Consider the following 144,179-nt stretch of genomic DNA (forward strand, 5'->3'; position numbering starts at 1 on the left):
ATTTTCCTATGATCTTAGACCTTAGACCATGTAATCTAATAATTCCCAAGTATTTAATGAAAATACTTAAAACATACGATCATATTCATATGATATAGTGATTATATGTCATATGGGACAATGTTATATTCATATATAATTTTTTTTTGATAAGTTTATATTCATATATAATTATACAGTCATATTATGTTATATGAATAATATGATTAAATATCTAAATTGTCACTTTTACTATTCAATATACATATAAACAATTAATTATTGCTACTTAATATATATTTATATATATATATATACAAGTCGAGCCATAATAATCAAGTCAATCTTTATACGAGCGAGTTCGTGAACATTAATCAAGTCGAGCCGAATTTATACGAGTTTGTATCGTTTAATAATCGAGCCTAGTTTCGTGTTCACGAACGGCTCATTTAATAATCGATTCAAGCACGAGTCGAGTTTAGTCGAATTGATTCGAGTAAGCTCACAAGTAACTCAGATCATTTACACCCATAAACTCTATCAATAATTATCACAAGATAAATTATTAAAAAATAAAGCACATAAACACCTCAACCACAAAATCAATCACACATCAACACAAGGATTTTGTTGAAGTGAAAACCCTTTGAATACATTAAAGATAAAATCACTCCGGGCCTCCGAGGTAATCAAACTCAGGAAATCATTATAATGTAGAAGACCAAACTACAAGCAAAATAAACTTCCAAGCCATTTAAAATACTCTCATTAATTTGCAGGACCAAAAAAAAGGAAGAAAGATAGAAAAGCACAAAAATTAACTCTGAAAGACTCGAAATGCTTATTTTCCTCTTTTTTTTCTCATTTCATCTTCTCAACAAACAAACTGATTAAAGATTATCAAAAATATTGATTCCATAATTTTGACAAGTTTTAATTTCGACCCTGCGTAGTAAAAAAGAAAAGTATTCTAAGCCACACAATCCTTTCTAATGCCTTCCATCCCTGGCTTTGGTATCAGAAAGAAGAGCCCTGACACAGAGGCGTGGCTTGGTATTAACAAGATTTTGCGGAAGAACCGAGACAGAAACCACTAACGATCCATTGGGTACTCCAGAAAGTGGTAACAGCTCAACAAGAACAGAAAACTGTACATTTGGTGATAAAGATGGAATAAGCCTAAATATCTGAGGATAAAGAAAAATGTTTCTGAACAAGTGAGAGATGATAATAACTGATAACTGTTTACCTCGGGAGATTTGAGGTCTACAACTGAATCTGATGCAGCATTTTTTACTGCAGCAGCCACAATGGCAAAGCATTTGTTGCGGTCCAACAAGGCAAATGCATTAGAGCCATTTGGTGTATCTTTCAAAATCTTCTTTTGCGTCTCCTCAATTCCTCTTCTGTTATACCCAACTGCAAACTACGAGGTTCAAATTTAAATTCATGGGAAGAAAGTATTGGCTGCTCATACTTCTTACTTTTATAAAAATCAAGGCGTGAAATAATAAACAAATTCCAGGTGCTGATTTCTGGCATTGTGTATCTCAGCATTCCCAAACATCTAGCAAAATGGCATCAGCCAGGAGTAGGAAAAAGTGAGGGAAGCCACAAGGTAAATATAACATTTTGTGATCACTGAATATCCTGGCAAAAGTGAATAAACCCAAGAAAACATGAATGAATCTAAGAGGTAAAACTCACTACAAACTGCAACTAGCTTTCTCGATACAGCTTATCCTATGTATACTCAAAAACTCTTTTTCCTTTCTTCCTTCCCCAGTACAACGTCTAGAAAAGATGGACATAATCTGAATGATGATAAAAAAAAAATAAAAAAAAAAATAAAAAAATAAAAAAAAAGAAAAAAAAAAAAAGAGAGAATCCAAACCTTAGAATAAGCTAGTACAAAGAAGGATGGCTACTGCCTACTAGTTTCTTTGAATAATCTTAAGCTGAAAAATAGCCACGTTTCACATTGACTTCTTACAGTTCATAGTCATACAGTCATACAGTCATACTCATAAATCATTAGAAATGAAAACCTCTATTAGAAGGAGCCAGTTTATGCTGGAGCATGATTGAATTTGTTTCTAGAGCCAGTTATTAGTTTTAGGTGTTTTTTATCATGGCGGGCACCAGAAGTTGGGCGGTGGAATCCAAGTTTTTTGAATTGGTGGTAGTAGGAGGTGAGACAGGGGCCAGATTACGCGAGAATTGCAGAGGAAAGTTAAGGTCTATTCTGCTGGATAGAGACGAGATTGCGTGGTTGGTTCGCATCTTTGAGGAACTGGTGGAGGTGGAAGACTCTCAGGTCTTCTGGGATCAAGGTCGCCCTGGTTTTCCACGGGTCATTGCTCAACGATGCTTCAATCAACACGGAAGTTTCCTGTTGGTTGAGGAATACGATGGTCGAAGGAAAAGCGGGGTGGTTCTAGTTCCAAAAGGAAGACGAGGTGAAGGATGGGATCTTTTTGACGCGGCCCTTCGTTGGGTGAACGAGTTTTTCAGAAAAGGAGCTACTATGGGGAAGGCACGGCCTGTGGTTCAGGCAGTGAGGGGAAGGAGGACCTTTGCCGAGGTCTTGAAGAGGAACTCAGTATTGGTTCATACGCTAGCTCCAGCTCCAGTTCCGGCGGTCAGTTCCGGCGGTCAGAAGGGAGAAGATGATGAAGAATTCCTACCCTACGGTGAAGAGTTCTACAGCCAGGCATGGACCAACATTCTTTGCGCAGGAAGGGTGTCCAATGGTAGGAAGGGTGTCCAACGGCAAAGATGCACACTGGCACAAGCAAACTATCAAGGGTAAGGTGGATACTGACACTCTCCCACATTTCGGTGAAAGTATCGTGATTTCAAACCTGAAAGAGACGTTGTTGAAGCTCAAAGAGGATGTGGACCAGTGCTTGAAGAGGCTGGGCTCAGCTGAAATTGGGCTTATGGGATGGGATCAGGCTAAGCCTCACCAGCCCATTACTGGAGGAAAATTACAAGCCGGTCAAGACGTCTCCAAGCCCAAGCCCAAGCCCAAGTGGATGAAGAAGGCCGATACCAAAGGGAAGGCCATTGTTACGGAGAACCCAGTCGGCGGTGGGTCGGCCCTTTGGTTGGATGGTTCGGATACAGGCAAGACGGATGACCTAGGAGCTTCGACGTCATCCGGGCCGTTAGTGAGCTCTTTCTCGGCGAGCGGGCCTGAGGGTAACCGCTCTACAGCTTTTCTCCTTTCCGGTGGTCAGAAGCAAACGACACCAGTTTGTGCTAAGCGGTTCCAAACGATGGTCGAGGCGGAGGACGTCGCAGCTCAGACAGACTTCGGGGTTGAGAGGAGTCAGAGGGCGACGGGGATGCATTTTCCGGTGGCCACTTTGACCGATTTTGGGGCTGAGAGGATTCAGAGGGCGCCGGTGATTGTTTTCCGGCGATAGGAGTGAAAATTTCGGGGCCATGGTCGTTGGGCTTGGACGTTGCGGCTGCTGGAGTTGGTTCTTCAGTGTCTTGGCAGCACGGGTTGAAGAGGCCGCTGATTTCTCCTCAGGTGAACCGGCCAAGGCAGCATGCAGTCTCTAGTACCGGATGCTCTGAATTGGCTGAGGTTCAAGAGGATACTCGAGGTCTTGAAGGAGCTAGAAGTAGGAAGGAATTGAGTATTGCTGAAGAGGGGGCAGGAGCGTTGACTGTAGCGGAGGAGGTGGGAGGAGCTGCTGATTTGGGTACACTGCCTCCCCTTTATTCATATTCTCCAACATCAGGGGGTTTTTCGGGGTATTCTGACTGGGTCATTCAGTGTGCAAATGAAATTTATCCCATTGTGGGAATTTCATTTGAAAGTCATAAGCTACAACTGTTGGCACTCTTAACATTTCTTGAGGGGGAACAACGTTCAGAAGCGATGGGTAACCGTTCTAGTATTGCGGAGAAAGGCAAGAGGGAGGTCAAGAATCTGAAGAGTGCAGTCAATTACGATGCTAGAGGCGCTTCTTCCAGCCGCAGGAATAGGAAGGCAAGGAGGGACCCAGTTGTGTTATGAAGCCAAGAATCCTTTCTTGGAATGTGAGGGGGCTGAACAAGAGGAGAAAACGACTTAGGATTAGTAACTTGCTCAGAGATTGGAAGGCGGATGTTATTTGTTTTCAAGAAACTAAGCTTAAAAGTCTCTCTCGTAGTGTTTTGCGCAGCTTATGGAGATGCAACCATTTTGACTGGTGTTCTTTAGACTCCAGTGGGGCCTCTGGGGGCATTCTCATTACGTGGGACACAAGGGTGGTGGAGATGGTCGAGAAGTGTGTGGGGGAATTCACTCTCGCAGTCTCCTTCAAGAACGTTGCGGATAATTTTGTCTGGGCCTTTGCAGGGGTTTATGGCCCGAATTCTGGGTTCGATCGAAGACATCTTTGGGATGAGTTGGCTGGTTTGTGTAGTTGGTGGAGTCTGTCGTGGTGTATAGGGGGAGACTTCAATGTTACACGCTTTCCGAGTGAAAGATCTGGTGACGTTCGTCTTTGCTCGACTATGATTGAGTTTTCGGATTTTATTGCAGACCAAAGCCTCGTAGATCTCCCCCTAGCTGGAGGCTCCTCTACTTGGTCGATTGCTCAAGATCCTCCTATGTGGTCAAGGATTGACCGCTTTCTAGTGTCACATGATTGGGAAGCCCAGTTTCCTTTGGTTTCGCAAAAGAGGCTTTCTCGCCTTATTTCGGACCATTTTCCGATACTCCTGGATTGCGGCGATGTTTCTAGAGGGAGAAGGCCTTTTAAGTTTGAAAACATGTGGCTCAAGGAAGAAGGGTTCGTGGGTTTGGTAAAACAGTGGTGGGATTCTTACTCGTTCCAAGGTTCGTCTAGCTTTGTTCTAGCGTGTAAGCTGAAGGCTTTGAAGCAGGATTTGAAGAAATGGAACGATGAGGTGTTTGGCAACATAGAGCAAAACAAGAGGAAGCTAACCGAAGGTATTCAGGCTTTCAATGTTATTGAAGAAAGAAGGGCAATAGGGGAAGAGGAGATCTTGAGAAAGGCTGAGACTGTCAAAGAGTTAGAGAAGTGTTCTCTTTTGGAGGAGGTGAGTTGGAGGCAGAAATCTAGGATGCTGTGGTTAAAGGAAGGGGAAAAGTGCACTAAATTCATCCATTCTATAGCCAATTCCAGTAGAAGGTACAATTCTTTGAACTCCTTAGTGATAGGGGACTCTCTATCCTCTGATCAGTCAAAAATCGGTGTGCACATCGTCAAGTTCTACAAGAAACTGTTTACGAAGCAGTGCAGGTGGAGGCCTTCGGTTGAGGGTATCTCCTTTGATTCTATTCTAGAGTCTTAGGCCAGTTGGATGGAGAGAGCTTTTGAGGAGGAGGTCAGGAATGTAGTTTCAGCAATGGATGGAGATAAGGCGCCAGTTCCTGATGGCTTTTCTATGGCCTTCTTCAAAGGGATGTTTTGAGGGGGGACATTATGGAGGTGTTTCGGGAGTTTTTTATCGGGGGTTCTTTCGAAAAGAGTCTCAATGCTTCGTTCATTTCTCTTATCCCGAAGATTCCAGGTGCTAAAGATTTAAAAGACTTTCGGCCTATTAGTCTTGTGGGTGGAGTTTACAAAATCATTGCCAAAGTTCTAGCAAATAGACTTAAGACGGTTTTGGAAAAGGTTATTTCTAAATCTCAAAGCGCCTTCGTCAAGGGGAGACAAATTTTGGACCCAATACTTATTGCTAATGAATGTCTGGATAGTAGATTAAGATCTGGGGAGCCTGGAGTCATGTGCAAAATGGATCTGGAAAAAGCTTATGATCATATTAATTGGGATTTTCTCTTGTTTGTATTGAGGAGATGTGGATTTGGGGAAAAATGGTGCTCTTGGATAAAACATTGTATATCCTCTGTGAGATTCTCAGTGATGGTTAATGGCTCTCCTAATGGATTCTTCAGCAATTCTCGTGGGTTGAGACAAAGGGATCCTCTCTCACCCTTATTGTTTGTTTTTGTGATGGAGGCATTGAGCCGAATGATTTCAGCTGCGGTAGGAGGGGGCTTACTCGAAGGATTTAGTGTTGGTAATGTTTCCTTCTCACACTTGTTATTTGCAGATGATACTTTGATTTTCTGCAATGCTTGCCATGCTCAGTTGCGTTATCTTAGAAGCCTCTTTCTTCTGTTTGAAGCTGCTTCGGGCTTGAAGGTTAATTTGGCCAAGTCAGCTTTAATTCTTGTGGGAGACGTAGTTCAAGCGGAAGGTCTTGCCGATATTTTAGGGTGTGGGGTTGCCAATCTACCAGTGAAGTATCTAGGCCTTCCGTTGGGGGCTTCCTACAAATCTATTCATATCTGGGATGGTGTTATTGAGAAGGTTGAACGTCGGTTGGCCAGCTGGAAAAGGTTATACCTTTCCAAGGGAGGTAGAGTTACCCTCATCAAGAGTACTCTTGCCAACTTGCCCATGTATTTTTTGTCTCTTTTTCCTATCCCGGCAAGTGTAGGTACTCGTATTGAGAAGCTACAACGAGATTTCCTTTGGGGAGGAATTGGTGATGAGTTCAAGTATCATTTGGTGAAATGGTCTAAAGTGTGCACTCCAGTTTCAGAAGGCGGGTTGGGTATTAGAAATCTGGTGGTGTTTAACAAGGCTTTTTTAGGCAAATGGCTGTGGCGTTATGGGATTGAAGCTTGGTGGAGAATAGCGGTGGATTCCAAGTTTGGAAGTTTATGGGGAGGTTGGTGCTCCCTAGAGCCTACAAGTACTTTTGGGGTGGGGTTGTGGAAGAACATCAGGAAAGGGTGGAAGAAATTTGTAAGATTCTCTAGATTTGAGGTGGGAGGTGGGGCTAGAACAAAATTTTGGCATGATTTGTAGTGTGGGAACTCAACTCTTAAGGAAGCTTTTCCTGTTTTATTTGGAATTGCTCGTGCGAAGGATGCTTCAGTTGCGGATAATGTGGAGCTTGTGGGTGGCTTCAATCAGTGGAGCGTGTGCTTTTTTAGAGAAGCGTATGATTGGGAAGTGGATACCTTTGCTGCTTTTTTCCAGGTATTGCACTCGGTCAGTTTTAATAGAGGTAGTGAAGACAAATTGTGGTGGATCCCCTCCAAAAAATGTTTGTTCAAGGTTGGGTCTTTCTTTAGCTCTCTGGCTTGCGATGTGAGAAGTCACTTTCCTTGGATATGGCAGACTCAGGCTCCTCCGCGAGCGGCTTTTTTCGCGTGGTCTGTGGCTCTAGGCAAGATCCTAACGGTGGATAACCTCAGGAAAAGGCATGTCATTGTGGTGGATAGATATTGCATGTGCAAGAGAAGCGGGGAATCAGTGGATCATCTTCTCCTTCACTGCAATGTTACATACGCTATGTGGAGTGCTATTTTTTCTCGTTTTGGTCTGTCTTGGGTTGTGCCTCTGAGAGTCATTGATTTGTTTGCGTGTTGGTGGGCGGCAATTAGGCCGAGGAGTGCTGTTATTTGGAAGATGGTGCCGACATGCATTCTCTGGTGTGTTTGGAAGGAAAGAAATTATAGGTGTTTTGAGGATTTGGAGAAATCCTCTGAGGATATTTTAGCTTCTTTTTTTCATACGTTGTATCTTTAGACGGTGGCTTTTGTGTCACCGTTGTCGTTTACCTTTGATGAATTTCTTGTTCGTTTTTCACTTTCTAGCTAGGTGCGTTCTCATACTGCCGGTGTATTTAGGGGCGCCTTACGCTTTTAATAAGACCAACTTATTACTTATCAAAAAAAAAAAAAATTGCTGTATAAATGAATATAGTAGCTGTGCACTGATAATAGGTTAAACTTTACCTTAACAGGACGCACGGTTTCGTGCTGTTTACCATTCATGAATTGAAGAACAAGCTTTGACACAACTGATTGCAGTTCCTTCTCATTCAAACTACAGGTTGCTTGTATAGGAAAAATGCGATGACACCAACTGCACCTAAGAAATACATTTTTACCATTATCAAAGGCAGCTAATAAGATCACAACCAACACAAAAATGAAAACCCAGAAAATAAGAATCTAATCGTATACTAGTTGATCGCTCTTGCAAAAATCTAATCTGGGCCATCAATATATGAGTACCTAAAAGTACAGAAAAATTAAACCTTTGGAATATAAAGCAACATTCCCCGTCCTTCTATCTATAGAACAAGATTTTTCAGGCACGTCTTTGAGGTGAGGTGCTCCAAAAATGCATCAATGCATTTTTTTTAAATTAGATTATGAACAGTCGAGTTACGGGCGCAACTAGTACAAAAAAGAACCATGTTTGGCATGCCTATTGCATTTTGGTACTTCCCTGAGCTGGGGCATACACTTGGATGGAAACTACTTGCAATAATAATAATAAAACCGTATGAGGTTGGCGCGAGTGGTAAGTCACTTGGACCTGGTGCCTCATGAAGTATCAGATCTAAGGTTCGACCCCTCTTGGCATGCCTTTTGCCAAGTCGAGTTACGGGCGCAACTAGTACGAAAAAGAACCATGTTTGGCATGCCTTTTGCATTTTGGTACTTCCCTGAGCTGGGGCATACACTTGGATGGAAACTACTTGCAATAATAATAATAAAACCCCATGTAAGTCACTTGGCCCTGGTGCCTCATGAAGTATCAGGTGTAAGGTTCGACCCCTCTTGAGTGCAAATAATTCCTTCGAGCCACGCCTGTGGGTGAAAGCCCAAACTTTACCCGACTTGTGTGGAGGGAGCGCTTTGCACGGTGTCCCGAGGATCTAGTCAGGGCGAAGCCCCGGATACCCCGATTATAAAAAATAATAATAATAACTAAAGCAAAAAAAATAGTTCTAAGTTCATTAAAATAAAACCAATTGCAGTCAACACGGGTGAGATAATGCTTAATAAATGAAAATGCCAAGGTGACCAGCAGTTGAGTGAGTAACCACTAGTGACAAATTTTGAATTGCAAATCAAATCTAACTCAATAAGATGGATATATTTCTTTCTTTCTCAGCATGTTTAGGGCTAGCATCGATCTATGTCCCAAAATTGTCAATTGTCAATTTTAATGTCAGAAGGCAACTCAGACATGGTCTAAATATGACAATCGGTTATTCCCATTTTACACCACTTGTAAGAGCACATATATAGAACCCCCCATTTCAAAAAACCTCTATGAATAAAAATTGTCAATATGATGATAACTTTCCTCTTGTATCTAAAGCATGAATGTTCACCATGAGTGACCTAAAAACAGTAGTATCAAATATTCTGAATTAAACTACGAGGATGTTCCACCCTTGTATTTCTCATAAGATGCCTTGTGAGGATGAGACAACAAGGTATCTACAGAAAACATATCATATTGTTCATCTACGAAGGGCAACAGTCTTATCATGGGTTGCTTAAATCCGTGTTGCCTTAGAAAATTGCTTAATGCTCTTTTTTTTCCTTGAGCAAATTGCTTAATGCCTCTAACTTTGCATGTGCATCTCCCATTTTGGGCCTTTGTCAGCCCCTTTACTTGGGTTACCTCTTCGCAAACTCCACAATTGTTACAAGTAATCATATGTCTCCCTCCCTCAAAACTTGGGTCTCAAGTCAAAAAACTATTTTGTTCCACTAATTAAACGAATTAGGAATTTAAGGGCTATGTTTGCTAAGTGTTTTGAAAAGTATTTTTGTATTTTGATTTGAGAAGAGTTTTTGATGTGATCGAAGTTGAGAACTGTTTTCTTTGGGGTTCACAAATTGTAAGGGCTATTAAATACAAATAACGGAAGAGTTTAAACATCAAGAAAAGTGAATTGGGCTGATTAAAGTTACCTGGCCCTGATTAGGATAAATCGAACCCAAACTGCGAAATTTAAACGCATAGAGATCAGAAACAACCTTGGGCCTTAGTTTTTAAAGGTATTGGACCTCAAATATCTACGAAAAAACCTTCTGTATTTTTTAGAAAAAAATTTCCACCCAGAAAGAGGAAAACCCAAAATTAGGCTGAAAACAGGCCTGAAAGTTGGGCTATAAATGGAGAAATTTTGGAAAAATCAATTTTGGCACAATAAAATCAGATTGCTCTTCATGTCATATTCAATGAAACCTCTTTCCCTTTTTCAAAAACTTCTCCCCCCTCACATTCCACTAAACCTCTTACTGCCCCTCTCTGTCCCGAACCCCCTCTCCTCTCAACTCCATCTCCATCTACTCCGTCCCTGCCAGTATTGGCTCCTCTAGGTCCTCCTCTCAACCCCACTCCCATTGCATCTGTCTCTAACTCAGATTCTACAGCAAGTGTGTCGTCTTTGCAGAACTCTTCCATTGTTGAATCTGATTTCACTGCACCGGTTGCACACACTCGCACACAGGATGACCACTCGATCTCAGAACAATACTTTCCAGCCACGACAGGTTACAAATGGGTTGGTCAGGTATCCACCACAGGCTCTCTTTGCTTCTATATAAACTGAGGCACTCGAACCTACATGCTACACCACAGCTGCTAAGGATCCCAAATGGCAAACAGCTATGAACATGGAGTTTGATGCTCTTCTTAAAAATGGAACGTGGTCCCTCGTCAACCCCACTCCTTCCATGAATGTTGCAAGTGGGTCTATCGAATTAAGAGGCAAGCTGATGGGAGTATAGACTGATACAAAGCCCGACTAGTGGCAAACAACTTTCACCAACAACCTGACATTGATTTTGCTGAGACCTACAGCCCTGTAGTGAATCCTATCACCATCCGCACCGTGCTCACCATTGCAGACATTGAAAAGTGGGCAGTCCATCAAATTGATGTCAGCAGCGCCTTCCTACATGGATACCTTACCGAAAATGTCTACATGGAACAACCTCCGGGGTTCATTCATCCTTCTCCTCATGCAAATTGCAAGCTCCACAAGGCTCTATACGGACTCAAACAATCATCAAGGGCTTGGTTCTCTTGTCTCAGCAATCGGTTATTGGAACTCAATTTTATTTCATCTAAGTCTGACACTTTATTGTTTCTATACAGCAAACAAAGTGTGACCGTGTTTGTCCTCATCTATGTGGATGACATCATCATCACAAGCTCTCACAAGAATGCTATTTCTCAGCTCATTGCTGACCTCCAGAAATCGTTTGCAATCAAAGATCTTGGCCCCCTGCTCTTCTTCTTAGGCATTGAAGCACACTGGACTGAAGATGGCCTCCATCTTTCACAACAGTGGTACATTCATGACCTCCTGATCAAAACCAACATGATGTTGGCCAAGCCAATCTCTTCTCCTATGTCTGCCTCATCTCCCTTAAGCAAGTTTGAAGGCTCAACCATCACTGATCCAACCACCTATCAAAGTACAGTAGGCTCTCTTCAATACTTGTCCATCACAAGACCGAACCTCTCCTTTGCTGTCAACAAAGTGTCCCAGTTTATGCAAGAACCGCATGAGTCACATTGGGCTGCTGTCAAACGCATCTTGTGTTATCTGAAAGACCCAAGTGATCACACCTTCTTCATCTCTAAAACTTCTTCAAGACAGCTGGTTGCTTTCTCCGATTCGAACTAGGCTGGATGTCCGGATGATTGTCGCTCCTCCTCTGGCTACTGCACCTTTCTTGGAAGAAATCTACTGTCATGGGGTTCGAAAAAGCAACCCACAGTGGCACGATCCAGTACTGAATCAGAATACAAAGCCTTAGCAAATGCATCTGCGCAACTCACTTGGATCCAAGCTCTTCTAAGTGAACTTGGGGTTACCTTGCCATGTATTCCTACACTATATTGTGATAATATTGGGGCCATGTACCTCACATTGAATCCTCTTTATCATGCTTGACCAAAGCATATCGAGATCGACTATCACTTTGATCTTGACAAAGTAGCCTTCATCTACTTGACGTTCGCTTCATTTCGAGCAAGGTTCAAATCGCCGACATCCTCACCAAACCTCCGACATCCTCACCAACCTCTAGTTGCACAAAAGTTTTCAACTCTCAAGTCCAACCTCAACGTCAATTCACCACCGTTGAGTTTGAAGGGGCGTATTAGATCAAATAATGTTGAACACAATCAAACCAAAATAGAAGACCACTTATGATACAACTCTATCTCCTCTACGCATCAACCGAAGAAGATAGAACTCTAACTCTATCTTGTATCAATCATGATACAACTCTACTTCTCATTCATCTTATATTAGACTATTGTATAGTGATAGGTGACTAGATGATCTAGTAAACACAAACTCTTGTTAACACAGACTCTTTATCATTATAAATACATACACTGCACTACAGTTGAAGTAGGAAGAATTACATGGAAAACATTCTATCTTATAGTCTCGTCCCATTTGCATTCCAAGTTCGTTCGGATGGCGGTCACGGTGGTCTCATTCCATTCTCGTTCATAACTGGTTCAAATGAGTGGTTATGTTATCGCGTTCGAACGAGCTCATTTATTTGTTCGAACGGGGCATGTTCTATAGGAATTTTAGGATTTCACATGAGGGGCATTCGAACGGGCCATTTATCCGTCTGAACAGTGTAGTTAGAAACTAACTATAAATAGCTAAAATACGAATTTTAGCTCATTTTCTCCCTTTTTCTTCTTCTACACACCCGAAGCTCTCTCCTCTCTCCTAGGGTTTGGAAGAAACCCAAGTCATTGAAATCTTCCTCTTTCTCTCTCCTCTCTCCTCTCAACTCTCATCCTCTTTCTCTCATTGCCCTATCGGTGGCGAGTGAAAGCGTGTTAAGCTAGAGGTCCGCTACATTTCGTCATCCAAGAGCTCAACTGTTGTGCAGGGTCAGAGTTTGAGCAACAGACGTGTGCTTTCAAGTCGCTCTGGTTAGATCGTGAATCGGCTTTGGTTGGTAGGTTTTATGTCTGGGTGGATTTCTTCTCCGACGATGGTATGAGTTTCTTCTGGGTTGGCCATCTGAGTTTGGATATGGAGAATCGATTCTTCATAGAGGCGAAATCTTTCGCCATCTCGGTGGATACAGGTACAACGGAGCTCTGGATACAAGAAAGGAGGAAAAGCTATGTTGGGGTTGTCTCTTTGGGCCGAGGTGTGTGACTTGGCTGATAGAGACGATGGAAGAGGTGTTGAGGCATACTGAAGTCGAGGAATTCGCGAGATCTACGCAAGAGGCTTCAAATGTCGTCACCATCAAGAGAGGAGGTAATAGGGCCAACCGTTTTTTGAAGGTGGCGGTTCAAGGTGAGGGGGGCCGGAGAGGGTTTATCATGCTGCCAAAAGGTCGTGAAGGGTGAGGATGGGGTAGATTCTCCGTGAAGCTAAGCAAGGTTTTGGATTTTTTGGAAGTCATGAAAGGTCCCCCCTTTTCCAACCCTGGTCCTAGGGTGGAGCTGTCTTCTGAACCTCCAGCCAAGAAGACTCCCTCACATAATCCGTTTCAACAGTTGGGTGTAGACGACGGAGAGGAAGACGATCATGCGGAAGCCATTCCTTCGACTGTTGAGAAAGGGGGTAGGGTGGTTCAAAGCAAGAAGAAGGCATTGCTCTCTCCCCTATGAGCATGGAAGGGAAAATTCAAAGTTTTAGAGAAATGGATCGGACCATGGCTTCATTTTTGGGCTGGCCTAGAAAGGTTTGGGTTGCACTTCGGGTTGCGTCGCGCGCACAAGCCCATTACCATCCTCAAGCCTTGCCGAACTATTTCCAAACAGACTTGTAAGCCCAATTCCAACTTCACGAATGGGTCTGAGCCGAACGAGTTGTCGGAGGAGTCACCAGAGCTTTCAGATCAGGTTTTGAGAACACCGGAGACATCGACGAAGGATTTGTCGAAGGTGTCTATGATGGTATGTGTTGCTTTGGTAAATCTGGAGGGGACTTCGAATGGGTCTACTCCGTTGAGGTCTGATGGTGTTGTTGGAGCCACCTCGTCGACGGTTTTCATCAAGACAACGCCGGAATCTCAGGACTCGGTCTTTCCTCCCACAGTGATGGCGAGACTCAGTGACAAGGGAATACATAAACCGGTTGTAAGTACTTTTCGACAAGGCTTACTTAATTCTCAACAGCCGGTAGTTATGGGTAAAGCTCCAAGTACGGCTTCTTCCCCCTCTGTCCACTCGAATGGTTCTGGGTTGGTTCCGGAAGGTACAAACCTAGGCAAGACTGTAGATATGACTTCCTCCCATCCGTAGCTAGGACTTCTAAGACAGTACAAGCAAAGGCTATGTGTACCCCTCAGAAGGTAAGGGGTTAACGGGAGATTCAAAACTTGGAGTGCTCCATCAACTATGATACAAAGGGTGCATCCAATAGGCAAGGAAAAGGCAAATTTCAATTTGTTTAGCGTTGAAGCCTTTGGTGTTTTTTATGGAGCTTTGTTGTTTCGTGGGGTTTGGTTTGAGAGTTTGTGGGTCTGGGTTGGAGGGTTTGAGTTTTCAGCTCGTTTTGGAGCTTCTTGTGTATACTGCTTGTATATTCAATGGCACCTTTCGCTTTTAATAAATTATTATTCATTAAAAAAAACTTAGTTATTGATCAAATTGAAGCCTCCAAAGCTAATTCTAACACCGGAATCACAACCCTATGTTAGAACTCCGTTTTGACCAATCAATTTGAGGTAAATTCATAAACCTCAGTTTTCTCTAAATTGAGCTACATTTGTGAATGTAGTGCATAATGTTCAAAATTTCTATAGGGATTTTACTTTCTTTCTTTTTTATAAGCAATAAATTTTAGAAAAAAGCGTAAAGCACCCCTATGTACACAGGAAGTATACACATAACAAACAAAACAAAAAAAGAAACCCAAAACCCTTAATCCTAAGACCCTCAAACTCGAATAAAACACATGAACAAACAAAAAAAAACCCACAATAAACTGCCCACAAGAAGAAGCCCAAATAAACCCTCAACCCTATGACCCTCAAACCCAAAAATCACATAGAGCATACACACTAACGTGAGCCTTGCCTTTTCTTTGCCGAGAAGACACGCTTGCATTGCCGAAGTTAATAGAGCTGTTTAGATTCCACAACTCCCTCAGCTTTGTTCTTTGGACACCCAAGCTTCACAATCTAAAGAAGGTCCTCTTCAATGGCATCCGGAAACTCCAAGGAAGGATCCTCCTCACCATGCGACACCCCACTATTGTCATCAGCAGGAATGTCTAAGGAGCTACAACCCAAAAAGGAGGGAGAAGCAACCTTCACTGTACTGCAGACAAGTGAGGATTATCCACAAAACCCTTATGATCACTGACTTGATCCAAAGAAACCTCTGACAGCTGCCGGGGATAAGGGACTATTGGAGAAGAACATCCTCGAGACCTAGAGGGTCTCAGCTTCAAAAAAAAACCCCGTTGGAGAAAACCCACATCAACACTTGCCGGAGAAGGCCTCTCCGACTTGGCTGAATCTTGAACAGCAAGGCAACCATTCTCGGCAAGGACTATAGAGTTAAAGCTATTCAACTTCTCAACTAGTGTAGCAATTTCAGTCAATTCTACCTGTTGGAGGGTTCTAAGCTATGGGTAGAAGTTTCGTGAGCCGAAACTTTGGTTAAATAAGGTAAGAACTAAACTCTAATTTTTCTAAATTATGCAAAGTTGGGTTTTTGGGTGTTAACCTTAAAAGTCTTGCTATAGGTTAGAGTTTGTTAGCAATGTGTCAAATGGGACCCTAGATTTCTATGAGTTGCCATGGGGGGGATTGACACTTGAGATAATTATGCATCTATAGGTTGTTTAGAGTTAAAAAGTGTATTGGGTTAGGTCTTAATGCGTGATTGCAATGTGAAATGCAGTAGGACATTGCAAGGCTTGCGTAGAGGATCCTTCACAAGCTTGTTGAGCGGACTATTGTAAGTATATTACTTACTGAGCACAAGAACAGAATTTCAAATGGTTTTTAAACATGATATTGATGTTTTAATTTGGGCCGAAGCTATGTTGTGACAACATGTGTTCTCCGCCACTTCCAATGTTTTCTATGAGTTTATGATTTGTTTGCAAATAGTTTGAAAAGAATATGTTGTTGAATGATGTATGAACACGAAAGTATGTACACAAATTTTACGGCACGAAGCATGATGCATAAACATGAAATGAAACAAAATATGAGCACTTCATGGCAAGGTTGACGATTCCTCAGTTGTGATGGAGGTTACTCTCACGATTGGACGAGCAAGTCCCTCATGAGTATGTTACAAATGAAACAAAAACCAATTGGGCAAAGGTTCACAAATATGTTACGCTTGACATTATCTCCGGTGTTGTACAAAGAACAAGCAACGGTGTACCTACCTACGCATTCCTCCACTTTTTCCACCACCCTTCTATCCCACATTAACAAAATCCCACCCGACGCTTCATTGGCTCCCAAATAGCACCAATCAACATGATAGCAACCCCATAAACTTCGCACCACCTCCCTAGAGATAATTGTCATCTTTGTCTCCACCAAGCATACAATATCCGCCTTCCACTCCTTTAGAAGCCCTCTAATCTCCAATATTTTCTCAATCGCATTAAGCCCTCTAACGGTCCACGTAAGTATTTTAGGCTTCATAAAGACGAGATGAAGCCCTACCTTTATGTCGGCCTTTATCAGAATGAGCCCCTTTCTTCTCATAGTTAATAGACCAAGCCAGCCTATTTAATTCCCTCTGCCCTTTCGCCCCTTGTGGAGACAAGTAATTAGTCTTAGGTGCTGCCAATGCGCGGTCTCTGGCAGCTTCAATCTCTTCAAGCACAGCCAATAATTTGTCCTCCAAATCACCACAAGATAGCCCTATAATTGGATAAAATCTCTTGATTCTTTCCACCACCCATCTAGGTGACACCCTCTGCCCCTCTCCATCTTCCACAGCCAATGGTGTGATTACCATCAGCTCACATCTCTCTAACTCCCCCTGACCATCCCTGTCTTTATCTTGTAGCAAGAGGCCTTCAGAAAAATGATCTTGCAAATTCAAAGAAGAACAAATTCGACATCTAAGATGTATCTTCTTATACTTTGAGGCAGCTTCTGGCTTGAGAATTAACTTAGGAAAATCAGAAATTGTTCCTATTGGTGAAGTAGAGGATGTCGAAGGGTTGGCTAATCTTCTTGGATGTCGGGTTGCGTCTTTGCCTATGACTTACTTGGGTTTGCCTTTGGGTGCCTCTTACAAGTCCACTTCTATTTGGAATGGTGTTATTGAAAAAATGGAAAGGAGGTTGGCGAGATGGAAACGAATGTATTTGTCGAAGGGTGCCCGATTGACCCTTATTAATAGTACGCTCTCCAATATTCCTACATATTACTTATCTTTGTTTCCTATTCCAGTGAGGATGGCTAATCGTCTAGATAAAATTCAAAAGGATTTTCTTTGGGTGGCATTGGTGACAAGGCCAAATTCCATCTAGTGAATTGGAACAAGATTTGTACTCCTTTGCATGCAGGTGGGTTGGGAGTTCACAATTTCATCCAGTTCAATCGAGCACTCCTAGGAAAGTGGTTGTGGAGATATGGTAGGGAGAGAGAGGCTTTATGGCGATTGGTGATTGATGCCAAATTTGAGAGTCTAAAGAGTGAGTAGTGCTCGAAAGAGGTGTCGGGTTCTTTTGGAGTGGGTGTATGGAAACATATTAGGAGGGGGTGGGAGAAGTTTCGCAATTTTGTTTGTTTTGAAGTGGGGAATGGATCACATATTAGTTTTTGGCATGATTGGTGGTGTGGGGATAGACCCTTGAAGAAATGTTTTCCAGCTCTTTTTAGTATAGTGAGGAACAAAGATGCGATGGTGCTGGATAATTTGGTTGTTCATAATGGTGTAATTCAGTGGGATGTTCTCTTTACGCGTCAAATTCAAGATTGGGAGATGGATATGGTCCTTTCTTTCTTCGATCGACTATATTCCGTTTCGGCTCGACATGGAGAGGGCGACAGGTTAGTGTGGAATCCCTCCAAAAAAAGGTTTATTTGAGGTGAGATCCTTCTACGAAGAGCTTATTATGAAAGATAGCCCATCTTTTCCTTCTTTTCCCTGGAAGAATATATGGCGTGTTAATGCTCCAACAAGGGTGGCTTTCTTCGTTTGGTCAGCTGTTTTGGGCAAAATATTGACGCATGATAACTTGCGTAAGAGAAATGTTATAGTGATTGAGTGATGTTGTTTGTGTAAGAAGAGTAGGGAGTCTATTGATCATTTGTTGCTTCACTGCGAAATCACCTGGGATCTTTGGAGCTACATTCTTATTTTATTTGGGGTATAGTGGGTTATGCCACGATCGGTGTTGGAGTTGTTGAATAGTTGGGGGCCGGCAATAGGGTGTGGTCGTGCTAAAGAAGCTTGGCGATTAGCTCCTCTGTGCTTATTGTGGTGTATTTGGAGGGAGCGGAATGTGTGGCTTTTTGAAGATGTAGAGACATCTATGGTGGAGCTACGGAAGCGGGTGCTCAATATGTTATATATTTGGATAGCATCCCATCATAATTTGAATGTTTTTACTTATATAGACTTTTTAAATTATTCTCTGTTCGTCCCTTTTAAGGGTTCTCTTGTATACTTCCCGTGCATAAGGGTTGTGCCCCTCTGCGCTTTTTTTATAAATTGCAATATTACTTATCAAAAAAAAAAATATGTATGTGTTCTCTGAAGGTTGTAGAACACATGTATATGCGTGTAGCTGAGTCATGATGTTTGATGATATTTCTTGTCTAGATACACTTATATGTATGTGTTCTCCGAAGGTTGCACAATGCATGTATATAAGTGTAGTTGGGATTATATAAGCCATTTATCAGTCGAAAACTTCTGAGGGAGCGGGTATGACGGCCGCCTATGGGAGATTTCTTTGGCCAAAACGTCGGTAGCGTCAGACTCCGGGGTGACTCTGGGCATGTCTCCCCTCTTGCTGGTTCTAGATGTGATGCCTCCGACAATTCTACATGGTACTCCGGCTCCAGTAAGGTCCTCGGCAAGTTCTGGTTTTCTCGATTCTACTGCCCCTACACCAAGTAGCTCTGCTGGTGTTGGTGCTGAGTTGGCAAAACCTATCCTCCGTTGTTCGTGCCTCTCAGAGGCGGTTGAATTGAGTGAGAAGTTCATAGTGAGGATGGGGTGGGTGATGGATGGGGGTCACCGCAAGAAGCTCTTGGCTATCCTAGACGGGATAATAGCTCGCCAAAAGAGCCTTTGTGGGTCTTGAGGTGTCTTGATTTCGGGTTTTGGGTTTTTTCCTTGTGGGTTTAGTTGGGTTGTTTTGTGGGCTGCTTCTTGGGTGTTCCTTTTGGGTTTGGGGTTAAGCTCTTTTTGGGCTTGTTGGTTTCCTTTGTGGGTTGGCTATGGGTGTTCTTTCGTATACTCCCTGTGTACTTAGGGGCGCCTTATGCTTTTTTAATAAAATTTCTCTTATAAAAAAAAAAATATATATATATATATATATAATGTACACAGAGAGATGTATTAGATGGGTTTGTATGTGTATGTTTCCAAGTGAGAGATTGGGTCATATATATACATTCACAACTGAGTAATATATTTTAAAATGTTTTCATTGCTACAATGTTTACTCTATCAACTACGGTGTTTTTAAAAGGAAATGAAAAATTAAGGTAGCTGTTAATTATAAGCTCATGTAGAAAGTGAAATGTCGGCTCATTGCAAAAGTTAGTAATTTCTATACTTATTGAGGCCGTGGACTCATAAACCCGCTTATGCGAACGTGGTTAACTCTACGATCGTATGGATCATGTTATTAATGTAGGTGTTAAAGATGTAGACAAGGATCATGTAACCTTGTACTTGGGCTACTATGACTGAGCATGTGGGATGCTGGATATTAGTGTCAGGCTATGAGCTAGTCCACTTTTGTATTGTGCATCTTTTATTACATACCAACACCACTTTTGTATATGGCCTATGTCGTATGTGACACTTTTTATATAGTCATTCTTTTAAATGTAAAAGATACAATGTACAAGCTTTGATCATATAGATGTTTAATGTCAATCTAATGTGTTACGTAGATATTCTCTCTCATGTTATTGTGCTTCTGCTGCAGTGTTATGGAACTCTGGTATTGAGTTCATGCTCATGCTATATTGTGTGGCCTTAATGTTTTTTTTTTTTGGATAAGTAAGAGAAATATCATTAAAAAGCGCAATGCGCGATCAAGTACACAGGAAGTATACAAGAAAGGCATCTAAGTGGAAGTAGAAAACAATACAAGGAAATCATTAAAGCTAAACGATAAGGGTGCGAGGAACGCAGCCGACCAAGAGTACAAAGAATGAAAGAAAAAGGAAATGAGATCCTCAGTAGTTCTTTCTTTGTCCTCAAACTGCCTATCATTGCGTTCCCTCCATAAGCACCACATAAGGCAACAAGGGACCATCTTCCACACGACTGCACTCCGAGAGCGGCCACCCGTCCACCAACAAGCGAATAAATCTACCACCCGAAGAGGCATAACCCAAGACAAACTGAAGCGACTAAAGATGGCGTTCCACAAAGCGCGAGCAACCTCACAATGGAGAAGAAGATGATCCACTGACTCCCCATTCATTTTGCACATGCAACATCTATCAATCACTATGACCCGCTTCTTCCTGAGATTGTCCAAAGTAAGGATCTTCCCATGCGCTGCCGTCCAAGCAAAGAAAGCCACTTTCAAAGGAGCCTTGGTCCGCCAGATACTTTTCCAAGGAAAATGAATAGCCTCTTTGCAAGCAAGAGTCTTATAGAAAGATCTAACATCAAATTTCCCTTTGTGAGAAGGAGACCACCAAAGCTTATCCTCCCCCTCGTAGTTCACTCTGGAAGAGTACAACAAAGAGAAAAAAAGAGGCCAAAACATCCACCTCCCAGTCATGGGCCGCTCGGAAAAAGCTAACATCCCACTGATAAGACCCACTCACCACAACCAAATGGTCTGCTACAAGAGCATCCTTGTCACGTGCAATATCATACAAAACTGGAAAAGCTTCCTTAAGAGGCACCTCACCACACCACACATCATCCCAAAAACGGATCCTGGATCCATTTCCCAACATGAGTCTGATATGGTTGCGAAACGAACTTCATCCCTTCCTTATATTCTTCCAAAGCCCCACTCCGTGAGACCCAAGGGGGTCTAAAGAACACCAACCATCCCGAGTAGGTCCAAACTTTGCATCCACAACTGATTTCCACCAAGCCTCTCTCTCATGGACATAGCGCCACAGCCACTTCCCTAAAAGAGCCTTATTGAAGAGCCTCAAATTCCTGATGCCCAAGCCACCACTTGAAATAGGGGAACAAACCTTGGGCCAATTAACCAGATGAAATTTGAATTCTTCACCTATGCCACCCCACAAGAAATCTTGATACAACTTCTCTATACGACTAGCTACACTGGAAGGAATAGGGAAAAGAGATAGAAAGTATGTCGGAAGATTAGAGAGAGTGCTTTTAATCAGGGTTACTCTGCCACCCTTCGACAAATACAACCGCTTCCAGCTAGCCAGACGTCTCTCGATCTTCCCAACTACCTCATCCCAGCTAGACTTAGCCTTATAAGGAGCCCCCAATGGAAGACCAAGATACTTTAAAGGAAGAGATGAGACTCCACAACCCAAAATGCCAGCAAGATCATCCATATTATCCACAATACCCACAGCTACCAAAACTGACTTATCCAAATTAATCTTCAAACCTGAAACAGCTTCAAAGGACAGTAATAACATTCGAAGATAGAGGAGATGATCAGGACTAGCCTCGCAGAAAACTAAAGTATCGTCTGCGAATAAAAGATGAGAAACATTAATCACTCCAGTGCTTCTAGAGCCCACAGAGAAGCCAGAGAGAAAACCCCTTTGAACAGAAATAGAGAACAGCTTACTAAAAGCCTCCATCACAATGACAAACAAAAGAGGCGACAGAGGATCACCTTGTCTAATACCACGAGAGCTGCTAAAAAAACCAGAAGGGGTGCCGTTCACCAAAACCGAGAAACGCACCGATGAAATACAATGCGCTATCCATGAACATCATCTCTCCCCAAAGCCACATCTTCTCAACATATACAATAAGAAGTCCCAATTAACATGATCATAAGCCTTCTCAATATCCAATTTACATAGTAACCCAGGCTCACCTGATTTGATGCGGCTATCCAAACACTCATTCGCTATAAGAACAGAATCAAGAATTTGCCTCCCTTTCACAAAAGCATTTTGGGGATTCGAAATAATCTTCGCCACCACCTTTTTGAGTCTATTAGCAAGAACTTTAGCAATGATCTTATAGACACCACTTACAAGACTAATAGGCCGAAAATCTTTAAGATCCATAGCCCCAATCTTCTTCGGAATTAAGGCTAAAAAAGTGGCATTAATGCTTTTGACAAACTTACTTTGAGTGTGGAAGTCCTGGAATACCCCCATGAGATCGGTCTTGATCACCTCCCAACAATCTTGGTAGAAAGCAAGAGTAAACCCATCAGGACCTGGAGCCTTATCACGATTCAAACCTTTTACCACCTCTAAGACCTCCCTCTCCTCAAAAGGAAGTTCTAAAGAAGAAGCTTCACCCACATCCAAGCTGTCAAAAACAAGGTTATCCAACCTAGGCCTCCAACAGAGAGGTTCTGCAAAAAGAGATTTATAAAATTGAGCAACATGATCCCTGATAACCTGCTGATCAGAAGAGATAGAACCATTGACAGAGAGAGACTCAATGGAATTGGATCTCCTATTCGAATTGGCTATCCGATGAAAGAATTTGGTGCATTTGTCACCCTCTTTAAGCCAAAGAGCCCTAGACTTCTGTCTCCAGCTAATCTCCTCCTGCAAAATAGAATTCTCCAAATCTCTGACGACCCCAAATTTCCTCGCCTTTTCTTCAGGAGTTAAACCCCGTTGTTCCTCCAAACAATCAAGAGCACACAATTCTTCCATATGCATTTTCTTACGGAAATCCACATTACCAAACTCCTGATCGTTCCATCTTTTGAGATCAATCTTCAATGCCTTAAGCTTTTGAGAAAAGATGAAGCTGGGCGAACCTTGAAAACGATAGGACTCCCACCACATACGCACCCTATCCACAAACCCTTCAGCCTTTATCCACATATTCTCAAACTTGAACGGTCTGGGACCCCAATGAACACCACCACAATCAAGAAGAATAGGAAAATGATCAGAACACAGTCTTGGAAGCCTTTTCTGAAGAGAACCTGGAAACTTGACTTCCCAATCTGGAGAAACAAGAAATCTATCAAGGCGAGACCAAGAGGGGATCTCCTGATTATTAGACCACGTAAAAGGCCCTCCTACAAGAGGAAAATCAATAAGATCCTGCTCAAAGATAAAGTCCGAAAACTCCATCATAGCCGCATTAAGACGAACGTCTCTAGATCTTTCAGCAGGAAAGCGAGTGACATTGAAATCACCCCCGATGCACCAAGGTAACTCCCACCAAGAAGAAAGGCCAGCCAACTCGTCCCAGAGGGAACTTCTAAGAGAGTCAAAGTTAGGACCGTAGACACCAGCAAAAGCCCAAGAGAAATTATCAGCAACGCTTCTGAAAGAGCAAGCAACAACAAACTCACCCACATACACTTCAATCTTCTCTACAATCCTTCTATCCCACATAATCAATATACCACCAGAGGCCCCGCGAGAAGCTAAATAGCACCAATCAACAAAGTGACAACTCCACAGACTTCGCACTAAATTTTAGACACAAAATCCAGTTTAGTTTCTTGCAAGCATATAATGTCAGCCTTCCATTGCCTTAACAAATTTCTGACTTTCAACCGCTTGGCACCCTCGTTTAACCCTCTAACATTCCAAGAGAGGATTTTAGGCTTCATAGAAAACCACCATAAGCCCTTCCTTTGCACCTACCACGTGAGGTGCTGCCACTATGGACATCATAATTAACAGAACAAACTAATCTGTTTAATTCCCTTTTACCTTTGATGCTCAAGCTAGAGCTAGGATCCGCTTCCTTCTTATCATTACTGACGATGATAGCCTCGAACACAGCTGAAAGCTGATCTTCAAAGCCGTCGCAAGTAATCCCCACCCATTGGCAATATGCTAGAACTGCTCTCAAAAAGCCCTCTGGATTCTTCTTACCAGAAACTCCCCTGACCTTATCAATAAAAGACAGAGGTACAGGCTCTTCCTCTGGAAGTAAAGCAAGTTCTGTCCCCTTCCTAACTCCTGGACCTGAACTATGAGTCAAAACAAGTGGAGAGAGACCCACAGAGACCAGAGAGTCCGGAGAACCCGAACCAGCCCACCCAGTCAGCATATCAAGAGAATCCTTAATGGGTTTGGCAGAACCATCCGGGTCTTTGGGAGTTTCCAAAACCGGAGTGGACAAGACAGTCCCCAAGCTCAGTACCGAGGGTCTAACTGGAACAGGGACAACAGGGACGAAAATAGGATCTCCGGCAACCTCTGGTAACTTTGGAGCCAGACCCGACTTCTCAGTCATACCCCTTTCTCCCTCCGACATTTCTCCGTCAAATTCTGGCCGAGAATCCCGCTCAGGACAAGAACACCCGGCACACTGAATCCCCGGAGCATGGGTATCAGAAGAAAGAAAACCCAGCCCACCGGAGTTCTTAGGAGTTGCCGGAGAATTACCTGAGCCCACTAATCCTTTCGCCGGCGACATACCCTCCTCGGGAGACAGAGCCCGATCTTTCAGGTCTAAGGCAATGGGCTTCGGACCCTTCTGAATCCAGCGAAGCCTCCTCTTCTTCTTGGGCTTATTCTTCCTCTTCCGCCCATTAATCTTGGGCTTTAGGCCAGGCCCAAGCTCAAGAAGCCCATCACACACCCTGCTGTAAGCTTGGTCCACATCAGCTTTCAACTTCTCCAGCTGGCTTTTCCAGGTCAAGAGAGAGGAAAACCAGTTCAACTCTCCTATCAGCTGATTTCCTGTGGAAGTCTCGCCATGGACGCAACCGGTCTTGTCACGAGCAGTAGAGACCTTCTTGGCCTTCGCAAAATCAGAACCACAACGGTAACAGTGGTCTTTACCCACCGGGTTCGTTTGAAAAATCATATTATCAGAACCACTCGAAATCACTACCGGCAGCTTCTTCTTCCCCGGGCGATCACCCTTGTCCTCAGCCAGAGGAATCGCTGGTTGAGACAGCGACCTCTCCTCCTCCAAACGGCCGGGTCTTGAACGCAGAACTGCTGCAAAGGAAGGCGCACCATCTTTGCTGAGAGTTCTAGAAGGATCACCTTGATCATACCCTCCAATGGCGTCTTCACCATTCCTCCTCGACTTCTCTATAACTGTAGCATGACGGCCCATTCCGAACCTATGCGGAACTTTTAGGAATGCACTGATTTTATCCAATTCAAGGACAAAACTCCTCCAGCCCCTCCCATCGCGACCTTCTGGAATGAAAATTATACCTCTCCGACCACCCATCCCATACACTGCCACTTCAAGAAACCTTCCAGCTGCATTGCCACCTCGTCTGACTATGAGTACCTTAGACCCCTCTCTGAGAGACCTGATAAAGTCCTTCTCCTCCAGGCACCACTGCAAGTTCTCCATTGTCAACACCAACCACTCTAAGCTTTGAGCACTAAGAAGAACCAGCCCGGAGAATGACTTCCTCCTTTCTTCCAATCTCACCACCGAAGCACCTTCTACCACTGTGAAAACGAAAGTCTTGGCCTCCACACAACACCATCGCTCCATAGCACACCTCTCACTCCTGAACGTGACAAAATTCTGATTCTTTTTTTTGGAAGAACTAGTGATTTAACAATGGCCTTAATGTTGTCAATCAAGGTGATGTACGTACAGTCTCCCAACCTCTTGTCGACTTGATTCAAAAACAGAAAAATATGCCATGTTATTGAATCGGGTTGCCACATTTACACAACTCTAGTGCACAACTCTCCTAGCCCCTCCTTTCTCGTCCTTTTAGAATAATAATAAAAGCTATTCTAAAACCACTTCTGTATTCAACAAGGGCCAGATAACGTCCATGGTTGTTGGCACAACTTTGTGCAATATAAGCTTTGCTCCTAACTCTAGATGTCTTCATGAAAACCTTCAACCCATCCCCTTGTAAGAGAAATTCCAGTACCCACCAACCACGCCACGCTAACCTTGCCCACTGCTCAAGATACGCCTCTACACTTCTCAACGATTCGTAAGACTTATGACCCCTACGCTACTAAAAAATTGAAGACCTTTGATTTGACGCAAAAAATACTTGAATACCCCATTGCAGAAAACCAGGCACCAAAAACGAGAACCTAGTTGATGTCGTTGCCGGAAACAACCAACTAGCAAAAAAATAATGTCGGGACACGCCTATACGCGCCAATGTGTGTGTGTGTGAGAGAGAGAGAGAGAGAGAGAGCAACATCAATATCCACATAGTGTAAGCTAACAAATTTTTTTTAAAAAAAAAAAAAAAAAAAAAAAAAAAAAAAAAAAGAAAAAGAAAAAGAAAAACATACAAACAAACAAACAGAACTAACAACTAGTTATACTATTCACCATTGGCCCCTAATATAGTTTCTGCAATATATGTAACATTTCCTACCAAGATAGATGCCATTGTTATCCAATAGGAATAAAGTGACTATTTGTTTTTTTCCCAAAGGTTTGATCATTAATTGAAAACTTTGAATAACAATCTCTGGCATCCACGCATGCAGAAACTACAATTTTTATCCAGTTAGCTGTTATTCTCTTTCTAATTAAGGGAGGAAGAAAGGAGTACAATTGAACCTCTTCTCCCAGATTGATTGACTATAAATTTAATTTTCAGCAACAAGGGAAGCCATAAGTACGGTGTTTTATGAGAGCTATTCTTATATAATGGGTCATGGATTAAGCTGTCCACAAACTTTGCTTAAATTCTAATTTGAATCACATGTTTCTATAGTCTTCAATTCTTTTTTTATTATTATTCTAACTTGCATAACATCCCATCAGCTTTCTATCATCCGTTTTTCATAATTCAACCATTTAAAAAAATATAGGAAAAAGAAAGTAACTCGTGATGTAGATGTGTACAAGTCTCTTTTTTTGTAAACAAAGAATAATAAGAAAATTCAAAAAAAAAAAAAAAAGTATTTTCCAGCATCTTTTAGCAGTTTCTCTGACAGATATCCATTTATGGGAAAGCTTTTTATGTTGTACTACTAAACAGGAAAAGACAGTTAATATCTAACAAATACTAATAGCAAAAATTAAATGTTTCCAACCAGAACACACATGAGAATGTGGCAAATGAGCAACTTACAGTGGTGATCTTGAAATCCCCGATTCCAGAGACTCCATGATATTCGATACAATACCAACAGTGTCAGCTGGAGTGTCTCTGGGGAAGGTAAGTAGAAGCAAACCACTCCTTGTCAGCTTAACCAGTGAAAGAACAGGATCTCTGTTAAGATTTGTATCCACTCCTGCAGGAGACAAACAAATAACTTTGGAATGTTTACCTGCCATCATAAAGCACAAGACACCTGTACCTTGATACATATAGATCCCAACACCTTACCAAGGAACTAATTGAAACCACTTACTACTAGTTTTCCCAAGGTTATTGAAAGCATTCTCGTTTTGACCGCAGTTGATACTTTCCCTATCTAGGTCCTCCGTGCATATTTTCCTTCTCTTAGTAATGGCATTATCATCCAAGTTCTCCACACATTCAGAGCTGCCACTATTAAAGGACCGTACATACTGCCAAAAAATTCAGAATAACCTAAAAGTCAGCATCAACATGAAAGAAAATGGACCAAATTGTGGCTAAATTCCAAAACTCAAAAATTTAACTCATATGCAACTTCAAACCTACATGCAGGCATGCGCGCACACGCGGACACACACACTAGTAAAATTCAAAAGGAAAAGATAAGAACACAGCTGCAATAGTAGGTTTTTTTTTTTTTTTTTACTGAAAGGGGGAGGGATCGATGAAGGCAAGAATTGACTATAGAGTGGGTGGCAGCCCTCCCCAAACTCAAAAACTTCTCTCAATTCAATAAACAAAAAAGAACCTCCCTTGTGACAAAGAGATGAAATATCACTATGCCACAAGCAATTGTGGTAATGAAATTCGTTAAACCTGGCTCTATTAAGAAGAAACATAACTTTCAGGTAACAAATTTTTTTTTTTTTTTTTTTTTTGATAAGTAAGAGAAATATCATTAAAAAGCGCAAAGCGCAATCAAGTACACAGAAAGTATACAAGAAAGGCATCTAGGAAGAAAAAGAAAACAATACAAGAAAATCATTAAAACTAAACGATAAAGGTGCGAGGAACGCCGCCGCCCAAGAGTACAAAGAATGAATGTTTCAGGTAACAAATGTAAATACTTGATCACAACAAAGGCAGCTTTTCTCATGGCAGACATTTTTTAAGAAATTTTTCTATCCAAACAAGATAGTTAGCTATAAAAATGGTTGATTTGCAAGTTTATTATGGAAAATGGAAGCTTTGTCTGCAATATATAGTTGAATGCACTTCATGCACACACCGGGAGAGAGAGAGAGAGAGAGAGAGAGATCACATGATAAAAAGTAAAACAGGTAAGTGTCAAAAGGAAACCTTTCCAAGGATAGACATTGCTTCTTTGGTGGCACTTTTCTCCCTCTCTGACAACAAAAGAAAAAAAAAAAAATTTGACCTCCATTTTTCCAACTCAGAAACACATGTATACACTTCTGAAGAGATTAAGAGAGAGCTTTTCATATTTTATAAAGATCTCTTTCAATGAGATCCACGTGCTTAAATATTAAGAGCAGAACTAGTTGCAATCTCAATTTCAAATTATTCTTCAAAGTTTGCATACCCAGATCAGTACCCATACAAGAAAAAAATACAAATAATTTTATGCTTCTGTTAGTATCTGAAAAAAGCATAGCACACATTCACATGCCTCATCAGCTATGCCATCCAAAGCAGGCAGCTATATGAAGCATACATCAAGTCGTGATGAGTTGATATATGAAAACAACAACACAAGAAAAGAAACTTCTTTTGCATTACTTGTAGTTCTACACTCTAAAGCCTCTAGGCTTTAAGGCTTTTTTAATACCATTGAAAGTTGAAACCTTCGACCCATTATAAATAAATAGGATTTATAACTTTTCCACTCCATATACCTTTCACCATAAGTATCTATTTCATGAAATTACACTAAATGCTAAAACAATGAAAGCTGGGATATAATTGAAAAATCTAAGAATTTAAAGGCCGTGGACTTATTTGGGAGCTCTGGATTGAGAATCGTAAATTCCAAGAGCCATACCATAAAGAGAGAGAGAGAGAGAGAGAGAGAGAGTAAAAGATGCAAAGAAAGTAACTGATGGTGCAGGTAATGAGGAAGCCGGAATGGGAGTGGCGGAGAAGCGAAGAGGGAGCGTTGTAGTCGAAGCGGGGGATGCTGATCACGCCCGCGTGCTGCTCCCACGGAGTCATGCTCTTCTTCTCCTTCTCCTCACCATCATCGAAGTCGGTCTCTGCATCTTTCACTGCCCGCTCTTCTTCTCCTAATTCCTTTGCTGCTTCTTGCTCCGCCATTGGAGGCACTCACTGGACCTGGATCCTAAACTCCTACCAAGCAAGCCTCCTCCTCCTATTCTTTTCTTTAGGAAGTACACATATCCCTTATATTTCAGAGAAATGATTCGTGTACCTTTCCCACAACTTTTCACCAACTCTGCTGACGTAGTAGGTATTTTTTAAAAAAAATAATAATAATAGTAATAATAATTAAAAAAATGTTAAACGAGATACCTACGGGAGGAAAAATTGGTCATTTCCCCCCGATTTTCCCTCTTTTCACGGTTCTCTCTCTCTGGATCAAACGGCAGGCCAAACCCGCTCTCTCTTTTCGGCATCTTACGGTGATGCAAACAATTAATACAAAACATAGAAAATGATAAATTGGCTCGTTTGGAAAAACCGTAACCTCCAATAGTTAATTCAAGAAAGCATGATCTCCTAAAAAAACACAATAAACTGCATTTCACATAACAATAATCAACATAATATTATTCCATAGTTTGTTTCTTTAAATATACAATTAGGCTAGCAAACTCACATAAGAGTGTAACTCTATTCTAGATAGAGTTTCACTATTTCTACCACATTCCTTTAGCTAAATGGGAAATTATCAAAACACTCACAATGAACAACAATAACACAACACCAAGGCACATTGGAGTGGGGCCCACACATTGGGTCTCCCAATGTGCCTTGGTGTTGTACCATTGTTGTACACAAAGAGTGTAAGGATCACTCCCCTAGCTAGATAATCTCACTGCTATTCAAAGAGAACTTTAAATAAAAACTACTACTACTCGTCTTCTCTCACTAAAAGAGATAAGACTCTTATTCACCTACTACTTCTATTAGATATATATGCAGCTTAGATGTATCTCTTACTTAGATATAGATGTAATCCTTACAGATTATGATCACATCATTCCCCCCTACTAACCTTTTTCTTGTCCTCAAGAAAAAATTATGAAAACTACAGTACTGAAAATAAAAACTAATTAACACTTCCAAAAATATAACTTAATAACAAATATTAAAAACAGTGCACACATCTGCTACACCTTTGAGCCACAAAAGAAAGTTGACCCATTGACTAACTAGGCCCTTCATAAAAGCCGAACTCGTTTTGTTTGTACCCTTTTTTTTTCTTCGTTTGAGCCAAACAAAAACACCCCTGCTTGTTTCTTTCGTAACTCTGTAACAAAAGAGGTATCCGGCGCGGCAAGGCTGATGGCGGCACTTGGTGCGGTGGGTTCTGGATCGGCGATTGCAATGGCCGATGCGAGGTGATGGCTGTCGGACGGAACTGCGACGGCAACTAGGAGCGATTTGGCGATGCGGTTTGATAACGGCGGAAGAACAGTGGTGGAGATTCCGATCTAGCATTGCTAGCATCGTTGAGGAGAGATGACGTTGCTGGCTCCGATGATGTTTGGATCTGCGGCTGATCGACAGTGGTTTGGTGCGATGCCGACATTGATGAATTCTTGTTGCTTCAACAACTCTTTTCTTCCTCTCGACAGTGGTTGTAACGCCCCGCTTTTACAAAAAACATAAGTGAAAAATTTTCGATTTCCACGTGACATTACTAACTCATCAGAGTTATAAATTAGCAGCGGAATATAATTTTTCTTTAACGATGACACATCAGAGCTGACTAATTAACCTCATTATATAAAATAATAACCTTTTGTTTTGACATAATAATTACGTCCAAAATAATAACATATGTGCCACATGCGTCACTTAATAAATTCATGACTACTGTTTTCTCCAAATAATGATTATATGCTAAAAGCTTCCTCCTTAACCTGCTTCCTTTATACCTGCAAAACTCGCATGTGATTGTGGTTAACACCACAATCTCATGCTGCGGTCGAGTGAGTCAACGGTCCTCAACCACAGTGATACAATGATTTATTTAACCATATGCAATGCAATCAAATGATGACAGTTATATTCACATACATTTAATCACATTCATTTATCTGCTTTAACTCTTTATTTACTTAAGTCATATACTTGCTTATTGGTTCTTAGGGCCTTGTGCCCCGACTGTGAGCCTCATGCCCGTCAGTCTACTACGGAGCCTTGTGCCTGCCAGCTTATCATCTTTATGGAGCCTTGTGCTCCTTCTGTGGGCCTTGTGCCCGCCAGCTTATTATCTTCATTCCTTCAACCTTTGGTTTATCCGTCAGTCTTATCAGTGAATTGATGCCTTGGTACCTAAACTTTGGTTTACCCGCTGGTCTTGTCAATTGCTTGACGCCTTGGTTTGTAAACCTCAATTCATCCGTTGGTCTCCTCAATCACTGACGCCTTGGTACCTAAACCTCCAGTCTTTTTATTAACCTATTCATAACTCATAACTTTACCACAATATAATCATGTAAACCACATCAAATGCATAATTCCAACCAAAACATGATAAACATATCAATTGTCAGACCATATGCATACAATTAAATAAAAATAGCAATCACTAGTCATTAAAGACTAAAACCACACGTATCATCCTCAGTGAATAAGAAATACTCACAGTAATTCTTCTGGCTTCAGGAAAAGCGTTTACAAATAAATATTCTCTACAATATAATTTAATACAAACAATAATAGATTAATATAATTCACTAAAAATACCTTTAACACTATTCTCATTTATAACCTTTAAACCTTAACATAATTTCCTATTTTCGCTTGAGCATAACCTCGACATATAAAATTGGTCCAATTACATTTTATTACTAATATTTTATGCGGGATTTATTATGGCTTTTATTAAGATCCTTAAGCATAATATCCTCCCTCTATTTTTGGTCTTTAATAAATATAATGTTATTTGGACATTATAACGGCATATAAAATTGATTAATTATAATGTCACATATTTCATGCGGGCATTATAATAGCATTTATAAATAATAACCAAAATACTCATTTTAGTTAAAATAGCATTATAAAAGCTTTAACATTAAAAATCATATATATTTATTTTTATATCAAATAAACATAACAACTTACTAAATATAAATAATGAGCTTTATGTTTCAGAATAATAACCTTATTTTATTCCTTTAAAATCTGGGCAGCATAACGGCATTAGTGTTAATACCGCTTAAAATACTTTAAAATAATAAAAGCTATAAAATCACCAAAATATTAAAATAACACTTTATTTAAAGCTAAATATAATTTTCCTTCTTTTATTCTTTTTCTCTTTTTTTTTTTTCTTTTCTTTCTTTTTCTTTCTTAAAATATCAATTTTTCAATTTTTCTTTTTTTTCTTTTTTTTCTTTTATTTAATGCCTAATCAATTGAGAAAAACTTTCAATTTTTCTCATATGCTCCTCCATCTTTTTGTTGGCTTTTTCCTTCCAATCGAGAAATTATGATCGCATCTTTTCTATCTTTGCTCGATCCTCTTCATTCCAGAAAAATTGGAAAGACATGGTGATGGTGTGGATCAGAGAACTCTTGTTCTTTGATTTTCTTATGTTGTCTAATATATGGTTTCTTTTGAGGGAAACCAATCCTCTTGGGTAAACACTTATTGCTATTCAAGAGGAAAACGCTTGACTCTGATACCAATTGATGCGAACCAATTAATACAAAGCATAGGAAATGATAGATTGGCTCATTCGAGGGAATTGTAACCTCCAATGGCTAATTCGAGAAAGCCTGATCTCTCAAAAAACACAGTAAACTGTATTTCACATAACAATAATCAACATAATATTATTCCATAATTTGTTTCTTTAAATATACAATTAAGCTAGCAAACTCACGTAGGAGTGTAACTCTATTCTAGATAGAGTTTTACTACTTCTATCATATTCATTTAGCTTGATAATCCTACTACTATTCAAAGAAAACTTTAAATGAAAACAATTACTACTACTCGTCTTCTCTCACTAGAAAAGATAAGACTCTTATTCAACCACTATTCCTATTAGATATATCTACAACTTAGATATATCTCTTACTTAAATATAGATGTAATCCTTACAGATTAGGATCACATCACACAGTGCTCTCTCTCTTTCTCTTGTCAGCGTGTTCGTTCTCAGGCGGCTTTGGCGGCCATCTCTGTCTTCGGCAACATCTGACTTTTCGATGACTTGGTAAGCTGAAATAGAGAAAGATGACAAATTTATCCAGAGGCTTGTCATGGCTCGGTTAGAAGAAAATTAAGGTTAGGAACTGAGAAGCTATTTTATATCTCTGTTTCTAGTCCTCTGGCGCTCCCCAAGACAAAGCTCTTAGAAGTGAATGCACCGGTTTCTTCTACCTCCAACCCTGTACATTCTACCAAGTTTTATGTATACATTGTTTTCTAGTACTTTTTTCCCTAATTAAAAAATGGGGGTAATATATATATATATATTAAATATCAAAGAACTTTCTTTTTTTTTTTTGGAAAAAAAAACTAGAAAAAAGGGGTTTTCTTTTGCCAATAACTTTTCAATGAGAAGAACAAGAACTGGGTTTATCGGGACTATCTGTCGATGTTGGGTTAGGGATTGAGTTTGGGGAATTAAATGTGCAGGTGAAACTTCGTAACTGTAAATAAAGTGTTGAAGATGTATTCATCCAAAAAACATAAATGTTGAAGCTGCTCTTGACGGAACAAAGGCTAGTTAATTTTGCAAAACGTAAGTCTAACGTGCATTAAGTTTGCAAAAGAAAAAGTTAACGACTTTTAAATGAGATGACAGTTTGTAAACCATAAATTTTTTTAAGGGAATCCTAGCCGTGAATGAAATGGAGAGGATCTGTTTCCCCACAATAAGCTCTAAAAACAAAAGACTGAATTTACAATTTTTGGACTAGTCAATGGAAGATAATCCTCTTCCTCACTTCCACGTATTCACAAACATACATGTTTCCTGATGCTTCCAATTCTATTCGAGGACAGATCTTGAAAGTTTTGCCTTCTTTCGACATGTTCTTGACATTATCTATATTATGGTATCAATGGAAGTTGATAGGAGAGCCAAACTCAACAATATTTCTCAAACTTTAAGGTCATTTACCAAGGATTCAATGCAGCCACAAATAATTATCAAGTAGAAAAAATTGATAATAGAATAATTAAACCCAAAATCTGTTGCAACAAATGTTGTAAGGTCTAAGTAATGATGCTCAAACATGTATAGACATCATTCAATTAGTGTCACCAATCAAGTATCAGTAAAAGAAATTTAACTTTCTTTTTATGAAGAATTTACCTTTTTATGTAATCATTACCCCCTTTTACTTTGTACAATATAATGATGCTCATACTTTGATGCATAAGGGACTAATAAGATTTCTCTAAAGAAATAAATAGTACTAGTAGCTTAGGAAAAAAGAATAAAAAAAATCGGTTATAGTAAGTAGATCAGAAATGTGGTAATGGTCTAAAAGATTATAAGCATTTGTTTCTGTCACATAAATCTTTTCTATGTTATTTTTCTGAATCTGATTTTGTTGCCTATGAAATTTAGTATCCTAACAACTCTTTTTATACCCATCTCTTTTATGTAGCTCCTCTAAAATCTCCAAAGTGGTATAAATGGATTCTTCAAGTTCACGCTTGGATAAAGAGGGCAAAGTTGAATCTTTGTATACACATATTCCAAATAATGATGCTTTAACCCACCAAGATGATCCTCAAAATGGTTAGGCTTTTCACTTTTGTTTGTGTTATAATTTCGCTTTGACCCACCAAGATGGCTTTTTGTTTTGTTTTGTTTTTGGTGTTTTTCTTTTTCTTTCTTGTTTTTAAACTTTGTATCCTTTTTTGGATAGATGTGGGTGAAACAATTGAAGAATCGATTTTAGTTCGGACGAAGAGTTGAATGATAATGAAGACAATGTTATATTATTGGAGATGATCGACAGGAATAAAAAAGTTGAAGAACTTAAGACGTCAATGATACTTACTTGCTAAGCAATCTGGTTTTAGTGTGTTGGCAAGAACCACAAAAAAAAAATTGGTCAACCATGATATAAAGTCCTTACATGTAGTCGTGAAGGCCAAGACCGAACTACCACAAGTAATGTTGCGAAGCCAACTCCAACAACCATTAGAACATGGTGTCATGCTAGGATTTGTGCATTGGCATGTGTGGATGGAACACGGTTTTTGAGTAAAGTTGTGCTTGAGCATAATTATCAACTAAGCCTACGCAAAGCAAGATTTTTTAGAAGCAATAAGATTATAAATGATGTTGTCAAAAGAAGGCTTAAGCTAATGATAGAGTAGAAATACGTACTAATAAGAATTTTAATTCATTGGTTGTTGAAATGAGGGGGTTTGAGAGTGTTTCATTTGAAGAGAGAGATTGCCAAAATTATATCAACAAGGCAAGAAAGCTTCAACTTAGTAAAGGAGGTGCTCAGGCACTTTGTGAGTTTTTCAGTAGAATGCAAAACTAAAATAGTGGGTTCTATTATGTGATGGACATGGATGATGATTGTAGGTTGCGAAATGGTTTTTTGGACAGATGGAAGAAGTAGGGCAGCATATGAATTCTTCAATGATGTTATTATGTTTGACACGACGTACTTGACCAATAGATATGACATGCCCTTTGCTTCTTTTGCAAGAGTGAATCATCATGGCCAGTCTATAATTTTAGGGGGTAGGACTAATATCAAACGAGGATACAGACACATTTGTTTGGTTGTTTAATTCTTAGTTGAGGTGCATGAAGGGCTGAGCCCCAAGAGCAATTATGACAGATCAGGATAAGGCTATGAAAAATGTAATCGCAAGAGTTTTTCCTAAAACTCGACATAGATATTGTCTATGGCACAGTATAAGCAAACTCCCTAAGAAGTTTGGAGCACATGCTAATTTTGATGGCATTAGGAGAGCCCTAAATACTTGTATATATGATTGTCAAACATGTGAAGAATTTGAGAAAAATTGAAAAATTCTACTTGAGAGTTATCATCTTGAGGATAATGCATGGCTGCATGGATTATTTAGTGAGAGGACTTTTTGGGTGCCGGCATACTTGAAAGATATATTTTAGGCGAGAATGAATACCACACAACAAAGTGAAAGTATGTGAAAAATTGAAATGACTTCTAAAAGTAAAGTGTGTGCATAAGTGTCAACAAAAATTAAAGCACAGCGGAAAGTAAATGACACAGATATTTTTGTTGACGAAGTGGAAACTCAGTTAAGAGAAAAACCACTCTAGGGCAGCCAAACCCAGGAATTCCACTATTCAGAAGACAAAGCTAGATACAAGACAGTAACACTCACATGTACCGATGCAGTGGTCGTACCTTGATCTCTGATGTGTAACCCAACACGAACGCTTCCCAACCAGGTTCACCTACCTGAAGGGGTCTTCAATGGAACTCCTTACCTTAGAGCCGACCTCTAAGATAGACTTCGGTTTGCAGCACAGCACACTTGAAAAACAGCTTCAGAGGAGATATCACATCTCTAAGCTCTAATGGAATTCACACCGAATTCTTGCAGCTCTAAGTACCCAAGGACCCCTATTTATAGGCTGGGGGTTAGAATGGGCGTCAGGCAAAATTTACCTGGGAGCCGTCCGGACGGTGAACCATGGCCGTCCGGACGGACAACTGTACGACAGGATTTTCCAAAATTTTCGCGAAGAAATCTTTCCTGTATAAGAACATCGTCAGGACGGGATGGCTCGATCGTTCGGACGGACGCATGTCCGCTGCAAGTAATTTCCATAATAGGCTTTGCGCGTCCGGACTATGGGGCAGGAGAGTCCGGACGGCTAAACTTCAATACGCAATTTTCATATCTGATGCGCGTGAGTCCAGACCATGAGGGGGAGACGTCCGGACGGTTGAAGTCGAATCGGTAGTTACCATATACGATGCACCAGCGTCCGGACGGTTCATTTTGAACTGCGATTCTTGCCTTACGGAGATACGCGTCCGGACGGGATACCACATCGTCTGGACGGTTGATTGATCTTCCCTTTCTTGAACTTGGAAAGAATCAGTGAACCGTTCGAGAATTGATAGGCATCTGGACGTGCTGCTGAAACGTCCGGACATAGCAAGTTTGCACAAAAACTTCTTGATACGATGTAGGTGTCCGGACGGAAGAAACACGTCGTCCGGACAGATGATGCTTGTCTGTCTGATGTCCGGACGGCATGACACGTCGTCCGGACTGATGGAACAGTAGACAGATGGGCGTCTGGACAGCTGACAGGAAACTTGAAATTCTTCTGACATCACTCTGAAAGTGGAATCCCTGTTTATCGCATCATTACACATAAGTGATTTTGTCCAAACATAAAATAAGGCCAAAATACTAACAAACTCCCCCTTTAGCCATTCTGGGACAAAATTACTCGACCGGTTTGGAAATACATTCCCGGTCCAAAATAAAAATTACTCCCCATTTTTGTCACAATGGGACAAAGGGTAAACAGAGTAATAAAACAACCAACTAAAATAAAAATTACTCCCCCTAACGGTCTCAGAAGGACCCGGGGAACAGAGTAATATAAATCCAAGAGTTATAATGAACAATAAATTGTCTCAAAATAACAAAAAACAATTAAAAAAAGTCAACAACGAAACACAAGGGAATCAAACATCCTCTGCCAGAGGTGTAGCTCTGGGAGTCCGACGTGCAGCCTTTGGTGCAACAGCCTCATCATCACTGCTCTCTGGATGATGAACTTGGAGACACTCTTGAAGGTCCAAGTGGGTCTGCTCCACCTCTTGCTGATGGACCGCATTTCCAGCTGCATGGAGGACATGGACTGTTGCATGGAGGACATCGACACCTGCATATTGCTCATCCCCCCCTGAAGAGCAGCAAGAGCCTCCATAATCTGAGAAACATTTACCTCTGGTTCAGAAGGCGGGACAGTGTGAGAGGATGAAGCTACGTCCGGAAAAGCAACATGCATCGCAGTAGGCATATCCTCATCAGAATCCTCTCTCCGCAGCTGCGCATTTGACTTCAGCAAAGTCTGTTTGCTGAGGGGCTATTTCATCTTCATCCTAGGCTCTCCATCTACATTGATACCGGACTGCAGGATGATCTGAGTAAGGAGGCAACCAAAAGGAAGACCGGCAATGCCCTCATCACAAGCCTCGAGCATGACTCCCAGAATATGCTTGTAGAGACAGAAAGGAAGGCGAAAGTGAACAACATAAACAAACTGGGCCTTCTTCAATATCAGATTACTGCGTCTGGTAACCGGCCACAGATTGTGCAGAATAATTTTGGCCAACATACGATGAGCTGGACCTAGAGCACCAATCTTGATAGAGGTCTGATGCTCCTCACCCTGTGGAGTAGCATGGAAAAACTCTCGGAGCTCATCCATAGAGGGAGGAAGCACCACCTCGTTGAATGGACTGGCAGGTAGATAGAGAACAGGTACCCCGATAAACTGGCTGATGATCTGGGGATCAACAGTGATTATGTGTCCGTCAACAGTGGACTGCAGTACCGTCCCACGCTCATCATCCTGAGCAACCTCCAAGTTTGCATAAAAGAGTCGGACCAGCCTGGTGAGGACGATGCATGCACAGGTATAGAGGTAGGTCCACTGATAATGCTGGATAGTCTCATGGATACTGTTCAGCGGAGGCACCATGATATTTACACGGACCACGTTCCGTTCAGCAATGACAGTCCGGTCCATAATCTTCGCTTGTATTTCATTTTGCTCTGCTTCTGTCCTTTGACGGACCCGGCGCTGGGAACTGATGGCAGACATGATTCTGCAAAAAGAAAACCAACAAGAATATTCCAAAAATAATCCAAAAAAAAATCTTGTTAGGTTAGCAAAAATTTTGGCAGAATAACAGCAGTAAGAGGACTATCATAAAATTTAGACAAAAATTATCACAGTCCTACAAATAATCCCAACATTATAAGCATCTCAAACTCTCAATAACACTCATAATCAAATATTGAAAGTCTAACAGTGTAAGAATTGAAAAGAATAGGACAAGAAAAATACCTGAAGAGTGATTGAGAATGCAAAGAGACACAAAGGGATGATATTACTCCAAAAACACCAAAGAAAATTACTCACAAAAAGCCAAAAGGTGGATTTGGTGGGGTATGAGGGAGAGAATGACCGATTCTGGGCAATTTATAGCCTCTATGGGTGACCCGTCCGGATGGAATTTTCAAGACGTCCGGATTCGTGGGCCTTGGGAACATGCGTAACGGTCATGCTCGTCCGGACGAAATAAATAACCCGTCCGAACGATAGTGATAGTGCACGTGAGTCCGGACGTACAACAAGACCTGTCCGGACGACGAGGCACTGCACATGTCCGGACTTCCAGAGAATACCGTCCGGACTACCATGCTACACCTGTCCGGACTCCAAGGAATACCTTCCGGACGCTCCACACTGAAACACCAGAAAAACTGAGAAAAATTTACAGAGATCAAATTTTCTCAAGTCAGTGTCAGAATACGCATACATAATCAACTGATAACACAATCAGAACGCATCTCAAAAATAAACAGAGATATAAAAGGAAGTTGAGATTTCAATTGGCACAAATAATTTTTCCTGATCATATAAAAATCAAATAGGCAACTCAACTCAAGCAATGCGTGTGTGTGTGGAGCCTCTTTTCCCACCAGGTAAGACTTTCCAAGACATGACAAATAGCAACTAAATTTTCTAGACATGAGAGAAAATCAAAGACAGATTAGCCAAAAGTCAAACCTTATAACTTGCTAGGGCCTAGATACCCTTATCTAATACACTCCCCCTAAGATGCAGCACATATTTTGTTTTACTTGTACCATATAGGACAAGATAAAATTTTACTTGCTCATAGAGAGCAAGGTGAATTTAAGCACATAAGCAGTGATTAAACAGATTTAAAGCACAAAACTTTTTATGAAATACTGCTCAAATCTTATAGAACTGCAAACTGTAGGGAGTGACAGAGTTTATAGATGTTAGGTTCAACTAGCCTGTGGTCAATTTGGCCATCTTATCAATGACTTCTTCTCTTATCCAAAATTTCCAAAAGCAAAGAGTCAGAGAAGGAAAGATGTACATTTTAGGGGGGGGGGGGGGGTGCCCGGGATAGTGCACATTTTCATCGCATGAGGAAAGAAGCTATCCTACTTTTGCATATTTAATCAATTATATCTAAGCATATTTAATCAATGCACAACGAATTGAGATATCAGGTAAGAATACATGCAATATCTAATAAGCCAAGAGAAAAAAATCCTGCAAATTCTCCCCAAATTTTTTATTTTTTTTATTTATTAAAAAAAAAAACAACAAGCAATATGGAAAAAACATCATATGCTAAGGCACGATCAAACCTGTGTACGCTCAATGATGCCATTACAGAAAAACAGTAGCTCGACCTGTTTTTTCTGTCTTCCCCAAAAATACCTGCAAAGTTTTCTCAAGAAAACACAAGGGGGCAAACATAACTTGTTCCTAGATTGCATATAATATAACAAATACAATGAGCAATCAAACCTGATGTCATAGGATTAGGAACAGAATCCTAGGCATGAACATCCAAACTTGCTAGGTGCGTCGGTTCCCCCTCCTGGGGTAACTGTCCTTCTCAGCCCAAGTCTGCCTTCCAGTAGGTGGTTGCTGACAAGACTGCATCATCCACTCCATCATGTTTTGCATCCAAACAGGAGGCTCACCGGAGTATTGCTCTTGAGGCCTTCTCAATTGCCTAGGTTTGCTCTTGTAAGTGCCACTCTGATTGGCTGGTACATACCGCTGTTGAGGCCGTTGATGCTGAGGAGCATGAAACCAAGGGGCTTGGAACTGATGTCTTGGTGCTTGTCTCCATGGTGCTTGATAGGATACCTGATGCCAAGGAGTCTGATGCTGAGCTGCAGATACAGTGCCATACTGAGCTTGTCTAGGCACTTCTTTCTTGGCTTTGGCCTTTTGTGCTTTCAAGAGGGAGCACTAAGGCCGTATATGCCCACTGAGACTGCAATGATGGCAAATAGGAGGTCTTCTGATGGAATGAGGCTGCTAAGTGCCTGGAACATCATCATTGACCGTTTCCTTCTGTTTATCTTCAATAACTGGAGGAAGCTCTGGGACTGTAGGAGGCACAAACACAGTCTTTGAGGAAGAAGGAATATCAAAAGAGGAAGCTACATACCCGAGACCAGTCTTGTCATGTGGGCTCTTCTGGATGGACAGCATACGAGTCAACTTCTCATCAGTGACTCTCTCTAGCTGGAGCTGTGTCTCAAGTAGCTTTTCCTCGAGCTCCTGTATCTTGAGCAGCAGTGAGCTCTTCTAAGTATGCAGACTGTTCAGATCATTAACTTGCTGCTTTCGGCCTTCCCTCAGCTTCTCAAACTCTTTGTAGAGAGTTTTGTATGCTTCCTTGAGCTCTACCTCATTCTCACTATGCTCCGAATAATATGAGTCTTCTTCTTCAATATAAGGGGCCACAAAAGCCATAAATTTGTCAGACTTTGGAGCATCTTCTTCGGACTCATCACTGAGAGTCACATTGTAAGCCTTCCCTTTGCCCTTCTTGAGATTCCCGCAATCGGCCCGGATATGCCCATAACCTGAGCATTCAAAACATCGGGATCCTCTGTGATCTTTCTCATCCTCTGGTTCAGCTTCTCTGAGAGGTTTTCTTGGCTTTTTCAAAAAACTTCTTCTTGAACCGATCATCTTTCATTAGTCTTATGAAATTTTTGGCAAGCATTGCCACAGCCTTTTCTTCATCCTCAGATTCTTCTTTAGAGGAGGCTTTTACCTTCTTCTTGGAAGCCTTAAGAGCAATGGTCTTTAATTTCTTGACCGGTGGCAGAGACAACTCGTATGTTTGAAGAGATCCAACCAGCTCTTTAATCTTCATTTCTTCAAGATCCTTACTTTCCTCAATAGTCGTTACCTTAATCCTGAAACGCTCGGGCAAAGATCTGAGAATTTTTCGGATGAGTCTTACATCCGAGATAGGTTTCCCAAGACTCACCATGGAGTTCCTCAGGTCACTTATTTTGGAGTAAAACTCTCCAAATGTCTCTTCCTCTAACATCTTAATTTCTTCAAATTTTGAAATCAACATCTGAAGTTTGGAAGATTTTACAAGTTTTGTGCCTTCATATGTTGTTTCCAAAATTTGCCATGCTGCTTTGGCTGATTCGCAATTTGAAATTTTGACGAATTTAGATGGAGAAAGTGCTTGACATAGAGCATGGAGGGCTTTGTCATTTGAAAGACGAGCGTTCTTTTGAGGGACTAGTTCAGGTGTTGTATCCTCTGGTTTAGTCCAACCAGTCTCAACAATACCCCAACAGTCAATAGATTTAAAAAAGAAATGCATACGTGCCTTCCAATAGCCATAGTTCGAGCCATCAAAGGCAAGAACAGAATTAAGAGTTTGAGACATAATAAAGATAGAAGTCAAATATAAAAACACTCAAGAAATTAATCTTCTCAGAGTGTACCAAGCTCTGATACCAATTGAAAAATTGAAATGACTTCTAAAAGTAAAGTGTGTGCATAAGTGTCAACAAAAATTAAAGCACAGCGGAAAGTAAATGACATAGATATTTTTGTTGACGAAGTGAAAACTCAGTTAAGAGAAAAACCACTCCGGGGCAGCCAAACCCAGGAATTCCACTATTTAGAAGACAAAGCTAGATACAAGACAGTAACACTCACATGTACCGATGCAGTGGTCGTACCTTGATCTCTGATGTGTAACCCAACACGAACGCTTCCCAACCAGGTTCACCTACCTGAAGGGGTCTTCAATGGAACTCTTTACCTTAGAGCCGACCTCTAAGATAGACTTCGGTTTGCAGCACAGCACACTTGAAAAACGGCTTCAGAGGAGATATCACGTCTCTGAGCTCTAATGGAATTCATCCCGAATTCTTGCAGCTCTAAGTACCCAAGGACCCCTATTTATAGGCTAGGGGTCAGAATGGGCGTTAGGCAAAATTTGCCTGGGAGCCGTCCGGACGGTGAACCATGGCCGTCCGGACGGACAACTGTGCGACAGGATTTTCTGAAATTTTCGCGGAGAAATCTTTCCTGTATAAGAACATCGTCCGGAAGGGATGGCTCGATCGTCCGGACGGACGCACGTCCTCTGCAAGTAATTTCCATAACAGGCTTCGCGCGTCCGGACCATGGGGCAGGAGAGTCCGGACGGCTAAACTTCAATATGCAATTTCCATATCTGATGTGCGTGAGTCCGGACCATGAGGGGGAGACGTCCGGACGGTTGAAGTCGAATCGGCAGTTACCATATACGATGCACCAACGTCCGGACCACAGCTGTCAGATGTCCAAACAGTTCATTTTGAACTGCAATTCTTGCCTTACAGAGATACACGTCCGGACGGGATACCACATCGTCCGGACTGTTGATTGATCTTCCCTTTCTTGAACTTGGAAAGAATCAGTGAACCGTTCGAAAACTGATAGGCGTCCGGACGGAGCAAGTTTGCACAAAAACTTCTCGATACGATGTAGGTGTCCGGACGGAAGAAACACGTCGTCCGGACAGATGATGCTTGTCTGTCTAATGTCCGGACGGAATGACATGTCGTCCGGACGGATGGAACAGTAGACAGATGGGCGTCCGGACGGGATGACACATCGTCAGGACGGCTGACAGGAAACTTGAAATTCTTCTGACATCACTTTGAAAGTGGAATCCCTGTTTACCGCATCATTACACATAAGTGATTTTGTCCAAACATAGAATAAGGCCAAAATACTAACAGTATGAATGCATTTTTTGATAGTTATGTGCATGCACAGACCACTTTGAAAGAATTTGTTGATCAATTTGATGGTGCATTGAGGAGAGTGGTCGAGAATGAGGCACGTGCTGATTTTGATTCTTTTAATCGCATGATCCCAATTATATGCCACTTTCATTTCGAGAAGCAATTTCAAGATGTTTACACAAATTCAAAGTTCAAAGAAGTTCGTGAGGAGTTTGGGAAAGTTATGTGTTAGTTTTTGTGTTGGCTACATTCTGTTGGACAAAATCACTTCTATGTAATGTTGTTGCTTTCACAGGGATGCTGCTTTATCTAGAGTCTAATCTTCAGCTATGTTCTTCGAGAAGATTCTGTAAAGTTTTCAAGGATTTATTTCCGTTCCCTGTCAGCCGTCCGGACGACGTGGTATTCCGTCCGGACGCTCATCAGTCAGCAACATCCGTCCGAACGATGAGATCTTTCCGTCCGGACTCCCATCAGTGTCTAGAAGCTTCGAACAGTTCAAGATTGCATCCGTCCGGACGTAATGGCAAATTGTCTGGACGCTCTTCAGAGTTCGAGAAAATCCCAGTGTTCCAGCGCATCCGTCCGGACGACGTGGTTATACCGTCCCGACGCCATTCAGTGTTTGACAAGAAATAGGGTTTCTGCCTCAAGACGCAGTTATGGGAAGATGGCTGCTACCGTCTGGACGATGTCCTCTATAAGGCAAGAACATGCATACCAAGTTCAACCGTCCGGACGTCAGCCTTCATGGTCCAGACGATCAAGCTTCATATATGGAAATTGCGTGCACCAGTTCAACCGTTCGGATGTTAGCCTTCAAGGTCCGGACGCTCCAAGCCTTATTATGGTAATTTCGTGCAGCCGAAGTGCAACTGTTCGGACGCTAGGGCAACACCGTCCGGATGTGGCCTTATTATGGAAGCTTTCAGCGCTATCTTGGAGAGGCGGTTGCAGTTGACCGTCCGGACGGTCAAGCCGTCCGGACACCCTCGAGTATTTTGGTCATAACTTTTTACTCAAACATCGGATTGGGACGAAATCAGCTTCATTGGAAATCTTAGAAAAAATACTGTAATTTGAGCATCCGGACGGACCCTAGAAGTATTTACTGGAATATCAACCTCTTTACCACTTCTCAAAACGATTGAACTTACATTTTCCCTTGGATTTATTACCGTTTGAGAGGGTAATTTACTTGAATTTTGCGCCTCTAGCTTACTAATTGCGGTCGCCATCTGGCCCATCTGATTTTCCAAACTTTGAATACTGACCTTCATCTCCTGTTGAAATTGCAAAGTGTTAGTGGCAAGAGACTTAACAATATCGTCTAAAGACATACCAGAATTAGAAATTTGGCCCGATTGTTGTCTAGGAGGGTATGGCTGCTTATATTGCTGATAACTTGGGTGATTTTGAGTCGCGTGTTGGTTTACTTGTGGACTCCCATAGCTAAGATTGGGGTGATCCCTCCATCCTGGGTTATACGTGCTCGAATAGGGATCATATTTCCTTTGCTGTTGTCCAGGAAAACCACCTGTCGCATTCACTTGCTCAATGGGCTCCTCTTGAAGAGTTGGGCACATATTGGTTGGATGCCCTACTATTGAACAAATTCCACAAGCCTTCACCGTTTGCATATTACCTACAGCCATTTGACGAACAAGAGAAGTCAGACTTGCAATTTGTTGTTCAAGGGAAGAAATATTTACCTCATTAATAGGCCTAGGTTGAAGGTCAAGCCTAGTGCTAAATTGTTGAGAATTGGCCGCCATATTTGCAATCAAGTTCCTTGCGGCCTCGGGAGTTTTATCCACCAAAGCTCCTCCACTAGCAGCATCAATCATGTTCCTATCAATGGGTAGAAGGCCCTCATAAAAATATTGGATGAGTAACTGCTCACTAATTTGATGATGGGGGCAGCTTGCACACAATTTTTTAAAACGTTCCCAGTATTCGTGTAGGGACTCTCCGTTGTGCTGCCTTACACCACAAATTTCTTTTCGAATGTTAGACGCCCTTGAAGCTGGGAAATACTTCTCCAAAAATAGTCTCTTCATCTCGTTCCATGTGGTAATACTCCCAGAGGGTAGATAATAGAGCCAATTCTTAGCCGAATCTTTCAAAGAAAATGGAAAGGCTCTCAATTTAATTTGCTCCTCAGTTACCCCTGTAGGTTTCATACTCGTGCACACCACATGAAGCTCCTTTAAATGCTTGTGAGGATCTTCACCTGTAAGGCCATAAAAAGTGGGCAAGAGATGTATTAGTCCAGATTTTAATTCAAAAGTAGTAGTAGCATCTAAAGTAGGGAACGTTATGCATAAAGGTTGTTGATTTAAATCAGGAGCAGCAAGCTCTTTCAAAGTTCGATTTCCAGCCATGATTTCTTCCTCTTTTAAATCAGAATTGCTAGCAAATAGGAAGTCAAGAGCCAGATCGTTCTCTTCAGATTTTCTCCGAGCCTCCCTTCTCAACCTGCACAAAGTTCTTTCTATTTCTGGATCGTACTGAAAATCACTTTGGTTAGAAGATCGAGTTACAGTCATAAACAATTAAAACAAATTAGAAAAATTCTAGAGTAATGAAAATAAATAAAACAAACAATTTTTTTTTTTTTTTTTTTTTTTTTTGAAAACAATAAAAGCAAAAAATTTCAAGAAGAAAAAAAATAAGGATCACAAGAAGCACAAAAATAAACTAGAATTACTCCCCGGCAACGGCGCCAAAATTTGGTGTGCTGTCGCAGGCACCCAAAAATAAAACCTTACTTGTGAAAATATATATATAGTAGTGGAAGTAAGGGTCGATCCCACGAAGAATAATTAGCCGAGTTTTATGCTACGTGAACAAGGATGGGGGGGGTTTTGAGTATAAAAATAATTTTAAGAAAAATAACTAAGAAACAATTCAAATTAAAATATTAATCAAGTAAAGAAACATTGGTCTAAGTCAACTTCCACCATCGGAATCTGGCAACTGATCATTGATGCAAATATATATCAATTCATGCTTGAATATTCACCGTTGGAACTATTTTCCTATCTCTCCTTAGTCGTAGTTAATTAGTAGACAAGCGCTCTAATTAACCCTAACTACTAAACAACCTAAGACAAGCGCTATAGGTTTAATCTAGTAGCAGCCTTAAGAATTAGAGAGATCGATGAAGCGAAACAACACAAGTACAAGCGGTTGCATTTAATTTCGTCGGATGTTCTTCCTAAGATTTATTAATCACTGAGAAGCAGCAAATCATTAAATCTTAGTTGCTTCACAGATTGGAGGGATCAAACAATTACGGATTTGATATCCAACCTAGCAATAGATTGCAATGAATAATAAACTAGTAGTACTCCTAGCAATTAAACGAGACAATCATGAAAATAAGTATAGAAGAACATCTGATACTCAAAGCATAAATCGAACAATAAAAACAAATTAGATCTCACAGTTTTATTGATTCCGAGGCTTCCGTTTCCTTCGACCAATTATGAAAGTTTAGCCACGCAGGGCCATGACTCAAAGAAGTTAGAGAAGAGGGGAGAAGATCGAAGATAGATGATGTAAGGTAGAAGGTGTGTCATGGTTCTCCCCTTTTATACAAGTTTCATCCCATATGCTAGAAACCTAGGAAATCTCCTAAAGAAAGATATTGTAAATACTATCCTAAAATAACAATACACAAATCTACTAATTAAGGAAAATATTAAACATAAAATAAAGGCTAGGATAACTAGGAAGGTGATGTTTTCAATGGGGACTTTTGTTGCCATATGCTTTCTCGATTCTTTCTTTGTTTAAGTCCCCACAAATCAGCCAAGTATGGAGAGAAAATCAATTTCCTTTGTCATGGAAAGAGATGCTCCTTTCATGTTGTCTTCTTCCACGTGGTCCCCACAAATCTCTTCTTTATTTTCTTGATCCTCTACACATCTTTTCCTTCCTTTTCTTCCTTTTGCTTGACTTTTTATTTATTGCTTGGCTTGGCTGGAATTGATTGGATGATTATGAAAAGTCTCAAAGTAAAGAAATTTCCATATCTGAAAACTTCCGCAATTAAACCGCATCAGAACGTCAACTTCAAGCCCGATTTTGACTTTGATTCATCCGGTATCTCTCAAAACGCAAAACATAAGAGTTGTAGATCTTTTTCTTGGTGTTCCACAGCATCTTGAATCATCTCAATCGGAGATTCTATGAGAGAGTTATGACCAGATTACGAATTGATATTGAAATTGTCCAAAATCGCCCAATTTGCTTTGTTTTGCATTTAATGCCTCAATTTGTATCCTAAATCAAAATATAAGAATAATGAGTACATTTAGGCATTAAATAAGTATAAGAGATTAAATATTAAGGGAAAAAATACGACATTTTACATTCTTATCATGTATTCATTCAGATATTTCGAACAAGCTTGGTTTAATTGTTGATGATTTTAGTGCTTCTACTTCACATATTTCTGACTTTTAATTAGATCATGTTGATTTTAAGCCTGTAATAGTAGATGCAGCTTGTTCAGAAAACTCTTGCTTGAATAATTGTGTGAAGCTTAACTCCAAGGATTCGGGAACACAAGGTAAGTTTGTTCCTATGTGTCATCATGGTGGGAAGGTTGGTCATATCAAACCAAAGTGTTATCTGTTAAAATCCCACAAACCTTGGAAGAAGCAGGAGGATTCCAAACAGGGCGTTATTGAGAAAACCTCTTCAGATAAATATGTCCCGCCCCATAGGAGGCATATATCTAAAAGAGGTAAGGACTTTATTGTTTGTGAAAATGCTAATCTTAAATTTGCAGAGTCCTTCAAGAAGCATTTCAGCAAACGAAGTCAGCCTACCTGCTATCATTGTGATGTCTCTGGACACATCAGGCCACACTGTCCTCAGATCCGACATCAGCAGCCTCGGATCAGGAAAACAGAGCAAAAGACAGGTAAGTCTAGCTCTAAACCTTCTAAGCCTCATCATGTTTTTCGGCAACAACGGCATTATCCTCAAAGGGATTCTCCCTCATGCTATCACTGTGGTAAGTATGGCCACATCAAAGCCGAATGCTTCAAAGTGAAGCCTCACAAGCCCAAGAAGAATCAGACTAATGAAGGGCTTGTCAACATGATGAAGAATGTCCTAGTCAGACTGATCAATTGGGACATGGCTCACACCCCTGCCTCACAGGTAAAGAAGGTATGGGTAAGGAAGGATGAGACAATTCATCCCTTAAGGGGGAGTGGACTCACCTAGTAGGTGAGGTCTCCCATGCCTAGGATTTTGGTTCCTAAATCCTAGTGCATGGCAGGTATGTTTGCATTGCATTGTTTATCTTGTCATATCGTACTCATGCCTTGCATTCTGTTTGAGGAACCGTTTATTTTATCCCCATATTTTCTCTTGTTGTCTTGAGAAACATCTGCAGATATTTTCTTTTGGGGATGACAGTTAAAGCACGTCGGGCGGCTGCTTTTCTGTCTTGGTATTTCTTAAACCTCTCTCCATGAGGACAGGTTTGGTTTACCTTACATGCTGGGATTAGATGTCATTTCCTTTTCCATAAGCATGTATTTATTGTTTTTCTGTTTATTGTTTTTCAACAAAAAATAAAAAATAAAAAATTTGGGGAGAAGATGCGGAACTTTATTTCTTTCTTTTGATAGCTTTTCAGATTTTGCATGTGTTTTTGCCTGATATCTCAGTTCATTGTGCATTGATTAAATATGCTTATATATGATTGAGAGTTTATGCATGATATCTGCTAAGTTTTCCTGTTGCATCTTAATGATAGATAGTTACTTTCCTCATGCGATGAAAATGTGCACTATCTAAAGACTCCCCTTAAGGTACATCTTTTCCTTCTCTGACTTTTTGTTTCCAGAAATTCTGGATAAAGAGAAGAGGTTTTTGATAAGATGGCCAAATTGACCAAATGCTAGGAACCTAGAACCTAAAAATTTTGGCATACTCTCTAGGTTGCAGCACCATAAGAATCAAGCAGTAAATCATATACATTATGCGCTTTTAAATTATATATTCACTGCTTATGTGCTGAATTTGCTATATGCCTTGCCCTCTACGTGCAAGTAAAAATTTTACTTTGTCCTTCATGGTACAAGTAAAATAATTAGGTGCTGCATCTTAGGGGGAGTGTATCAGATGAGGGTGGCTAGGCCCTAGTAAGATAAGGTTTGACTTTTGGCTGATCTTTCATTGATTTTCTCTCTTGTTTGGAAAATCTGGTTGCTTTTTGTCATATCAATGAATTTCATACCTTATTGAGAAAGTCTTCACACACACACGCATTGCATGAGTTGAGTAATCTATTTAAAATTTCTATCTGCAGGGAAATTTGTGCTTATTGAATACTTAACTCTCATTTATATCTTTGAATATTTTTGCAATGCTATTTGACTGCTTTATCAGTTGATTATACATGCGTGTTCTGAAGCTAACTTTTGGGAAAAATATTTTTCTGCTTATTTTCCTCAAGTTTCAGATTTTCAAGTGTGAAGCATTCGGACGGACCTATTCTTACGTCTGGACAAGCACAGTCTTGCCATATGCTGACCTAGCAGTTGCCATCCGGATGGTTAAGTGACACATCCGGATAGGATCTCTACAGGTTTAAGACTTGCGTCTCTTTCTCTGCCATACACACATCTTTGCATTTTTATTGATTTATCATGGCATCTTGTGTGTTTTTCTCGTGGATTTCACCCGAGATTTTGGCATTTTTTGCACATCTCTTTTCATCCCATGATTTTTATTGTGTTTTCCGTTATTCTTTTAAGTCTTTGTGATTTTAGAATATTGGAATATTTGTTAGGATCTTTTCTTGAGATAGTGTGCATAAAAATCCTTCTCTGTCTGTGTATTGGGCTGATCATGCTATATTTATGCCTTATGAATAGCTGCATTGCTAATATTTCTCTTTGGCATCCATTTGATAGCCGTGTTAAATACCACATTATGTTTGGCACTAACAGGATCTAATGGTATTTTTGGAGATATTTCTGATTGGTTTTTTCAGGAATACGACATCCAGCGTCTCCCAGCACAGTGATTGACAGATGCATCCTTTGGAAAACTGACTATTGTTGAAGTCGGATGTTCAATTTCCAAAGGTCTTGGGATTTGATACTTGGAGGATTTTTGTTCCTCTCTTTTGGGCCATTTGCAGACGTTTCTCTACTTTCCTATTGTTTTGGATTTTAGAACGTTTTTGTCTGTGGATATTATTACTCCGTTTACCCTTGTCCTTCTGAGACATTAAGGGGGAGTAATTGTTGTGTGGTTTTTCTCATTCCTCTGTTTTACCTTTTGTCCATTTGTGACAAAAAGGGGGAGTAATTGTTGATTTGGACCGGGATTGTATTTTTAACCGGTCAAGTGATTTTTGTCCCAGAATGGCCAAAGGGGGAGTTTGTTTGTTTTGGTATTGGCTACATTCTGTTGGACAAAATCACTTCTATGTAATGTTGCTGCTTTCACAGGGATGCTGCTTTATCCAGAGTCTACTCTTCAGCTATGTTCTTCGAGAAGATTCTGTGAAGTTTTCAAGGATTTATTTCGGTTCCCTGTCAGCCGTCCAGACGCTCATCAGTCAGCAACATCCGTCCGGACTCCCATCAGTGTCTAGAAGCTTCGAACAGTTCAAGATTGCATCCGTCCGGACGCCCTTCAGAGTTTGAGAAAATCCCAGTGTTCCAGCGCATCCGTCCGGACGACGTGGTTATACCGTCCAGACGCCATTCAGTGTTTGACAAGAAATAGGGTTTCTGCCTCAAGACACAGTTATGGGAAGACGGCTGCTACCGTCCGGACAATGTCCTCTATAAGGCAAGAACGTGCATACCAAGTTCAACCGTCCGGACGTCAGCCTTCATGGTCCGGACGATCAAGCTTCATATATGGAAATTGCGTGCACCAGTTCAACCGTCCGGACGTTAGCCTTCAAGGTCCGGACGCTCCAAGCCTTATTATGGTAATTTCGTGCAGCCGAAGTGCAACCGTCCAGATTCTAGGGAAACACCGTCCGGACGTGACCTTGTTATGGAAGCTTTCAGCGCTATCTTGGAGAGGCGGTTGCAGTTGACCGTCCGGACACCCTCGGGTATTTTGGTCATAACGTTTTACTCAAATATCGGATTGGAACGAAATTGGCTTCATTGGAAAGCTTAAAACAAATGCTGTAATTTGAGCATCCGGACGGACCCTAGAAGCGTCAGGATGGCCTCCGTCCGGACAGAAAGATTTGCCCTTCTGGACGGCCCTGCAGAAAATTCCAGAATACTTTTCGGACAAGTAAAACTTGGCCCGTCCGGACGAGCGTGTTTCAGACTCCGTTTTTGAGTCAATTTTGGGTTTCCAAAGCCTATAAATAAGAGGCTTAAGGCATGCTTTCAACATAGAATTCGGTGGTGAATTCTCTAGAGCTCAGAGACGTGATATCTCCTCTGAAGCCGTTTTTCAAGTGTTGCTGTGCTGCAAACCGAAGTCTATCTTAGAGGTCGGCTCTAAGGTAAGGAGTTCCATTGAAGACCCCTTCAGGTAGGTGAACCTGGTTGGGAAGCGTTCGTGTTGGGTTACACGTCAGAGATCAAGGAATGACCACTGCATCGGTACATGTGAGTGTTACTGTCATGTATCTAGCTTTGTCTTCTGAATAGTGGAATTCCTGGGTTTGGCTGCCCCGGAGTGGTTTTTCTCTTAACTGAGTTTCCACTTCGTCAACAAAATATTTGTGTCATTTACTTTCCGCTGTGCTTTAATTTTTGTTGACACTTATGCACACACTTTACTTTTAGAAGTCATTTCAATTTTTCATTATGTCTTGTAATAACCATCATCTCAAAAGTGAAGGTGTGATTTCTACCTATGAAGTGAAGGAATACGTTGTCGTTGGAAGCCACATGGTAGAAAAAATATTTCTTGTTTATTTGAATAAAGATGAATTTGAAGTGAAGTGCACCTGTGCATTGTTCAAATTAAGAGGCATCTTATGCAGGCATTCTATTTCTGTGTTAGTGACAAAGAAAGTGTACTATCTGCCACCAAAATATTTTATTGATAGATGGAGGAAGGATATAAAGCGAGAAAACTCTATGATTAAGAGTAGTTTTGATGCTTGTGGTGATAATCCTAATGTTAAAATACATGACAAGATGAGAAGGACTTTTGAAGAATTGGTACCGCTCACATCAGAAAACATGGAACATTGCATGGATGTGATGAAAAATATTGATAAGTTAACAGAGAAATATCGTGCCTTAAAGCTTGTGCCCAATCACTCTTCCCATCACGCTCCAGTTGCTGTCTCATCTTCGAGCTGTAATGAAGTCGTTAAAGATAATAAAAAGGTGCTTAGTCCTATTAAGGTTAAGCGTAAAGGAAAGCTACGGTCAAAGCGAAAGGTGCCTGTTATAGAAACAGTGGCCAAGAAGAAATGAAAAAAACAGGTTCGTACATTTTTTTCTCCTTATACTTACAAACACGCGTGCTTCCCCTCATAGATTTCTATTGCATTTGCTTTTCGTTTGAAACACTTTCATATAATTCATTTATTAATTATAGACCTCCAAAGCAACGAAAGATCAAGACACCACATGTCAAACTTCATTGCCTTCTACAGCTCACGATCAACGCGGTCATATAATTCATTTTCAGGTGATTATTTGATGCTTCATGTACTTAGTTGTATCTGTTTGATAGAAGTTGTTGAATTGAAAAGTAATTTATGGGTTTATAGTTATTTGATATTTCACGTACTTATGCAGGATTTCATGGTTTCATCATTGACAATGGCTCAACCTTTGGGTGGTCACCATGAAACTGTTCTTTTTCATGTATAATTTGATTTATTTTGTTTATCTTTTAATTCATTTTGCAAACATTCCATTTATTTGTTTTCTATGTTAGGATTTCTTATTTGTACAATTTTCTCACAAACCATGGAATTTCTCATATGTGTATTAGGTGAATTTACTGGTTGATCCAACAAAGGAGTTGTCCATATTGGTAAGCCAACACAAATATGAAGAGGCTTTCAGTATAGCCATGCATCAATGTGATGCATCACTTGTGAACTGGCTATGCTTGAAGATGAAGTTGTCTATATTATATTATGTTAGTTATTGAAATTCATTTATTTTAGAAGTATGTTTATTGAAGTTGATATTTTCAGGTTGATCTACGATGGGTTTTGACTGTGGATTCTCTCCCTTTGAGCCAAGTAGTGTTGCTCCACCTATTGCGACAATTAACCTTTTGTGTCAATAACTCAGCCCAAAAATTTGCTTGAATGACAGATGTTGCTAATGCCATAATCCCAACTGACCTGGCGATTGCAATGCATGTGCGGCTCATCTATAATGAAGTATATGGCATACTCTACCATCAACGTACCTTGCCCACAATTATTTTTGCAGAGCTTTCAAGTATCCAATGTTTAATGAATGTCATTGCTCTCATATTGGGAAATCATGTATGATTTTTGTAGAAGGTGATTAGGTTCCTTGAAAGAAATTTTGAGTTTTGGTTATCAAATAGTTTTTTGTTCTTTAACATTCTCTTTATTGTGTATATGAAGAATTATATGTAGTTTTTTGTATGAACGAAATTGGGGGTAGAAATTTTTATGTAAAGCTCAAGTTAGAAGTTTGGAGATGTATGAATAGTTATGTAAAATTTTGTGAAGAAAGGACTAAGTAGACCTCAATAAACTTATACAGGTACTTTTTTTTTTTTGCTTATGACCAAAAGTCATCGAGTTGCATAATATTTTTTTTTTTTTTTTTTTGTATTTGGATTTTTGAATATGAGATGAATCTACAAATTAAAAAAATGATAGATGAGTTGGCAACATGTGTTGGTTTCTCGTGTAATATGTGCATCCATATAATTTTGTTATGAAGTACGAACTCCTGGGTGAAGACATACTATATATTCTGTTAGAAACAATTTGAATGATCGATTTGGTCAAGATAACCAAAAATTATATTATCATAGTTGTAGTCTGTACATTTGAGTAGTTTGTAATCGAGTACAATAAGTAACTTCACATTTGAATTTACAATTCAAGATATAACAACTAGAAGATAATTCACTAAACTCAAATTCACTTTATTCTTGATTGAATTATCCAAATGACCACAAAACCGATATATTACATCACATGATCAAGCAAGTTTCCATTGTTTATAGAAAAGATGACAGCATTGCCTCATCCGAAGTTCCACAAAGATCAACACATTAATTCCAACTTGTAGGTAGGATGGCCTTTCTCTGTGCTTGGTGACTTGGGACATTGGAAGACTGGCATGAGCTTTGAAAAATTGAATCGCCTCATAGAGTTCATCACAAACAAGTCCCAGTCCATAACCATTGACCTGCCATCTGATAGGTTAATTGTAATGAGTAGGACAAGAGTAAAGTTACAAACAACTCTTTTACTATCATAAATTATTCAAATACACAGTTCGGAAAGCTAGAATCGTTATAAAACAAATGGAAGTTGCGAACTTAAGGAATTATCCATTACGAAGAAGTTGAAGACCAAAATTCTCTTTGGCATAGTGTCCTAAATTAACATGAGTAAAAGCCATGATTTCTTTTCATATCAATTTTGATTTGATTTTTTCCTCATTTCAAAGATTGTTGGGTCATCACACATTCTTTGTACAGAGATCTTTAATGTCAAAAACACGTTTCTTTTTAAGGTTTTTAGTTTTCTGAAACTAAAACATCCACCTATTGTGTAAACCACAGTCATTTTCTCAAATAACCTATTTATGCCAGCCCAGGAGAAACTGCTTTAACCCCACCAAAACCAAAGCACTCCTTAGACCCATAATGGTGCTCAACTTCATTAAACTTTCAACCACAAAATACCCACATCAATATTAACAGCTCAGCTTGATGCAAGCAATCAAATTCAGAAAAGCACAATATACAAAACATATCCATAAAACAAATTCAGGTAAGCAATAAATGATTTGTTCCTACATAGACCACACTGCACAAAAGAACCCATAATCCCAGCCAATACTTGCATTCATCCTTTTAATTGACATATATACACTTGCACACACATGCACACAAGTAGCTAAACAGACATAAAATGTCAAATCAAGATAAAAAAGAGTTTTAAGCAAAAAATAAACATTTCACTAAACCTTCCTGCAGGGAAAAATATATAATCAAATTCAATTAAATACAATTCTCTGCGTACAACCCATGACAAATTCAGTGGAAATAAAGCATGAGGCATGAACCAACACAGTAGTAAAAATAACATAAAATACCTTGCACTAGTTGCACGACTGAAAATGATAACATCAACACCTAATCGCATAGTACTAGTCTTAAATCCATTACCATCTGGAAACACAAACTTGTTGTTCAGTTCCAAAAGTTGAAAAACATAAAAAGATATATAACAGGTCTGCCAAACCCCACTTCTCATTGAAATGCCCATCCAACAATCAGCTTATATTTTCCAAAATAAAACCCAAAAAAAATATAAAGACATACTGTACCAAAACTAATATATTTTATGTTTCTTCTTTTTTTTTTTCCCCCTCTCAAACCAAATCAGAACCTAGCAAAAATTTCAAACAATATTATTCAAAAATTTCACTAATTTCATTGAGAGAAAGAGAGTTACCAGCTGTGGAGACAGCACCGGTAGAGAAGAGAACATCGGCGGAGAGAGACAGAACGGAGGCGAGATCTTGAACATGGAGAAACATTAAACCAAAACTTCACCTACCGCATTATACCCATAAAAATGCCAGAGAGAGAGAGAGAGCAGAGAGTACTAGTTTTTATTTCGCTGGAGACAGATCCAACTACCCAAAGCTGCCGGAGACATGAACACGCCGGCTAGAGAGAGTGCACCGTGAGATGCCGAGGACACGAACACGCCGACAAGAGAGAGGGGTTCGACCGGCCGTATGTTCCAGAGAGAGAGAGTGAGTAAGAGAGAGCATTGCGAAAGGGGGGAAGTGACCAATAAAACGCCCTATAGAGAGAGATTTTGATACCTGGGTGGAGGAAGAAGGCCTTACAAAGTCAGAGGCCGCCGGAGATAGACGGCCGCCAAAGTCGTCGGAGAACGAAAACGCCGACAAGAGAGAGAGAGAGAGAGAGAGAGAGAGAGAGAGAGAGAGCGCACCGTGATAGGGGGAAAATTGTTTGAAATGATCGATTTTTTCCCCCCTTTTATCTCGTTCAGGGTTTTTTTTTTTTTTCAAAAAAAAAAAAAAAATACCTGCCACGTCAACAGAGTTGGGGGAAAGTTGTGGGGAGGTAGTACACGAATCATTTCTCCATATTATAACCCACTGGTCAGTATCCCCAAGCTACCGATAGCTCCTAAAATAAAATAAAATTTTAAAAAAATAGATGTCCTCCCAAACCAATAAAAAGACAAAAATAACCTTAAAATTGTTCAATAAAACAAAAATATCCTGATAAATAGGCTTAACAATTTTTGACATGACCCGTGAACCCGGCACGAACACGACACGATAGGGTTTGGATTTGGGGTAATCGAGCTCAGGTCATAATGGGGTCAACCCATTATGACATGGTTATAATCGTGTATGGGTTGACCCGCTAACACGATTATAACTCGTTTGTTTAAAAAATAATAATAATAATTAAAAAAAAAACCGAAACAAACCTAGCGGCCGCATCTTTTCTTTTCATTTTTCACTTTCTTTCACGCCTCCTCTCCTTTAGCCATTTCAGTGGTTTCATGACTCCTCCGATCCTCAGACCCTGAGCGAACGTCATCCCACTCATCGATCGAGTGCTGGTTGAACGCCCTCTTGATGGCCTCGCTGAGATGGTTGAAGAAGTAGCCCGAAACCCAAGTTCGATCCGATCAGTCGCCTTATGCATCTTGTTCCTTCGATTTGTCTTGTTGCTATGGATCTTCTTCGACGATGTCAAGCTCGTCAATTTTGTCTTCGAAAGTGGAAACGTCGTCGTCTTGGGCATCAGAGAGGAAGGGGTTGGAATCCACGTTGTTTCATGAGTTGGTGAAGTAATGGTGGTGGTGAGGCTGAGATGGGGCGTGAGAGAGGCACGTGTACAAGACAGAGACTGAGAGGAGGAGCAGTGCTAAGGTGAAGACAAAGACGAAGAGTCGAAGACGAAGAGTCGAAGACGATCCTTCTTCTTCTTCGAACGATTCGGATGAAGTCACGAAGCTTCTTCACTCTTCAGTTCTTCTTCTTCTTCGCAATGGGTTACCCGGGTCGTGTTTGGGTAACTCGGTTAACAATAGGGTCATGTTCGGGTTTAAATATTCAACCTGATTATTAATCGGGTTGGGTTTGTGTTGGACCCGATTATGTAATCGGGTCAGTTGGGTTGACACGAACCCAACCTGTGAATCCGAATTGCCAAGCCTACTTATAAACTTTAAAAAATAATAAAACTTTTGAGAAAATGAAAATAAAACGAAAAAAAAAAAAATGAAAACTGGTTTTTTAATTTCTTTTCATTTTTATTTTTTTTTTTGGTTAGTTTTTAGTTTTGGGTTAAATGACTTAGAGGTACCTATAGTTAGGCCATAAATCAAATCCCCGCCTCGGTTTCAAAAAATGTCGCATGTAGTACCTAGCGTTAGGCCCTAATCCTAGTTGGTACTTTCGGCAGTCCTCAGTCCATTTTTTTAACGGACCTTATTGCCGATGATAATTTTACTCTTCATACATTCACAAACGCCATATTAGTACGTATGTTACTTATATATGTAAGGCTCCACTTTTTTGTGTGTTGATGCTCAAAGAATGCTTATAGTCCATTCAACAACATATGTAACGTCTAATATTTTGCATGTATTTAATTTTAGTACAGATATCCATAGTAATTTCCACGTGAGTGATGTTGGGGGTCCCAATGATATTTGGCTAGTCCCCACAGGGAAAAGGTTGTTGTGGACTTCAATAAGTTGTGGCAGCCCACGGCCACAAGCGGGATGAAATTCCGAAGGCTTGGGTGGAAGTATATCAAAAGCGGAAAGTTTGTGGGTATAAGCGACCCAAACTGGAAGGGGATGCCAAATCAAAATAAAGAAGATATCTGGACCACGATAATGGTATCTAGAACAAGTTATTAATTTTGTTACTTATTTATTGTTTGGAACATTACGACACCACTTTATTAATTATTTTTGTCCTTGTTTGTAGAACAAATTCTACATCCCGCCTGATCAACTGATAGAAGAGATCAAACGGGTATCCTTCATGTACTTTGGAAAAAAGAGAAAAGATTTCAAGTGTAGGGTCAAAAAATCTCTTCAAATTAAGGAATGTGATACTCGCGAATCCATTGTATAGTCGATGCCAAACATCGAAATTTTCAATGCTGAGAACATCGAATGCAGTATCTTCGACAAATGGTTGACACCGAAAGATAAGGTAATAGGAACAAATGTCACGTAAATATTGTATGTCTTAAAAGTACAAACAATGTATGATCGACCATGTTAATACCATAAATTTGTGTAGGCGAGAGGGCAGAAAAGACAGGCAATATAGTGCAATGCACAAGTTTCTTCACACCTCTAGGTCGAAGAGCTACATCAGAGTTGCCAAAAAGCTCGTATGTTCCCTGATTTTAAGACTATACTTTTTAATTTAATAGATTCGAGACACAAATTTAGGTCCATTAAACATTTTTCGTTATTAAAAGACAATTATGACAACCAAAACAAAATAATAATGATAACTTATTTGGTGTTTTGGCTTCTTTTTTTTTTTTTGCCAAAAAAAAAAAAACTTTTTGAGATCTAAGGGGCATGCATAATTAGCATTTCATGATCATTTCTATTAGGGGTAATTACCTTTTTCCCCCATGAACTATTAACTTTTGCGCTAATCCCCTACGACTTACCAATTCGACCAAAATAGAGCATCCAACTACCAAAGTTACAAGTTTTTTCCCATTCCGTTAGTCAGAGGGGTTAAATTCGACGGTCAACGCCTGATGTGACCGTCACATACCTTTTTACAATTTTTTCTTCATATTTTACCCTCATCTTCGTTGTCAATTTTATGGGGGCATGTTGGAAGATGGTGGTAGTTCATGGAGAAAAAAGGTAATTACCCCAAAGTTTATGCCAACAATTTTTTTCTTTTTTCTTCTTATAAGTACACGCCAACAATTCTTTCAACAATTCAAATCAATTTCTTCCTATTTTTTTCTTAAAAGGTTTAAGTTTACGGAATTTAAACTTTTAAAGTTAAATTCTTCTTTTAAATATATATATGAGTGATGCATGCTTCACCAAAACCAATTCAAAGAAATTCCAAAACACCTTTCCATTTATGGTGCAGACAAAAAAGCCTTACGGTGTCCAGAAATTTGTGTTCTGCCTTACATAATAATGCTAGTGTTGTTTGAGAAACAATAACATTATCCACCTGCCATGGTGTTGGATGATAAAAGTGGTAGTACCAGTTGTAAAGAGACTACATGCATTATGTATTAGTTGACAGTTACATGAAAATTTCCATTCCAGAATCAAACACTCAAAGGAAAGTTACAAGCAACAGTTACTTGATAGGAATAGAAGGATCTAAAATAATATTTCCAAATAAAAAACTGAACTCAATTCAACTTGACTCAATTAATCTCAATTGTCAGAGATACATTTTGTTAACAAGAACCAAAAATAAAATAAAATAGTTCTCTCAACTCCAAATTGTAATTTGTAGCAACTAACTCAGAATAATAAACAACTTCTTGAACTGTCTATAGTGCAAAACTTTCAAGTGGCCCAAGCTGTAGTATGGCCCTCTTGAACACTTCCTGAGAATAATAAACAACAAATGGCATAAATATATATTGACAAAGAAACCAAGATTACGAAAGTAGAGCAACAGCAGCAGCAACAACAGAACAATAACAACAAAGATGAAAAACTAGTTATGATAGTTAATTTTGTGACCTTAGTGTTCCGCATTGGATAAGTAGAATCTAAAAGATTAATTCCAAAGTGCTATAAGTAGCAAAAATTTAAACATTTTAGAACTGAATCATACATATAAAGCAATAGATATCCTGCATATTTGAGAATTCAGCTATTGTGACAACACAAAACGAGAATTCAGCTACAAAGATATAATATTTTCAGCAAATTCATTCAAATCAAGAATTATGTATATTAATTTAGAGAAAATTCTATCAAACCACCTTAATCATTTCAATTTTGAATCCAACAATGACATCCCTAAGTCCCCAACAATGACTATCATTAAACCCATAATCCTTCATCTAACAAATATAGATCCAAACTATGCAATCAACCCTTAGCTACAAAAATTCAAGATCTGGGTAACACCACAAAATGCTGACCTTTTCCCACAGACTCCAAAATTTTTGATAAGAACTTAATGGGTTAGAAAGAAAAATGTAATCCAATAACATTGGAGCACATCTCCATGAATTGAGAAAGGAGAAGGCTCAAGCATAAATGATTCTTAACTTGTTTTACGTACAGATAAAATCCTGGAAACCATTTCCTCTGAAAACAGGTTCCCAACAATATTAAATATTTAAAAAAATTTAGGACATCCTTAAGCGAATAGTATCAGATCAGTGTCATGAAAATTGACGAATTCAAATAGCTATGTGAAGAAAAAGATGCAATTATGCTCAACTAGAAAAACGTAACTGGAACCAATCCTGATTTAAATTCACAACAATAACAAAAATGAAATTCTCTTCAAAAGTTGCTCAAACCCAATAAATTTAGCTAGAAATGCAGTAATATAAACAGAATTCAACATCATAAGCAAACCGAGCAGAGCAAGTCCATCCACAATAGAATTAATTCCCCCCCCCCCCCCCCCCCCTCTTAAAAACTTTAAACGTTCATACATCATGAATTTCAATGATTGTACGTTAAATACTTCACAGAAATATGACTAATTTTGCCCTACAAGACGCTACCATCCAAATTCTACATATAACAGGTGCGAATCTGAAGCTCAATTTAACTTCTGCACTAGAACGTCTTTATGAAGAATTAAGATCCAGCAACAACCCAAAAGGAGCTTAAAAACCACAACAATCAGATAAAAGGCACTACTAAAAGAAAATTGTTAGCATTCGAGTAGGCATAGAAAATGAACTTTAGATTGGAAAAAGACGTACCTTCTTTTATGCTTTGCCTTTGTTTTGTAGTGCAAACATCTTTGAAGAAAATGTGGCTATGGAAGCAAAAAGAGGAAAAAAGAAGAAGGAAGAGAAGTATGTTCAGCTAGCAATGTACAGACATAAATGGAGACAAAAAGCAACGAAAATTACCAGATCAAGCTCATAATCAATGCCACACACTTTCAAAGCAGGTTTCACAAAGCCCAGAAAAGATCAAGCCCTATATTTCGAGCCACCAACAATTCCTCATACTCCATACACTCAATCCCTCTACCTTCAATCTAGATCCAAATTCCCGAAACTGAATACTAAGAGTCAGAGTTGTTGATAGAAGCATAAGGATAGGATGGTTATAATACCATGGGGTGTAGAACTCGACGACGATGAAGTCGTGCATTCTAACAGTTTCAAAGAAGTTCGAGTGGTCCAAGGTGAGCATGAACTCCTTCGATTCCGAATCCTAGGCACCGATCCTTGTTAGAGACGACGCGGAGAGACACACAACGAACACCACAAAGCAAATCAAAACCCTAGACGCCATTCTCGCAATTCAATCTCTGTGTTTGTGGTTTTTTGGTTCTCTATGTGTGTGAGTTTGAGGAAATTTTATACTGTTTGAGAGTAGAGAGAGAACGAGATATGGTGTTCACTTATTAAAAAAAAAAAAAAATTGTTAGCGTAAATTCTAATTCTTTAGGGTAATTAACTTTTTCCTCCATGAACTACCACCCTTTTCCAACATGCCCCCATGAACTAACAACGAAGATGATGGTAAAATAGGAAGAAAAAAATCGTAAAACGGCATGTGACGGTCACGTGAGGCGTTGACTGTCGGATTTAACCCCTCTGACTGACGGAAGGGGAGAAAACCTGTAACTTTGATAGTTGAATGCTGTATTTTGATCGAATTGGTAGTTCATAGAAGATTATCGCAAAAGTTGATAGTTCATAGGGAAAAAATATAATTACCCCTTTCTATTATTAATTCAGTTGAAATGTTGACAGAGGTCTTGAATTCAAATTTGACCTAATTAAACTCGGATCTCAAATCTATCAAATTGAAAATCCGGTGCTTAAAGTCAAATGGCCAAAGAACAAGGAGGTTTTGAACAGATTTTCCATATTTATAAAAAGAGTTAGAAATTAATGTAGGCAATGGAGCTGTCAGGTTGAGGATGTCACATGTATTTATCCTTAAATTTGGTGCGCACAAAGCATATAACCGATACAATACACTTATTATCCCAAATAATCTAGTTATATTTTTCAAAATTTGAAGGGATTATAACATAATATCATTAAGTAAAAGAGGTAGTAACCTTAAGGTGCAAAGGCAAATGGTATGAATTTGAGCTAATTTGGGTTGTTCTTTGAGCTAGGGGTGTACATGTGTATATCCACACGGTTATTTGTGATATTCACAACCGCTTCTATAAAATGAAAATATCGTTTTTAGATATCTGTATTCGTATTCATATCATTGTTTACTATCCGCATTTGCGCGGTTATTACTCGCTATCCGCATATAGGTAATGCGTCTATTTATATGCTTTTAAAAATAGTTTTGACCGATTTTTTGTCTTTTGGGCTTGTTTTGAAATATAATACAACACCACAAATATGTAGAACCGAGAAAAATAAAAATAAAAATGAATACGACCTCAAAATATTCATGGTAATCAATGCTTACAAGAAGCAACCTTATGTTTTTTAATCCATGCTTCAATGAGCATAACAATCCAGCAACAAACATAAAATAAAAAAAATAAATAAATAAAAACATACTTAAAAAATAAAAATTTACAAATCCAACGTAAAAAAAAAAAAAAAAAAAAATTTACAAATTCATAACATAAAAACATAAATTGTCTAAATATTACACATTCATAAATAGAATATATAAAAAATATTTGAAAAAACTTCATTTATAACCCTCGATTTTTCATCACTTTTGCAAAAAGGTACCTAAACTTTAAAAAAGTGTCAATTTACTAATTTAGGGTATCCATTTTTTTATTTTTATTTTTCTTCAATTTCAACCCTCTGTTAGAATTTTTCATTAAATCCTATTAAAATTTTCAAAATACACATGTTTATTTTAAAAAAAAATTATAAAAAAGTTTCAAATATTCAGGCACGAGTATTTTTGTAAATTCTGTTAAATTCTTACCAACACCTAAATCCTAGTAATTTTTTTTCTAAAAAAAATAGAGGTATTTTGAGAATTTTACAAGATTTAACAGAAAATTCTAATGGAATATTGTAATTGAAAAAAAAAAAAAAAAAAAAAAAAAAAAAAAAAAAAAAAAACCAAAACAAAAAGAAAGATGAGTCCTAAATTGATACTTTTTAAAGTTTTGGTACTTTTTTGCAAAAGTAATAAAAAATTATGAATTATAAGTGAAGTTCTCACAAATATATATTAGATATAAAGGACATGCAAATGCGTTTATTATCCGCATCTGCACGCCCTAAAGCCGCCATCCACACTTGCAAATAGTAATTTTTACTATTTGCTATCCTCATGTGCAAATAGCAAATAGGGGTGGAGCATGTACAGCGACACCCGTTTTGGGTATGTCCTTGAGCATTACCCATCAAAATCCCCAAAGAGGTATTCCCACTTCAATCAAATCAAATGACCTTTTTGTTAAAAATTATTTTGTCTGAAGACTCTTTACTTCCGCTGCGCTAGGACATAACCATCGGTAAGAGTATACAAATCTGCATTTCCCCCATTCCCTTTCGCAATATACAAAGGCGAACCATCTTCCTCCTAAATTACATCAACGGTCTCTGTCTATCTAATATCTATGATACTCAAAAAAAAAGAAGCCTTTAGAGGATTGCAATGTCCACAAAAGTGGGGGAAGATGAGAATCAAAGTGATCAAAGCTTTTTTGACCTGGATGATGATGATGATGATGGGCTCGAGGTCTCCTTGAAGGCAGATGGGCAGAACTCACTTACACTGCATATTCCACAGTTGGGTCTGAGGGGAGTACAAACCGTCTGTCCAAATCCTACCTGATTAAATACAAATCACAACCAAAAAAATGCATTCAATAATAATGTTAATAAAAATTACAGTTTTGGTGTAAAATATTTCTCAAAAACTGTTTGCCCTACTTTCTTGTGATTGATGCAAGGGAAAATCGTTTACAAAAAAACTTTCATTGGAGAACAGAAAATTATACATTGTTGAAGGGTATACACCATAGACAACACTTTCCAAACGTGGACCCCATCCAAAACACTTATCAACTTTTCATTGCATCAAAACCCAATCCAACCCTACAAGGCTGAAAAAGGTATTCCAAAGGGCACTAGCCATCTCATAATGGAATAAAATATGACCCATTGACTCCCCACTTGTCTTACACATACAACACCATTCAACCACAATGAGATGCAACTTTCTAAAGGTTATCCACGGTTAGGATCTTCCCCAAGACAGCCAACCAATCAAAAAATAGTACTCTCAAAGGAGCTTTATTCCGCCAAATACTCTTCCAAGGGAAGGGAGTGTTATCATGGGGTACAAGGACATTTTAGTAAGATCTAACATCAAACAACCCTCTTGGAAGGTACCCAACAAATCTTGTCTTCGCCACCTCGTCTCAATCCGAGGGAGTACAACAAATTAAAGAACGGGGTAAAGAGATTCATCTCTCAATCATGAACTGCTCTGAGAAAGTTAACATTCCACTGATGAGAGTCGCTCCAAAGCACCAAATTGATTGCCACATAGGCATCCTTACATCAAGCTAAATTGAACAAATTCGGAAAAGCTACCTTAACACAACATATCATGCATGAATCTAATATTAGAACTATCACTGACCTCAAATCTAGAATGACTATAGAAATCCCCCAAACTGCTCCTGATATTCTTCCATAGCTCCTCCCAAACAACCTGTGAACCTCATTAGAACACCATCCACCCCACGCGCTACCATATTTAGCATCCACTACCACCCTCCGCAAAGCTTCTCTCTCATAAACATAGCGTCGAAGCCACCTACCCAAAAGAGCTTGATTGAACAAAAGTAAATTATGGACACCCAACCCTCTTGAGATCGATAAACAAACCTTAGACTAGCAAACCAAATGGAATTTGAACTCTTCACCGATACCACCCCACAGAAAGTCCCACTACAACTTCTCTATGCAGTTGGCAACCCCAACTAGGAGATGAAAGAGAGACAAGAAGTAGGTAGGCAAGTTAGATAAAGTACTTTTAATCAAGGTAACCCTTACATCCTTAGACAAATACATCATCTTCCATTTAACCAAACGACGTTCTATCTTCTCAATAATGTCATCTCATATAGATTTAGCTTTAAATAAAGCCCCTAGCGAAAGGCCCAAGTATGTCATCGGAAAAGAAGAAATCCTGCAACCCAAGATGCTGGCCAGAACTTCCACATTAATGATATTGCCAAAGGCAACCAACTCTGATTTAACCAGATTAATCGTCAAACCTGAAACCGCTACAAAGCATAAGAACAAGCATTGTAAGTTACAAAGATGATCTGGATTTTCCCCACAAAAAATCAAAGTATCATTAGCAAACAAAATGTGGGAAATGTAGAAGGCACCAACATGCCTAGATCCCACTAAAAAACCTGATAATAGGGCCCCTTTCGTTAAAGCAAAAATCATTCCACTTAACACCTCTATAACATTAACACATAGAAAGGGGGACAAAGCGTCACCTTGTCTCAGGCCACAAGAACTACTAAGGAAATCTGTCGAAGTGCCGTTCACCAAAAATAGAAAAGTAAACCGAGGAAGTACAATGCGCTATCCCAATACCGCATCTCCTCGGCATATACAACAAAAATTCCCAGTTAACATAGTCAAAAAAAGCCTTTTCAATATCCAACTTGCACAACACACTTGACTCCTCAGGTTCTAATCCTACTATCAAGGCACTCATTGGCAATGAGAACATAGACTAGAATCTGCCTACCCCTTATGAAAGCATTTTGAGGCTTGGAAATGATCCTTTCCACTACCATTTTCAACCTGTTAGCTAGGACTTCGAAAACAATTTTGTAAAATCCACCCACCAAGCTAATAGGTCGAAAGTTCTTAATATCAAGGGCCCAAGGTTTCTTTGGAATAAGAGTAATGAAGGTTGCATTGAAGCTTCCATCTCACATTCCTTCACTATGAGACATATTTTCACTGCTTCCTTCATTTACCATGCTTGTGAGTCACTAAAACATCTAAAGTGCAATAGTTTGTTGCTATATGTTAAAGCAAAGACCCAGCAATCAGCTATAGCTTCAGTTGCAGTGTTTTACAATTTAGCAACAGAAAGACAAACTGATTCATAAAAAAAGGGCGTTTATGAATTTGCCAGTGCTCAACTAAATATATGCACACACTATTTAGTTAAAAATACCAAAGATACATATTTAAAGTTAGCATATATATATATATGTGTGTGTATGCGCGCGTGCGTGCGCATTCGCATGTACATTTTTTTATTTTTTTCTTTTTAGGTCAGAATAAGTGAGCTACACTTACCAAAAGAGGGTTAATTGGAACCCATTCTTCCTTCGGAAGCCATAGTTGCAACACCTTTCTTGTTTCCTCAGGTGTTGAAGTTTTCTAGCAAATACAATAAGGATTAGCAACTGATTCTATGCCAATGGAGAACTTTAAAAGACCATCATGATGATTTTGGGAAGGTAAATTATTATTAATAGAAAAAAAAAAAAGCAGCAAAATTTGAACTTAAGATATATATACATCACACACACAAACACACACACAAGTATCCTATTCAAGGGACTCTCTCTTGAAGCTCTTCACATATTAGTTTTTGTTTCACGCCCTTCCAGAAAGAGAAGAGAATAAAGTAGAAATATGACTAAATGAAGGACAGAAAGATTTTAAAAAAAGAAGATGCAGAACTAGGCTAAGAAAAAAAAAACTTCAATGTACCATGGACCACTGGACTGGTAATTCCCCACATTCACTAGTTACCCAAAAGAAAAAGAAAAATCAACTCCAACTGTTCTAGAGTTCATAACTTATAAAGTTCCCCCATTCGCTGCCCATTGTCGCTGCCATCTCCCTCCCTCCCTCCCTCTCCAAGGTAATTGCCAAAAATTGGTTAATGCACGCTATGAGTGGGTCCCAATTCCATGATAACATCTTCCACCCTATTCTTATGAGGGAAGGAGTTGCAAATTGATCAAGTTCTCAACAGCAATTTTTTATTTTTATTTTTTGACAAGTCTCATCGGAAACAATTTGATGAGCAAGGGCAAATTTCCAGCATGTGGAAATTAATTTTCAAGAATCTACCAAAGTTGAAAATAGCAATAAGAAGTACCTGTTTTGTGCCTGGCCTTGACACCCATCCAAGCCTATTACAAATGCGGTGCACATGAGTATCTACACAAATCCCTTGAACATTATTCCATCCAACATTCATAACCTAAGCACCAAATACCACAACTTTGAGATGCTAAGGAAACACTATTGACTTAAACAATAATGCAATCAAGCCCTACCAAATGAGCCATCTTAGGGCCTATCCCTGGAAGTAAGAGTAGTTCCTCCAATGAGCTAGGAATGTCTCCATCAAACTTCATGAGACAAATTTTTGCAATTTTCTTCAAGTTAGTAGCTTTTCTTGTATAAAATCCAACCTAAAAATTTGAAGAAATAAATAGTTAGATAAATAAATATAGAAAAAGAGAAGTTATAGAAGTTTCATAAACTATAGCAGAAAACTGTCATACAGGGTAAATCAAGCTTTTGATAGTTGCTTCATCGGCTTTGTCAATGGCATCAGCAGTAAGCAGACCATTTTGAAGCAGACGCTGAATTGCTCCTGCAGTCCTAAAACCTTTGTGAGTGAAGTTTGAAGGGCATCAATGGAAAAGCAGAACAAGATTTGGAGCAACTATTGAATACAGTATATATGGAGCACAATGCCATGTACATGTTTTTGGAAAGCTAGTTTAGTGCATAGGAAGCTACCAAGTAACTTTAAACAGTCCCAATTACAAATTCAAAAAGTTACATAGGGAAATATTTTTTTTAAAAAAATCAATACACTAGTTGAATGACTGCCCAATGATGATTGTATATGGCCACAAGCTCCTTTTTATATTTTGTACAATACCTTTAACCACTTGTTCATTTTTATTACAATATAGATTCTTCCATACTTTTCCAAGTAAAACCTGGAAATCTACAGTTTATGGTAGCAAAATATTTCATCAATTACATAATTAGCAATCTGGTCAATGCTGATCAATTATTTGTATAAAATCCAAGTAACATCTAAAATGTATATTATATAACTTAAGAAAAGAATGGAAGAATCTAGAAGAAAAAGAAGGTTTCAATTATTTTGAATTATCACCAAACAAAGGGTGCTCGATCAAGGAGGACTTTGTTAAATGCTCTAATGGTTGAAATTGATTTTTAGACTGCCATATAGTCGAAGAGGTTTTGTGTGGAGAAAACTGTTTTTCTGCAGAGGAGAAACCTACCAGTGGTAGAACAGTAGAGCACAAGGGGAAGCTTGAGTGACAACCTTGAAGCTTTTCAAAATATTACAACGCCTCTTAGGGCTGTCAAATGACCAAATAGTTCATGAAAAGCACAAAGTTAACCCACTGGAAACTAGCTTCTTAACTAATTGACCAGGAGTCAGCCTGAGTTCTAATAGTGTCTAAAGTCAATTAGATCAAATGGTTTTGGATCACTCAACCACAGCAGACAATTTAAATAAGTTCAACAAGCAATAAAGCTTTGAGAAATACAGCAAAGAATCAAGTTAGCAGTTGATAAAGTAACTGAAGAAAGAGTTCCAGCACTCATGGCCTTCGATTGACAATAATCTACTCGTGACAAGTTGCGAAAATTAATTGGCAAATCTTGGAGGGTAGCACAAAAACCATTCCAAGCTCAAAACTGTAGAAGGATGTGTCACTTAAATGTGTTGGGGTCTGTTGAAAACATACATTATGAAGACACCTTAAGGTTTCCATTTAGAAGGACAAAAATCTTGTAATTTTTTTTTTTTTTTTTGATAAGTAAAAAATTCATTAAAAAGCGCAGAGGGGCGCAACCCTAGTACACATGAAGTATACATAAGTGCCCCTAATCAGAGGAAAAAAACGAACAAAAAAGTAAAAAATCAGCAAACGACATACTACCCGGGCTATGCGCCGACACCCAAAGATATAACATATGAATCACATTTACAGAGAGCCCCAACCAGTATCTCCACATCCTCAAAAAGCCTAAAATTTCTCTCGCGCCACAAGCCCCACAAAACACATAAAGGAACCTACTTACAAATACTGTTAACAGTACCACGACCTAACAAAGTACCCCACCCACTCAATAAATCCAAGGCACTACTAGGCATAACCCACTCCACCCCGAACAATCTATAAAAAGAACTCCAAACAACCCGAATCACGTTACAATGAAGAAGAAGGTGATCAACGGATTCCCCATGCTTCTTACACATAACACACCACTCTACCACCACAATACCACGCCTACGTAAATTGTCATGAGTTAAAATCTTTCCTAAAGTCGCAGTCCAAACAAAGAACGCCACCCGCTTCAGAGCTTTAACATGCCATATACCCTTCCAAGGAAAAGAAGCCGTCTCGTGACAAATTAAAGCTTTATAGAAAGCCTTCACTTCAAAATTCCTCCTCTTAGAAAGACTCCACACCACCCTATCAACCTCTCCATGCTGAACCCGAATAGAGTATAACAGTTCATAGAAGGACATCACCATCTCCACCTCCCAATCCTGAGCATAACGCGTAAAGAAAACATTCCAATGAGCCACGCCTCCTACCACCGACAAGTTATCCACCACCCAAGCATCAGGAGAACGCACAATAGTGTACAAAGCTAGATAACAAAGCTTGAGAGGCCTATCCCCACACCAAACATCATGCCAAAAGCGAATATGAGACCCATCACCCACCTCAAAACGCAAATACTTGGCAACATTATCCCACCCCCTTCGAATAAACTTCCAAACACTGACGCCGTAAGGCCCCGTCACCGGGAGTGAACACCAACCTCCCCTCACACTCCCATACTTCACCTCAATCACCGATCTCCACAAAGAATTGCGCTCCTGAGAAAACCTCCAAACCCATTTCCCCAATAAGGCTTGATTAAAATTAATAACATTGCGAACTCCCAGTCCACCAGCCTCGATTGGAGTACAAACTCGATGCCAATTTACTAAATGCAATTTAGTCTCATCCCCCATACCACTCCACAGAAACTCCCTTTGGAGCCGCTCCAGTTTCTTAGCTACACTCACAGGAATAGGGAACAGAGATAAATAATAAGTAGGAATGCTAGAGAGAGTACTGTGAATCAACGTCACCCTACCACCCTTGGATAACAAATAAAAAGGAAAAATTACATAATCACTCCAAGTTTATGGTATTTATTGAGTTTGTCTCCAATTCCATTATCAAATCAATCCTTCCATCTAATTTCATACAGATTATGTCACTTTTTTTCTCACGGAGTCGGTATAAAATTACAAATATACCCTTCTTGAAAAAAAAATTACAAAAAAAATCAAGGGTGGCTCATGGCATCCCTATGTGAGCGGGTGGTGGCTTATGGCCACCCCCATTGGCAAAGAGATGGCTCATGGCCACCTTGACAGACATAGGGGAAGGAATGCAACTCACCCTAGACACAGATGGCTCACAAACACTACCGCACTGAAAGGGTGGCTCACGGCCACGCCCCGCTAACACAGAGCCACCCTCACTAACAAGGGGGTGGCTCATGGCCACCTCCTAACAGAAGGGGTGGCCATGAGCACCACCCCCATTAACAAAAGGGTGGCCACGAGCAAAGTTTTTTTATTTTTTATTTTATTTTTAAAAAAAAAAAAAAATCTTCTTTTTTAAAATTATATTTGTAATTGTTTATACTAACTCTGTAAAAAAAATGACGAAATGAGAGGATCGACTTGATAATAGGGATAAACCCAAGGAATTAAAAGATAAAAATAAAAACTCATCGAGTGATTTGATAAAGGCCTAAGACTTATTGAGTAATTCAATATTTTTTTCTTTAAAAAAATTAATGGTATGTTGACTCATTCCTATTTGGAAATGCCTATTTCCCTGATAAGACTTCATTCTCCTAACAAAATGATTTTTCCATATGGATTTTTAACACTCCAAGGCTAATCTTGTGAAGTCTTTTGAATCATGTTGTTGGACTATATTTATTTATGTTTTATGTTTATGTTATTGTCTTCTGTGAAGGCATTATGCACTTGCACCATGAGACGCTAATAGGAGAATCCTAATTTCTGGGTCTCACTTGCTCACAAGCTACCTCCTCTTGTTTTTTCTTTTTTTCTTCTCTATTATCTCTCTTTCTTTTTTTCTATTATACTATTCAACTTGGTATCAAAGCAATCGAATCCCAGAAAAAATAAACAAGAATTTTTTTCTTTGCATCGTACAGCCACCGATGTCAGCGTTGGCGAGGAGCCCAAGGCTAAGTTCAGAAGCACATGGGCGTTCTTTCTGTGTCCTAAAGATGGTCGATGAGCGGAGGTTAATGGTGTTCACGGTTGTGCTTGCAAATTCAGCAACCATGGTTTTTTGGGTTGTTTCAGATCAGTGTGGGCACTCGATTTTGCTTATTAAGGGTGTGAAAAGTGTTCATCGGTTTGGTTTGGGGTATTCTTTGAGAAGAATCCTGGTTTCCCAGCGACTAGATACTGCAGTGAAAAAAGGTGACTAAACAACAGGTCATTTTCACCTGGGCAGAAACGACAGACCATTTAGATGCATCAAACAGCAAGTCGTATTGCAAAGGGAAAAACAAAAGTTTATTCTGACAAGGGGAAAGCGACAGGTGAGTTGACCTAATTGACAGGTCGTTTTAGGTGATTAAAAAAACAGAGATGTCCTGTTTTTTCATCAATCACAAGGTTATATTTCATTGAAGTGGAGATAAGACAGCTGACGAAGTTAATCCAAAGTGTTTGCTCAATTACAAGTTTCCCTCAGATTAAATTGAGACAAGCTTCAAGAGTTCAAAACTTGGCTCAGCTAGCTTGTGCCGTCCACTCTCCTGACCAGTCTAGACCAGAAAACTTAATTGTGCATTTCTATTTTCCTTAGTTTGCCCTCATAACTTGGTACTGTAAGGGGGCTGAGGTGGTCTTCATTGCATCCTTACTTCTCCAAAAGGACAGCTCATTACTTGATCTTTTTGTTTGTGTTTGTGTCTGTGTGCGTGTGAATGTATTGCACTCATGATTAGAAAGCTAATAATAATAGTCAACAGCATTCATGTAGAGAGTGCATTGTCCTGATAATCTACCACTGATTGTAACTACAACGTGCAACATACCACAAATATGAATTCCTGGTAAGAACACAGGGAAACAACCTATCAAAACATAACAATAAATATTTTACAGTGCAAGCACTTGCCATGAGTAACATTATCCTTGGTTTGACTTGACAAAAGCGAAGATACTAAGACAGCAAATCTTCTCTCCTGATAGAGGAAAAATTTGAATAATTAGTGTAACCATGCTATGCTTCATGCATGAAGTAGAAACAACATGGAATGATAAAGCAATGATACTGGAAAAAGTTGGAAAGTATATAAGCATATTAAGGTGATGCAGCCTGCTACGCCCAACTCAAAGCCAGGTCTGTCAAAGACCATTTGACTGCTAGTCCAAGAGTCAACTGGTGCTTCTATTGAATCAAATTTGGAAAGGTTAAAGTTCAGAGTAGTGAGTCTTCTAGTAATGTTACTTTTCATATCTCGGAATTCAAATGGTCTCTTTCTTGGGCATCAAGTGAAATTTATTGGAATAAAGTAATGTCCTGTTTCAGCATATCATTTCAAATTTTAATTGTCTTCTATAGTGAAAAATATTTGGAGGAAGAGCTAAAAGAATTTCACTCAAAATGAAAGAAAATATTATTTACCTAAAGGTAACCACCCAGGGCAATAAGATGAAAGGCATCCCAAAGGAAAGCAATAAGGAAGCAGAAGTCATCAGAAGTACCTCTTGCAGCAAGATAATTGCCACAAAAGTTTACAGATCCCAAAGAAAAACACAAAGATCAATCTAATGCAGCTCCCAACACATCATAAAGTCTTCAAAGAGCACGAATTTCATCTTCTGTCCATGTAATGGCATTAGGCATCACTGTATAGTCCAATTTTTTTGACACTCAAAAGGTTTTCTAAAACCCAACGCAGCTCCTAACTCCGCTTTTCCCACTAAAATATAAACATTAGACAAGCAACATGAATGTGTAATCTCTATCTTTCTTGACAAAATGGATTAGATTTTATCTTTTTCCTACTTTCACTATCAGGCAAGCAGTTAAATGTGAAATTTCCAGTATATGATTTATCATAAAATTACTTAAAAACAAATTACATAGCCATTACTTCAATGATGCTGTTAGTAGAAGAGAATGTATGAAAGGAGGAGCTTTTTTTCTATATTCAGCCCTATGCTATTCATTCCGTATATATCGGAGAAGGATTACAATAGAATGAGGATTATTCTTGAGAATGACAGCTGGTACTAGAACACCTATTCTGGACACCTCATCTAAGTTTTCTTCTAGAAATTACATAATGCATTCTAACACTCCCCCCTCAAGCTGGAGCATATATGTCATATAAGCCCAGCTTGGAACAGATAAATTCTAACTGACTCTTACAAAATGACTTTGTGAAGGTATCAACGAATCATGTGATCATTCGAATCATAATGAACTGTCTCATTCGAATCATGGGATATTTGGGATTTTGTTACGTGGAATCGAAGTCTTTTGAGTTTCAGCCTGAGGTTAGCAGGGGTGTTCGGTTGCCCGAGAGGAGTAGAGGCATTTTTCAGGCGGTAATTCTGGGATGGCTGAGCGTGTTCTAGTTGGTGCAAGCGCTGAAGGTGGTCATCAAGGGTGAAGATATCAGAGAGAATTGGAGGACTTACCGCCAAGGGAGCACATCGTATGTGGTGCAGCGACGGGGAAACAAATATGGACACTTCATTGAGCTATCGGAATATGGAGGGGGAGGGAGGTGAAGCTTCGTTATCATCCCATAGGGTAGAGACGGGAAGGGATGGGGGGATTGCTGGGTTCAGATGCAGCGGTTGAAAGGACATTATGAAAAGCAACGAGAAGAAGGGAAAAAGATGGGAAAGCAACCTGTGGTACAACTGGCAGTGATGGGGATGCGTCAAGAAGGGCGATCGTATGCATCAGCGTTAGAAGGGAGGATGGCCGGCGTTGACATCAAAATACAAAGAGAGTCAGTTTGGGCAATTCTGGGTCTCGAACAGAAGCAATAATGGCAAGCCCACAATCGTTGGCCGGAGATTTGGGATGGGGAGGTTGGAGATTCCCCTTACCCTTTGAGTGTTCTTCCTCCCAACATGGCATTGGATTGGGAGGTGGATAGTATTGAGGATGAGGATCCGTCCTTAGAGATTCTGGATGCCTTTAAAGAGGACTTTCTTCAGGAAGTTAAGGTTGCGCGCCCGCAACCAAAGGCAGGAGGGAGATTTTCAATTTAATAAGATCCATCAACTACGGTGATGCAAGTGCACCCACTCGACATAAGAAAGGCATGGCTCACGTGCGGTAGCGGGGAATGCTTCTTGAGGGTTTGTTGAGTTTTTTTTTTTGTGGGCTGCTTTGGTTGTTCTTGTATAAACTTCATTTGCACTTAGGAGTGCCTTACGCTTTTTTAATAAAACTTTATTTCTTATAGTCATATCCTGTTTGTTAGCCCTGACAGTTTGATAATAAAGTAATAGCAAAAATACATTTAAGCCCCCCCCCCCCCCCCCCCCCAAAAAAAAAAAAAAGAAAAAGAAAAAAAGGTATCGCCACTTCTGCATTTGAACCTCCCAATGTCAAAAAGTGATATTCGACCCCCCACAAACTACCGAACTGTGACAAGTTAGCCCTGCCATTAAGTTTTTGTCTTTTCAAATGGAATGTCAATCACATGCGTCGCAAGTGACTTTTAACCACTTAAACTCCCAAAAATGCTCACAGTGCTAGGTGTTAATAAAAAATTAAAAAAAAAAAAAAAAAAAAAACTAAAAAAATGGTTAAATACAAAATAAAGTAAAAACAAAAAGAGAAAATAAAAAAGGAAATAAAAAAAAAATTGAGGGTCGCTCGACCACATCCTATGGCCAGCTTGAAGGTTGTTCGGCCACCCCCAAATGGTTAAATGGGGGTGGTTTTGACCACCCCTTGGCTAGTTGAGGATGGTTTGTCACCCCCAGTATGGCCAAATGGGAGTGACTGAACCAACCCCAATGGCCATAGGGGTGTTTCGACCACCCCCAAGCCAACCATAAGGGGGTGGTCAAGCCACCCCCAATTTTTTTTTTTTTCGTTTATTTTTTTTTGTATTAAACCCCATTTTTCGTATTTTAAACACTTTACCCCGCCCCTGAGGGTATTTTTGAGAGTTTAGGTGGTAAAAAGTCAGGTGCAACAAAAGTGACTGACATTCCTTCCAAAAAGACAAAAAAAAACTTTACAAATGAGCAACTTGTCACAATTTGGTAGTTTATGGGGGTCGAATATCACTTTTTGAACTTTTGAGGCTAAAATGCAAAAGTGGTGATACTTTTGGGAGGTTAAATGTATTTTCGCCTAAACTAATTCATGATGGCTGGAAAAACACATACTTTCTACAAAGATAGGTAGAAAATAAATTCGGTCCAATTAAAAAAGGAAGTTACACCTAAACCTAAGCAATGAGAGGGTGTTAATTTTCTCTCAATGGCCAAATTTGGAGGAGTTGGAAGAAAACTGGGTTGTATATGTCTTAGTGGGCAGTAATCCTAAGCAATGGGATCGGGTTCTCTCTCATGCCGAATTTGCTTATAACTGATCAAGGAACAGGTCAATGAAGATAAGTCTATTTGAGATTGTTTATGGGCAAAATCCTAACACCGTTTTAGATCTGGTTCCCTTGCCATTGAAGGCTCATGTAAGCTGTAAAGCTGGAGAAATGGCGGAACACATGAAGCATATTCATGAAACCGTCCAAAAACATATAGAAGACAGCAACCAAAAGTACAAGGAACGAGTAGACAAGGGCCGAAGACGCGTAGTTTTTAAAGTTGGTGACAATATGTGGGTTGTTTTAACTCAAGATCCAACAAGTGAATACAATAAGTTGAATGCGAGAAAAATTGGTCCTTGTAAAGTGTTAGAGAGAATTAATGACAATGCCTATAGGTTGAAGCTTCCTAGTCATATTAAAACCCCTGACATTTTTTTTGATAAGTATGACATTTTCAATGTATGACACTTGATTCCATACCATGGAGATTCTACAAGCAAGGATGATGCTAACTCGGGGACAAGTTCTCCCTCACCTGGAGGGACTGATGCAAAGCATATGGAATAGGACTTTTCACAAACACTTACTCATCTCAAGAGGAAAACTAAAAGGAAGCCTAGACATCTATAAGTTTCATTATATGATCAATCTAGGTTGATTTGAGTTGTTGTTTTGTGTCTTGAATTTAAGTATGTTTGAGCTTTCCTTAAGTTTTTAAATTTTTATGTAACAAGTCATGTGACCACTAACAAGTCTTGTAACTTTTTAATTTAGGCATGTGACCACTGCAAGACAAATTTAGAACCGTCAGATTAGATTTGAATTAGTGGTTGTGATCGCATCTTAGCTAGGGCAGCAACTTATTGTCTTATATAAGATTTTTCTGCAGTTGTAACATCAGCATTTTTCTAGAGAATTGAATGAACTTTCAGCCAACGTTTGTGGCTTTTCTCTCCCTTTAGCTTAGGGATTGAGTTTCGGTGTTCTTGCTAATAGCATGAACTAGCTCTCTGATTTCCCTTCTTAAACTCTTTTTTTGTTCTCATTCATACATGGAATTGCATCATTTAACTTCTTAGTTTCACCATTTTTATTTCTTTTTAATTTTTTTTTTTTCTCTTCACCACAGCTCTCCCAATAAATTGGAATATTCCTGATATATGAACTTCAAAGGTATTTTGTCAATCTCAATGCCTACAATTTCTGAAGTTGAAATCTGATCTCATAGTTAGAGAATGTATCGACAGCCGATAAAGAGATAATGATGATAACTTAAGGTATATCTATCTGCTCTTTTCACTTTCTCCGCCCGTTACCAGGAAAGAGACAATTATACCTTAGGAGGAAGAGAATTGCCAGCTTTCTCACAGCCCATCGTGTCTACTGGTGCATCCTCAGCAGACCTAATTTTGCGAATCCCTTCAAGGACTTTTTCCCAGTTGGGAGGTGGTTTACCTGTATTAAACGAAATGTGTCACTTGACCCATCCAGGTAAGCAGCAATAAAAATATATTTCACCTTAAAAGCAAGATTCCGTTTCTTTGTAATATGTGATATTCCCATCAAAATGGGAGATGATACAACATACTCACCCTTTCATACAGTTAGGGTTAGGTTATGAGGGACAAAATCTAAGATCCTCATTCTACTTACATGCTCAACCTGCATTCCATGAGATTTTATGCAGCCCATAGATTGACTAGTATGAATGGTGAAGGCCACTTAAATTCATTAAAATAGTCCAATATTACAAGCACCAGCAGGTATCGAAACCCATGATACAAGAAAGGCACTCTTAAAGAACTTCCTTATTCAACTGATTGTAGCAGTATAAATTACAGTTTTTGGCTGTTAACTACAATATTGTCAATGCTCAACATTCAATAATATGATTTAGACAACATGCTTCATCTGAAGAAAGCAAGGCAAAAGAGAGGGCATTTTAATTTTTTTTTTTTTTTTTTTTTTTTTTACAAGATACAAATGGAACAACCAATTTAGGTGTAAAACCGTGTAATGAGGCTCAATAGGCAAATTTTTAACAGATGGCTACTCTAACTATTCTCCATCTCTAAATACCTAGCATGCTTCAATATAAGAAGTGAAAACTTCTTTGTCTTCTGCTTCTCATTATGGATAAGACAAAAAAAAAAAAAAAAAGTACAAGGGGAAAAGTACACATACCCCTCTTAAACTACCACCCAATTGTCAATATCCCCCTAAAGTACCAATTGTGTCAATGTCCCCCCTAAACTACAAAAAAAAAAAAAAAAAAAAAAAAAAAAAAAAAAAAAAACTCTCTCGCCTCTCTTCACTCTCTCACCTCTCTTCCTCTCTCCACCCTAGCGGTGGCGCATTGAGGCACGTCACGCTAGGGCTTTGTTTCTTCCAACGGTGCTTTCATCGAAGTTTTCATCGGTGCTTTTCTGGGGTCAGTTTTCTTCGTTTTCATTATCAGGCTAGAGTTTTCATCAAAGTTCTTTTGTCTTCTCCGACAGGCTGTCTCGCGAGTATGTCGCCGTGGTGTTTTCTTTTTTAGGCTTCTCAATTAAAGTAGAGATGGAGTGTCGCTTCTCTATGGCAAAGCTTTCTCCTTTTCGGTGAAGGCAGATGTGTCTGAGATTCGCTTGGAGGAGAGGAAGGGGTTTTGTGGTTTTATTTTTCTGGGTCTCCAGTGTTCTATGTGGTTGTTGGCCACAATAGAGGAGGCGTTGAAGGAAGCAGTGAAGAAGGATTTTGTCACGTCCTACCGTGAAGATGTGAAAGCCTTGATGATTCGTGGGGGTGGTAATAAGGCCGGTCGTTACCTTGAGGTGGTTGCCTACGTTGAAGGGTGATCATAAAGGGGTTATTTGGCTCCCTGAAGGCCGTGAAGGATGGGATTGGTCTTGAGCTGCCGGTGAGTTACGGAAGATGCTTACTTTTCTCGAATCAAAGGCTCGGTAGCTGGTTTCTGAGGCGCTTCTCCATCCTTTGCGGAAGTGGTTCGAGGGGAAGTTGTTTTTCCTATCAAGCATCCTGGGCTGTGGGTTTTTTTAGTGCTACGTGGGTTGGATCTGCTTTCGGAGGCATGGTGTAGGGTTGTCGAAGGCGGGAGAATGGCGGGGAATTGCTATGCTTTGGAGGAGTAGCTGCCCAGGTCGAGGAAGAAGAAGAGGAACCAAGTCTGCTTCCATGGTGGCGGCAAGGCTAGGAAGAAGAAGCTAGGGCTTTCTCGTTTGTGGAAGAGGCTTCTAGAGTGGCTTTGGGCTGCTTTGGACCGGGTTTCAGCTTCCGGGTTCAAGTGTGCTAGGCTGGGTCTGAAGCCCAAACATGGCAGCCAAGCTGGGCCTAAGCCCATGGTGAAGAAAAATTCTGCAGGCTTTAGGTCTTCTTCAGTGGACTCTGATCTTGGTCTTCTGGGTATTTCTGCCGGTTCGGAACCCAGTTCAGTTCCTGCTCAGCTTGAGACGTCTCCGGTGGCCTTCCTGTCCGTCTCCGGGGACTCTGCAATTCGGTAGTTGGGGTCTTCTCAGAAGTTTGTGAGTCCTATTGATTCTAGGTTCTCTTCCCCCCCCCCCAGGGTCACCAGAGTTGCGGTCTTCGGCGCCTCTGGTAACTTCTACCAGGTCCAAGGGGACTTCTCCGGCATCGATAAGTAATGTTGTTGGGTCTTTTTCTTTGGGTGCCTCTTCTTTAGGTGTTGCTTGTTCGGCTCTTCAGTCCATCTCCGAGGTGCTGCCTCTGCAAGTATCCTCTTCTTCTCAGTCTTTCATCGCCTCTTCACAATCTTTTTCAGAGGCGGTTGAGTTGGGAAAGAGGCTTTATTCCTCTTCTCCTGTGTTGTCGGACTAAGCCTTTCCAGAAGTATTATCGGAAGGCTAGGGAAGCCAAAAAAGTGAATTTGGACGAGAATTTTTTGCCGATTCTATGGCAGCTTTGAGGCTAGTTGCTCAAGTGTCGCGGTTCTTTCTCTACTTCCGCCTATCAGTGATCCAGCCGAGAAAGTAGTTGTTGCGCTTCTAGTGCAGGATTCCACTGGTATGGCAGTTTCCGTGAAGGATATGGTTAAGTCTCCTTCTCCAGTGGGGGTTTTCTTCGGCGAGGGTTTCTCAATCCGCACCCTAGTGTGTAATTTAATCTCTCACGTAAAGTGTCGGTCGTGTCTGCGTCGACTCCGGTTGTTAAGGAATGTGCGTCGATCCCAGTTTCTCCTACTGCCATTAAGAGAATTCACAACAGCTTCCCTTTGATTTTTCTTAAATTTAGGAAAAAAAAACTACTTTTTGCTTCCCTATCCAAATACACTCCACAATAGCTTCCCTTATTTTTCCTTATATCAATTAAATATTCTTTCTTTATAAATATAAGTTTGTACCTACCCTTAGATTTTTCACAAAATTTCAACACAATTCTCAATAAAAGGCAAAAAGATGACAGATGAGAGAGGAAATAAAAATATTTTGTATTAAAATAATGGATAGGAAAGCTCTTTTGGTTCCCTACATATTGGGTAAAACTGTAGCATTCTCAATGTTTAGGGAATCGATAGGGTATCTGCTGTGGGTGATTTTTTGAGAATTTTTTTTTTTTTTAGTAAGTAATATTAATTCATTAATAAAACGCAGAGGGATGCAACCCTAATACACAGGAAGTATACAAGAGTGCCCCTAAAAGAAATGAACAGAAAATAAATTTAAAAAATCTGCATAAGTGAAAACATTCAAGTTATACTGAGATGCTATCCAAATATACAACGTGTTGAGCAAACACTTCCTTAGTTCCAATATCAATGTCTCTACATCTTCAAAGTGCCACGCGTTCCGCTCTCGCCAAATACACCACATTAAACACAAAGGAACTAACCGCCAAATTTCATTTACTAGACCATACCCAAACGACATACCCCAACTAGTCAACAACTCCAACACCATTCGTGGCATAATCCACTCTACTCCAAACTCCATAGATCTCAAGCAACTTTGCAATGAAGTAACAAATGTTCTATTGATTCCTCACTCTTTTTACACATACAGCATCACTCTATCACCACGACATTCCGCTTTCACAAATTGTCATGTGTCAAAATTTTACCTAAAGCTGATGTCCATACAAAGAAAGCCACCATTGCCGGAGCCTTAACACACCAGATACTCTTCCACGAAAATGAAGGGCCATCTTTCCTATTTAACACTTCATAATAGGACTTCACTTCAAATAAACCCCTTTTGGAGAGGTTCCAAATTAACCTGTCATCCTCTCTATGTCAAACCGAAATAGAATAAAGCCGAGCGAAGAAAGAAAGTATCATCTCCATCTCTCAATCCTAAACTGGACGCGTAAAAATAACATTCCACTGAATAACTCCATTTTGAACAACCAAGTTTTCTGCCACCATCGCATCTTTATTCCTCACAATACTAAACAAATATGGAAAACATTGCTTCAAAGATCTCTCCCCACACCACCAATCATGCCAGAAAATTACATGAGACTCATCCCCAACCTCAAAACGAACAAAATTGGTAAACTTATCCCACCCCCTCCTAATATGTTTCCACACACCCACTCCAAAAGTACCCAAAACCTCTTTTGAACACCACCCACCCTTAAGACTCTCAAATTTGAGGTCAATCACCAATCGCCATAATGCCTCTCTCTCTCTCTACCATACCGCTACAACCATTTTCCAAGAAGAGCTCGATTAAACTAGATGAAATTGTGAACTCCCAACCCACCTGAATGCAATGGAGTACAGATCTTGTTCCAATTCACTAAATGAAATTTGGCCTCATCTCCAATGCCACCCCAAAGAAAATCCCTTTGAAGTTTATCGAGACGAATAGCCACGCCCACTGGAATAGGGAACAACGACAAGTAATACGTTGGAAGGTTGGAAAGAGTACTTTTAAGAAGAGTCAGCTAACCACCTTTCGACAAAGACATTCGCTTCCACCCAACCAACCTTCGTTCCATTTTCTCAATGACACCATTCCAAATAGACACAGCTTTATAAGAAGCACCCAACGGCAAACCCAAGTACTTCATAGGCAAAGATGTGACCCAACATCCAAGGAGTTGAGTCAAACCTTCAGCATCCTCTACCTCTCCAATTGGAACAATTTCTGATTTCCCTAAATTAATCCTGAATCTTGAAGCTACCTCAAAACATAAAAGATACAATGCAAATGTCGAATTTGTTCTTCTTGCGCACCACAAAAAATCAACGTGTCATCGGCAAACAGTAAATGATTCACAACTAAAGCTTTAGAATCTCTATGTCTCACTGAAAACCCTGTCAATTGACCCCGATCCATTGCAGCAATCAGCATCCGGCTCAAAACCTCCATAACCACCACAAACAAAAAGGTGAAAGTGGATCCCCTTGTCGCAACCCACGAGTGCTATTAGAAAAACCCGATAGGGTTCCATTAATTTTTGTTTTTTGTATTTTTTGTGATTTTTTTTACATGTTTCCTATTTATAGGGAAGTGAATGGGCTATAGAAAAGCTGTTGGGAATGCTCAAAGGGAGAAGATTTTAGGGTGAATGGTTTGACCCAATCTCAAAAGTAGCTAGTAGGTTTTGATCCGTCTACGAAGGTGATTGTGTGGGAGCAGGGCGACGAGGTATGGGATGGGGAGGATGGCGACTCCCCTTACCCTTTGGGTGTTTTAACTCCCAAATTGGCTTTGGATTGGGAGTGGGATAGTGATGAGGATATGGATCCGCAATTTTGGAAGCCATTGAAGAAGACTTCCATCGAGGAGATAAGGCAGCACGTCCAAAGACCAAAGTAGGGGGTAAGTATTGAATCTGGTAAGCTCCATCAACTACAGTGATTCTAGCACGTCCTCCCGGCTTAGGAAAGGCAAGGTGCATGTGATGTAGCGTTGGGGCCTCCCGAAGGTTTTGGGATTGAGGGCTTGGGTTTTTTGGAGTTGTTGGGTTTTCTTTTCTTGTTGTAGGTACTTTGGTGGTTCCTGTGTACTTAAGGGCGCCTTATGCTTTTTTTTTTTTTTTTATAAGTAAGAAATCATTAAAAAGCGCAAAGGGGAGCAACCCTAGTACACATGAAGTATACAAAGGAGCCCCTAATTAGAGGACCAAAACAAACAAGAAAGTAAAAAATCAGCGTACGGCATACTACCCAAGCTATGCGCCGACACCCAAAGATATAACAAATTAAGCACATTTCTACAAAGAGCCCCAACCTATATCTCCACATCCTCAAAAAGCCTAGAATTTCTCTCACGCCACAAGCCCCACAAAACACATAGAGGAACCTGCTTCCAAATACGGTGAACAGGACCACGACCCAGCAAAGTGCCCCAAGCACTTAATAAATCCAAGACACTACTAGGCATAACCCACTCCACCCCAAACAAACTATAAAAAGAACTCCAAACAACCCGAGCCACGTCACAATGAAGAAGAAGGTGGTCAACAGATTCCCCATGCTTTTTACACATAACACACCACTCTACCACCACAATACCACGCCTACGTAAATTGTCATAAGTTAAAATATTTCCTAAAACCGCTGTCCAAACAAAAAACGCGACCCGCTTCGGAGCTTTAACACGCCAAATACCCTTCCAAGGAAAAGAAGCCGCCTCGTGACAAACTAATGCTTTATAGAAAGTCTTCACTTCAAAATTCCTCCTCTTGGAAAGAATCCACACCGCCCTATCAACCTCCCCATGCCGAACCCGAGTAGAGTATAACTGTTCGAAGAAGGACATCACCATCTCCACCTCCCAATCCTGAGCATTGCGTGTAAAGAAAACATTCCAATGAGCCACGCCTCCTACCACAGACAAATTATCCACCACCCAAGCATCAGGAGAACGCGCAATAGAATACAAAGCTGGATAACAGAGCTTGAAAGGCTTGTCCCCACACCATAAATCATGCCAGAAGCGAATATGGGACCCATCACCCACCTCAAACCGCAAAAACTTTTTTTTTTTTGATAAGTAAGTAGATTTCATTGAAAAGAAAGCGTAAGGCGCCCCTACGTACACAGGAAGTATACACAGGAGAACCACAGCTAACCCGAAAAACCCGGAAAAAAAACCCAGGAAACAGCCCCCAAGTCAAAACCTAGAAAACAAAGAACTAACTAAAATACTACCCGCAAAAGAAACCAAACAGCACCCAAAACACCAAGAAAACCTGAGAACAACCCACAAAAAACCCTCAAAGCAACCAACCCTACAACCTATTGGCCTTGTCTCTCCTACACCTCGAAGAAGCTTTGATGCCTCCGTAATTTACGGAACTTTGTAAATTCCGAAGCTCCCTCTTACTCTCGCGTTTCTTGTTCTCAATCATCTCACCCAAAATCTCCCGAAGCTTCTGTCTCTGTTCTTTAGTCACCAATGGATACACCTCGGAGATCTTCCCCCAGAGCTCTGCCTCGATACTCCAACAATCCTTCTCCCAATTCTGATCGCAAACAATAGGCTGATCCTTCTTCTCTTGAAGCTTTGATACCTTCTCCTTCCACCAATAGACTGCATCTCGGACTTTCTCTCCCAAAGTCGAATCAGTGGATAACTCTGAAATCCGACGAGGATCTTCAGCAGACTTCTTCTCTTCTACTGGATCTGCAGAGACATGTAAAGAAGAAGCTGTGTGGGCTTGAACAGAAGGAACCGCAGGGACTAGAGAGGAGGACACCGGAGAAGAGTTCAACTCAGAACCGACCAACAAGGAGACAGAACCCAGAGAAGCTGCCGGAGCCACCGGAAGCAACAACTCCGGTGCCGGCAAAGGAGGATGACAGAACCCCAAATAACCCGATGATACCATACCCATACCCTCAGAAGATTCTTTAGAGGCTGGAGTCTGGCTTGAAAGCACCATATGGACGTTGCTCGACTCACCCCCGGTGGAAGGCATAAACGACGTCGTCCCTGTAACTGCCGACGACGAGGGCTCCGACCTAATGGAACCCCCAACAGAAACCGAGATCGCCGGACCCGCGCCCTCTGTGGCTACCGACGCAGCAACCTCCAAACCCCCAGGAGGAGGTCGAACCAGAATCAGCCCAGATGACACCTTCGACGTCGTCTCCGGCGGCGAACTCGACGGACGGATGACTTTAGCTTTCGGCATGAGACGACCCACGCGGAAGCCAGAAGATTTACGACTTAGCCCCGACCCGGAAAAACGGTCCAGAAGATTCCTTACGGCCCGGCCCAAAGCCAAAAAAAACCCAGAACCCAACTTACGCCACGTCCGCAGTCTCGAACGTTCGATTTTCAAATTTGAACAAGAGGGACGCTTCTTACCTTGCGGACGAAGATGACAGTCTTTGTCCAACAGGTTGAGCTGATGCGACTCCACCGAGAAGCAATCCACTGTTGTTCTCTGTACAGACTCTGCATGCCACACCGTCGGAAGAAGATAAAGCTCACAAGGCTCCGGCAACGAAGCCCTTGACCTGGAACGACCGCCACACACGATGGACAACTCCTTCACAGCAATGGCCGGAACCGACCTCAACACCTCCGCAAAAGAGGGACCCGTCCACTTCGGAGCCAAACCCAAACTCGGCTAAACAACCTTCACTTCCTTCTTCGGAGAGGAACCACTCCCACTACCCACCGGGCCAGAGAAAAAATCAACAACCTTTCTCAGCTCATCAGAGAATTTGATCCAATCCCACCCTCCACGACCCTCGGGGATAACAATGAACCCTTTCCGACCACCCAACCCGAATGAAGAAACCTCTAAAAAGCGTCCATCTTTGTTCCCACCTCTTCGAGCAACCAGAAGTTTTGATCCCTCTCTGAACGACTTTACAATTTCTTGCTCTTCCGATAAACCCAACATCGACGCAAGCCATTCGGAGCTCTGAGAATTCAAAATGACTACTCCCAGAAATTTTTTCCTCTTCTCCTCCACCATGCCCCAGCCAAAACAGAGAAAGCAAAAGACTTCGACTCCACTAAAAATTTCTTATCCATCTCACAACACCCCCGGAGCATCGGCGACCAAGGCAAGCCAAAAATTACATCGCCGGAAAAAGAACCACCCAAACCAAAGAGCACGCTGACAGACTCCCCTGTGAGAATCACACCCCAACAGACCAGCAAAACGGAAACTCGAAAACTGGAGAACCAAACGAAAAGACTAAGAAAGATAGAAGAAGCGGTAGGCGACGAGAAGAAACGAATCCCTAGCTAGACGCGCTCTCACGCGCCGACGCAAGGGCAGAGGGGAGAGAGAGAGAGAGAGAGAGAGAGAGAGAGCACTTTATGTGATAAATGAAACTTCCAAACACCGACACCATAAGGCCCCGTCACCGGTAAAGAACACCAACCTCCCCTCACACTCCCATACTTCACCTCAATCATCGATCTCCACAAAGCATCGCGCTCTTGAGAAAACCTCCAGATCCACTTCCCCAATAAGGCTTGATTAAAATTAATAACATTACGAACTCCCAGTCCACCAGCCTTGATTGGAGTACAAATACGATGCCAATTGACTAAATGAAATTTAGTCTCATCACCCATACCATTCCATAGAAACTCCCTTTGAAGCCGCTCCAGTTTCTTAGCTACATTCACAGGAATAGGGAACAGAGATAAGTAAAAAGAAGGAATGCTAGAAAGAGTACTGTGAATCAACGTCACCCTACCACCCTTGGATGTATAAAGTTTCTTCCAACTAGCCAACCTTCGTTCCACCTTCTCGATAACCCCATTCCAAATAGAAATAGATTTGAAAGACGCCCCCAACGGCATACCCAAATAAGTCATCGGCAGAGACCCAATTCTACAACCCAGAATATGTGCCAAAGACTCCACATCTTCCACCTCGCCAATAGGGACCAATTCGGATTTGCCTAAATTGATCCTCAACCCTGACACCGCTTCGAAACATAAGAAGGTACACCTCAAATTTCGAACGTGCTCGGCCTGTGCTCCACAAAAAATTAAGGTATCATCACTAAGTGATTCACCACTAAAGCTTCATTACCCCTAATGCCCACTGAGAAACCTGACAGCAAGCCTTGGCGCATAGACGCATACAACATCCTGCTAAGCGCTTCCATAACCACCACAAACAGCAAAGGAGAAAGAGGATCACCTTGCCTAATCCCTCGCGAGCTCTGAAAGAAACCACAAGGGGTACCATTAACCAAAATGGAAAATTTTACTATAGAAATGCAAAATTTAATCCATTCCCTCCACCTCTCCCCAAACCCACACCTCTGAAGCATGTAAAGAAGGAAATCCCAATTCACGTGATCATATGCTTTCTCCAAATCTAGTTTGCACAATAACCCGGCCTCCCCTGACCGCATTTGGCTATCCAAACATTCATTGGCTATAAGAACTGAATCCAAAATTTGCCTTCCACCAATAAAAGCATTCTGAGAGCTCGAAATAATTTTGCCCAACACTAATTTGAGCCTGTTAGCAAGGACCTTAGAAATAATTTTATAGACCCCTCCCACCAATCTAATAGGCCTAAAATCCTTAACCTCCAACGTATCTATCTTCTTAGGAATTAGGGAAACAAAAGTTGCATTCAAGCTCCTCTCAAACTGGCAACTATTATGAACTTCCGAATATACTGCCATAATATCTTTTTTGAGAACTCCCCAACATTGCTGAAAGAATGCCATAGAAAAACCATCTGAGCCCGGAGCCTTATCCCCGTTCATCTCCCGCACTACCTCCCACACCTCCTGCTCCTCAAAACCTCGTTCTAACCAACACCTCCTTTTTTTTATAAAATCTTTATTACTTATCAAAAAAAAAAAAAAAACTACCAAAAAATGTCAATGCTCCCCCCCCCCCCCAGCAATGACAAAAATACCCTTCATAAATTATTAAAATCATAAAAAAAAACATAAAAATTTAAAATTTTAAAAAAAAAAACAAAAACAAAAAAACAAAAAAAAAATGTAAAAAAAACAAAGTTTTTTTTTTTCATTTTTTAAATTGTTTTCTTAAAAAAAAAAATCTAGTATTTTTTTAGATTTTTTTATATAACTCTTAGTTCAGTGGAACCACCCCCCATTTGGGCCACCCCGTTGGTTTTTCTTTTTTTTTTTTTTACTAAAAAAAAAAATTGTTTGTTTTTCATTATTTTTTTTCGCTTTTAAAAAAAAATTAAAAATTTTGTTTTTTTTTTTCGAATTTATAATGATATTTTTGTCTTATTGAAAAAATTTTAAGGTTTTTTTTTTTTTTTTTTTTTTTGTCTTTTTGTTGACTTTTGAGAAAGCATTGACATTTTTTTATAGTTTAGGGGAAACAATGACACAATTAGTAGTTTGGGGGCACATTGACAATGGGGTGATAGTTTGAGGGAGGGTATGTGTACTTTTTCCTGTAAGTAATTATACATTCCCATCGGCATAAAGGGCTTGTTTGTCAAGGAACAATACATTACAGTACTGTTCATGTACTTTTTTTTTTCTTTTTTTTATATTTTTCACTACTAATCAACATCAAAACATTCCCACTTTTTTCACTTTTTTATATCACATCAATAATTTTTTATTATTATTCAAATAAAAAAATTTCACTACAATACAAAACTTTTTCACTTTTTTATACAAATTCTTTTTATTTTATATCACATCATCACTTTTTACTAATTTCAAAAATTAACAACCCACTACTCTGTTCTGTTCTGTTCTGTAATGTCGCTTGCCAAACAAGCCCAAATTTTTGGCTCAAACAATAAGGTGCAATAATACATGCCTAAGAAGGCCCACACCACAAAAGACTGGGAACCTATATGCAGTTCCAAAACGAAGAAAAATCTTAAGTGGGGGGCTAATAGGAGAACAACATAAACAACCAAGAAGCAATAAAATCATTCTTATTCTTCAGGTCTCATCCTCCTTCAGCAAAGAACAAGGTTTCCTACTGAAATGAAAATAGGAAGTTTCAGCAGAAAAGCTAAGATCCTTCATAACAAAAAAGCAATGGGTTTGTCCAACAAGGGAATCTCCCTAAAACAGGGCACATAGTCCCATAGGGGGAAATAAACTAGGATAAAAGAAAAGAAGACCTTTTATTCAACAAAACATTTTAAACAAAAGTCAATCCATACACCCAGTTCAAGGATTAATGTCAACCTTACAAAAGATCAAGAAGAGTATACAAAAGAACCAAGGCTCTATCTGCTACTACAATTTAGAAAACAAATCAAATCTACCAAATTCTCTTTGGGAAAATTAGGAACATAAACAATAGACCAATCTAGAAGAGATCTCAGAAATAAGGATTTAAGAAGAAGCACATTGGTCTCACTATCCTCAAAGAGCCGACAATTCATTTCTCTCCAAATAATTCACATTAAGAGAACAGGAATAACTTTCCAGATAGCCTCTTTGGGATGTCCAAGCCTTTGAAATTTTCAGCAATGGATAGAAGCTGTAGAATGTTACTAGGCATGACCCAAGAGACCCCGAAGCTGTTAAGAACCAAGTGCTACATGTTAGCGGAATGCTCACAATGAAGGAAAAGATGATTAATAGTTTCTGCATCCTTCTTACAAAAGCAACACCAATTAACTAGCTTGAACCCCCACCTTCTGAGATTATCCATCGTGAGGATTCTACCCAAAGTTGTTGTCCATAAGAAGAAAGCAATGGGAGGAGGGGCCTTTACCTTCCAAATGCTCACTTGATTGTAACATAGTATAGTAGCTCTTCATTGCAAAACCATAGCAGCTAGAAGGAGTCCACACCATACTACCCACTACTCCCGGAAGGCGATTCACGGAGTATAAGAGTAAGAAAAGAATCCAGAGATTCAATTTCCCAATTAAAGACTATTCTCTTCAAGCAAGAGAATGCCCAATGCATCTTGGTGAACCTTTTTGGCCACTAGAAGAGGCATAAACTAGGGGTGGGCAAAAACCCGCTCACCCGACTTCCAACCACACGGATCAGCTTCTAACAGAAGGCGAGGGGTGGAAGTCAGAAGGAAAATTTGAGATCTGACAAAGTCAAATCGGAAGTTAGATTCGATTTCCGATTAATTCCGACCGACTCAATTATATATATATATATATATATATATATATATATATATATATATATATATATATGGTGGGGATCTTATATGTATGAAGGTACGCCTAGCTTTGTGTTTGCCAGTAAGTTAAAAGCATTGAAAACTGATCTTAAACAATTAAATGAGGAGGTGTTTGGGAATGTAGGGGTTCATAAAAAGAAACTGGAAAAGGGTCTGTGTGAGCTGGATTTGATCGTAGACGATAGGCCGTTATGGATTGGAGCGGCATGTTCTTCTTGAAGAAGTGAGTTGGAGACAGAAATCTAGGGCATTGTAGTTAAAAAAGGGTGACAATAATACCAAATTCTTCCACCGGCTGGCTAACTCTCATAGAAGACATAATACGATTGAGGCTCTAGTGGTGGATGGACAATTGACTGATGATAGGACAGTTATCCAAGATCACATTGTGGCGTTCTACAAAAAGCTGTACAGTGAGCAATATCAGTGGAGACCAAGGGCAGATGATTTATCTTTTCTTTCCATTGATGAAGAGGATAGAATATGGATGGAACGTGAGTTTGAGGAAGATGAAATTTGGGCGGTAATTCAGAATTTCAAAGGCGATAAGGCTCCTAGGCCTGAAGGTTTTACTATGGCATTTTTTCATAAGTGTTGGGAGATCTTGAAGACTGATATTATTGCGGTGTTAAAGGAGTTTCAAACCAGTGAAAAGTTCGAAAAGAGCCTTAACGCTACCTTTGTGTCGCTGATTCCAAAGAAAGCTGGAACGGTGGATATCAAGGATTTTCGACCTATCAATTTAATAGGTGGAATGTACAATATCATCTCAAAGGTCCTGGCAAATAGGTTGAAGTTGGTGTTGGGGAAGGTTGTTTCCCATTCTCAGACTGCTTTTATCAAGGGGAGGCAAATATTGGATTCTGTTTTTGTGGCAAATGAATGCGTGGATAGCAAGATTCGATCTGGAACTCCGGGCATTATTTGTAAGTTGAATTTGGAGAAGGCGTATGATCATGTAAGTTGGGAGTTTCTACTTTATGTTTTGAAGAGATGCGGTTTTGGGGAGAGATGGCGTGGCTGGATTGCTCATTGTATTTCTACTGTTTGTTTTTCCATAAATATCAATGGGTCGCCTTCAGGGTTTTTTCGTAGCTCACGGGGTCTTCGACAAGGGGATCCTTTGTCTCCGCTTTTGTTTGTGTTGGTGATGGAGGCTTTTAGTCGGATGATATATGCGACGGTGGATAGTGGGCACCTATCGGGGTTCTCAGTGGGATCGAGTACGCAAGATGCTATGATGGTATCCCATCTTTTATTTGCAGATGACACGTTGATCTTTTGTGATCCTATTGCTAACCAAATCCGAGACTTGAGGTGTTTGCTGCTTTGTTTTGAAGCAGCTTCAGGCTTGAGAATTAATTTGTCTAAATCTGAGATGGTTCCGGTAGGTGAGGTAGGGGATGTGGAGGAGTTGGCTAGTATTCTTGGGTGTGGTGTGGCCTCACTTCCGTTAAAGTATTTGGGTCTGCCATTGGGTGCTAAGTATAAAGATGCTCATATGTGGAATAGCATTATTGAGAAGGTGGAAGCGAGATTAGCGGGTTGGAAGAGGTTGTATTTATCTAAGGGTGGGAGGTTAATTTTGATTAATAGTACTCTTTCAAGTTTACCTACATATTTTCTGTCTCTCTTCCCTATTCCAATGGGAGTGGCAAATCGTTTGGAAAAACTTCAGAGAGACTTCCATTGGGGTGGTATTGGAGATGAATTTAAATTTCATTTGGTTAATTGGCATACGATTTGTTCTTCAAAGGTTTCGGGGGGACTAGGAGTGAGAAATATGGTTATGTTCAATAAAGCTTTGATGGGTAAATGGTTATGGAGATATGCTTTGGAGAGGGATGCTCTGTGGAGAAAGGTGGTGGATTCCAAATATGGAAGTATGGGGGGTGGTTGGTGCTCTAAGGAGGTTGGGGGTTCTTTTGGGTTTGGAGTTTGGAAGAGTATTAGGAGGGGATGGGATGCTTTTGCAGCTCATGTGAGATATGAGATCGGGAATGGTTCAAAAGTTCTATTTTGGCATGATGTGTGGTGTAGGGAGATTCCTTTGAAGACTCTTTTTCCAGAATTGTTTCCCATTGCTAGAGGCAAGGATGCTTGGGTGGAGGAGAATATGCAGAGACAAAATGGCACAATTCTGTGGAATATTTTGTTTTCTCGCCCAGTTCATGATTGGGAGGTGGAAGGGGTTAGTAGATTTTTTGAGATGTTGTACACCCTTAAAATTAGAAGTGAGGGAGAGGATAAAATGTGTTGGATTCCAGCGCGAAAGAAATCTTTTCAGGTGAAGTCTTACTATAAGGTTTTATCTAGTCCTGTTCAGTCTTCTTTTTCGTGGAAAAGTATTTGGAAAGTTAAGGTCCCCCCGAGAGTGGCATTCTTTGTGTGGACGGCAACTTTAGGGAAAATCTTAACTTTGGATAATTTACGAAAGAGAAACATTATTGTGATGGAGTGGTGCTATATGTGTAAGATTTCTGGAGAGTCTATTGACCATTTGTTTCTGCATTGTATGGTTGCTATAGAATTGTGGAGGACGATTCTGCAAATCTTTGGGGTGGCGTGGATAATGCCGCGATCGGTGAAAGATATGTTGGGGAGTTGGAGGGGGCAAAAGAGTAATCGGACTTTGATACCGATTTGGCGCATGGCTTCATTGTGTTTGATGTGGTGTGTATGGAGGGAACGAAATGCACGCTGTTTTGAAGAATATGAGACTGATTTGATGAACTTGAAGAAAATTATGCTACAAACGTTGTTTATGTGAAGAGAGAAAATTCAGTTTATGCATGAATGTTCTTATTTTGAATTTATAGATAGGTGTTCTCTTTTTTCTTTGAATTAAGGGCTTCATGTATACGTCCTGTGTACTATGGGTTGCGCCCCTTTGCGCTTTTTGAATATACTTTACTTATCAAAAAATATATATATATATATAAAATCAGTTATTAAACATCATTTTATTTTTTAATTCAAGTTTTCCCATTTAGAATGATTTAATATGTATTCCCTCTAGAAGGTTGTTTCTAGGTGTCCCCACTACTTGTCATTCCCTTTTGTCTGTTTCCTTCAAAATGAGAAACGGTTTCTTATATAAGAGAAAACTGACTGGAATGAAGGCAGTAGGCTTTCACTGCCATTTTCTCATATTGTAATATAGTATTAGAGCTTGGGATTTGTATTGTTTCCTTTCCTCCACTTCTTTTCATTTCTGTCTTCCCCATTTATCCCCCCATTTTTCATTTTCGGACTGCTCTGTTTGGTTGATTTGTTTTTAGGCATTTGAATGATGTTGGGAGGTGTCTGAAGATGTCGGAGAGGACTGCTGCCTTCATCAGCATCGTCGTCGTCGGAGTCTGGTAATGGATTAGGAAACCATGTCCTTCGTAGTTTTGTTGCACCGCCATAGTGGTTCCCGATGATAATGATTGTGTTTGAGTGTTTTTCAGTCGTCAATAACCACTGTACGTGCTAGCGCAGTGCTCATCAAAAGTTTTTAAGTGTCGCCACTCACCAGCGTCGTCACTTGCTAGAGTTTACAGGGAAGACCCCTGTTTGGTTCTTGCTACTTGCTGTTCACTATCCTAGATGAGGATGACTACATACTGTTTGGTCGTTCTTTGGGCTTCGTTTGGTTTGGGCATTAGTTATTTGCTTGTTTGGGCCCACTTGGTTTAGTCTCTGCTCGGGCCTCCGTTTGGTGGATTGGTTTGGTTTGAGGCTGCTAGTTTGGTAATTTCCAGTGGGTTTTTCATTAAATCAGATTTGTATTAGGCTTCTCCGTTTTCTATTCATTGTTTGGTTTGGTTTATGTTGTGTTGTATTCCAAAGTCAAAGCTCAGCGGCCTTCATCAAATCAGGACGTGTTCTAAAAAACAAGCCCAGACTAGCTCTAGCCCAACCCGGACCAGTTTCAATTGCATCACTCTTTCAACCAGACACCAACTCAGGTCAAACTGGGTCCAGGCCATTCCCTATCGGGCCAAGCCAATTTGTTGGTGTTTGGCCAGTTCACTTCATTTTTCGGCCAGTTCAGTCATTTTTTGGCCCGTTCATACCGAGTTTCAGCAGGTTCAGTGGTATTTCGGCTGGTTCTGACTGTCTTCCAGCCGGTTCAATGTTATTCTGCCCAGTTCTAACAGGTTTTTTGGCCGGTTCAGTGTTGTCAGTTCTAACAACTTTTCAACCGGTTCAGTTTGGTTTTCAGCCTATTTGGTCATATTTCGGCCGGTTTAGTTATATTTCGGCTGGTTCAGCTTGTTTTTCAGCCAGAACAGAGTCTTTTCTGCAAGTTCACACCTTTTTCTGACAAGTTCAGAGTGCTTCTTCACTGATCCAGCATCATATTTGGGTGATTCAGCCGGATCTCAGCACTTTCCACGGATTCCTTCATTATTCAAAGGCATTTGGGGTAATTTCTTGGCACTATCCTTGTGTTTTCTACTTGTTGATTGATACTATGGCAACTTGTGGGTTCCAAGAGACCGAGATGATCTCCAAACCAAAGCATAGACAGCCTCCTCTTCCTCAGTCACTCTAGCCCACTCAATTACTGCATCCCATTGTCTTTTATCCTCTACTTTTGATCCGTAGGTCATCAATCCGGTGGGATTGAGCACATAATTAGTGCGTAAACTCATCTCTCTAATTGTCACGTTACCTCAGAGTGTTACTCTAGCCAATGGTTCCTTAGCCAAAGTTCAAGGATCTGGCACCACTCATCCCATTCCCGATCTTAAGTTGTTATCTGTTTTACACATTCCTGGTTTTCCTTTCAGTCTGTTATCCATAAGTAAAATCACCAGGATCTTAAGTTCAGGGATCTCCAGTGCTTTGTTAGCTTTTATCCCTTTACCGGTATTTTTTAGTATCTACAGACGAAGTGAATGATTGGTATGGGGCATGAAGTTGGAGGTATCTACTATTTGGATTTTACTCCCACCTCCACGGGCACTCCAATCCTCATTATCTCCTTTCCAGTGTCACTTCAGTCCTCATCTCTTTCCATTTTGAAACAGTTTTTGCAGTGACGCTTCGAAACAGTTTTTGCAGTGACGCTGGAAACTTAATTCCTTCTTACGAGTCGAAGTTGCAAGATCTAAGAAAGGCATCAATTTATCTCCGAGGAAATATGTTCTTGACATCCTTGAAGAGACTGGATTGTTAGGTGCTCGGCCCGTTGATACTCCTATGGATCCGAATCATAAACTCGAGGGATGAAGGACACCTATTTCCAGATCCTAGCAGATACCATCAATTGGTTGGGAAACTCAATTATCTCACTATCACAAGGCTAGATATCTCATACGCAGTTAGTGTGGTGAGTCAGTTTGTCGAGGCTCTGAAACTTTCACATTGGTACATTGTTATTCATATCATTCAATACCTGAAGAGATCCCCAAGCTGAGGCATACTGTTTGGGAAAAATGGCCAATTCAGTATGGAAGACTTCACCTATGCAGACAGAGCATGATCACCGTCAAACAAAAAGGTCCACTATAGGAAATTGTACCTTTCTGAAAGGAAATCTCATAACATGGAAAAGTAAGAAAAGTAGTTGTCCGGTCAAGTGCAGAAGCTAAGTATAGATTGATGGCTCATACTGCTAGTGAGCTGACTTGGTTACCACACTTCCTTCAGGAGATAGGCTTCCCAACACCTACTCCTATCCCAGTATCTTGTGATAACCAAGCTGCTCTACACATTGCCCCCAATCTTGTGTTCCATGAGAGGACCAAGCACATTGATGTAGACCGTCATTTCGTCCGAAATAAAATATTGAGTGGAGATAAAGCCACACCATTTGTGAAGTCTGAAGACCAACTTGTTGATATTTTCACAAAGGCATCATGCAGGGATCGATTAGAGTTTATTTGTTTCAAGGTGGGCTTATCTGATATATATGCTCTAGCTTGGTGGAGAATGTTAGAATGGTAGAATGATTTAATATGTATTCCTTCAAGAAGGTTGTTTCTAGAAGCCTTAGGTGAGGTGTCCCCACCAGCTATCAATCCCTTTTGTCTGTTTCCTTCCAAATGTGTAACGGTTTCTTTCCCTTGGGAAAGTATTTGGAAGGTTAAGGCCCATCCTCGCATTACTTTCTTTTTATGGATAGCAGCAAAGGGTAGAATCCTCACCGTGGATAATCTTAGAAGGCGGGGTTTCTCTCTAGCTAATTCGGGTTGCTTATGCAAAAAGAATGAGGAAACTATTAATCACTTTCTCATCCACTGTGACTATACTACTGATCTCTAGCACTTGATTCTTAACATATTCAGGGTTTCTTGAGTGATACATAGTAACATCCTAGAGCTATTTCATTGCTGGAAATTTCAAGGGCGGGAACACTCCAAAGAGGCAATCTTGAAAGTTATTCCGGCTCTCTTAACATGGACCATTTCAAGAGAAAGGAATCGGCACCTCTTTGAAGATAGCGAGTCCAGTTTGCTTTTTCAAAAATACTCCTTTCTGAGATCTCTTTTGAATTGGGTTATTGTAAATGTTCCTAATTTTGACTCAGAGAATCTGGTAAATTTGATTTGTTTTTTAGATTATACTAGTCTTTAGGGTTTTCGGCTCTCTTGTATACTCTTCGTGTACGAGGGCTTTGCCCTTTTCTTCCAATGATTTTATTATTATTCATCACAAATATGAGAGAGAATTGAATGAAATGAAGGCCATTTTCTCATCTTGCTAACATTCCCTATGTCTAAAACAGCATCATTTTAGTGAATCTACAAAGTCTTTCTTTCCACCAAAACCCTAGCTGCGTCCTGTGCTCACTCTCTCTCTCTCTTGAAGTCTCAAACCTTCTTACTTTCCCAGACACCACACCAAACACACTTCATTATCCAATCTCTCCATCGTCGATCTCCAATCTCCACAATTGATTAAGGTTAATCTCCATAGTTTACTCTCCAAATCTGGAGAAGACAAAGAGCTCTTCATCTACATCATCTTTGAAGACGAAAAACTCTGTCTTCCTTCAAAGACAATGAACTCTGTTCTTCGTCTTCGTTAGACAACGATAAGATCTTTTCTTCATCTTCGACTATTGAGAAAAATATTTCTTTTTTAAAAAAAGTAAAAATCAAGATTTATATCAAGCTTTCGTGGTTTTTTTTTTAAGACATTTCATAATCACTTTTTTTTTTCACTTGCAGGATAGCAGGTGGATCTGGCCCATCTTCCGACACTTCCTACAAACTCAAACTCCAAGATGTCGAAGGCGGATGCAGATTGGAAATCACCTCCATGGGAGGAGATGTTGGAAGTTTCCAACAATTTCTAACTCCAGCCCAGGCAGAAACACCAAAACAATTGTTTCCGACTCCGACAGAGTCGTTGCCCCAACATGAACTCAGCCAAAAAAAGAAAAGGAATAAAAAGAGTCTTTTTTGTCACTACTCAATATGAAAAAGTAAAAAGAATCTTGGAATGAAATCCCCTTCCAATTCTCTTTAGTAGAGATACCCTAAAAAGATGAACATGTAAAAGGAAGTATGCCATATGCTTTCTAGTGTTGTTTTTCTTGAATAATAATTTTACTGAAAGAAAAGAGCAAAGCCTGAAGAAACTTACGAGTGGTTCGGTGTTAGACACCTATGTCCACCACAAGGAATAAAAAGAGTCGGAGTCGTTGCCCCAACATGAACTCAGCCAAAAAAAGAAAAGGAATAAAAAGAGTCTTTTTTGTCACTACTCAATATGAAAAAGTAAAAAGAATCTTGGAATGAAATCCCCTTCCAATTCTCTTTAGTAGAGATACCCTAAAGAGATGAACATGTAAAAGGAAGTATGCCATATGCTTTCTAGTGTTGTTTTTCTTGAATAATAATTTTACTGAAAGAAAAGAGCAAAGCCTGAAGAAACTTACGAGTGGTTCAGTGTTAGACACCTATGTCCACCACTAGGGAAGAGCCCAATAGAGCTACACTTTCGCTCTTATTACTTGATTGATATACATTAAAAATGACTCCTACTTATAAGAGAATTGGGATAGGTGAAGATGATACAAGTATGGTAGGTGGAGATAATATCAATTCTGATTACCTAAGAAATAGGAGATGATATGTAATCAGAATGATTTGAATACAATCAAAATCTGATTACAATCATACATTCTAACATCCTCCTTCAAACTCAAGGTGAAAATTTTATCACAGTAGAATGTGACCCAAATTATGGATTTGGTCACTATCTGCATCACACATAATAAGTGTATCATCTGAGAATAGAAGGTAGGATATTTCCAGGGGGCAGGGTTAAGGATGGCTACACAAAATCCTAATAAATAAACCCCAACATCGCTCTAGAGAACATCCTACTGAGAGCGTTCATGACAATCACGGAGAGAAGGGGTGAGGGAGTGTCCCCATTGCGAAGGCCCCAAAAACTACCAAAGAAACCATGCGGGCTACCATTAGTAAAGATGGAAAAGTAGGTCGTGGAAATACAAGAAGATCAAGTACATGTTTAACAAAGAAAACTTTTGACTTGTAGATATATCATCAATCCATATATCAATGTTGCCAAATTGATGTTTCACATTGTATGAGCCTGCCATAATTTCTCCTCTCAGTCACTTCTCTTTTTCTCTCGCCAATTCCTTTCTTTCCCCTAGTGGCGGTGTGTGAATGCGCGTCCCACTAGGGTTTCGTCTCATTTTGTTCTTTAGAGGATGGCCATGGAGAGGCAATTCTTCGTGGAGGCTAAAAATTTCCTCCTCTCGGTGAAGGTAAGTCTGTGCTCAAAATGGAGGAGAGGAGAAAACACTTCTCAGGGGTTGTGCTTTTGGGTTCGCAGTTCACTGCTTGGGTTATCACAGGCTCGCAGTGGTGAAGGAGGCTTTGTGGTCTCAAGGGGTCGAGGATTTTGTCAAATCCTTTCAGGAATATTCAAAGGCTTGGATCATCCGGAAAGGCTGTAACAAGGCTGGTCAATTCTTGGAGCTGGCAGTCCATGCAATGAGTGGTCAAAGAGGGTTCAATTTGTTCCCGGATGGACGAGGAGGGTGGGGCTGGAATAGAGTGGTTGCTGAGCAGTATGAGGTGCTGACTTTCTTCAAAGCCGCGTCTGGGTCTCATCTTGCTAGTGTGTTGTCTCCGACAAAGAATAAGGCTGGGAAGAAGGTGTTGGGCCTCCAAGATTTCTCGAAGGATTCTATTTCAGGGTGCCCGGGTGGGGCTTGGCACATCGTGGGTGGTAATCTATCATCGTTTAAGAAGTTGTGCGATCTTGATTTCCACCCGGCGGTGAGGTATGGATTCTTTGTGTTAGAGAAGCTTCTGCATTGTCCAATGGTCAAGGCTATGCCGCTGTGTCCGCTGGGCAAGAAGCTTCACGAACGTGATCTCTCTGATCGAGGCACATCACGCTCTGCGAAGAAGAAAATGACTCGTTTGAAATTGAGTACGTGGAGGAAGCTTCTAGTGAAGATCAAGTCACTAGTGGGCTGGGCTGTTGGGAATTTGTTGAGTCGGTTTGTTGGTTTAGGATGGGCCAAAATTTTAAACATTTTCGACTCAGTTGGTTCATGACTAAGAGCATTTCCAGCAGCTTCCCAACCATTTTTCCTAAATATAGGGAACAAAACCACTTTTTGTTTCCCTAAAGAAAAACTCTTCATAATAGCTTCCCTTTATTTTTCTCTATATCATTAAAATATTAATTTTTACTTTTGCTTCTGTTTTTTTATTCATTTTTTTTTTCTCTCCCTGCCGTCTCTTGCAAGATTCAAGCCGGCCATGGCCCCACCCACGCCTTCCCTCCTCTCCCCCAAGCCTGCCTCAGAAAAACCACCGTCTCCTATTCCCACCAACATGACCCGCCACCGCCGCCAGCAACAACAAAGCCGACCACCAGGTGCCACCCAGGTTACGACCCCAACTGCATCTCGGACCCCAAGTGCATCCGCATCTTCAACACCACTCTTCGCAACGGCGAGCAATCCCTGGGCGCCTCCCTGACTCCAAGGAGAAGGTTGACATCGCCCGGCAGTTCGCCAAGCTCGGCGTCGACATTATCGAGGTCGGCTTCCCTGCCTCCTCCAAGGGTGACTTCAAGGCCGATTCGGATGCCAAGCAGCCACAGGGATTGCGAGTGAGAAAGAGAGAAGGAGAGGAATGGAAAGAGGCACAAGGAAAAGAGGAGCAGAGACGGGGATCAGAGAGAGAGGAGCAGTGATGTGCACAAAGAGAGAGGAAGAACAAATGCGTAGAGAGGAGAGAGTTTTTTTTTATGAATAAACAAATGCTTGGGAATGCTACAGTGCTTCCCTATGCATTGGAAAGCACTGTAGCATTCCCAGGGAACAGAAAAATATAGGGAAGCTGTTGTGGGTAGTTTGTGACTTTCTTAAAATTTAGGGAACAACACCCTTATAGGAAAGCTGCTGCGAATGCTCTAAGCCCGAATCCAAGGTGACGAATGAGGGCTCTGGGGTTACGGGTCCTGTTCCGAACTCAGTAGCGGGTATTGAGTTTGTGAAGGGTCTTCATTGGCCAGAGACGTTGCCGACAATCTCCCAGGGTGATCTTCTTCGGCCGGAGACGTTGTCGACGACTCTGACCTGTTCAGAGAAGGCTGAACATGACGACGTTTCTCCGGTGAGTTTGCTATGTCGCCATCTGCTTCAGGAAGCCTTGCAAGTCCTGCGGTCGACTCTGGGCTGGGTTCATTAGGGTCTGGACAGATCGGCACAACGGGGGCTGCTCCTTTGTCTTGGATTTTTATGAGTTCTGAGTTTGCGAAGGGTCTTCATCGGCCGGATAAGTTGTCAGCGGTCGCCCAGGGTGGTCTTCATCGGCCTGATACATTGTCAGTGGTCGCCCAAGGTGGTCTTCATCGGCCGAAGACGATGTCGACGACTCTGACCTATTCAAAGGAGGCTAAACAAGACGAAGTTCTTCCGGTGAATTTGCTATGTCCTCGACTGCTTCCGAGGGTCTTGCAGATCTGGCAGTCGACTCTGAGCCAATGTTGATAGGGCCTGGACAAATCGAAACAGCAAGGGATGCTCCTTCGTCTAGGATTTTTGGTGCAAACCGAGAGGTGGTCTGCGAAGGGCTTACGAAGGGTCCTTCACCTGTGCCTGAGATGGTCATGGGTCAGGCGAAATCCCAGGCTTGGCTGGCAAGCAATGGGTCATTTGTTTCTAAGGCGGCAGCCCTAGGTGATAGGCTCCGCCTCCGACTTCCCGTGATGTTAGCCTATATATTCGTCGAAATCCACGCCGGTATTGAGGTACTCTCGGAAGCCGAAGGATGCAAAGTTGATTGAATTGATTGCTGAGACCGTGGAGGCAACCACTCTCTCTCCTCCGGTGAAGGGCTTCCTTCGGCTAAGGTTTCTTAGACCAACTCCTGCAGTGCTGGTTATTTCTCCTAAGCCTAAAAGGAGTAGAGAGGTTAAGAATTTAGAATGCTCATTTAACTTCGTTGCTAGGGGCGTTTGTTCTAGCCGGGGTAAAGGCAAGGGGACCCTTGCTATGATGTAATGTAGTCTGGAGTGTTTTGGCGGGGTTTGGGTTTCAATTGTGGGGCTTTGGGTGTCTTGCCTGTTTGGGTTTGGGTTTAGGTTGTGGGTCTTTGGGTGTCTTGGTTGTTTGGGTTTTTCGGGTGTTTCTAGTATACCTCTTGTATATTTAGGAGCGCCTTACACTTTTTTTAATATATTTCTTTGCATATCTATCAAAAAATATATATATTAATAGGAACTTGGAAGAATCCAATAATCAGTCTAAATAGAATCCAAAAGTTGGGGTCTATGAACTATAGCATTATGACAAGATTAAGAATACTTGAGGATGCAATTATCAAATACATTTTTTGGAATGATTGAATGTACAATAGGAATACTCAAAACACAAACACTTTCTAGGTAGAGTCACCAGTGGCTTCTGCATAATCTCTGTAAAAACCATCTATTTTTGAATAGACAACTTAATAAAAGTCTGCTCCTTTATATGCTAATTTCAAAAAGCAATTAGCAAACTATACTGCTTTTGAACATACCTCTAGGTCTGATTGAAGAAGCAACTTCAGTTTCCACTGGAAGCATGTCTGAGGCGGGAGTTGACTTCCCTGCAAAACTGTTTCTATGAGAAAAAAATTCAGTGGTTGTATATTTGAGTGTCCATGTGTGTATGTGCACTTGTGTGTGTGTGTGTGTGAGAGAGAGAGAGAGAGAGAGAGTTCCACACAAGCACAAAGTGATACGTTCAGATTTCCAGGGCTTATGTGGCAGCACACGTGGCAATCCTAAAGTCCAAGTCGGCAAAGAATAAGAAGTATAATCTCTATATATTATTTCCCTAAGTGTTTTAGCTAATAAAGAATGTATTTTCCATTAGTTTATTTCCTTCTTAGTTATTTTCCTGCATGATGTAATGACGGCTAGACCTAATGGTTATGTCTTATGACCTAGCCGTCTTCTATATAAGTGTAACCCTCATCAATAAAATATCATGTTGAATATTATGAAAACCTAGAACCTTTGTTGGTATCTTGGAGGTCACGGCTCCCTCGAAGTAGCCATTGGAGATCACGGCTTTCTCGAAGCAACCCATATCATTTTTTCTTTTATTGTTTTTATTATTTGATTGCATCTAGTGGTATCAGAGCGAAGGTTGATTGTTTTCTACAACAATCTCTGATCCACATCATCACCATGTCTTTCTGGAACGAAGAAGAACAAGCGAGGCTAGACAAGATGCGGTCAGAATTCCTCGCGTACAAAGAAGCGAGCAAACGGATGGAGGAGATCAGAAAAAGAGTTGAAAGCTTTTCTCCACCACGCACCTCTCCGGTAAGCCAATCATTGCCCTTAACGGAAGAGTTCAACGCAGGTTTTGTTGGTACGAATTGTATGCCCCATATAATCAATGTCAAGGTTGGCAAGGACGTCACGATACAGCCTAATTTTTCTGGGGGTATTTCAAGCCCTGATGGTCGTGTTGTCAGGGGAGGAATTGCTGGAATTCTTGTAGCAGCTAGTCCAATGTAGTTTGGCGTCAACAGCAAGGTCCTACCTAGAAACCAGCTTAAGCCAAAACCAAAGAAGCTGAAGAATGGGTCCGGCAGGCCAAGAGAGTCCCTGTCTCTCTATCAAGAAGGGGCTGAAAATATCAAGAGAATGCTGAAACAGAAGGTGAAGGAGAAGGAAGAAGGGATGGAGCAAAGGTTGGAAGAGCCGGGCGTGATTTTTGCTTGATTCCGGAAGAGAAAGAAAAAAAACACAGATCCATATGTTTGGGATTTTATCGCTGGATCGGGGTTCATAATTGTGCTGTTAGGGCCCCTCACTGCCGCATGTATCAAGGCCGAACAGCCCCAGGTTGCAAGACGTGCCATTGAACTTGCTGAAACCAGGTTGCTAAAAGACAACTGGCCTGAATATTATGATGGAAAGCTGGGCCAAGACATTGGGCAGCAGACCCGTAAATTCCAAACCTGGTCGATTGCTAGTTACTTGGTTGCAAAGACGATGCTTGGAGATTCATCTCATCTAGGCATGATATCACTCGAGGAAGACATGATCAAGGCTCAATTTCCAAAATTCTTCCTTGGGGACAAGGAAGATGATAGGGGAGAGGGATGATACGTTCAGATTTTCAGGGCTTATATGGCAGCACACGTGGCAATCCTAAAGCCCAAGTCGGCAAAGAATAAGGAGTATAATCTCCAATATGCTGTTCGGTTTGTAGGGTTTGTTTGATGGGTTTGTTTGGGCTCCTTTAGGTTCTTTTGGGCTCTTCTTTTGGCTAGCTTTTGGTTGCTTCTATGTATACTTCCAGTGTACTCAGGGGCGCCTTACGCTTTTAAATAAAACTTTTATTACTTATCAAAAAAAATAATCTCCATATATTATTTCTCTAAGTGTTTTAGCTAATAAGGAATGTATTTTCCATTAGTTTATTTTCTTCCTAGTTATTTTCCTGCATGATATAATGACGGCTAGACTTAATGGTTATGTCTTATGACCTAGCTGTCTTCTATATAAGTGAAACCCTAATCAATAAAATATCATGTTGAATATTATGAAAACCCAAAACCTTTGTTGGTATCTTGCAGGTCACGGCTCCCTCGAAATAGTCATTAGAGATCACGGCTCTCTCGAAGTAGCCCATATCCCTTTTCTTTTGTCTTTTTTTTTTATTTGATTGCATAACAGAGTACTCGATGAAGATATGTTACCATTCTAGAATCATTCAAAAGCAGGATCTATAAAGAATATTTCTATAATCATTATCTAATATGCCAAATTGAAATTCAACACTGTTAGAATGTGGTGTGCAGTATGCTTGATATACATTGTTGACCACTCACTAAAAGCATATCCTTTTGAAACCGATGGTTCCTGTCAAACATAAACACCCATCATCTAGGTTTGGGATTGCAAATCCAATTCCAATAAGTCAATATCTAGTGGATTACATGAAGTATACAACATTTCATATCAAGATTATGAACTAATAATTTACTAGCAATTTTTTTAATAAGTAAATAAATCTCATTAAAAGTGCAAAGGGGCGCAACCATAGTACACATAAAGTATACAAGAGATACCCCCTATTAAGGAGAAAAAGAAAAGAAAAAAAATCCCAAAATTCATAAAAATTAGAAAAAAATGCTGACTATTATACGCCGCTATCCACTATTATGTTTCTGCAATCTATTTACTGTAACACCTATAATTACTTTTTGTTCCCTTATCATCCTAATAACTTCACTTGCACACCACTAATTTGACATGACTAAGTCAACTTCCTGGCAAGTAGATAAACTTTGAGTTGATCTTCATATTAAACAATGGATAAAACCCTATCGCATTTCAGGTATTAAATTTATTTTTTTGATAAGTAATAAACCAATCTCATTGAAAGCGTAAGGCGCCCCCCCTTAGTACACTGGGAGTATACAAAGGAAACACCTAAATAGAAAGAAAAAAACGATCAAGAAAGACACCAAGCTAAAAGACAGGGTACACAAAGGCCGTAGTCCAAAGGTACAACGTATGGTAGAAAGAGGATAAAATCTCCTCTAAGGACCGTTCCAAATTCTCAAAGCTTCTATTGTTCCTTTCTCTCCAAAGGCACCAAAAAAAGCAAATAGGCGTCATTTTCCAAACCACAACACTCATCGGCCTTCAAGAGGACCAACAATAAGCAAGCAAGTCGATAACCCGTCTGGGCATAACCCAGGACAACCCGAAACGACTGAAGAGAGAACTCCACAAAGCAGAAGTCACGTCGCAGTGAAAAAGAAGATGATCCACGAACATGGAAACTTTCAATAACAATTCCAACTTGGTCATCAAGCTAGAATTATAAATTAATTCAAGATTACAACAGACTGCCTAAACTATTTATTGTATCTCATTAGGGAAATAGCTCACAAACAAACAGCTAGCCAATTAAACATCAATCATGTAACTAACTAGTAGGTCCTCAGATATCTCTCCAAAGTCTCTTTCTTTTCTTTTGTTGAAACTACGCTGAATACAATCAACTTATTATCCAAAGGTGTCTCACCACAAATACAATACCACCACAGCTTCTTAAATTAAGTCCGCAGGTCGCTCCAAAAAATGTTCCACGGCCATAGTTTACTAAAAATATGACTCAATACATATAGGCTACTTGAGATGATTTTGCCCACATCAGTATTATAAGTCAAAAATGCAATGTAGTCAAGCTGTAAATGGATGCAAACTGCCGTCAACCTACATCTCTATCCTCATCTGTAAGCAGGAGCTCATTCTCACAAGAAAGCATAAAACATCACATCTGTTATAAATGACTCAAGAAAATCAAACGAAGAATTGGAAAAAGAGGTACTTACTTGACTGAAAAGATCCATTCGCTCTTTTGTATGCAAATTCTTCAATGTCAGGTAGGCCACATAGCTGCATAGACGAAGCTGATCAACATATTAATAGCACTTCTTTATGGATTATTATTCATAATTTTAGCACTAAGCGAGATTCAAGGCTCAATATTGGGTTTAAGCGTACATCATTCATTCCATAAATGGCTAATAATTTTGTCACACTATAAGCAATTAAGTGAAATTGAAAACCCAGTAGTAAAACAAGCTCTAGTGGTCCTCAGCTGCCTATCAAAATAACGAAGAAAATCTATAGACATCTAGCCAAAAGAATGAAATGACTATGTTGCAAAGCAATGAAAGTAGGCTCCATCTGTACAATTAATTTATAGGAGATGTCTTATAGAATAGTTGGATTAATCAACCATTTTGACAATTAACTTTAACTTTTTACTTACCAAAAAAAAAATAGTTGGATTAAGGCTTAGTAAAGTTGAGTTTCACAATTTCTGAATTGTCAAAGCAAAATTAACTCTTTTTTTTTTTTTATAAGTAATAAATTTTATAAAAAAGGGTAAGGCGCCCCTACGTAGTACGTACATAGGAAGTATACACAGGAACAAACAAAACTGCCCACGAGAAGAAACTCAAATAAACGCTCAACCCTAAGACCCTCAAACCTAGAACCCACATGGAGCATACACGCTACAGCACATGAGCTTTGCCTTTCCCTCGCCGAGAAGACACTTGCATCGCCGTAGTCAATAGAGTTATTTAGATTCAACACCTCCCTCCTACTTTTGTTCTTTAGACGCGCAAGCTTTACAATCTGAAGAAGGTCCTCTTCAATGGCATCCTAAAACTCCAAGGAGGGATCCTCGACCTCCTCACCATTTGACACCCCATCCTTGTCATCGGTGGGAATGCCTGAGAAGCAACAACCCAAATAGGAGGGAGAAATGACCGTCACTATAGGCAAGTGAGGACCATCCACAAAACCTTCTTCATCACTAACTTGCGCCGAAGAAACCTCCGACAACTGCTGGAGGTGAGGGACTGGTGGAGAAGAACATCCCCCAGACCTAGAGGGCTTTGGCTTTAGACCCCACCAGAGAAAACCCACATCAATACTCATTGTGGTTTGGGTCTTCTTAACAGACTAAGACCTATGAATCTCATCCAGCGGAGGGACCAGACCATCGTCATCAGGACTTGTTGGAGATGACTGAATAACCGGCAAAACTTAGGGCTTCTTCGCAGACTGTGGCCTATGCACTACATCCAACGAAGGGACCACATCCATCCGATAGTCCTTCTTGTCACCCAAAGAAACCCCCCTGAATGAAAAGCACCAAAAGCCACAGACCCAATCACGGTACTTACCATAGCCGGAGAAGACCACTCAAACTTTATTGAATCTTGTGCAAGCAACATGAAGGAACTGGGCTAAGGTGCCAAAAAATCAAGATCAATGCTAACCAGGTCGAACCCATCTCGGTGAACCTTCGAAAAAACCTCAGATCCAACCTCTAGCAACCCCATCACCAATTCTGCCACCGGAGAAAAAACACAAGCACACCCCGAACCTAATGAAAAATCATTGCTCAACGGGTCAGACCCAAAACCTTCCTCCGTCAAGACCTCCGGTGAAGAAATCTCATCAAGGGCTCCGCGGGCTCCTTACTGACCCGAAGGACCTCGCCCAGGACCTTTGGGCTGAAGAGAAGATCTAAAAATGAGCTTTAACCCCTGACCCAACAACTTGCAAACTGGTTTGAGCTGGAGAATGGGTTTCTTGCTGCCAGCCTTGGCCCGGAATCCTTTGGGCTTAAAACCCAACCCAACTAAAAGACCTAGATAACATCTAACCCGGTCTAACCCAAATCAACAACGCCCTAGAAGCTTCTCCAAGCAACAATTGACAAAACTGCCCTTCATCACTATCGTCTCCTGCTTCTTCTTCACTGTAGCACAAAAAGCTACCACCAGCGATCCAGAGGACCAAGACTCGAACTCAAAACAATTCACTGCCGATCTCACCTCCTCTCCAGCATTCGCCAACTCATTACAAGCCGCCTTCGATAGCAGAATGAGGGGGATCACCAACAGAGACCTCATACCCACAGCCTTCCCATCATCGCTAGCTGCCGAGCGTAGGACTTCCGCGAAAGAGCGACCGGACGAGAGTACCACCCCCTTCTGTTTACCCTCCAAAGTGGACACCACAGGCATCAGTGACCGAATGTTCGCCTTGAGAAACTCTAGCAACTGCCGCAACTCAGCCACAATTCAAGACCAACTGACGGCCCTCCAGTAGCCAATAAACCCCTTTGCGACCTCCCTTAGCGAACACACCCACCTCAAGGTACCGGCCAGCCTTGTTACCACCCCAAGGACCATCAAAACTTTCACATCCCCACGAAGGACATGACGAAATCCTTCTTCCCTGGATCTTTCATCACCTCCTCTATCGTATCTTTCAACCAAACAGAACAATGGATGCCCAGAAAAATATTCCCAAAGAACTCCTTTCCCCCATGCAAAGCTCGGACTCAACTGCCTTCATCGAAAAGGGGAAGGTTTTAGCTTCCACAGAGAAGCGGCACTCCATTCCTAGCTAAACCATAGCAGATGAAACTCAAGCAACTCCCAAAGCCATAACAAAGAGACCGAGAAAGAAAGGGAAAAAAAAAACGATCAGAGCCAGAAGACAACACACCCAGACGACAATATCCCGGAGCACCTCTGCATGTCGCACTCAGAGACAACTAGCTGGAGCAGATCCCTAGCGGGACGTGCCTACTGGCACCATCGGTAGAGGAGTCAGAGGCAAGAGAGAAGAAAATCTCCTCTTTATTGCCTATTATCTCTCTATGCTTTCTCTCAACATTCATGTTAATGATCACAAAGCAAAATTAACTATACAGGAAAAAAAAAAAAAAAAGGTTCAAAAATTAGAAACAATTTGGAATCATATTCTCCATTAGAAACAATTTGAACATAATATTTTTCAACTCTACTACTCTCGATCTTCAAAGCTTTTTGCATTCTGTTCTCTCCAAATACACCACATTAAACACAAAGGAGCCAACCTCCAAACTTCTTTTTTTGTCATGAAAGCTAGAAACATGCAAACAATCATAAGCAGTGATCCACTGAAAAAGGGTATGGTTTGACCCAATCTCAAAGTGGCTAGTAGGTTTTGGTCCGTCTGGGGAGGTGGTTGCGTGGGAGCAGGGCGACGAGGTATGGGATGGGGAGGATGGCGACTCCCCTTACCCTTTGAGTGTTTTACCTCACAAATATACCTTAGATTGAGAGTTGGATAGTGATGAGGATATGGCTCCGTCCTTGGCAATGTTGGAAGCCATTGAAGAGGACTTCCATCAGGGAGTTAAGGCAGCGCGTCCAAAGATCAAATGTAGGAGGGAAGTTTTGAATCTGGTAAGCTCAATCAACTAAGGTGATTGTAGCGCGTCCTCCCGGCTTAGAAAAGGCAAGGCACATGTGGTGTAGGATTAGGGTCTCCTGAAGGTTTTGGGTTTGAGGGCTTGGGTTTTTTAGGATTGGTGGGTTTTTTAGGGTTGGTGGGTTTTCTTTCTTGTTGTAGGCTACTTTGGTAGCTCCTGTGTATACTTTTTGTGTACTTAGAGGCGCCTTACGCTTTTTTTATAAAATCTTTATTGCTCATCAAAAAAACAAAACAAAAAGGGTATGGAAAACTAAGGCCTTTAGCTCTGCCACCATCCTCTCTCTCCCTTCAAAGCTCTTGTCATTTCTTTCTCTCCAGATGTACAACATCAAACTGAACAGGATCATCTTCCACAAAATGGTGCAACGTCCAAGAATCCTATGGAGATCCAGGAGCATATAGTCCAATATTACAACAAACTGTATTTTGAGCAATGTTCTTGGAGGCCAAGGGTGGATGGTCTATCTTTCCTATCCATTGATGCGAATGAAAGTATTTGGTTAGAAAGACAGTTTAAGGAGGAGGTGTGGGATGTGGTCATGGATTTGAATGGAGATAAGGCTCCGTGATCAGACGGCTTCACAATGGCTTTCTTTTAGAAGTGTTGGGAAATTGTAAAAAATAATCTTATGGCTATTTTTGCAGAATTTCATAATCGAGGTCAGTTTGAAAAGAGTCTAAATGCTACTTTTGTTTCTCTAATTCCAAAGAAGACTTGTGCAATGGATGTGAAAGATTTTCGCCCTAATAGTTTGGTGGGGGGGACGTACAAGATTATTTCCAAAGTTCTAGCGAACAGGTTTAAGTCAGTATTGGGAAAGATTATCTCAAACAAACAGAATGCATTTATTGGCGGTCAACAAATTTTGGATTCAGTGCTTATTGCTAATGAATGCTTGGATAGTTAAATTCGATTGGGGCAATCTGGGTTACTGTGTAAGCTGGATTTGGAAAAGGCATACGATCATGTGAATTGGGACTTCTTGCTCTATTTGCTGCAGCGATGTGGTTTTGGGGAGAAATGAAGGGCTTGGATGGGATTTTGTATTTCTATTGTGAGATTTTCTATTCTTGTGAATGGAAACCCGTCGGTTTTTTTAGTAACACTAGTGGGTTGCGACAAGGGGATCCACTTTCACCTTTATTGTTTGTGATGGTTATGGAGGCTTTAAGCCGGATGTTGATTGCTGCAATGGATCAGGGTCATTTGACAGGGTTTTCAGTGGGACATAGGGATTCTGAAGCTTTAGTTGTGAATCATTTACTGTTTGCCGATGACATGTTAATTTTTTGTGGTGCGCAAGAAGAACAAATTCGACATCTGCTGTGTATCTTTTTATGTTTTGAGGCAGCTTCAGGATTGAGGATTAATTTAGGAAAATCAGAAAAATTATTATAGAATCTAATAATCCTATAGTCATATTTCCTATGTATCTTAATTAGAATGAAAATGCTTATCCAGTTATATTATATCATATAAAAGTTATTATGAGATACCACGGAAGTTAGAATAAGTAATTAAGTATGATTCATAATTTTCATATCATACTATAAATAATCTCATATCGAATTATATAAATCATAATTCATAACTATATATAATTAAAAATTAAGTTATAACAAGAAATTATTATAGCCATATAATGACATAGTCACATAACTTATAACTACATAAGTCATAACTCATAAGTATACAACTCACACAAAGTAACTAACATAATTATAATGATCAAGTATCTAGTTACTTATATAATTATTTACATAATTTTGACATCTAGATATACTCAAAAAAAAAAAGGGCGCCAAACACATTTCATTTAAAAAAATTTCTCAATAATATATTATGAAAATTACAAAAAAAAAAATCTGGATCATATATTCATATTACAAATAAATAAAACAAAAAATTCTAAAAATATTTATTCTTGTCACCTTGTCAATTCCACATTGATTTCCTCCACGAGAGATGCCCCACACATACCATCTTAATTGATATTTTTTAGTGATTAAATTTAAAGGAGATATTTTTTAATTAAATAACATGTATTTTAATATTCAAAACTAGACATATCTATCTGATCTCTAGTACAAAACAATAACCTATGACCTATCTGAAAAAATCTTTTTATATTTCAAGTTGACTCAAGTTGTCCACAGCTGTTCCTCATTACTTGATTAATGAAAGATCTGAATGCCACGTAGCGTAAAGCCTCATCTTTATGCAGAGACCTCTTGAGATAGCCTATCTTTTCAACTTCGAGATTCTTCTATTCTTCTTCTTCCTTGTTCAAGTCCAACCTGCAGTTTCTTAAGAGAAAAGAACCTCTGAATATGGCTACATTGAGATCATCTCTGGATATTTGCCAAGCTTTCGTTGCTTTCTCTTCAGCCTCTTCATCCACGAGTTTCCTTCATCCTCTCAACGAGGGTCCAAATGAGCTTATCTTTCATCTCCGGTGCAATCAAATGAAGAACCAATAGGATCAAGTTAGAAAATGGTGAAACAGGGAATCTGTCAAAGAAAATGTAAATCTCAAGTTTCAATTTCTTTATACCCACCATGAGTAGAACTCGAAAATAATGTCAATTTCGTAGGATTTTGCTTGATTTATGTTGAGATTTTGAGGCTTTTCTTCTTGTGGTGTTGGCTTATCTTGGTTTAGGTTATTCTGAAATCTCATGAGCTATGCGAGCCGAGTGCCCGATAAGGCACTCGGCTCGTCAAAAAATGGAGCTCGAGCTCGAGCTTGGACAAGGATTTACCCTTCACGAGTCGAGCCAAGCCCAATAGTGAATACCCGTCCCGAGCTCGAGCCGAGCTCAAGCTCAAGCTCATGAAAATTCTAAACAAGCCGAGCTCGGACAACCAGTACTCACCCGAGCTCGACTCGTATACATGCCTAACTAGTAGCATCCGCTTTTCCTGGAAAAGTGTTTTGCGTACTCAAGCTCCTCCTAGGGATGCTTTCTTTGTGTGGACTGCGGCACTCGGTAAGATTCTCACCCAGGACAACCTTAGGAAACGATATGTCATCGTGATCAATCGATGCTACATGTGTAAGAAGACCGAGGAAACTGTGGATCATCTTCTTCTCCACTGCGACGTGGCTTCTGTCTTGTGGAATTCTCTCTTCAGCCGTTTCGGGATGTCTTGGGTTATGCCTAGACGGGTTATTGACTTGCTTGCATGTTGGTAGTCATCTGGTAGATCAAGGAGTGCTGCTGTTTGGAAAATGATGCCTATTTGTATCTTTTGGTGCTTATGGTGGGAAAGAAACAATAGGAGTTTTGAAGACTTGGAAAGATCCTTAGAAGAGATCCTTTCTTTGCTCTATCACTCTTTGTATTGTTGGACTTCAGCTTATGTCCATCCTTTGTATATTTCTTTTTCTGACTTCCTCACTCGCTTTTCTATTTCTAGATAGGTGTTTTCCCTGTATACAACCAGTGTACTAAGGGGCGCCTTACGCTTTTTATATAAAATTGATTTCTTACCTATTAAAAAAAAAAATGATCATGCATTTACTTTCTTCAAAGTGTTAATGCAATGTTTTTCTTAAAATTTTCAAGGTATACGATATAATGTTAGCATGCTTCCGTTATGTTATGATATGTTATGATACTTGATGAAAAGTAAATGAAAAGAAATAAAGGAAAGAAAAAAGGAAATGATTGTATGAATGCGTGATAAGGTATTATGGGGGTTCTATTGTAACTTGGGGGTTTTCTTGTATTAGGAGGGTCTTGGGTTTTATTGTATTATGGGGGTTCTATTGTATCTTGGGTGATTGTTGGGGGGTTTCTATTGTATTTTGGGTGTTTGATGGTGTTTGTTAGGGGCTTCTTTTGTATTTTGGGTCTCTTGTGGGTTTTGGGAGTTGTGGGTTTGTAGTTCCTTGTGGGTTTTCTTGAGTTTTTTTTGTGGGCTAGCTGAGTTGTCCCTGTGTATATCCTGTGTACTTAGGGGCGCCTTACGCTTTTTTAATGAAATTTTCTTACTTATCAAAAAAAAAATGCGTGATGAGTTTTAAATTGTTTTTGGTTGTCTGAAATGATGTGCGATGGTATCGAAGCTAATGGGTGATGGCATCCATCTCGTATGGTCCGCCAGGAATCGCCCACTCGAGTGCATCATCATGTATTGAGTGATGTCTATATCCTAGACATGGCTCCACATGCGGCAGCAAGAGCAGGGCTGGGATTCTTGTGGTTGCCGACCCTTACACACTAGCATAATTGTATGTCGGCCATTTAAGAGATCAAAGGAAAAGATTGTTTCTTATATGCGTGAATGTTTTACTTGTACCTTGTGATGTTTTCATAATGAAAATTTGTTTTCAACTTCATTTACTACAATGTATCTATTTCCTGATTATTCGACTCACCTTTTATTTTTATGTTTTAAAATACCCAAATGATGATGCGGGCGGTTCTACAGGCCAAGGAAACTAGAGTCGGAAGCCTTAACCTAAAAGAGGATTGAATAAGTGCTTGTAGCACATTAGTTCTTTTATGTTTCATTACGCTTTGTAGTAAGAGTGATACGATGGTTTAAGTTTTAATTATAATGAGATGTTTAGTTTGCTTTGATTTTCAGTTTATGGAATTCTTGTATCCTTGTGTTTCTTGTTCAAACAATGCATAATATTGTATTCCTAGGGAAAGGGGGTGTTACATCACTCCATTCATAAACAATTGAAAGATTTCATTATTGATTACCATATCATAATTTATGGAAGCTTTAGAATGATTAAATTAAAAATATAAAAGAAATCAGAAATACACATATTATTCCCCTTATATTAAAGATGATTGAAGATCTTACATAGCATATCCAGGAGAGGAACCAATGAGCACAGAATCTGATTTGGAATTATAAATTTGAACAGTGATATAGGGCTCAAGTTCTCTAAAAGAAACCAGTCAAACATAAAATTTATTCTAAAATAAAATATAGGTACTGCCTAGAAATTTGGAATAACACTTTGCAATATTAAATATGTTTAATCCTATAAATTTAAAAATGACAATAACAAAGTAAAATACATCTTACAGTCAAGCTCAACATGCAGTCACATAGGGAAAACAATTAAACATGAAAGAAGAAAATGATAGTTGCTATAAAAGCATAGAGACAAACATTCAGATGACAAGTACGCTCATTGATTTTGTCAATGAATAAAAAAATTAAAAAAAATAAATAAAAAAAAGGCAAACGCATTTCACATAAATACTGAATCAAATACCAAACAACTATAAACAGTGTTTGAATTAAAAAAGTAAGTAATATTCTCACTTTGCCGTCATGAGGTTCGGCTTCATGCTCCTCTTCTTGAACTTCTACAGTCCTTTTCACTCTCTTTTTCCTCACAAAAACACGAAGTTCTGTTACAGAACCGCCATTGGAAGATTCAGAACCTGGAGTTTATCAAGAAATCAATATCAGTAGAATAGGAATGAGATTATATTGGGATAGGATAAATAATGTAAGTAAGAGAGGCAAAATGATATTTTTGTGAGAGGAAGAGTTCTTTTTCTTTTCCGCTCAATGACCTGGGATTGGCTCTGAAGCGCGAATTTCAGTTTTGGATTGGAGGGGGTTGGAAGAGAATCTTGTTTTGGGTTTGGACATGCTCCCGAATAACCTGCTTCGCCCAAAACCAATGGCAACTGGAACGGTGCTGAAGCGACAGCCGGAGAGAATAAGGGACATTTGGGTTTTGGAGGGACAGAAGGACAATGCCAGAATAAACTTATTATTTTAATATAATTTGGATATTTTGTTCCAATTTTTATTTTTATTTTTATTTTATTTTTAAACACATTTTTTGTTCTTGAGTTTTAACAACTTTATTTTTTAATCCTTAAGTTTAAATTCGGATCACAAATGGTACCTTAATTTTAGGAAAAGACTGAATTTGTACTTCGGTTAAGTTTTATGTCCAAAAGCTAACAATCAGCTACGTGTCAACCTCTGAGGTTGACCCGTGTTACTATATAAAAAATTTACTAATTCGATCTTTTCCCAAAATTAATGTATCATCTGTGATGCGAATTGAAACTCAGGGACTAAAAAATAAAGTTGTTAAAACTCAAGGACCAAATGTGTATTTAACCATTTCTTTTTAATACTCTCTCCATGACGAGTACCATCTGAGTTGATTTTAAAATATGCGATTTTAAAATATGACTTTTAAAAACATTATTAAGTAATTGACAAAATTGCAGTTTAACTTTTAAAATCATAATTATTTTAAAAACCCAATCATAAGGGCATGTTTGGATAACACATTTTTTTATTATATTTTATTATTTTTCAAATACATGTTTGGGTTGTTTTGTAAATTTGAACTCTACTCAAGTTTTATCTAAATTTTTTCAATTTTGTCTCAGGTTTTCTAAATCATCTAAACATAATTTCAAAAAACAAATTTTTACGACATTCGCAATTTTGAATATAATAAAGAACAGTAAAATATAATACACAAAATCTCATATCCAAATATATCCTAAACGATTCATTTCTGTGATTTAGTTTAAAACCGCTTTTTTTATCTACGAAATTGCAATGTCAAATGCACCGTAAGCTATGTTAAATTAATTTAGAACTTTGATTTTGACCTCCTATTAAATAAATTCTTTTAACTTTTTTTAAATGCTTTAATCTAATTTTTTTAATAAAAGATTTAAAAAATGCTCAATTTTACACGTCAACTCAACATTATAACGTCGCATATTGGGACTACCATATCATAAATGACATAAATAACTAATAAAAATTTAAAAAAAAAAACAAAAAAATTGTAAATTCTAAAATTATGCAATTCGAGCCGTTCATTGTATTAAAGGGCTTGAAAAATGCCACCTATTAAAAATGTGATATGTTACCGATAAGAATTTAAAATGATTTCATCGGGTTCTTGCTCTATATATTGAATAAAAGCTTTGAGCTAAAATCTAACTTTTGATTTTCTTACTAAGAAGCATCTCTTCGAAAGTGAAGGATAAGCATTTTGGGAGGTAAAATTTTGTAATTTAATAACCAACAACTTTTTTTAAAATTGTAGGGGATCCTATCATTAAAATAATCATTTTATATTATTACGATTAAAGAACGTTATGATCGCTTCCTTAAAATTAGGAGATATCAGGTCAAGATTCTCCCATATTTTAGTTATTTTAATTTTAAGACCCCAACTTTTTATTTAATAGATTTGAGGCATAAGTTTAGATTATTCTGTATCTAATACATTTTTTTTTCATTTTTTATGTCAAATAGATCATTTCAATATATCATTCTAGTACAATTATATCCATAAAAAATGTGTGTGTGTGTGTATACGTGCGCACTCGAGTGCATGTCTGCGTGTGTCCGTCCAGATACTCGATCAAACCGTCTGGACGCCCTCCAGTATTTTGATCATAACTTTTTGCTCAAATATCAGATTGGGATGAAATTTGTGTCATTGAAAGCTAACGAAAAATTCTACAATTTGAACATCATAACAGCCAAGAAAAATGTCTAGACATGTGCCCAAAGTCCGAATCTGTGTTGGTGTAGGACTCATTATTTGAGTTGAAATAGGATTTGTAACGCCTATATAAAAAGGGCTCGAGGCATGTATTATATACAGAATTTGGTAGTGAATTCTTTATAGCTTAGAGAGTGTATTTAGGGAGATTGAAGATCTACTAGCTCTCTAACTGTTGTCGGTATGTGGTGATTTGTTCGTGTGAAGTCTAGGAGTTGGCCCTAAGGTAAATGATTCTATTGAAGACTCCTTCAAGTATGAGACTTGGTTGAGAAGTATTCACAATGGGTTTCATGTCAATAATAGAAACGATCACTGCATCGGAGTATGTGAGTGTTACTTTCTATGTACTATCTTTGTTTTCTGAATAGTGGAAATCATGGGTTTGGCTGCCCCAGAGTGGTTTTTCTCTTAATTGAGTTTTCACTTCGTCAACAAAATATCTATCTCTTTAAATTCCGCACTTTGATATTTTGTTGCACACTATTACACACACTTGGTAATTTATAAGTCAATTTTATTTTTCACTTTTCTTTCTTCAGATAAAGAAATTATTAGTTTTTCAGCTGTTTTAGTAGAAATAAGAGTATCAATCTTTTCTTCTATACAGTCTAATTGTTGACCAATGGTATGGAGAGATTGGTTAACAAAATTATTTTGTTCAATAACCATTTTAGCTTATGAAGCAGCAGGATCATCTTTTGTAGTTTTGAAAGGGAAAGCTTTAACAATGACACATTTAACAATGACCATCTTTGATAATAGTTTTGTCATTCTTGACAAAGGATTTTTTTAACAACATTTAAGCATTAGCAAAGGTGTAGTAGTTTTGAAGGAAATCAAAAAATAGGATATGTTTTTATAATTCAATCATTTTACCAGTCCACTGGATTTTAATACAGGATTTTCCACTTTCAGAATAATTAGCATGATAAGCACACCTTAGTTTTTGGTTTTCTTTTCAAGAAAAATCTTTTTGCAAGGCTAGCCAATCGATTTGAGAAAATAAGTTTTTAATAGGAGCATGAATAACATTATATTGGTGAATAAGAGGAGCATTAAAATTAGAAGTAAAGGGAGAAACATCCTTTTCTTCTTCTGTATATGTAGGAGCAGTAGATTGTTTAGCAGAATAAAAAGCAGAGCAAACTTGTGAATCAGTGGAAGCTCCTTTTAGTTTCAAATCAAACTAGACAAAAAAAAAAATTCAAGATCTTTGTCTCTTCGTTGAAAACCTTCTATTGTAGTAGAAACAACAAAAGAGTTTCTTCTTTCATTAATAGTCAGTGGTATTTCTATTCTATTAGAAAGATTTAAATCAACAAAACTTATTTTACCAGATCCATCTAAATATTGTTGGATATAATCAAGATTAGTGGCATCATTTACTATTCTAGCAGGCTTGGATGCGTTTCTAAAAGCCATTCATTAGGGATATCAATTTCACTTCATCGCATCATTTTAGGAGTACGTACGTCCGTTAGCATCTTGAGTAGAACTTTGGATTAACAAGGTAGAGTTACCATAATTTTTAACAACTTGGGGATTTAGATGATTTTTAGTAATTTGTAATAAATGCGGTAAATGATAGTGATAAGTCTTGAAATATTCTATGCAAGAATCCTTAATTTACATTTGTTAACCTTAGTTGACATTGTAAATATAATGTTTTATTGTGTTTTAGTGTTATCTTTCATTTTTAGGTCTTAATTGGAAACAAGTTCAAATCATAAAATTAAGCCTAAAAGATATCAAGGGCGATGAAGATCAACTGATGACTTCAAGATCATCACTGCCAAGAAAAATCGAATTTATCACTGTCAGGAGAAAGTCGATCGATCAACTTTATAATCGATTGAGCGACTTGCCATTGAGCGATTCAGGACAACCGATTGAATGAAAAATCGATCGAGCGATTTCTGTTCTCCCAGAACGTCAGATATTTCAGAATTTTTGTGCTATGGGAATCAAAAGTTGGTTTATGCAGCCAAAAATGGATGTCGACATCTTCTCTTTGTGCGGCCTCTTGTTGATATTTTGTGGATTGAATTCTCTATAAATATGAGAGGTAGCCTAGGGTTTCATTTATGCATTTTTTGGGGTTTCGATTTTCTCAAGTGCATCCCTAGTTTATTTTCGTGCTTTTTAGTTTCCTTTGATGCAACTCTCTGGGCCAAATTCCAGAGAGCTTCTTTCCTTTGTTTTTCTTCTTGTTTTTACATTTATAGCTTAGGGTTTGTATTTATTTTCCTTTTCTTTTTGTGATCCGAATTTCTTAAGTTTAATACAGCGTTTGTAGTTCATTGTAATCTTGTTTCTTTACTGTTTTTCGTAGATTTCGTGCTTAGATTAGTTTTCATTATGTGTAGCTAAGTCCATTCTTATGGTTTGATCAAGTCTTTTCCAAATACTACGGATTGTTCTTGATGTTCTTAGATTTTTCTTGATGTGTATAATGATTGCATGGTCTTGAGGATTGCAAAACTATTTTGATTTTAGTCTTGCTTTTAAGATTGCGAAACCGTTTTGTGATTGTTCTTCAAACTTATATTTGTTCATGAAAAAGTTATTTTCTTGTCTATGAGATATCTTAGATTTCTTGAGTAAATCCGACGTTTTCGATTTTTGTGATTGAGAGATCGATGTCTATGCAATGGTACCGTTTGACATGTTGCATGTTTAATTATTAGAGTCGTTTTATAGGGTATGCTAGGAAACTTTGATTACTCCACACCTTTTGTAGTTTAAAACGCTTTTCAATTGTAGTTTAATTCTTTACGTGAAGTGATCGGTGCGAAATTGAGATATCTTATCATTATGTCCTAAATATAGTGTCCATGTGTTGTGTAGGCTTATTAGGAGGTTTTATGATCCATGCTAGGGAGTTTAGATCATTTCACAAGTAGTTATTAGGTGGGTGATTTGGGTGTAACTAGATGGGTTATTATTACTTCTTAACTAAAGTAACTTTATGTCGAGGTCGTCATATGGTTGACACTCATTACGCGCTCATATTGTGTATCTTAGGAAGATCCACATTAGACTTTAAGCTTTCCATTGGTATGCGGTTTGGATGAGATCATTACCTTAAGTTTTTCTTTTCCTTTACTTTCGTTTCTTGTTTTTGTCACTTTACTTGTTGTAGTTTCAATACTACAACTTTTCTATTTTTTTTTCAAAGTTAGATTGAATACGTTCTTTAATATCCCGTTACACAAAACAACCCTCCAATCATTATGGTTCGATAATCCTTACTATAGTATAATTCATTCGTATTATTGCGAGTGGTTCAATATATAAATTTAAAATCTACGCTTGTCGCGTTGAGCGGCGTACCAGATAGCAAGAGGTTTGCTACCTTCTTCCATGTCATAACCAGAGGTTAAAACATTTCAAGTCAGGGCTTTAGTAATGTTATCACATTTAGATAAATCTAGCATCACGGAAAAAAAGCAAAACTGAAGCAGTAATCCATAGCCTGGTAAGTGGTTTAATAGCAACTTGGACACATCCAATATGCAAAAACTTAAAGCCCTTAACGAGAGAATCATTAATAAATTTTTTACCAAATAATTGATATATTTCATTATTACTAGATATAGCAAAAGTTTGTTCAATAGTTTTAATAGCATATTCGGCTTTAAACGTACTTTTTAACCAAAAAGTAGTATAAACCTCCTTAGTGGAGAGTTTAGGGATATTCCATATATCAAAATTAAAAGAATTATCATATTCAACATAGAAATTTTTATATTAACAACATCGGGTGGTAAGGTAGATCTAAAGCTAATAGAAGAATTAGATCTAAAAATTGTGAAAATCTAGACTGACAAATACTAAAGTTGGTTCTTTCTTACCATCTACTATTCAAATTACCTAACTACACATGCCCTTGGCCTGAAACTAACCCTTCACCATGCCCTAAAACCCTAACCCAGTCTTGAAACTGAATTAAGAGGTCAACCGAGGTTCATCCGATGGGGTGGTAGGTTTATTATAAAAATAAAATAAGAACAGGAAAGAAAGCACATACTTTAATAAATGAGGAGAGACGATAATTAGTCAATAAAGATCATAACGCTTATGGCTTTGATACCAAGAAGAAGATGAAGGTTTACCTACCTTTGATGAACAAATTGGCATGGGTATACGTGACGGTGTTAATACTTTAATTTATACAATTTTTTTTTTGGAAGAAATGATAATAGATATCATTAATAAATGGGAAAATCTTGTTCAACAAGTACAATACTCTGAATAAAACAAGGACACTCCTTTATCCAGACTTGATCTAAACACTGCGATAAAAGCTACCTTGGCCATTCGATGGGCCGTTGTGTTGGCGTCCCATCGAATATGCTGCACATCATAAAAAGGATAACTATTAAGCTTAGTCTTGATATCATCCAACAATTGCACGCAGCCCAGCCAACAAGAGGAATCTTGTCGCAAAGCCAAAACAACAATCAAAGAATCACCTTCAAAGATTGCTCTCTGAAACTTCAACTTGCCACAAAACTGTACTACCTGCCACGCAGCCACTGCTTCTGCAACAGTTGGGTCGGTAATAAAATGAATGGTCTTGGCCATCATTGCTTCCACAAAGTTGTCCTCATCTCGCACAACCACCCCTACTCCCATCCTTTTTTGTAAAAGGTCTAGAGATGCGTCCTAATTCATTTTTACCTGTCCCTCTTCCGGTTTGTGCCAGTGGTGCCCAATTTGTACACGCCCCCTTTAAGCCTCAGTTTGGTTATTGTTTGCCCATTTGAAATTGTCCAACATCAACCTTGCATTGGAAGCCACCAGTTGGGAGGGAAGGAAAATCCCCTTTAAAAATAAAGGAGTTTCTTCTCATCCATATAAGACGAGCCACTGTGAAGGCTTCTTGGAGCTCCTCTTCATGTAATTTTTCCAGCAAAATCCTCACAATGTGTCTCCTTTTACAAACTGTGATGGGCAATTTATGTACATGTAATATATTATTCCTTTTTGGTTGTGGCCTTTATATCACATTTACGGTATTTACTATGTTTATTATTTTTTTAATAAACATATACGGCATTATGGATATTTCCATTAATTTAGATTACCGTAAATATGGAATCGGTATTATGGTTATTTCTATTAATTTAGATTACCGTAAATATGGAATCGGTTAATTGATTTTAAAATCAATTAACGATATTGTTTCCTTGATGGAAGGAAACAAATACGGTGTTTACCATTTTGAGGGTCCCTAACCTAGCCTATAAATAGAGTGCCTGTGTACACCATCAGTACAGCCATCAAGCAATAGGCATAGGTTAGAAGATCCCTCAAATAATCTTTCTTGTTCTTCAGATGGATCGTGGAGACGCTTGAGCAAACATGGCTAGAGGTAAGCCTGAATCCTGTTTATTCGTTTTCCGCTGCGCATGTTAGATTAAATAATATGTTGATTATTTCTAACATGTGGTATCAGAGCCAGCCTCTGTGCTATTTTGCTCAGCATATAATTTTACTATGCGTTATCAATATTGAATCAAGTATTTTTTATTGGTTATCAATATTGAATCAAGTATATTTTATTTGGTATTGTTCACTTCTGTTTGTCAATATTGTTTGAGCAATATTTCGTCTTTTGTGACATGATAGAAACGCATTAGCGATTATTTTGTGAATATTTGTTGTTCACGTACTGTTTGTGAAAACCCATAAATTTGATATAATTATTTTTTGTTTTATCACTATTCTGTGTATTGTGATATACTGCCTAATTTTGAGTTGTTGTAATCTTGATATGGGTATTTTCATAAAGGGGTGGCGGCTAGGGTTCCATTTTTAGGGTTTTCAACCCATCTGGAACATTACGGGTCGGGTTGGTTGGTGACTGGGTAGGGTTTCGACCCATTAAAGTTTTTGGGTTGGATATATTTTCGGGTAGGGTTTTTTAAAACCTATGTAGTTTTGGGCCATTTAAGTGGGCTGACCTAGTTTGGGCCAGCACTATACATAGACCCAAAGGCCTGACCCGATTAAGTGGGTTGACCTAATTGCCAAATACAGTAGCCCATTTGGAGTCTTGTGACCCAAAAGCCCAACCTAATATAGTAGCCCAATACAGATACCCAACCCAAATTAAGTGGGTTAACCCAATTGGGTCAGCCCAATACAGCAACCCTTTTCAGTAACCCATCAAGTTCTTTTTAAAAGGGGAATTTAGGCCTTATGATGTTTAGAACCTGGGTTCACCAGGTGTAAAGAGCCTTGGCCACTTACTAAACCATTAGGCCATGTGTTTTATTATGTCCTCATATTAAAGTTTTATTCCCTTTATTATTTACAGTACTGTGTATTAAAATTATTGTTTATTTAATACATGAATTGAGGAATATATATTTTAAATTTATATTGTTTAAATATAAATTGTTTGATGCCTAGACCTAAGAATAATTAACAATACCATATATATACTGGTGTGTTTACAGTAATATCTAAGAATGCAATGTTGGGGAAAGTTCTGGCAAGGAAAGTCTTGGGATTTAAGTGTGTCCGGTGTGACCCCCCTCACTTTCCTGGGAGCTCATCTGCTTGCACCTTGGAAAATGCTGTTTACCCCATTTAAGTATTGGTTTGTTATATTCCTAAGGCCATTAAGGGGGCATCTATAAAGTTGTTAGATGTTAATGAAGTAGCAATTATCATGATAATTTTAGGAGAGCCACAGCATCCCAATTTTGAATGACAATTGCATCAAGATTACACACACGTAATTATCATAATAATTATGGGAGAGCCAAAGCATCCCATTTTTGTATGATAATTACATCAGGATCACACGCATAAACCTCATAAAGATTTATTAGATGTTCATGAATTACAGCGTGATTATTATGATTTTGGGAGAGCCAAAGCATCCTAATTTTGTAATAATTGCATAAGGATCGTACACATGAACTTCATATAGAAAAATTAACATCGTATTGTAATTAACTCATAAATTTAATTACCTATCCCCAAAGGGAAGTTTTTATTTTTATGACTTAATTAGAATGAGATAACAAATTTAGTATTAAAAGTAAAATTTCTTTCGGTTGCCCAAAGGTACGAAGAATTTTATTTATTAATATTTAAATTTATTAGTCTTATCAATAAAGAGTAAATTTCATGCGTGATGCAACCTTTGCCCAAAGGTAGGTTGAAATTTACTATTTAAATTGGCATTGGCTAATTTAAAATAAAGTTACTTCATAGCATTAAAGTATTTATTTTAATTTTGGGTTATTGCAGCTATTCCTGTTACTCTACCTTTTGGTGGTTTTATATTCCAATACATTATGATAATATTTTTCTGACTGGAAAAATGATTGATATGCTTTTTCATTTGGGGTGTTAAAAATTTTGGTACTCCGTGTGGACAAACCACCTACTCCCGCGGAATTAAGTACGCCACGTGAGATTATTAAGCATGAACGGTGGGAGTGATTTAATCACTTAAGTTAGATGTTCATGAAATCTCATGTCACTAAAGTCATCAGGGATTTATTCCTGAATGTTTTAGAGCCAAAGTTTTATAAAGGTTGTTTATGAACATTTAGTAAGTTCAAACAAAACTTGGCCAGCACCCTAATAGAAAAAGCTTTAAAGACAAACCTTTTACAGTTTCTGAAGTGTTTATAATCCCATTATGGGAATGAAGGATATTATAGATTAGCTTAAGTCCCTAAAGATTGAGATTTTTGAGTTATTGTTGGTCTATTTCAATTTTTTGAATTCTCTCTTCTAAGTGTAGAATTTTATCTTGTAACACACGTAAGGATAAATGGTTAGTAAATAAACTTCTAACCATGTGTGTTCAAGGATATGAGAGAATTTATAAAGTGTTCACATGATTATTCATGTCAAAGGAAGGACCAATAAATGCAATCATGTCCAACACTTAAAGCATGAGAATAAGGTGCCAATAAAGTATTATGGCAATCAAGATACATATTTCTCATGAAATAAGGAAAATTAAGGGCATATAAAGAAAGATTGCATGAAGTATAAGAAATGACTTAAAATAAAGATAATCTTCATATCTAGTATGTCGTGAATCTCTTTTAGTGACTCAATCAAATATATTGTGGATTGATTATGGTTTAACAATCCACATTGTCAACACAAATGCAGAGTCCTTTTTAAAATGGATAACACGTGTTTATAATTTGAGCTTGTTGGGATCTATAGGTTAATTTTAAAATTCAGTTATAATTTTGACCTCAAAAAATGATTTATATTCCATAATCTTTTTGAAATCTATTTTCTAGTTTGGCTTATTAAAAATTTCAATTTTATTTTAAACTTGAAATTTTTCTTATTTTTTGGTGGAATATTGGTTGGGGTTTATTTAAAGTCTATTTAAAATTGACCTACGTCCCAATTTTTGAAACAAAATTATTTGTTTATTTCTGCATAGTGATGTTGACGTAAAGTAGAGTCTTTAAGAATTTAAAAATGCTCTTGTTATGGCTTTGGAGATTGAAATATATCTCCATACAGAAAATAAAAGTCGGTGATTTACTGACTTTGGTACTTGTGTGGATTGCATGAGGGAAAGCATACCAACAAGACCATTAGAGGTGCCAAAGAGAGCCTTTTAAAATTCTTGAGATCATGTACATTGAAATATGTTAACCTTTCCATACTCATTGCCTAAATGGTCAGAGATATTTTTATCTCTTTCAGTGATGACCATATAAAGTTTATGTATGTCTATCTTCTAAATATTAAAGCTGGGGTATTGAATGCTTTCAATATCTATAAGGAAGAAGAAGAGAAACAATATGAAGATCATAAGATCTAATATAGGCATAGAGTATTAAGGTAGGTACACACAAAGGGAAATGATTAGTAATACTAATCTGCTATTACCCTTATAGAGTAAAGCTTTGAAGACCATTGTGTATATGTTAAACAGTATTCCATCTAAGGTTGTCCATAAGACACCTTTTAAAGTATGAAATAGATGGAAGCTTAGTTTAAATTATTTACACATATGGGGTTGCCTTGCTAAAGAGAGGATTTATAATCCTCGCCTAAGGAAATTAGATTCAAGGACAATCAGCGGATCTTTTATAAGCTATCTAGTAAACTTTAAAGAGTTTTAATGTTTTATTATCCTTCATATAAGCCTAGAGTTGTTGATTGTAAAATTTCTAGAGGATACGGAACCTAGTGGGAGTGCTCATTCACATAAATTGGAATTTGAGGAAGCACTAGAGTTGGCCAAATCTCCTCCTCATAGAGGATGATTGATTGTATTCAGGAAAATCAGATTGATTATCCTGAGCCACAATCACTTCTAGAACAACCAACTCATACAGAACAGGTTCAAAATCTATTCTCCCATTGCAAAATGCAGAGGAAGTAGAATTAAGAAAATCCTATAGAATAAGTAGATTAACAATTCTTAGTGATTATGTTGTATATCTCCCAGAGTCTGATGTTGACGTTGGACATAAAGATGATCCAAATTTGTTTTCACATGCTATGAATGGAGAAAACTCCTCATTGAGATTCAGTGCCATGAAGTGAGAGTTAAGTCCATGGCTGAAGGGTCGAGCTAGACTCGTAGCCAATGGTTTTACTCATAAGGAAGGCATTGATTATCGTGAAACATTCTCTCCAGTGTCTAAGGATGGTTCATCAAGATGATCATAGCATTAGTAGCTTAATTTTGATCCAGAGCTACATCAAGTGGATGCGAAAACAACTTTTCTGAATAGGGATCTTAAGGGCGAGGTTTACATGAAACAATCAAAAGGTTTTATAAATAACAGTCAGAAAGCTTGCAAATTAAAGAATTCTATTTATGGGCTGTGATAGATCTCTCAATGGTAAGATACTTTTTACAAGGTTATTGTTTATAGAAAACCTTGTTGATTAGTATATATACCTTAAGGTCAGTGGGAGTACAGTAATCTTTCTAATCCTATATTTGCAAGTGGTGATTTAGGTTTGCTACATAAAGTTCACAAAACTTTGAAATGAAGGATTTGGGTGAAACCTCTTATGTCTTTTGACATAGAGATTCACAAAGACATAAAGAATATTAACATTGTCTCGGAAGGCCTACATTGAAAAAAGTTTTGGAAAAAATTTAGAATGAAGGATTTGCACCTTCAGTAGCAATTAAGAGGGACTAATTAAATACAGATTAATGTCCCAAAAGGTATTGGAATAAGGGCAGATGAAAAGTTTTAAGCGTCTGCATTATACATAACCATATGACTGACAATAAGTATATTGAGTCAATAAAGTGCTGCAAATAAAGCCTTGCGGTATATGCAAGGAACCAAGAAGAACAACTTAACCTAAGGATACACTTTCCATTTGAAGGTGGTTAGTTGTTTAGGTTTGAGTTTGCTGATTGTGTAGATAGTAGAAAGTCTACTCTAAGGTATATATCTTTTTATTGAAGGATAGATCCTAGAGATGCAGTTTGCAGACTATAGTTGCTACGTCTACCAAGAAAGCTAAAAGTCTAGCGTGCTATGAATTTGGTACACAGGCATGATGGTTGAGACATTTGTTGAAAGTCTCAATCTTGTCGATTTTACAGTTAGACCATAAAGATACTCTGCGGTAATTCTACTATAATCTTCTTTTATAAGAATAAAAAGTAGAAGCAGAAGTAAATCGACATTAAGTATCTCAGTACGAGAGATAATATTAAGAGACATAAAGGGTCTATTGAGCATATAAGTACTGAATTAATGATTGCGGATCCCATGACTTAAAGTTTACCGGTAAAGAAAGAATAAAGTCATGCGGAATATATGAGACTCATTAATTCATTTTCGCTTGGTTTGTCTCTTTTTGGTCTATAGACATAAAGTTATTGTAATAAAGATTTTTTGTGCACATTTGTTATTTTATCCATGAGGATAAATAAAGTTGGACCCGAATGACTTATAGGAAGTTCATTCATAAAGCTTGATTATCCATAAGGTACTCATGTAAGGAGTGTTTTACATCGTGATACATGGAAGGGACGACCTAATTTTATAATGGTTTTACCGCCATGATTCGTGTGAAACATTTCTTAACTGAGTTGGAGGATTCCATAAAAGATTGGCCAAAACTAAAGAACCTAATACCATATGGTCATGTGTTATAAAGTCCAAGTGGGAGAATGTAATATATTATTTCTTTTTGGTTGTGGCCTTTATATCACATTTACGGTATTTACTATGTTTATTATTTTTTTAATAAACATATACGGCATTATAGATATTTCCATTAATTTAGATTACCGTAAATATGGAATCGGTATTATGGTTATTTCTATTAATTTAGATTACCGTAAATATGGAATCGGTTAATTGATTTTAAAATCAATTAACGATATTGTTTCCTTGATGGAAGGAAACAAATACGGTGTTTACCATTTTGAGGGTCCCTAACCTAGCCTATAAATAGAGTGCCTGTGTACACCATCAGTACAGCCATCAAGCAATAGGCATAGGTTAGAAGATCCCTCAAATAATCTTTCTTGTTCTTCAGATGGATCGTGGAGACGCTTGAGCAAACATGGCTAGAGGTAAGCCTGAATCCTGTTTATTCGTTTTCCGCTGCGCATGTTAGATTAAATAATATGTTGATTATTTCTAACAGTACACGCCTACTACATTCCTACCACACGGCCAAAGAAGAAGGGCAATACCACAAGATATAGAAACTAGTTTCAGTTTCTGAAAGGCAAAAGGGACAGAGAGGGTCAGGAATAATATTTTTATGGAACAACCTCTCTTTAGTTGGGAGCAGGTTATGGCATATTTTCCACAGAAAATTCTTTGTCACCCTAGGCAATTTCAATGCCCATAATTTCCTCCACATCTCCCGGTCCTCCATAATAGAAGAGCTCTCACCTATGAACTTGGCCCTTCGTTGTAGCTCTAAATGGTACACCTTCTTAACCGAAAAAAAAATAAAAATAAAAAAATAAAAATAAAAAATAAAATATTCCATTCTTCGTGCCACTCCAAACTAGCCTATTGGGATTTCGAAGGGGACTTAAAGCCATTGCACAAACGCACTCTGCCTCAGCCAACTCAAAAACGTCTTGTATCAAATTAAAATTCCACTAACCTGAGTTCTGGTCAACAATATTACTCACCTTTGCATCCAGCTCCAGCTCCTTCACGAGTGAACGAATCAGATGGGAAAAGGTAGAAATAAGCCACTTGCCCCCCAAATCCTTATAGTCTCTCCATTACCCATCTTCCAAACAAGCCCCTCTTCTAAAACCGCCCTAGCTTTGATGATGCTCCGCCATGCATACGAGGGGTGCCACCCTAAATTTACATGAAGAAATTGCTTGCATGGAAATATTTTTCCTTCAAAATCCAAGCCACCAAAGAATCGAGATTTTGGATTAATCTCCATCCCTGTTTAGCAACCATAGTGAGATTAAAGATTTCAAAATCCCAAAAACCCATTCCTCCAATATCTTTGGATAAGCTCAACTTAGCCCAATTCATCAATGTAATACCCAAACCCCCATTTTGGTGGCTCCACCAAAACCTGTTCACCAAAGAGTTGAGCTGGTTACATAAAGTCTTGGATAATAAGAATACCCCCATGCTATAAGTAGGGATAGCCTCAACAACTGCTTTAATAAAAATATCCCTTCCCATTTGAGACAAAAACTTCTCATTCCACCCATCCAGCTTACGTTGCATTCTACCTTTTATCCCTGCAAAAGTTTGCATTTTTTATCTGCCCACTTGAGCCGGGAGGCCCAAATACTTCTCAAAACAAGAAGTATCATGTATTCCCACAGACGAGCAAATATGGTTTCTGAATTCCCTCCTAGTATTTTAATGGAGGTCTTCTCATTATTTAACTTTTTCCCCGAAGCTAACTCGTAGGTATACAACACTTGTAACACATTCCCTCATTCTGTAAAGTTTGCTCGGCAGAAGACAAAACTATCATTGGCAAAGAAAAGGTGAGTCAAATAGAACCCTCAAGCCGAAATAGGAATTCATGTTACCCTTCCATCCCTTTCAGCCCTCTGCAACAAAGAACTCAACCCCTCCGCACAAAGAAGAAACAGATACGGGGATAAGGGGTCCCCTTGTCTAAGACCTCTTGTGGGAATCACCCTTTCGAAAGGACTACCGTTAATAAGAACTGAATAGGAGACTAAGTTGACACATTTCATAATGATATCAATCCACCTCTCCGAAAAACCCAATTTTCGCATCATCGTCTCCAAAAAAATCCATTTCTCCCAGTCGTAGGCCTTACTCATATCGAGTTTGATAGCCATAAATCCCTTCCTCTCCCTCATTCTAGAATCCATCAAATGGGGAGCCTCGTACTCCACCAGAATGTTGTCAGTAATAAGTCGACTCGGGACAAAAGCACTTTGGCGTTGTGATATAATGGAGGGCAAGACCAATTTTAACCCGTTGGCTAAAACCTTTGCTATCAATTTGTACAATACATTACACAGGCTTATTGGGCGAAAATCACACACAGTAGTAGTAGGAGACCTTTTTGGAATTAAAGCAATGCACATAGAGTTAATAAGAGGGTCCATAATACCATTACTAAGAAAAATTCAAAACAACCAATTTTACCTCGCCGCTCACTGTCTCCCAATGCTTCTAATAAAAACAAACCCCGTAACTATCAGGTCTTGGGGCCTTCAAAGGCTACATCTGAGATAAAGCCACATCAACCTCCTCAAGAGAGAAAGCTCTGGTCAACATTATGTTCATCTCATTCATCAGTCGAGGGACAACACCAACTAGACACTCATCCACTCCCACAAGTCCAGTAGTAGAAAAAAGCTTATGGAAATAGTCAATAAATGCTTCTCCATTCTCCTCTTATTGGGACAGCCAATAACCCTCTTGATCCATCACTGTTTCAATTTGATTTTTTTGTCTTCGTTGATTGGCCCAAGCATGAAAATATTTAGTGTTTCTATCTCTATGCTTGTACCAATGGCGCTTGGACCGCTGTTTCCACCGAAGAACGTCCATCTCCATCAATTGATGAATCTCCTCTTCAAACCTCTTAATATTATCCAGATTTTCTGACTGTTCATATTTCTGCAGGTCTTCGAGTCTTTTAGTCAAAGGCTTAAGTGTTATGGATATTGCCCCGAACTTAGTAGAGCTCCAAGTGGACAGTGCTTCTCTACAATTAGCTAATTTTTGTCTAGTAACCTCCATAGAATTAGCACCCTCAACCCTTCCTTCCCAAGACTGTTTTACAATCTCAGCACAATCCGCATCATAATCCTAACAAGCCCCATACCTGAACTACCTTGGCCAAGACCTGCTAGATGGTTTGAAACAGACAATAATCAGCTTGTGATCAAAACTTCTAGCTGCCAGAATGTTCACTTTCACCTTCGGGAAGAGATTGCACCAATCGATCGTGGTTAGAGCACGATCAAGCCTCTCATTTGCAAAATCAGGCGACGCTCGTTTATTGCTCCATGTGAACCATGAACCACAATAACCAAGATCCCCCAAGAGACAATCTGAAAGAGCAGACCTGAAACCTTCCATCTGAGCGACACTACGAGAATTCCCTCCAACCTTTTTGGACAGGTCAACTACTTCATTAAAATCACCCACACAAAGCCACTCTTGAGGAAGGAACTAACTGAGATGAGTTAGAAGTTGCCAAGAACGTTCACGTAAGGCTCGGTCTTGGTTACCATAGAACCCTAGAATCTTCCAACTGACATTTTAGCTAAGAAGAGTAACCGTAGCACTGATGTGCCTCAAGGAATAATTGTGGATAGAAATCTCTTGCGCATCCTTCCAAAGAAAGGCCAGACCACCGCTCTTTCCCACTGGGTCAACAGTTAACATTCCTTCAAAATCAAGAAGAGAATGAATTCCCTACATCTTCACATTCAACAGTTTGGTTTGCATAAGAAACACAAACCATGACTTTTTCTCCTTCACCATTTGGCAAAGATCGCAAACTATTCGAGGGTTCCCAAGCCCTCGACAGTTCTAGCTCAATAGATTCTTGGGTGTTAGCAGGCTTGATGAACAGCCTCCGCCAATAACTCAGTGTGGTCTTGGTTTTTTAGGGCGTACCTCTTCTCTTTTTTCGATTAATACGAAACATCTTCCTCTGTGCAAATCTCAGCAAATTCTCTCTTCTTTGGTATCTTCCTAGGACTCTGCTCGTAGCCTTTCCTCTCTGGACTAACGCAGGTACTCTGCTCCACACTCTGCCCAGAGCCAGTTCCACTTGCCATTCTCTTCCATAATTTCAAATTGCCTCCCGAGCTAGACCTCTCCATGGGGCTCACAGGATGGGGAAAATTAGTTGGACTACCCGATTTCTCCAAAGAATACTCTTCTAGTAGCTTCTTATGCATGGAAGATTGTGCTAATGTCGGGATATTCTTTGTCTTTGTGGAAAGCTCTGGAGAGATTCGCAATACACAAGACTCCTTCATGGAACCAATCACTAATTTTGGGGTTTTTTTTTTTTTTTTTTTTTTTTTGGGGCTAAGAGGATGACTTGCTGCCCGGGCTTCTTCCATTGAAACATGAAATTGCCCTTTCGGTTTATATGCAAGGCCCATATAGCTCCCTGTAGTGTGCGGCTTAGTAGGCCCACTGTTTTTTAAAGCCCCAAATTTGGAAAAGCCAATCCCTTCCTTTGAATCCTCGAATCCTTCAGAAACTCCCATAGATTTTCCTTTATTGCTTCCCTTAACTCCCGTTGTCGTTCCTTTGGCAACCTCCTCATCACAGCTAGCTTTCCTTCCCCCCAAGTTTTTGTCTGATTTTGAATACCGGTTTGAATTTGCTTCAACAAAATCTAAGTGTGATTGATTCTCTTTATACATGTAATCTCTATCGAGTCCTCTTTCCTTTTTTTGGACTAGTGGCTGTCTGTGTTGCAACATTTGTTCCGACATAGACATCGCTTGGGGTCGTTGACCAATCTGCATGAAGAAACTCCACCAGCCCCCCGACCTGGAATGCTCCCTCGCACGAAGCCAGGATCCCCATGTCGGCATGTCCTCCATGTGATATTGTTTCTTTGTAATCTTGACAGTACAACCCTCCAGCTGGTGAAGAATTATGCCACATTTGAAGCAAAACACAAGCAATTTTTCATACCGAAAAAAGACCCAACATAATTTTCCTGACAAAATCAATGCTCTCCCCCTGTCCAGTGGTTGATAAAGGTCAATGGCCATCCTAATCCTGAGACATCGGCCCCAACCGACGTCGTCATCAACAACAGTTACATCCTCTACGCAACCCATCGAAGCCCCTATCTTCAGACCAACAGCTCGATTCATGCATCCCAGTGGCATATCATGTACCTAGACCCAAATAGGAGATTGGGTGAAGTCCATCTGAGAGGGTGGGGGTTTTTTTGTCAAATTCCTTTAACACCAAAAAAGTTCTATCATAGGACCAGGGACGACCCTCTAAAACTCTCCTTCGGTCACCATCCTCAGCAAACTCAAACAACCAAAGATTTTCCTAAATCTCCTTTAAAAAGACTTGTCCCACAGGTCTCCAAATTCTGATGAGAAGGGTTTTGAAGGCATCCTTGTTAATCTTCTTTGTTCCGGTCAGCCTCCTTACCAAGCATTTTTCTCCATTGGCTCATAATTCCTCTGTCTCATCATCAGGGATAGTGATGCCTCATTGTTCACCTGCGGTCAAAGGAAAATTACCAATGCATTCCCCGTACTCTTCTACCATACTTGAGCCTCCTTCCTAGGATGAAGGAAAACCAAAAGTAGAAGAAACAAGACAAATGAACCTCCTACACTAGTAAACCGAAAGGAAACTAAACCCTGGCACCTCTATTTTCCTCAGGAGGAAACCCTAGAGAGCGGGACATGATTTACGTTATTAATTTATATTATTATTAAACACTTTGTAGGTCCTTCTAATATTACTACTAGTATTTCTGATTATTTAAATAATTTTCGTTGTCCTACTATGTCTAATTATAGATGGTATCAAGAAGTTTTCCTTTCTCGTGCTATAGTTAAATCTGATATTTGGAAACCATGTTGGAAAGAAAAATTTATTGATGGATTACCTTCATTATTTGCTCACAAAGTAAAAGATGAACTTGTTAATTCTCATACTGGAACAATTGATTATGAAAACTTAACCTAAGGTGATCTATTTTCTACAATAAAAAAAACTTGGTATAAAAATGTGTATTGATCAAAAAATCATAAGACAACAACTAAAAAATGCTAAAAAAAATATAAATATGAAATGGGTAATTTCTGTGAACAATTTGGTTTACCTCCCATTACTCCATCTCGGAGAACAAGGAAGAAAACCTAATAAATTTCTCAGAAAAAAGCCTGCTCCATATTATACTAAGAAAAGAAAATTTAATAAGCCTATTGGAAAAACTTTCAAAATAAACCAAAACAAAAAAATACTACTAATTTTGCTAAAGGAAAATGTTCTAATTGTGGCAAAACTGGACAGTTTTTTGATAAATATCCCAAACAGTATGGTAAATTGAAAAACAAAATCAATATGTTAAAAATTAATGACAACGGAAAGGAAGATCTTATTAGAATTTTACAATCTAGATAATCTTTTGACTCCTCTGACTTTGATATTTTAACCTCGAATGATTCTGATTATCCATCTACTAGTGAATTTTCTAACAACAATGTATTCAAAATTGGTTGCAATGATTCTTGGTGCAAAAATACCAAAACTTGTAATGTTCTTACCAAAACGGAAGAACAAGAAGATTTGTTAATTACATTGATTTCAAAAATTGAAAATACTGAGTTAAAAGAAGAATATTTTAGAAAACTCAAGAAAACAGTGGTTAAAAGTCTTGATAAACCTGTTTAGTCAAAAGTTTCTCTTGATAAAACTTTGGAAAGGTTTTCAAAAACAAAAATCCAAAGTAATTACTATCTCAGATTTGTAGCATGAAATTAATAATATCAAAAAAGAAATTATTGATTTAAAAGGCGATTTACATACTGTTAAAACTGATAATAAAGATTTAAAACAACAAATTCTTTTATTAAATCTTCAAAATCATTTTCATGCTAATAATTCCGATAATGAAGAACCAACTATAGAACCTGAGAAATCTAAGGAAGCAGGATCCAACAATAGGATGATCTCTTCCAATAATGATAAAGTTGTTAGTCTTATTAATAAAATTTTACCTCCTAAGTGGTACTCCAAAGTTGAAATAAATGTCTCTAAGGATTATACTCGTAATGTTATTGCTTTGATTGATTTTGGTTTTGACTTAAATTGCATACAAGAAGGGTTAGTTCGTAGTAAATATTTTGAAAAATCTACTGAAAGATTAAATTATGCTAGTGGTAACCGTCTGCATATTAATTATGAATTAAATAATATTCATGTTTGCCAAGATGATGTTTGTTTTCACATTCTTTCTATGCTTGTTAAAAATATGTATGATAAAGTTATTCTTGGTCTTCTTTTTATTTCTACAGTTTACCCTTTCTCTGTTGATGAAACTGGTATTTCTACTAATAAAATGGGCGTAGGAGTAAAAATCAGTTTCGAGTCCAAATTTGATATCGATATTAATTAACTAAACCTAATCATTGCAAAAGCTAACCATTTGAACTCCTTAAAACAAGAAGTCAAATTCAAAAAAAAATTGCGAAACAACTTTCTGATAAATTGTTACAATAAAAAATTCATGCTTTTAATATCATACTTATTGATACTATCTCTTTAGATCTTCCGACTACTTTTTGGAATAGGAAAAAACATATTGTTTCTCTGCCTTATATTAAAGACTTTTTTGAAAACAAAATTCGTACTAAAGCTAGACCTATTCAAATGAATGCTGAAACATTAAAATTTTGTCAAAAAGAAATTACTGATTTACTTGCTAAAAATATAATTCGTAAAAGTAAGTCTCCTTGGTCTTGTGATGCTTTATATGTTATGAAAAATGCTGAACCAGAAAGAGGAACCGCTTGTTAGTTATTAACTATAAGCTTATAAATGATGTGTGAGAATGGATTAGGTATCCTATACCCAATAGAAAAGACCTTGTTAGTCGTCTTAGTGAGGCACTAGTCTTTTCTAAGTTTGATATGAAGTCTGGGTTTTGGCAAATACAGATTGTTGAGAAACATAGGTACAAAACCGCTTTTACCACTCCTTTTGGTCATCACCAGTGGAATGTTATGCCTTTCAATCTAAAAAATGCTCATAGTGTGAAAATAAATAGACTTCTAATTTAACTGTGTGTGTGTGTGTGTGAACAACGTGTAACAAGATATTTAAATGTGAAATTTAAATGAGACATATATTTTGTTAACGAAGTGGAAACTCAATTAAGAAAAAAATCACTCTGGGGCAGCCAAACCAAGGAAATTCACTATTCAGAAGACAAAGCCAGTACAAAGACAGTAACACTCACATACCCAATGCAACGATCATATCTTGCATTCTAACACGTAACTCAATATGAATGCCTCCCAACCAAGTCTTCTATAGATTCATTTACCTTAGGGTTCCTCCCTAAGATAGACTTCAAACACGAGCACAATAACAACACAATGGCAATAGCTTGAGAGCTAGCGGATTTTCACAATTTCTCCATAAACACCCTCTTTAAGCTACAAAGAATTCAATACAGAATTCTGTAAAGAATACATGCCTGAAGGCCTCTATTTATAGGCTAAAAAGACCTAAATCGAGTCTGTTTCTTATTTCTCTAGGCGACGTCCGAACGGTCTTTTGTGCAACCAGCTTTTCATAACGTGCTCCACGCGTTTCCATATTAAGGCCGCATCCGGACGATGTTAGCCTAGAGTTCGGACGATTGCACTTTTGTCTGCAAGTAATTGCTATAACAGGATTGCGTCCGGACGGTGTTGCCCTGCCTTCCGGATGAATGCAGAGAGTATGCACGCAATTTCCTTATCAAGGATATAGGCGTCTGGATGGTGTTGCCCTAGCGTTAGGACGGGTGCAAGCTGTCTTCCCACTCCATGTCTGTTAGGACGCATGACTGGGCCATCTAGATGAAAACTTGGGATCCGACTTCTCTGAGTTGGAATCTGTAATGACCCGCTTTTTACAAAAAGGCGTAAGTAATTATATCTGGATAATTACGTGTCATTAACCATTCAGAGACGATAAATCTCACAGCGGAAAATACGAATATCTTTTTTTTTTTTCTTTTCAAACATCAGGGACAATTCCCATACAATACATTGAGAGCTTTAATTGAAATTCCTCTAGAAATACATTAAAAGTTCTTTACACTAATTAAAAGAAACAGGTGTCACAAATGACACAACAACATACATGGAAAGTTTACTAAATACAAGTAAATTCCTAAACATGTTACATACAAAACAGTATAAACATTTATAAGTACAAGGCACTGAAATCTACTACAATAGCTTTAAATCTCTTAAGCTAGCAGATAATCAAATCCATAATCTTCAGAACCTGTGCAAACATCTATGAGACGGTGGTTATAACCAAAGCCCCATAGTTTCATAATTGAGCTAACTGTCATTCAACAACATCATGATTTATGCGTTATTTAAGGAACATAATGCTGACATGACAGTTTTCTATGTAAAGTTTAACAGTTCAATATAGTCATTGTACTCTACTCATTTGGAACCAGTACTCGATTTACGCCTTTCTCGAAGCCGTTCCCTCTACATTACATTTTGATTAGCTTATTTTTGCACTAGCAGAGTATGTTCCACGTCACTCTACTAGCACTTTGAGAGCCGTTCCAATCAATATTAATTATTGGGTTTTTGGTTTCAGGCATTATTCCCATCTTGAACCTTTGGGAGACGTTACGCCTAATATTAATAGGTTGATTATTCACAGTATGCAATAATTAGTCATACGCATCCAATTAAAATAAAACATAAACACAACACTATTGAAATCCAATATTACCCTCAGTAAGTAATTTGTAGTTACAACCCTTTTGTGTAGTCACAGTTCATCATCTGCATCAAATACATATATATGTGCATAGAAGGTCAATAACATTTCTTTTAGAAACTTATGCCTAAACATGAGTCCTAAAGTCACATATACACATACATAAAAGCAAACATCTCTTAATTGGAAAATCATTTGCATTAATTATTACTTAACATAACATGGTTAAGTCTCAATATTAACACTTAACCCTTCTAACAAAACCTAGTCATTTTTAGGAACATCAATCCAAGTACCAAATCAATTAACAAAACATCATTTTTAAAACACATTAACTCTAACAATTATTTCAACCAACAAATATTAGAAATCACACCGCCAATTTAAAAGCCATTACAATAATATCCACTTTCCAAAATAATGCATTACATAATTAATCTCAGAAAACATACTTAATCAACCAAACCATAAAAACCATGCTTTTATCACTTTTGAAAATAACCTTACTTTCAGAACTTCACAACTAATCCAGGAAATCAAATACCTAAATTATTAGAGCATGAATACATAGCATTTATACCACAAATCAATTAACCCAATTAGTAAAATCAATACCCTAGAATAATATGCAATTCTAGAACATGTATTTTCATCCAACCAAAATACAAAGGACATGGTCAGAAGTTCATTAACATGTTTACACTCAATCTGAAAACACCAAAAATGTCCAATATCATAATAACCGAAACACATCAAACCCACTAGTTTATTACACCCAATTTCACAATCACAATCAAAACCACAACCTTCAACAATTGATTATAAACTTCTATAGGGGAAATAACACCTAATAATCATCAAAACATTGCCTAATCACAAATCAACAAGATTAAGCCCACAACACAGTTCGGCCAACAGCAGGGGAATTATTCCAACCATAAAACCAATCAACCAAACTCTGGGATTTAACATAATCCAGAACAAGGACCTAAAATCATCAACAACTAAATACTCCAAATAAACCCATCATCATAGAAGTCTGGTCAGAACAGGGGATATCATAATACATCTATAACCCAAAACACTGCTCAATACACTACACGGCCAGCAAGAACACCAAACAGAATTATCAATACTCCAAATCATAGTACATGGCCGAACTAGATCACAGCCAACATCAACACAGGGGTAAATCATATTTCTAAAATTACATGGATAAGACTTAAATCAACATTAAGCAAATCTAATACCCATTAGAACAGAACAGTACCCGGTTGTCCAAAACCCCAAATTCATCAAACAAGATCACAACTCAAATCAAACACACACGGCTCAGCCGTCCAAAACAGTGAACACGAAACCCAAATCCAGAACATCACAGCCCAGTTAACACTACCAAGCACAGCCTACACAAAAATCAGAATACTACCCAAAACACACATACTCATTCGGTCAAAACCTCCACTACCGACACACACATGGCCGGAACAGAACCCCCAAAACAGAAAACATCAACCACATAGTCACGGCTCAGCCGATCCAACAACAAACAGGAACTTGAATAATTAAATTAACAGATTAAACTAATTTAATCCATCAATAATCAACAAGAAAATACCCAGAATAAATCAAAATGGATTATAAGGATTTACCTTGAAAATTCCACAGAAAATCATTTAGAAATCGCTGGAAATTCCTCACTGGACCGCTGGTAAATTCGTCGGAAACCTAGCCTTCAAGCCGTCGGGTCACACGGGTATGAGTCACGGGTTCTAGGTTGCATACATGGGTCACGGGTTTCACTTCCAGGTCTAGCGGTTGCTCAGGTCTCCGAGTTTCTTTGGGTAACGGCCTCGCCGGCGTTGATCCACCGGAGAATCGGTCTCCATCTCCCAATCTCCCTCAATTTCTCGGCATCTCTCTCCCGATCTCTCGGTCTCTCTCTAATCTCATCTCTCTCAATCTCTCGATCTCACTCTCTCTAATTTCTCCCTCTGTGTTTGGCGAGAAGAAAGAAAGAAGAAACGAAGAAGAAACGAAGAAGGAAGAAGCAAGAAGAAAGAAGAAATAATTAAAGGAATAAGAAGCGTCCGGGTGTAATGAAGAGAGGAGATATTATTTTTTTTCTTAATGATTAAGTTTAATAAAATATCACTAGATATTTTGCACAAAACTTATTAACTAAGTCTTGTAAAGATATTTTACAAACTTACTATTTACATTTTTACCGTAGATATTTATCATATATATTTTCATATCGGATCTTTACCATTTTAATCTAACTCATTAAAATCACATTCTAAGTCCATTTTGAATCTAGTTCGTTTCATTGTTAATATTATCATCTCAATAATATTATAATACCAAATATATATATTACACAATAATATTACATGCAGTGAATATTACACATTAATATTATTCAACAATATTATCGTATCAATTAATCCACTGATTAATTCAACATGTCTATTAAATAATCCTGTAATATTATTAGAGTCTAATAATATTATTCTTTATTTATAAAATTATGGTTTATAAATAATAAGACCAAGTTTCATAAATATTCATGTATTCCTTATTATTTATTGGGGATTAAAATACCGTGTTTAAAGCCACGTATTTTATTAACTACTAGATGTGAATATTGTTTCCTACAATATTAAGTTGTTCGAGTGTCGAGTCTTAATAATCGAATGTTAATTCTAGACTTACCTATTTTATTCAGTCTTAAATTTTAATTTAAAACATTTTATTTTATTACTTAAAATCTGGGACGCTACAGAATCTGCACAAAATCTTCCTTGAACATCTTGAAACACTTTTCTGAAATGAAGACTCTGAAATATACAACATCCCTGATAAAGACAGCAGCTTAACAAGATAGTGATTTTGTCAAACAGAATACAGCCAACACAAACTAATATAGTGAATTCCAAAATATTATGAATGATATTCTAAACCCCTTCAGCCATTTCACTATTGTTTACATAGATGATGTTCTAATCTATTCCAAATCCATTGATGAACATTGGAAATATTTCAACTCGTTTTTAGATATTATCAAGCACAATAGACTTGTTGTTTCTACTAAATATATTAAACTTTTTCAAACCAAGATTAGATTTCTTGATTTTATTATTTTCGAAGGACAAGTCCATCCAATTGATAGATCCATTCAATTTGCTCATAAATTTCCTGATGTAATCACTAATAAAACTCAACTCTAGAGATTTTCAGGGTCATTAAACTACAATTTTGACTTTTACAAAGATCTAAGGAAATATTGCATACCTCTATTTGATAGGTTGCAAAATAATCCTCCTCCTTGGACTAATGTACATACTTCATTAGTTAAAGAAATTTAAACCCATGTTAAAACTCTACCTTGCTTAGGAATTCCTTATGATCATGCTTTCAAAATTGTTGAGACTGATGCCTCTGACATTGTTTATGTAGGAATTTTGAAACAAATTGTTTCACAAGGATCTTTCGAACAAATTGTTCATTTCCATTCTGGATCCTGGCATAACGCACAAATTAATTATAGTACCATTAAAAAATAACTTCTTTTTATTGTTTTTTGCATTACTAAATTTCAATCTGATTTACTAAATCAAAATTTTTTATTACGCATTGATTGTAAATATGCTAAATATCTTTACTTTAGAGTAATATAAAAAGTGTGAAAGCCTTTTGCACAATGTTTTTTGTTTGACACATGCAGTTTTATGATTTTGCCATTCATCTTTCTTCACTGGAGTTAAATCAGGCAGGGTTATTTATGTCTTTCATCATGTTAATTCATGGTTTTTCCCCCATTCTTTCTTCCTTAAAGTTAAATCAGGCAGAGTTATTTTTGTCTTTCGTTATTTTTCTTAGATTGTAAAATTACTATGTTGTCCTTGTTTGGCCTTCGGTTGGCTGAGAAATCTACTGGGTGTTTTTGTCTTTCACTTAAAATTATCAATTTGCCCTTTGAATTTGTAAACATATGAGTTTTTTTGGAAGGGCTATTTTGGTGTTTGCCATACACTCTCTCTGCCTTTCCTTCTTCAGTCATTGCGCAGAAAGAGTACAGGAAAAAATCCTACCTAAATAGATTTTGTTTTACGGAAGGAATGGGCAAGGCAGAGAGTTCAAAAGAAAATCTACCTAAACGGGATTTGATCCACGACAATTCTTTTCTATCCTATCCGACCTCTCTCTTACTTCTTTGGCAGAGAGTTGGATTTTTGCCTGAAAATCCAGCGTGCCTTCGTATTTGACCCATTTCTTCGTGTTCAAGTTCTCTCTGCAACTCATCATTCTCTATTCGGTCATTCTATCATCCTCTAAGATCCCCTCGATAAGTTCCCTTCAATTATCCTCCTCCTTCTAATGGATTCGATTTGATATTTCTTTCATACATTGTTATTTGGATGATTCGAGGTTTAATAGGACTGTTAGTTTAGGTGACTTCGTTAATTATTGTGATTACGAATTTTATTGGTTTTTTTTCTTTCTAAAAACTATTCCACCATTATCTCTCTCTCTCTCTTTCTCTGCTTGTGCTTTTGTTTGTGTGTGTGTGTTTCGTTCGAGACGAAAGATGAAGCTGAAGCAACTAGAAGGCCTCTTTGGTGATCTTCAACAGTTCTCCAACACAAATGGCTCTCTCTCTCTCTCTCTCTGTTACACACACACACACAGAGAGAAACACCAACACAATGTTTAGCATATATAGCAGTTCCTAGATCACTTCCTAATGATTTTGTTTGAATTTCGTTGCTTTAGATGGAGCTGGAGCACTACCCAAATGGACCCCACAATTTCTCTCGCATGCTCTACACTGTATCTCTCTCCCTCTCTTCCCCTTTTTTTTTAATTAATTAATTAATTTATATAGCTCAAATAAAAAATCACGTTTAGGTTGTTATTCCTCTCTCTTTATTTTTTGCTTCAAGCTCTACTTCCTATTGATTCATTTTGTTCGTTTGCTAATCCGGGTCTTTGTCAATAATGTTTATCTGCTTGTCAACTAAAGATATCTATTATCTATTAGCAAAAGTTGCATATAACTTTCAAGTTTTGAAGTTGAAACTGAAAAAAGAAAAAAAGAAGAAGGTAATTGTGTTAGTTTTTCTAT

The 144,179-nt window shown here is 39.0% G+C and overlaps 4 protein-coding genes across 5 annotated transcripts; 1 reads left to right on the plus strand and 3 right to left on the minus strand.

Moving 5' to 3' along the window:
- Positions 1-803: 803 nt before the first annotated feature.
- On the minus strand, positions 804-29,543 carry LOC133878580 (uncharacterized). 2 transcript variants are annotated; one of them, XM_062317158.1, is made up of 7 exons: positions 29,217-29,543; positions 28,459-28,505; positions 27,431-27,590; positions 27,148-27,310; positions 7,760-7,889; positions 1,229-1,405; positions 804-1,127 (listed from the first exon to the last, which is right to left on the minus strand). In XM_062317158.1, exons 1-7 carry the CDS (start codon positions 29,431-29,433, stop codon positions 969-971), a joined length of 1,053 nt encoding a protein of 350 aa, XP_062173142.1. In that variant the 5' UTR covers positions 29,434-29,543; the 3' UTR covers positions 804-968. The 2 variants fall into 2 exon arrangements, with proteins under 2 accessions (XP_062173142.1, XP_062173137.1); XM_062317153.1 differs by having other exon boundaries at positions 7,760-7,895; positions 29,217-29,540.
- Positions 29,544-39,084: 9,541 nt separating this feature from the next.
- LOC133859075 (uncharacterized) lies at positions 39,085-46,704 on the minus strand. The gene is made up of 2 exons (XM_062294406.1): positions 45,334-46,704; positions 39,085-39,147 (listed from the first exon to the last, which is right to left on the minus strand). The coding sequence occupies exons 1-2, from the start codon at positions 46,702-46,704 to the stop codon at positions 39,085-39,087; spliced, it is 1,434 nt and encodes a 477-aa protein (XP_062150390.1).
- A 6,273-nt stretch (positions 46,705-52,977) lies between these two features.
- Positions 52,978-53,598, plus strand: LOC133859091 (protein FAR1-RELATED SEQUENCE 2-like). The gene has a single exon (XM_062294407.1). It carries the CDS (start codon positions 52,978-52,980, stop codon positions 53,596-53,598), a length of 621 nt encoding a protein of 206 aa, XP_062150391.1.
- An 11,325-nt stretch (positions 53,599-64,923) lies between these two features.
- On the minus strand, positions 64,924-116,330 carry LOC133878598 (endonuclease III homolog 1, chloroplastic). Its single transcript, XM_062317168.1, has 11 exons — positions 116,137-116,330; positions 115,880-116,001; positions 107,127-107,190; positions 103,299-103,367; positions 78,561-78,679; positions 73,813-73,879; positions 69,088-69,179; positions 68,857-68,994; positions 68,676-68,780; positions 67,862-67,945; positions 64,924-65,350 (listed from the first exon to the last, which is right to left on the minus strand). Exons 1-11 carry the CDS (start codon positions 116,294-116,296, stop codon positions 65,213-65,215), a joined length of 1,158 nt encoding a protein of 385 aa, XP_062173152.1. The 5' UTR covers positions 116,297-116,330; the 3' UTR covers positions 64,924-65,212.
- Positions 116,331-144,179: the final 27,849 nt, after the last annotated feature.

This window comes from Alnus glutinosa, chromosome 1, assembly GCF_958979055.1.
Source record: "Alnus glutinosa chromosome 1, dhAlnGlut1.1, whole genome shotgun sequence".
NCBI classification, from domain to species: Eukaryota; Viridiplantae; Streptophyta; class Magnoliopsida; order Fagales; family Betulaceae; genus Alnus; species Alnus glutinosa.

Bases quoted from the DNA above. Each gene is read 5' to 3' on its own strand.
- LOC133878580 (XM_062317153.1), bottom strand. From the start codon at position 29,433: ATGGCGGAGCAAGAAGCAGCAAAGGAATTAGGAGAAGAAGAGCGGGCA. The intron at 1,406-7,759 runs GTAAAGTTTAAC...TGAACCTCGTAG, and splicing joins AAACCGTGCGTCCTGTTAAG to TTTGCAGTTGGGTATAACAG. The intron at 1,128-1,228 runs GTAAACAGTTAT...CCAAATGTACAG, and splicing joins TAGACCTCAAATCTCCCGAG to TTTTCTGTTCTTGTTGAGCT.
- LOC133859075 (XM_062294406.1), bottom strand. From the start codon at position 46,704: ATGACTGTAACTCGATCTTCTAACCAAAGTGATTTTCAGTACGATCCA. The intron at 39,148-45,333 runs GTAATAAATCCA...TTCTTTTTGCAG, and splicing joins GTAAATTACCCTCTCAAACG to AATCATGTCTGCCATCAGTT.
- LOC133859091 (XM_062294407.1), top strand. From the start codon at position 52,978: ATGTCTTGTAATAACCATCATCTCAAAAGTGAAGGTGTGATTTCTACC.
- LOC133878598 (XM_062317168.1), bottom strand. From the start codon at position 116,296: ATGTCCCTTATTCTCTCCGGCTGTCGCTTCAGCACCGTTCCAGTTGCC. The intron at 103,368-107,126 runs GTAAGTACCTCT...ACAGTTTTGCAG, and splicing joins GAATGGATCTTTTCAGTCAA to GGAAGTCAACTCCCGCCTCA. The intron at 65,351-67,861 runs GTAAGTGTAGCT...GTATTTAATCAG, and splicing joins TTCCAATTAACCCTCTTTTG to GTAGGATTTGGACAGACGGT.